Source organism: Schistocerca americana, chromosome 2 (assembly GCF_021461395.2).
Source record: "Schistocerca americana isolate TAMUIC-IGC-003095 chromosome 2, iqSchAmer2.1, whole genome shotgun sequence".
NCBI lineage: Eukaryota > Metazoa > Arthropoda > Insecta > Orthoptera > Acrididae > Schistocerca > Schistocerca americana.
In genome coordinates this window covers 566,128,311-566,272,489 of record NC_060120.1, presented here as the reverse complement: position 1 = coordinate 566,272,489, position 144,179 = coordinate 566,128,311, and the positions used below count along the sequence as shown (strand labels likewise).

The following is a 144,179-nucleotide window of genomic DNA, read 5'->3' as shown; positions in this document are numbered from 1 at the left end:
TTAATGTACTTCTGGTTCAGGCAAGCAATGCTGTCATACTCTGTTATTTGCCATCCGCTATGATGCAGGACACCTCCACTCTTACCGAGTCTATCTACAAGTTCAGCTATGGTTGGGGGAACTACTTGGATCCCAGAACCTGGGGCTGGAGGAAACCAAACTCAGCCGTCTCCCCGATTCACATGAAACGACCACCTGCTCCAGAGAAAATACTGCTACTGATTTCATGCGGCTGCCCTGATGGCTGCGGAACAATGTGCGGATGTGTGAAAGCTGACCTACATAGCACAACAATGTGCAAAAACTGTTGTGGACAAAGTAGCACTAATGTGCCTCGCAGTGATTTGACAGAAGATATGGATGATGGTTGTATGTAAAAAAAGTATTTTACAAGAATTTATTTGTTTGATTGATATTGTGGTATTTTCATTGTCTACATGCTGTAAATATGATTGTAAACATATTATAACAAAAGTAATTAATTGTTAATTTTACAATAATTCTTAATTTTCATTCCCATAATTTAAATTGCAAAAATCTAAAGTAAAATACCATAAATCAAAATGGTTATGTATAAATAGAAGTACGTTTTAAAAGAAATTTGACTTTTTTTGCCTTAAAATTATAGCGCTATTAAATTAATTACCTTGATTAAACATGCATATTGTGGTGTCACCGCCAGACACCACACTTGCTAGGTGGTAGCCTTTAAATCGGCCGCGGTCCGTTAGTATACGTCGGACCCGCGTGTTGCCACTAACAGTGATTGCAGACCGAGCGCCGCCTCACGGCAGGTCTAGAGTGACTTCCTAGAACTCGCCCCAGTTGTACAGCCGACTTTGTTAGCGATGGTTCACTGACAAAATACGCTCTCATTTGCCGAGACGATAGTTAGCATAGCCTTCAGCTACGTCATTTGCTACGACCTAGCAAGGCGCCATTACCAGTTACTATTGATGCTGTAAAACATGTACCGTCAAGAGCGATGTTCACCATTTATGGATTAAAGTTAAGTATTCCACAGCTACGTCCTTTTTTGCTAGTCTAATTTCCTTGACCTGTTCCAGACCTCACGCCAGCCTGCGTGAGCTAAAACGCGTGCCTTTCGGCTTCCTCTAATAACACGGGGTTGGCTCTCTTGCCAATCCACAACACATATGACGTTCTCTGATGGAATTTCACCAGAAATATTTTTGTTGTATAGACAACTTCGTTAAATGAGCCATTTTACGTAAAGTTTGAAAAAAGGAAAATAAATTACATTAAGGGGTGGGGGAGGGGGAAGCTCCCCGACAAGGGAGGAAACTTTTCTGTTTTTTGCTTCTACATCACCTAAGAGCGCTTTTGCAAAGTTTCTCCCATTTTTCCTAATTCGCCTGGGTAGTAATGCTCACTATGTTCTCATATGGGGAGAGATTCGGCGACCTTGCTGTCCAAGGTAGGACCTGGTAAGCACGAAGAAAAGCGTGTGCGGGCAGGCATTATCTTGCTGAAATGTAAGATCAGGATGGCTTGTCATGAAGATTGACTAAACGTGTCGTAGTATATCGTCTGTAAGGATGCCATGGCTGACAACCAAAGGTATGCTGCTACGAAGTGAAGTGGCATCGCAGACCGTTACTCGTAGTTGTCTGACACGTTTTCGGCCTGGAATCTCAGTAACTGGAATTGGCTCACATGACGATAGTTTCTACCACTTTTCTTCGTGCTTGAAAAACGTAGACTGGCCAGCACGTTTGCCAAATCTCTCACCAATTGAGTATGTTTGAAGCATTTTGGACTGGGTAATACAGCCATATCGGGATGTTGACGATCTAACTTTCCTATTGGACAGAATTTTTCACGATGATTTGGATGATTTATTCAAGAGAAAAGGCTTCATAAACTGAACAATTCAATAATGTGTTGGTCCACCTCTGACCCTTATAAGCAGTTATTCGACATTGCACTGATCTATAATTGTTGTATGTCGTTCTGAAGGCAGAACGACATACAACAATTATAGATCAGTGCAATGTCGAATAACTGCTTATAAGGGTCAGAGGTGGACCAACACATTATTGAATTGTTCAGTTTATGAAGCCTTTCCTCTTGAATAAATCATCCAAACATCCCGAAATTGTAATCATTTGTTTGTGTGTACATGTACGTCACATCTACCGATGTTCATCCCATTCGGACAATTTCAGCGTGACGTCTCGTTTTATCGTTTTTGGTTGTAGAGAGTATTTCGCAGTCTTTCTAAAAACCATTCATTCTATGCAAAAAGTTGAGATCTGTATGGCACTGAATTAATCTTTGGAACTATCAAATGGTATAGACAATTACCTCAGTACACTCCACTACTTGACACCATTAAGAGACATCTCTAAAAGCATGTTTGGTGATAACAGGTTCACAGCTTGTCTGTGAATAGCATGTACTAAAGCTAATTTATAACTGTATTAGTTAATTATCAACCGCCTGCATTAAAGACAACCTACATAACCTCTCTAGTCGTGACACAGAAGAGATGAGGCTACTTTCAAGTCAATTCCAGCAACTAGGTTCCACTTACGCAGACAAATATCAATACCTATTTTAAACAGTTAACTAGACGATAAACTCAGCCTTACCCTGTCGTTTATTTATTCCAATCTTCTATTAATCCATCTACTCTCCCCTCCCTAATTCCACCTCCTCTTCCCCCTCTCTCTTTCACCCTCTCTTTCTGTCCATCTCCTCCACCCGCTTTTTCTGTCCATCGCATCCCTTCCCCTCTCTATCCTTTTCCTCTTCTTCGATTACTCCATCTATTTCCTCCTCCGCTCTGTCTACTCATCTACTCCTCCCCACCTCTCTTCCTGTCTCTGTCTCTCTCTGTCTCCTCCTCTTTCGTCACTCTGTCCATTTCGCCCTCCCCTGTCTCTTCATTTCCCTCTCCCCTATCACTGTCTGTCTCCTCCTCCTCGTACCTGTGTCTATCGTCTCCTTCCCTCTCACTATCTATCCATATATTTATCCTCCCCCCTCTCTCCACGTTATCACAATCACCCCAACAGGAGGCTGGTGATTCCTAGCCTTCCAATATTTCTTTGCTGATAGTAAGTAGTATGTGTATCAAATTTGATTAAAATCCGTCCATGGGTTGAGGATGAGCATTTTTACCTGTGGCAATGATCGCATGCGCATATGTCAAATATAAGGGGCTTTCGAAAAGAAATGAACCAGAGTGTGGATTACGCAAACCGGTGACAGCAGGGCAATATCGTGGCGTGCGTGATGAGGTGTGGCTCCGACGAGAGCATGGAAGTTCACAGCCCGTCGTTAGACGGCACGCGTGCACGTCACGTGACTTATACACAGGTAGCAGCAGCGTGCATCAATCGTCCAACGCTGCCACTCACATTGCAAACAGTCACATGGAGGCGTCAAAACAAGCGCAGAGAGGTGTTGTTCGTTTCTTGACAGCCCAAGGAGTAGGAGGAATGGACATTCATCGAGGAATGTCACAAGTATACGGTGAACACTGCATCTCCCTTGAAGGGGTGAAGGCGTGGCACAAGCGCTTCAAGGAAGCTTGAGTGTCGTTAGCCGATGACGCACCGTCTGGAGCATCACACTGCATTATCGATGACATCGTCCAGCTAGTGGATGCACTCATTACCCTGGATCGCCGAGTGGCAGTGAAAGCCATAGCCGCCGTGGTCGGATTGAGCGTCGGAAGTGTTCACACCATCATGCAGGAACGACAGCACATGCTCAAAGTGCGTGCCCAAAGGGTGCCAGCACAGTCTTCAACCACACCAGGAAGCATGTACAGGGTTATTACAAATGACTGAAGCGATTTCACAGCTCTACAATAACATTATTATTTGAGATATTTTCACAATGCTTTGCACACACATACAAAAACTCAAAAAATTTTTTTTAGACATTCACAAATGTTCGATATGTGCCCCTTTAGTGATTCGGCAGACATCAAGCCAGTAATCAAGTTCCTCCCACACTCGGCGCAGCATGTCCCCATCAATGAGTTTGAAAGCATCGTTGATGCCAGCTCGCAGTTCTGGCACGTTTCTTGGTAGAGGAGGTTTAAACACTGAATCTTTCACATAACCCCACAGAAAGAAATCGCATGGGGTTATTCGGGAGAGCGTGGAGGCTATGACATGAATTGCTGATCATGATCTCCACCACGACCGATCCATCGGTTTTCCAATCTCCTGTTTAAGAAATGCCGAACATCATGATGGAAGTGCGGTGGAGCACCATCCTGTTGAAAGATGAAGTCGGCGCTGTCGGTCTCCAGTTGTTGCGTGAGCCAATTTTCCAGCATGTCCAGATACACGTGTCCTGTAACGTTTTTTTCGCAGAAGAAAAAGGGGCCGTAAACTTTAAACCGTGAGATTGCACAAAGCACGTTAACTTTTGGTGAATTGCGAATTTGCTGCACGAATGCGTGAGGATTCTCTACCGCCCAGATTCGCACATTGTGTCTGCTCACTTCACTATTAAGAAAAAATGTTGCTTCATCACTGAAAACAAGTTTCGCACTGAACGCATCCTCTTCCATGAGCTGTTGCAACCACGCCGAAAATTCAAAGCGTTTGACTTTGTCATCTGGTGTCAGGGCTTGTAGCAATTGTAAACGGTAAGGCTTCTGCTTTAGCCTTTTCCGTAAGATTTTCCAAACCGTCGGCTGTGGTACGTTTAGCTCCCTGCTTGCTTTATTCGTCGACTTCCGCGGGCTACGCGTGAAACTTGCCCGCACGCGTTCAACCGTTTCTTCGCTCACTGCAGGCCGACCCGTTGATTTCCCCTTACAGAGGCATCCAGAAGCTTTAAACTGCGCATACCATCGCCGAATGGAGTTAGCAGTTGGTGGATCTTTGTTGAACTTCGTCCGGAAGTGTCGTCGCACTGTTATGACTGACTGATGTGAGTGCATTTCAAGCACGACATACGCTTTCTCGGCTCCTGTCGCCATTTTGTCTCACTGCGCTCTCGAGCGCTCTGGCGGCAGCACCCTGAAGTGCGGCTTCAGCCGAACAAAACTTTAGAGTTTTTATACGCATCCGTAGTGTGTCGTGACCATATGTCAATGAATGGAGCTACAGTGAACTTATGAAATCGCTTCAATCATTTGTAATAGCCCTGTATAATGGCCCACTGCCTTGCTCGTCTGCAACGCTATGCTCAAGTTAGGGAAAGCGTTCCTGGCACGAGTGGTGGCTGGAGACGAATCATGCTATCATCAGTTAGAAACAGAATCAAAACGACAAAGTCTCCCGTGGAAGCATCCAGAGTCACCAACACCACCAAAAAAGAAAAAAAAAAAAAAACCAAGGCCATGCACACGAGTGCAGGAAAGGTTATGCTGACGTTCTTCTTTGACCAAGATGGCCCCCTTCTGATTCACTTCCCACAGCACGGAACAACAGTGAATGCCCAGCGTTACTCGCAAATCTTGACCACCCTTCGCTAAGTGATCAAATTAAAACGACTGAGCAATCTCAGCCGTGGGATAATTCTGCTCCACCACAATGCAAAGCCTCATACGGCAACACAGTCATTGTACTCGTTCAGAAATTCAAACGGGAGGTTCTGAGCCACCCTTCATACAGACCGGACGTCTCTCCCTGTGATTACGCCATTTTTGGTCTCCTTAAAAAGTCTCTGAGAGGCAAACGGTTCACCTCGGACGACGACGTCCAGCTGTACGTGCACAACTGGTTAACATCGCAATCTCGGGAATTTTATGAGACAGCCATTCACAGCTTTGTGCCGCAGTGTGTCAAGTGTCTCAACAGCCAAAGTTAATAATTCTAACATACAGGTACTGGTATCTGTAATTTGCCTCTGGCTCGTTTCTTTTTTAACGCCCCTTATAAATTTCACATATATTTAACGTATTTCGTGCGTATTTGTACACATATTTCATCTATATGCCTATCGAGTTTCGCTCTGCAGTTTCATTTTCACACAACTTAAGTTTTATGACGTGTTGTCTCCTGAACTATGTGCTGTTCAGTGATATAATTTTGCAGGTACATCAAGTAGTACATGTGCCTCCTGTCTACGAAATGTGTTGCGATGTGAGTTAGTAGTAAAGAAATAATAAATTAATGCGTCATGCATTATGCGGGAGTTTTTCACACAAGGGTTTGTGACTTCGTATCTGTTGAAGTGTCGCACAATGATAGAATTTTGTGAGTATATTCAGCACCATACGTGGATACTGTATGTGCAATGTGTTGCGAATAGAGTTAGTAGGGAGTAGTAATAAATTAAAATATCGTTCTTCATTTGGCAATGGAATTATACGAACACTGAAAATGTAGTAAGCGATCGACTTCTTTCGTTTCATCATTTGGGGGAGTTGTCAGTGAAAAAATTTTTGCACGTGACTGAAAGTCCGTGTGAAGTTCGTTGCAAGCCTCCTAGTCCTCTTATTCGCAAATAATGGATAACTAAAGTATATTTATATTCGCGTTGTGGCCTACGCTGCATTTATATCCCACCCATTGGATAGATGGATAATTCTTTCCCTGACAGTGATCTGTTCCAGACAAAAATCATATGTGTATCAAGTCCGGTGGAAATCGGTCCAGTGTTTAAGGAGGAGACATGGAATAAACGTACATACATTTTTATAATTTATATGGATTTGTCGTTATCATGTTACTCTACCACAATATACTGTTCCCAAATTGAAATAATTGCAAATATCTTTGTATTAAGCTTTAAAAAGAAACATCCAAGTATTAGTCCATCGTAATTAGATGAATTACACAGTGATTACATAGTAATATTGCTATGTAATCACCCTTTAGTGCAAATGATGGCGAGTAACAAGCAGACATGATTGATAAGTTTTTTGTACATTTGTACGTAATTATAAGCATATATATGTTTATGATTCATGATCATAGATCTTGTTGTTATAAGTCAAGAACTTCTTAAAGGAAAACTCCTAATTATGAAAACAATGACTTCCAAAGTCTGAAAACAAAATAGCAACAACAATAATGTGATTGGCGATTGTGAAACGGAGAACAGCAACATCAATAATAACAATTACAATAATAATAATAATAATAACAATACACACTGTGTGTAAGATTTTGCTCATCCTACGAGGCTTAATACTGAAAAAATAATGGGAGAGAGTATCAGTTATGGCTTACTGATTTAACAGAAATGCATCTTGTTCCCATGGGAAAGCTACATGAAAGCTACATGACGATTATCACTTCGCACTTCATTGATGAGCAGACTCAGGAATCCAGCACATAGTACCAATGCTACTAGAGAAGCAATACAAGATAACGTTAATGAATAATATTAATAAAAAAATGTGGAGCCTTAAGGACTAGCTCCACGATTAATTCTAAAACATGGCCCTCCACACAAACGCAGTTCTTCAAGCAGAGATATATTTTCTTTTTATGACTGCATCTTGCTTGACCAGGACTCACAGTATGAGCGTATGTCAAGTTCGATTGTTGAACTCTCGTAGAAAACATTAGCGCAGATACAAATATTCGATATGTAAGGTCACTTGTAAGAGGATCATTTTTATCAGTTCATCAAATGGTGTAATTGTAGCGATATATTTCTAGAATTTTCGAAATTCGTTGTTTTCTGAGAGCAACGGTGCAGAGCTGAGAATTTAAATTTTCGCATTATGATGGAGAAGAGGACCAAGAGGCTTCATAATTGACATCTATTTTAGTGACAAGTTTTATAGGTGGAAAATACACATTTGTGTGATACTTTTCTGTGTACAGATTAGTATATTTAGTTTGTTCCCTACAGAAATAAAAGCATGTGATGTGCAGTGGATGACGAATCTGACACTAAGTTGTTATATGTGTGAATTCTGGGCTCGGAGATTTAGAAGTAAACGTTATTAGACAGAAATATATTTCATCTCATGTATATAAATGTTCTGGATGGGAATTTAAAAAACCATCAACAAGTTCTTATATGCGAACGTTTATTATTTCCAACAGCAAAACACATGACAGAAATTATTCGTATATGTAGGCAATACAATCATCCTCGTACTTTAGACAAATCTTCACAGTGACAAGATAACAGCTGCAGCAATAATTTAAGCTTTTATGAACTTTATCTTGCACAGACATTAATTTACGTGTGTCACACGAGAATGAAGTCAAAGATACATCAGTAGTCGCATTTTAAACGAAATTAGATATAGGAAATACTTTAAAGGCTGTTCTTTGACGTATGAATATTTACGTCCAAAACACGTATTTAAAGTTTCCGCTATTTGCGGCTTAAAGTAGTTCACGTGGCGTAAAGTAGTCTTCCAACAGAACATGTTTCTTCTGAAAAATATTTTCAAGTAAATTGCTCATGTCGAAAGTTAGCTATAGTAGAGAAACAAGAAAGATTTTCAGAATGTGTGTTGATCAAACCTTGTCCATCTAGGTTTTTAACTTCGGGGGAATATTGGAAAAAATCATTCAACCACGCTGTTGCTGATTTCCTTCCATATCCGCATTGTGTTCAGCGTGAATTAGATCTTATATCCTAAATGTTTATTCAATGCTAAATCTAATCTTACGCAAGGGTGCTCATCTTTGGGAGTGTATGCACCTATGTGTGTTTTTTTCTAAGTGGAGAGAGCAATAATGGAATTAGTTTACAGAGTAAGTTGCCCAATAACAACAAGATAGGTGGCTGTAGCAGAAACGGCAGACACTATCAGACTTCTATCAATTGGCAGCAGTCCAGACGCGTTGAATCTTATTGGTGGCCCACATTTTATCTGCCGTAAGAAGGCCTCAGCATGAGGAGCCGATCCTGCCATTCCCACTGACCTGCGTAGCAGGGCTGCAGTCTTAGCCTCTTGGTCTTCAAGGATGGAACATGATAATGACATCACTAACAGGTCAACCAAGTGACGTGCCAACCAGTATGAACAAAAACCCAGGGATGAATGGATCGGTAGATTATCAACCCTCTCTCGCACCACCAGCACTACGAGCAGTCCATAGATACTGTAGATGGTCCCCAGGATGCAGAACACCACGTGTAAAGTGACAGTGGGCGACTCGTGTTCCTGCAGCAGCTCTGCAGCGCGCTGCAGCACCAGGTGGGTGTGCTGCAGCCGGCGCAGCCTGCCGCTCAGGTTGTCGCACCGCCGCTTCTTCTGCCAGCCCAGCAGCAGCTGAGACAGCCGGGGCTCTCCCAGACAGGACAGCGAGTCCACCAGCTGAGCGTTCAGTGTCCGGAAACGCGACCACAGCTCCAACACAGGCACTACAAACTGCTGCATCAACGCCACATCACATAGTGACCAGTAAACGTAACAGAGTAGTTTCACTACGCTTGAGATTCGAAACCCATCAGTGGGCGTTATCACTAATGAAACATTAGAAATCGCCGAAATTATTGAATAACTAGTAATGACAAACGCGCCTAATTTATTTGAATGGCAAACTAGGCCTTGAATTAGCATTTCGTCAGCAAGATTGAGTGACTCTAGGAAATTACGTATATGCTTTAGTCTACTGACACAACAACAGAAGAAAAGGCAACACAGTCTGAGATGATACATGATTCGTGTTGAGGCATCTATAAACACCATTATTTTTGATGTGTCATGAGAAACATGTTGATACGCCACATAAATATCGAAGGTACTACAGATGACAGTGACTAGGAACCATAGTGAAGTTATTTTAATGTATTTTCCTAACCAGCTATGCGATTTCTTGCTGGGATATTGGTACAGTGTACAAAAGCTAGGAGCGATTCCTAAGAACTGCCAGAATTTGTAAATCGCAGTCGTGCAAACGTAAAATGCTACCGTTTTCATCATAGTTCCAAATTACGATGCTTTCTTACGTCAAAATCAACTCTTCCACTCACACAGATATCTTGCACAGAAGTGACAAATGAGTAAATTCTGCTGGGATAACTAAGGTCATCTGTAACACTCTCAGCACATATTTTCTCGAATGGTCTCCGGGCTAAGAAAAAGCCACCTGTCATTAACACAAAATGTATCATAGCAACCACCTATAAAAACAAAAAACAACATCTGAGTAATTTAATTACCAAGATAAGAATTCCGCTAGAATAACTAAAACGATCTGCTACCGTCTCAGCACATATTTAGTTTTCTCGCCTGCTCGCGGAGATCAATATACCTCTTACTAAAAAAAATTGTTACATGGCAACCACTTGTGAAAACAAAACTAAAATCTAAGTGGTTTAATGATCAAGACAATACTGCACTTATCTAATGAAGTGTGCCGAAAGCCTTAACTGCAGCCTATTAATTCCTAACTGTTCGTACTTTCCCTGTTCATCTCTGTGTTTCACGAACTGTAACGACCAATTGGAAAAAATTGTGGATACGACCGGAAGTGTTTATATTTGATAATTATCTGTAGTACGTTACTTGTATTACACGGAACTTTATCCTATAGACTATGCAGACACATTCTTCCTCAAATACGATAGGGAGTTACACAACGTTGAGTCTATAAGCAGATGACGAGTAAAAAGAGAATTCGTATTGATTTGAAAAATTCATTTACTTATGAACATGTGCTCTGGATATTTTTTCCATTGCTTTGTCAATCTCTGAGACCCACTCTACAAAATTATTAATGCCTCGTCAAAACAAATCAACGTCCTATACTTCTTCAGTTGCGTCATCACGAAAATGCTCATCTAAATACTGACGTTTAAGAACACTGAACAAATGCAATTCGTTTGAAGCTAATTAGGCGCTGTAGTCGGTGTATCTTGAAGTGTTCCCACCATAATTTGCGTTTCTTTCGTGTTGCTGGCAGTATGACAAAGTGAAATGTGTTGCAAAACTGAGGAGTTATTGCAACCTTGCATTGATGACCCAATCACAAGTAATCCTAAGGATGTTTCAGTACAAGTCGTCTTTTAAGATTTGTCCTTGAAACTCGAATTTTGCGGATGTTGTGCCTTTGTGAAACCACGTATCTCTTCCTCTACACCGAGCGAGGTGGCCCATTGTGAGGAAAGTGCGCTCATACTGAGAAGGTCAGTGGTTCAAATCCGCACCCACCATAGCGAAATCCTTTAACAGAAATATCATGATGGTTGCTCTGAAAGGATACAGCCGATTTCCTTCAATAATCCATCTCTAATGACTCTTCGGCTACGAAATGTCAACGCTAATATTACTTTTGTTTCCTTCAAGGATTACATTACGACAGTCTTTCTTTCTTTTCCCATACGTGACTTCGGGTATTTCACTGCACTCACACGTACTGTGTCGCACGTTGGTAAACGTGAAGGCAAGATTCTAGTGTGAGAGTTTGGGATTAACGAAAAGTCTCCTGAATTCTTGGAACCATTTGCGAGGGCGTCCTGATAAGTCACGCCTCTGAATTTTTACGTGGAGACTGTTAGTATTTTTGAATAAAAGAGCGTTATTAACATTCTGCAATTAGTTGTCTCACAGGCTTCAAATTACATGTTCTTTTCTGTGTTACACTTCGCACACTTTAGGTGCATTTTACCCATAAAAACACTCAAAAATATGGTCCGATATTTGTGAATATTATTGTGTGAGTAACACACTTGTTTATTATTAACGTACAGCTAACGCCGAAAATATCCCTACTGCACTGTACTTTTCTTACTATCTCAAAGTAAGTGGTGATGTAGGAGGTGAATCGAAGCCATATAACTGCAAGACCAAAATCAAACAGAAATCTTTCTTTTTCAGTATTTGCTTCTCCTTTTTCTGCACTAGCAGACAGAAATTAATTGAAAGATCTATAATGCGCTAACATATCATGTGTTATGCAGACCTGTAGCTGTTTTACTGTTGTTATTAACCATTTCCACAGTTGCAAAGCGTAAACTACGCGGCATAATTGCCGCCATTTAAGAGCGCGGCTGATTCCGCTATAGAGTAATTTGTTAAAGTTCGAGACAAATTCACGAATGAAGTAATATTAACAATCACTGAGCATATGTGCCTCACTAATTAGGAGGCAGCTTGCATCCAGAAAGAATGCTCTCGGGTGAAATGAAAACCTCTCTTACCTTTTCATAGCTTTAGTAGCTAACTGGATCATATCAACTTTTGTAATACGTACACACACACTGTAAAGACGTTTGACAATTATATGTATTTTCTATTCTTGTTGTAAGACTCGTTGGAGACACAATATTAAAACTTTTGGCAAACTGTCACTCAGCAATTTTAAGAGTTTAGCTGCTGAGTCGCAATCTGGACTCTGCTTCGTGAACGTTGCTGATTCTTCGAGTGCGCTTTTGAGAACGTGTACCATTTACAGTTGCAGATGCTGGTCGAATGAAGATTTCGAGAGTTATCCACAATTTGGTCTTATTAGTGGTTAGTATACAGTCGAAACTTATATTTATTTGATGGCTTATGGATCGGTTGGGAGATGTAATATTTTTCTGTAGATACGGATGGGTCTCTACTGTTCGTACCAGTTAAGGCTCAGAACATGGATCAGTGAACAGTGTATATGAAATTACTTTAAACATACTTTCAGTTTTATTGCAAAAAATTCGTCCCGGTCACCGTATTTGTAGTTGTTATAACTGCAGTATTTTTTATTGTGCTCTGCATTTCATTTATTAACTTAACTAAGCCCCTAGACAGCGTAGAACGATAGTAACAGTGTAGTGCATTCCTGTCCAGTCGTATTACAGTGAATAGTTTACTAACATTATTGATCCGGGTAGCGAGTTGAGAAAATTGTCTTGGATAGGGCGTCGACTGCATGGCATATCATTGGCTTTGAAGTAGGATTTCCTGAGACGAGTTCGAAAAATTTGTGTGAACAAAGGATATCAAACAAAGGACCAAGAGACACTGCTGTTTTCTGTGGATGATAATGACAGTAATACATGATTTTTACTACATTTTATAACCGTTTATAGTTGTGAATCAGGTTACTATAAGTTATGTGCCATGAAGTATAGCCACAGAACCATACTATCTGTGATTACAGCCTAGACGAAATATTTCTTATACTTTTCTCACCGAAATATCCTATCTTTCAAAAGTACAATACATACGATACTAACACCTGTACACACAACGAATGTACCTGTCATGCAACTTTCATTTCTACAACAGTGGATAACTGCACACGAAATGGACTTTATTTCACACTATGACCATCTTCGAACACCATAATAGTCATTGTCAGTGTAAACTTGGACTTCAGCGTCGTTGTGAGCTGTGGAAGCAATCGACCACACGTTTCGTGTTTCACGAAGGTGATATAGGAAAATTTCAGTTTAAGGACTGAGGAAACTACTCAATACAAATATGAACTGGTTTCTCTTAACTAGGAGATTAGAGTATTAGAGTATTAGCTGACCATGTTTAAATGAGCAGTGCAGAAAAGATGGACTCTCTTGATAGGCAAACATGCAATCAATAATTCTGACAGGCATATATCATCATGTGAAGATCTTTTATCAAGAAGCCTTTCTCTCAGACCAACCAAATATTATCTTATACTGCTTTGTATCCACCGACAAAGGACCGATGACAACATCGTATTACTTACATCTCATATGAAAGAATATGCAAATTGCTAATCTGTCATCAATTATCCAATTCGAAAAGTATATATATATATATATATATATATATATATATATATATATATATATATATATATATATACTATATAGAGGCTATCCTCTCAATCTTTCTCAAAGCTGATGCTGTGCCATGTGTTCAACATCCCATTCAAAACTACTGGACCGGAGCGCTGTTATTCCAAATGGGGCGGCAAATGGCTTACGAAGAGGCTGCTTTTTCTGTAAGAGCTATATTTCAAAATTTTCTCTGCACCACGAATAAGCATGTGCTGATCTGTGAAAAGTTACGAGCAGATTTACTCATTGCTAACGCTATTTAAACAGCAACTATACAGCCTCTAGCTGCGACACAAACATATACAGATAATGCTCACGGGTTTTTCTCTCAGTTCTGCGTAGAGACAGTTTCTTGGTTACGGCTGAAGAACATTTAGTTCCACTAATACAAAACGCTGTTTGTTTGTTTATCACAATAAATTATACAGATCAACTACATAACCTTCAGATATCTAGTACGACGAGATACATGATGACTAACAACAATGCCATAAAAGGTTCGCTAAGTAATATACTCTGCTATAAGACGGTTTTGCGACCGTGTTGGCTGCAGATTTCTTGACTTGCGCCATAGGGTGGTGGGGTTTCGGGTTCCTCTGAATAGGTCAGGAGATCACTACACTCAGCTGGCGGCTACACGGGTAGCGGAGGGTGTTTGGCGTGGACTGGGCGGTTTTTTAGGTTAGAAAGCCTCGGGAAAGTACGGGGTGGGCTGCAATCTCAAAGGGTGTACGGCAAATACAGAACGTGCTTGGATCAAGGAACAGTCGGAATTGTAGTTGTAAATTGTTGTAGTTGTGCTGGGAAAGGCCCTGAGCTTCAAGCGCTAATAGAAAGCACAGAAGCTGAAATCGTTATAGGTACAGAAAGCTGGCTAAAGACTGAAATAAGTTCTGCAGAAATTTTTACAAAGTCTCAAACGGTGTTCAGGAAAGATAGATTAGGCAGAATTGGTGGTGGAGTGTTTGTGTCTGTCAGTAGTGGTTTATCTTGTAGTGAAGTCGAAGTAGATACTCGGTGCGAATTGGTATGGGTGGAGGTTATACTTAACAGCCGAACTAATTTAATAATTGGCTCCTTCTACCGACCCCCAGACTCCGGTTATATAGTTGCTGAATAGTTCAGAGAGAATTTGAGTCTCGTAACAAATAAATACCCCACTCATACGGTTATAGTTGGTGGGGACTTCAACCTTCCCTCGATATGTTGGCAAAAATACTTGTTCAAAACCGGTGGTAGGCAGAAAACATCTTCCGAGATTGTCCTAAATGCTTTCTCCGAAAATTATTTCGAGCAGTTAGTCCACGAACCCACGCGAATTGTAAATGGTTGCGAAAACAGACTTGACCTCTTAGCCACAAACAATCCAGAGCTAATAGAGAGCTTCATGACTGATACAGCGATTAGTGATCACAAGGTCGTTGTAGCTAGGCTCAATACCGTTTCTTCCAAATCCACCAGAAACAAACGCAGAACCATTTTATTTAAAAAAGCGGATAAAGTGTCAATACAAGCCTTCCTAAGAGACAATCTCCATTCCTTCCGAACTGACTATGCAAATGTAGACGAGATGTGGCTCAAATTCAAAGATGTAGTGGCAACAGCAATTGAGAGATTCATACCTCATAAATTGGTAAGAATGGAACTGATCCCCCATGGTACACAAAACAGGTCCGAACGCTGTTGCAGAGGCAACGGAAAAAGAATGCGATGTTCAGAAGAACGCGAAATCCCGAAGATTGGCTAAAATTTACAGAAGCGCGAAGTTTGGCGCGGACTTCAATGTGAGATGCCTTTAATAGGTTCCACAACGAAACATTGTCTCGAAATTTGGTAGAAAATCCGAAGAAATTCTGGTCGTATGTAAAGTACACAAGCGGCAAGACGCAGTCAATACCTTCGCTGCGCAGTGCCGATGGTACTGTTACCGACGACTGCGCCGCTAAAGCGGAGTTATTGAACGCAGTTTTCCGAAATTCCTTCACCAGGTAAGACGAATGGAATATTCCAGAATTTGAAACGCGAACAGCTGCTAGCATGAGTTTCTTAGAAGTAGATACCTTAGGGGTTGCGAAGCAACTCAAATCGCTTGATAGGGGCAAGTCTTCAGGTCCCGATTGTGTACCGATTAGGTTCCTTTCAGATTTCGCTGATACAATAGCTCCCTACTTAGCAGTCATATACAACTGCTCGCTCACCGATAGATCTGTACCTACAGATTGGAAAATTGCGCAGGTCGCACCAGTGTTTAAGAAGGGTAGTAGGAGTAATCCATCAAACTACAGACCTATATCATTGACGTCGGTTTGCAGTAGGGTTTTGGAGCATATATTGTATTCAAACATTATGAATCACCTCGAAGTGAACGATCTATTGATTCGTAATCAGCATGGTTTCAGAAAACATCGTTCTTGTGCAACGCAGCTAGCTCTTTATACGCACGAAGTAATGGCCGCTATCGACAGGGGATCTCAAGTTGATTCCGTATTTCTAGATTTCCGGAAAGCTTTTGACACCGTTCCTCACAAGCGACTTCTAATCAAGCTGCGGCCCTATAGGGTATCGTCTCAGTTGTGCGACTGGATTCGTGATTTCCTGTCAAGAAGGTCGCAGTTCGTAGTAATAGACGGCAAATCATCGAGTAAAACTGAAGTGATATCAGGTGTTGCCCAGGGAAGTGTCCTGGGACCTCTGCTGTTCCTGATCTATATAAATGACCTGGGTGACAATCTGAGCAGTTCTCTTAGGTTGTTGGCGGATGATGCTGTAATTTACCGTCTAGTAAGGTCATCCGAAGACCAGTATCAGTTGCAAAGTGATTTAGAAAAGATTGCTGTATGGTGTGGCAGGTGGCAGTTGACGCTAAATAACGAAAAGTGATCCACATGCGTTCCAAAAGAAATCCGTTGGAATTCTATTACTCGATAAACAGTACAATTCTCAAATCTTTCAATGCAACTAAGTACTTGGGTGTTAAAATTACGAACAACTTCAGTTGGAAAGACCACCTAGATAATATTGTGGGGAAGGCGAGACAAAGGTTGCGTTTCATTGGCAGGACACTTAGAAGATGCAAGTCCACTAAAGAGACAGCTTATACTACACTCGTTCGTCCTCTGTTAGAATATTGCTGCGCGGTGTGGGATCCTTACCAGGTGGGACTGACGGAGGACATCGAAAGGGTGCAAAAAAGGGCAGCTCGTTTTATATTATCACGTAATAGGGGAGAGAGTGTGGCAGATATGATACGCGAGTTGGGATGGAAGTCATTAAAGCAATGACGTTTTTCGTCGCTGCGAGATCTATTTACGAAATTTCAGTCACCAACTTTCTCTTCCGAATGCGAAAATATTTTGTTGAGCCCAACCTACATAGGTAGGAATGATCATCAAAATAAAATAAGAGAGATCAGAGCTCGAACAGAAAGGTTTAGGTGTTCGTTATCCCCCCCGCGCGCGGTTCGGGAGTGGAATGGTAGAGAGATAGTATGATTGTGGTTCGATGAACCCTCTGTCAAGCACTTAAATGTGAATTGCAGAGTAATCATGTAGATGTAGAAAGATCGGGTACTATTGAAACAGCATTTGTTTCTCAAAGTGAGAAATAGAGTTTATACATCAATATGGACGAGAATTCTACCGAGAACACGTCTCAAGCTACCCGGAAACGAAGCTAAGCGAGCGGGGCAAGAAAAAAAATGGCTCTGAGCACTATGGGACTCAACAGCTGTGGTCATCAGTCCCCTAGAACTTAGAACTACTTAAACCTAACTAACCTAAGCACATCACACACATCCATGCCCGAGGCAGGATTCGAACCTGCGTCCGTAGCAGTCGCGCGGTTCCGGACTGCGCGCCTAGAACCGCGAGACCACCGCGGCCGGCAAGCAGGGCAAGAGTTTCAGCTTTTCTTAGCACTCGGAAACGAGGTCAGAACATCAACTCAGATATAATCTAAACCAGCGGAAGAATGCTTCTATCGGAGTACAGAAAAGGCGCATATGTTCCTCTTTAAAAGGCACTAATAGAAGAGTAGGGAACCATATACCACAACTCTCACGCTTCTTTGTTCACCAAAAATGTTGGCATGCAAACGTATTTTCGCTTTTTCAACGTAAAACATTCTAAATTCTCTTCCCAAGTCTCTCTTCGTAGCTAAGCCTTCATATTACGGATCTTCTTCTCACTGCCACTGTCCATATACGCATGTCTCGCCCATTGTCTGCTTCTTCTTCCATTTACTTACACCATATTTTACTGCCACTGTTTCCTGCGTCACACACACCGTCACCTTTTGTCTTTATTTCCCACTGGCACTCTCTTCACCATACATCGCCAGCTCAAAAATCATGGGGGAACCCAATTAATTTTTTTCCCTACATCCCACATGAATAAATTTAGGTTCACAATGTGCCTTCCCTTGTACCTACGTTTTACAGCTTGTCTATTTCGGAGAGTCCAGACCCCCTAACCCTTTGTATAGTCTCTAATCATCTCTTTTTTTCATTTCCACATTCCCACTGTTCCTCCCTTTTGCCTACACTGCTTCAGTCTCCATCCATCTCTCTTTCTCTCTCTCACCACCACACTCTCCTCCATCTTCCTATTCACTATCTTCCACCATCACTGTATCTCTGCTGCACCCTTTCAGCATAAAAAAGAACGAATATGTTGGCATGCCACAATTTTTGGCGATGAAGGCAGAATGAGGACTGAGACAGCTGGTTCCCCACTTTTCTGTTAAAGTCTTTTGACGAGCTACGTATTCGCCTTTTTTGTGCTCTGGCAGGAGCTTCTTTTCGCTGGTTCCCTCCTTTCCCTACTACAGCAGTGTGTGCTGCATATATAAAACGAATTCTGCAGGTCCGTATAGTTGTGACAGCTTATTTAGCTTATTTACACACGTCGACATATTTATATACAGTGGTGACCAAGGATTCCCGTACGATAGTTTCTAGGAGGGGAGCGACAAGTCTTAGGGGGAGGGAGTATCTTTAACATTTTGGAAGACGAATGGCGACATGTAAGCAGCCTTAAGAAAGTTCCAGTTCCGAACAGTTTAAATCCTGTGTAATACCTAAATGTTTAGACAACATGGTTGCGTGGAGATAACAGCGATTGGTTTAGGTGCCCCTTAGGCTAAGGGGCACCTGATACACTTCGTTTTTCTAATATGTTAATTTTATAATGGAGAATACACTGATTTGAAAGTTCTTTACTAATTACTAGGAACAACTTTTATGTATAGCAGCCAGAACACACCACGACAACGCATGCTGTGCAAAGATAAACGCCGCAGCAGAAGACCATATGGATTGACAACAACATGGCGGAAGAATCGTTATGGTACGCCGTTACCATAACAACGAACGCCGCGCAAAGGTGTTACTACAGTAGACTACCTATACGAAGCGGCTACCATGACGACAGCGTCTCAACCACACAGGCTAGGGGGCGCTTGGTATACACTATCGCCCATGGCAACGGCGTCCCTACCAGAAGAGATAGAGGGCTCTACTCTATCCACAAATGATGTGAAAAATGAATGGGACAACAGTTTACTGAATTTTAAATAATTTAAAATTTCTCGAAATTTAATTAGTCACACTTATTATTTATTGTATTTTGTATTACAACTGGAACAAACTTTAAAACTTACCATTTCTTGCTTAAGCATGTAACTACCGTTGGTTACCGTGGAGCGCGTTACCATCTGCCCACGTGTTGTTGACCGTTATTTAAGCTCATGCAGAGAGCCAACCATACATCCATCTCCGGCGGTAATTCAGTTGAATACCGCCCTTCGATTTGTGCTCTTCTTGTACCGATCGAAGCGATAGGTGTTGCAGGTTCCAGCCAGCCAGCCAGCCAGCCAGCCCGTCGGCGTGCAGCAGCCAGCAGCCAGCAGCCAGCAGCCAGCAGCCATCAGCGGTCCCTGCCAGCGGCGGTTCTCGCCAGCAGAGGTCCCCGCCCGCAGCGGTCCTCGCCAGCAGCGGTCCCCGCCAGCAGCCAGCTGCGGTCTACGCCAGCAGCCAGCAGCGTCCCCGCCAGCAGCACGCAGCGGTCCCCGCCAGCAGCACGCAGCGGTCCTCGCCTGCACCGGCCCCAGCCAGCAGCCAGCAGCCAGCCACCAGCCAGCATCCAGCATCCAGTGGCCAGCAGCAGTCCCTGCCACCAGCGGTCGCGGCCAGCGGTGGTCCTAGCTGCCCCCACCATCCGCCGCCGCCAGCAGCAGCAGCAGAGTCATCCCCACCAGCCAGCCAGCCGGGTCGCCCCCCCCCCCCCCCCCAACAGCAGCAGAGTGGGGCTTAGGCCCCAGTCTCCTTCGTCATTCTCCGTCCCTTTCTCCTCTGTGTATCTTGTCACCCTGCCCGTCTCTCGTTTGCTCCTTTGTCTAGTACTGTGCTTTTTTCCCCCTTCTCATAATGTCAACCCCCACCACCTCTTCTACAGCCACCACCACTGCCATTATATACACCTCCCCCTCCGCTGCTGCCACCACTATCACGTGGTGTGCCGCTTCACTCCCCCCTCAGTCCATCCCCCCACTCCTCACTCTCTCATCTCCCTCCCTATTTGTCACCCCGTCCCCAGCTCCTCCCTCCTGCGCCTCCTCTGATCCCTTCCCTCCACTCCCTCCCTCTGCTCCTTCCGTTTCTGCGGCCTCCGCCAGGGTGGTCGCCTGGCAGGCTATGGCCCACACTCCACTCTCCCCTTCACCTTCATCGTCCTCGTATTCACCATCGCCTTCGCCATCGCCCTTACCATCTCCGGCGCCGACTCCAGCCCTGAGACCTGCCACTCCCCGCCACATTCCAGTTGTTCCCATCCCCCACACCCCCTCCACCACCGTCAAGCACCCCAGTGGCACCCCTGCCTCCTCTGCTCCCAAAAAGGCTCTGCCTCGTCCCCCTTCCCCCACCCCTGATGCCATGGATGTCTCCCCACCCGTCCCTGCCCCCTCCTCCTCCTCCTCTACCCCCTCCTCCTACCGCTACCTCCTCTCCAGTCCTGATCCCTCCCTCCTTGAAGCCTGGAAACTCACCCTCTTCCTTCGCCAGAATTGTCCTGGTGCCCCCATCTCCCTCCTCACTCCTCGCCGTGATTCGGTACTCATCTCCTCCCCCAGCCCTACCCTCCACACAGACCTACTTCTTTCCCGCATCCCTGTCACCCGCTTTGGCACTCATGCCTCCCTCACCCCAGCTCCTTCCCCACCTCCCTCCCGCCAACCCCAACCCCCACATCGCCCGCCAACCTTCACCGCCATGATCACTCGGCTCACCCCAGTGATCACAGAGGAGGAGGTGTTGGCGGAGCTTCAGGCCCATCCCCATCTGGAGGTGCGTGCGGTTCGCCGCATCCACAATGCTGCCGGCCCCACCCACCTTATGTGGGTTTTTTCTGAGCACGCCCCCTCCATAGACCGTCTCCTGAAGGAGGGTGCCCTCCTTTTTAATCAGCATTATAAAGTTGACCTCTCCCGTTCCCCTCCTTAATCCCTCCGCTGCCAAAGGTGCTTGCGGTATAATGCGCACCCAACATCTGAGTGCCGCGAGGCCCCCACCTGCCCGCACTGTAGGCAAGCCCACTTTTTACGGCAGTGCCTCTATCTCCAGTCCCCCCCCCCCCTCCTGTAATACCTGTAACCTCCCTCATCCTACCTACTCTCAGAAGTGTAAGGCCCGACCCCCTCCTACCACTCCTGAACTCACCATTCTTGTCCGCCCTCTGGACGCCCCCACCCCTCCTGGCAACTCCCTTCGCCCACCCTCTACCGCTGAGGACATCATCAGATTCCTCACCATTGTCCTTCAGAATGTTCATACTTTTCAGCGCCCGCACACCCTCCAACAGATCTGCCTCGCTGCCCGTTCCGTTTTCCAACTCAAAATGTACGCCACCTACTCCAACAACCAGGCCCATTTCACCTTCTCCCATCTTGACACCCTCGTTTAAATCCCTGTCATGGCGCGGCAGCACCGTATCCCTTTCAACAACATCCGCTCCCTTCCTGCCAACAAGAACCTCTTCCTGCACACCCTTGCCACCCACCGCGTGGATGCCTTCCTCGTCAATGAAACCTTCCTGCAGCCCCACCACACCATCCACACTTCGCCCTACCTCCTCCACTGCTCCGATAATCCCCTCCCAATTGCGCTTGGTGGAGTTGCCATTGGGCACCACCGCCAGATCCCCGTTCGGCTCCAACCTCTCCTTCCCGACCCCACCGAACACCTGATCCTTAGTCTCTTTTTCCCCGGCCTTACCGTACCTGCGCCCCTATTCCCTTCGACTTTCTCTCCCACGTCGACCGTACCTTCTCCTACATGATCGCCGCTGACCTCAACATCCATAGTCGTTCCGCTGCCCAGTTACGGTGGTGGCATCAGTTCCTCTCCTCCCTTCAAGGCGACCTCATTCCCATCCCCCAGCACACCCGTCCCGAATCCAACTCCACTCCCGATGTTATCCTCTCCTCCCCCAACCTCCTTGGCCGCATAACGGTGGATGTCCTGGAGCCTATTGGTAGCGACCATCTCCCTGTCCTCCTCACCATTTCAGACGGTCGTCTCCCCCGCCCCGACCCTCGTCATGACCCTCCCCCTAACTACATCCATGACTATTCCCATGCCAACAGGAATGCCTACCAGGATACCCTCTCCACCCAGGTCGATAGCCACCCTTTCACCTACCACCACCCCGATGATGTCACCCATGCCGCCTCCTTTCTCCAGCAGACCTTGTCTGAGGCTGTGGAGGCTCATGTCCCTACTGTCACCATTCTGGCATTCTGGCATTCTGGTCTCCTCTTCAAGCTCCAAACCTTCGCCCTTCCCATTAACTACGTCCGTCTGATCAGCTCCTTTCTCTCCCGCCGTCCTTCCTATGTCACCATCCATAACACAGATTCCTACACCTTTTTCCCCCTCCGCCGGTGTGCCCCAAGGCTCCGTCCTCTCCCCCCTTCTGTACCTTTTGTACACGGCGGACATGCCGCCGCCGTCACCCCCCGTCCGCCTTCTCCAGTTTGCCGATGACACCGCCTTCCTTGCCCTTGCCCCCACCTTGCAGCGCTCCCAACACCTTCTCCAATCCCATCTTGACCGGTTCACCGCTTGGTGCAACCAGTGGTTGCTCAAGGTCAATCCCTCCAAAACCCAGGCGATCATTATAGGCAAAACCACCCCTTCCTTCCGCCTCCTTGATTTCTATCTCACCATCTATGGCCGTCCTATCACCCTCACTCCCACCCTTAAGTACCTTGGCGTCACCCTCGACCGTCGCCTCTCCTGGACTCCCAACCTCCGGACAATCCAAGCCAAGGCACGCTCCCGACTCAGTCTCCTCAAGCTCCTCTCCGGCCGTACATGGGGTCCGGACCCCTCCACCATCCTCCACACCTATAAATCCCTCATCCGCCCTATCCCTTGTTATGCCCATCCGGTTTGGATCTCCACCCCCCTACCTTTTATAAATCCCTCCAAATCCTTGAACGCCATGCTCTCCGCCTCGCCTATTGCATCCGTCTCCCATCCCCCACACGGATCCTGTAGGATCTCATCCCCTTCCCCCACCTCCTTCTTTTCCTTGAAAGGATACGGATCCTGTACACCTCCCGTAAACTCGATCCTCCTCACCTGCTCGTCTCCCTGATCCTCTCCCACCCCCGCCCGCTGCCGTGCCTGTATTCCCACGTCCCACCCGGTCTCCATCTCTCAACCCTCCTCACCCTCTCCCAAGGTGGCTTCCACCAGCTCCCCCTCCCTGATGATGTCCTCCTCCCCTCCATCTACCCCTCCTATCAACTTTTATCCTGCCCCCCCCACTTCCGGTGTCCTTTCCTTTCGGCACTCTCCCTCCCTTCTCTTCCCTTCCCTTCTCTTTCCATTTCCCCCGTCCCCTCCCTCCACCCCTCTTCCCCCGATCTTCCCCTCCCCCTTCCTCCCTCCCCCTACCTCCCCTGCCCGTGGCATCTCTGCTCTCCCCTCTCGCTCTCCCACTCCCCTTCCTCCTCCTCCTCTCTTGGCAGGTCCGCGGACTCGCACACGCACAGTGAACATTCGCGCGCCGGAGGTCATCGCCATCAGTGTCTCGTGTGTGTGCCTTCGTTTGTGTTTAGTGTTTGTTCGCCGTCACGCCGCCACTGTTCACGTGTACCATCGCCATCATCCATGTTTTGTGCGCCGTGTCAACTAGTGTCAGTGATGTTTTCTCGTCAGGCGTGAACGGCTCCGTGTTTTTTGGTTTTTAGTATCTACATTGTTTTGCCCGCCGTTTTGATTGTATTCTCTGTGCCCTCTCTATTTTTTACTTATTGTAAATCTCAAGGCTGAAGAGCGGCGTACTCAGCTGCTGACAGCCCGCCTTGTGTAAGGTGATAAAAATCACAATAAAGAAAAAAAAAAGCCAACCATACATAGTTACCAACCGTACACAGGCAGGGTGACGACTCTAGCGAGCGATCAATTGAGTATAAAAATCTGTTTATTTATGTAACTTTGACTAGTTGCTTGTTGATTACCTACCTGATTACTTACTAATATTATAATTTTACAGTGTTAATTGCCCTGAAGATGACCCCATCGTGGGTTGAAACTGGTTGGCGACAAAATAAATAATGCAATTGTGACTGTCATTTTGAATAATTGATTACCGTGTAATACCGATTTTTAAGCCATTTTCTTGAAAGAAAAATACCTGAATACTATATTTCTTTTTTCCCTTAAGAGGTATGGGCTTGGGGGCTTCAGCTCCCTCTTCTTTCCGGCTATGAGCAGCCTTGAGGGTGTCACAGAAGTTCGTTAACATATGAAAATTCAATACTTCACGGAGTAATATAGGAAGAGAGGTACAAATTGTTCTGTAGAACTTCGTACACAACGGTAATGTGAGGTGGGGTACAGAGCGTTGTGGGAACTGTCGTCGTAGGAAACCTGATCATGAGCAGAAACGATTAATGAACAAGTAATGCAGTAAACAAAAGATTTATTTAACTTATTTTTCTCTAAATGTACGAAGACTCGCTTCAAATAATATGACAAGAAATAGACCCCAGCCCATACAACAGCAAGTCGGATGAGACTCGGTGTCTGATGCACAAACTATGATGTTGGAGCCGCGATCACACTATGTCTACGTAGCGTCATGTGACGATGTGGCTCCCAGCATGAGTGGGCTGGGTATGCTGCCGCCAGCCATTCTGTGTTGCGACGGCAGAGGGCGCTCTAAGTACATTCACTTATCAACAATGGAATGCCCATGCGGCTGTGTCAATATGTTTTGTAGTGGATGTGAACAAAAGGCGATGGATGCAATATTGCAGTGGCTGCGTTATTCTGATTACAATGCGAAGGAAGGAACTTAGCATTATAATCAGAATAACACAGGCACTCCAATGCCGTATTTATCTGCTGATACCGGGCAAGCGACTTTCAAATACAACGTCTGACCTGTACGGGAATATACGTAACGGATGTGAGCCATGGTAAAAATTGTTGTTTTGAAGAGCGCGCCGCAGCGCGTAGTGTGAAGCAGTCGCCCTCCGTTTCTGGCGGTGGCGCCGCTGAGGCAGGCGCAGCTTTGGTGTCTCCTTCTGGTGGGAAAGGGTGAAAGTTGCCTGTTCACGTGCATTTAAGGGGCGCTATGAGCTCCCCAGTCGGTCAGTCTGGAGTCAGTCGGAGTCAATCTGGGAGTCGGTGCAGTGAGTCGACAGAGTCAGTCAGAAGGCAGAGACTCGCATGTTAGTGAGTCGGCTCTAAGTCTCAGTCGCTGTTGGGTTGTGAACTGAATCGGGTTCGTCGTTATTCCGCTGTTGGACGAGTTGGCAGTCAGGAGCAGGCAGGTCTGCACGGTGTAAGTACGCGCCGGGACCGTGGTCGACGCAGACGGAAGGTCGTTGGTCGATTTGTAGGCTGGTCGTCGGATGGCGACATGTGGTCTGCTGAGCACTGACACCAGGATCAGTCGGGAAGAGTTGGCAGCCAGCAACAGTCGGGTCCGTATGGTGTTAGTATTCGCCGGGACCGCTGTCGGCGAAAGCGGGCTGCCGTTGGTCGTTTGCTCGGCGGGTCGTCTTAGTCGACGACGTGTTGGATCCTCAGGATGAACACCATTTTCCGAGTCGGGATGTGGTTGGACCTTGTTGGTTCGTTGGAACTGAGCAGCGACGTAGTCTCCACAGCGCGAAGCCAGGTCGAGGCTTTTGGTGGTGGGCACGCGCTGTTGCATTTGGAGGCGCTAATTGCGAAAGCGACTTTTCGCTTTACTCCGAAGCAGGATCCTCAAGTTGAGTAATTAGTTGCTTCTTTTTGAAATCTCGACTGTTACGATCTCTTCGTTATTTGTGGAGTGTTGTTTCCTCAGCCGTTTACGCGGGTGGTAACAAGTGGTATTTGTGTTGTCAAGAACCCGCAGCCTTCCTCCGCAGTGATTTGACAGTTGTGACTTGTGTTTTCTGTATTCTTTTAAGCTTGTCTGGAGTGGTGATTGATGCCTTGTACTTGGTGAGGCCGAGTTAGGAGGTGTAGGTATCTTGGTTTACTCGACATCGTCCGATATTCTCTGTTGTTTGTGCAGTTGGATCTGACGGTTGGAAATTGGTCTGATTGTCGGTCGGAGTGCTAGTATGTCTGTCGTTCGGAGCTGCCTCTGTCATGTTTGTCGGATTCGGTGTGTTAACGAATTTATTGCTTGGAGTGTAACGGTCTAATTCCTGAAATATTATCTTGAGAGGCGGTATATGTATACTGTAGAGCATATTAACTCGTTTGGCTAACCCTGTATAATTTTATATAAGATTGCATTTCATGGGCTTTTATTTAAATGGTAATTTTAGTACATAAAGTTGCCACCCTTCCATTGTAAGACTTTTCTTAGAAGTTAAAATCAAGTTGCACCTTCGGCGGCAAGTTAATCTATTAATTTTAGTGTTTTGTACCATTTCCATCCCTCCTACGGGGTGCATAGTTTGTGTGCTTGTGTGAATTGTTGAAACTTTTACTTTAAGGTAATCTGGTGTGTTGCAGATTTGCACGAGTGTAGTCTTTCAGAGGTGGTTGTGAGCGGTCGTGACTACGGCTGTGTCAAAAGGGAGCGGCAACGTTCTCAGCCCGAAAGCTCATACACTCACAAATTTGTTTCTTTCTGCCTCTGAATAAATTGTAACTTGATATTTAGAGGGTGCTTTCTGCTTATAATTTTAAATCTGTTTCGTAAAAAAAAGGCTTTCAGTAATAAAATTCCCATTTGTTAAAAGCAATTTGACTTTGATTTCATCAGTTACTTCCTGGCAACTACTTCCACGCTCACATAGTGTGATTAAATGTGTTAATGTTCTTGATGAATCGCTAGTAAGTAGAATACATTCTTACAATTATTCTTTGAAACATTAAATACACGGCTCAGGATGTACGAGTGCGGGTCGTAGACGCATTTTGTCTAGCCGCGAGTCGTGCACGGATAGCCAAAAGGTAAGGAAACCGCTCGGCATAAGCGGGAAATAAAGGTTAGAGTACAGGTCCGGCACAAATTTTCATTGTCGTCATTCCATTCTACAGCTGATGGTTGTACTTATTCGTAATTGCGAATGCATTTAACGTAGAGGCGATGGAGTTGGAGGGGAGGGCTGGATGCAGGTGGTAACGAGGACACAGCAGGCGAAACAGAGGCTGATGATAAACTCCTATCCGCACTCCAGCATACGCCCAGAGCCCGCCTGGGAACGCCAGCTCAAATACAGAGCAGAGACCACGTAATCAAATCCAGACGCAGAACAATGAACGAAGACAGAGGTATCTCGATGCCGCGACGACCCATCCTCAATCGCGGTGGATGTCGGGATGGTGACGACTGCGAAAGTGTATCGGATTCCATGAGCTACGAATACGTCTAGTTGAATGCTGCCAATCAGTGGAGACGTAGTGCAACAGAATCTGCAAATAAAGTGCGCGGCCCACGGGCTGCTCCGTCCAGGCAGGCACAGAATCTGAACGTAAAAAGCCTGTAGCATGCACACGCAATTCGCAAAGACGAATTTGACTCTTATTGCGTCTCAGCAATCCTCTCAGTCCCTGTAGGAGAAACCTTGCTCCGAGCGCCTCCATCATCGATGCAGTCAATAAAAGATCAAATCATTAGTGTGATAATTTGTCTGCCTGGGCGCAGTGGCCGACCCCCGCCAAGGTGGGTGCAGCTACTAAAGCAAATGCATTGGTGCTGTCCGTGTAACTGCTCCGCCAGTAGTGGACCGTCATATGGCTGGATATGGTAGGAAGACAAGAAGAGCAACGGAGTTTGAACCTACATGTAAGAGGCTTCAGTTTTATCCATATGTTGCTTATCTCTCTGCTCAAAGCGTTCATCTTCACTATTGGATTGCAGGTAGTATGGTGCACCCATGCTGTAGTTGATATCGGAAGTCGTGCAAACCCGTTCACACTCAGCGGAAACAAATTCAAGTTAGCTGCCTGTCAGAATCACTTCAGGCAATCCCTCGTGGCAAAAGATCTACGATAAGACCTGGATTTTGGAACGAGCCTTTGGCGAGTGCATAAGAAACACGAAGAGGGATTTGCTAAATCCGTCGACAACAATGAGCTACTTTGTATTCCAGTAAGGAAATCCAAGTGCAAACTCTGCCAAGGTGGTTGAGGTTTGGACCATTCAAAGACCTGCTGAGGCAGGGCTGACTGCTGTTCAGCAGAGGATTGCCACTGAGAAGACAGTTTGCACACCCAGACCGTGCCAAGTCCAATGACGTCGCGGTAACTGATCGGTGCAAACCACGCTCCAGTGTCCTTCGTGTAGCAAACGAAGCATGTCAGGCTGGAGAGCACGGGACACCACAACACGTGATTGGTCATTATTGGTGAACTGCAAGGGCTGTTGACGGCCAAATATCGGCGAATCTGTCTGGCTGAATATGGCCAATCAGCGTTGATGTAGCCCAATAAAAATTACAAATAAGGTCCCACTGCTACAGCCTGGGAAATTTGACGGTGATAAAGAGGGAAGCTTTGCAAAAAAGCTTTGTCTAGTCCGTCAGTGTAGCAACAGGAAGCAGAGGACTCATCGAATGCGGAATCTGGACAAATACTGAGGCGAGAAAGAACATTTGCATTGACATGCTTAAATGTGTGACGATACACAACCTCATATTGGTAATTAGACGAAAGTACGGCTCACCGTTGTAGTTTCGGCATTCTTAGAGCTGGGACTGACTGAGAAGGTCTGAACAAAGTCCTCCTTGTTAAATCGTCTGGCGAAACTCTTTCATTGTGGGAGGAGATAAACGAACTAGTGCTTGGCGAACGGATATATCATCAATCAACTGATTGTGAAATTGAATTTTATCACTAACCCCCAACCCGTCACTCAGTGCATCCGGAGATTGCTTGAGAAGCTTTAACATTTATTCGGCCTCTGATTCTTTCAAATGGACAACATGAAACTGGCCAAAATTGCCTTGAAAGTTACCAACGCCTTGGTTGCAGCTATGATTACATAACCTGGCCGGCCGCGGTGGCCGAGCGGTTCTAGGCTCTTCTGTCCGGAACCGCGCGACTCCTACGTTCGCAGGTTCGAATCATGCATCGGCCATGGATGTGTGTTATGTCCTTAGGTTAGTTAGGTTTAAGTAGTTCTAAGTTCTAGGGGACTGATGACCTCAGATGTTAAGTCCCATAGTGCTCAGAGCCATTTTTGAACATAACCTGTAATTCTTATCAGGCTGAAATTTAAATTGGAACTTCTTGCCAGAATAATTAAGAAAAATGGTATTCTTCACTAGAAAAGCATGATCTACTAAAAACATTAGTGGATAAACACCATGCAATGACAAAATTGACAGGCCATGACAAGCCCTGCAATCTGGGTCTGCTATAGCCCGATCCATCAGCAGTACCAAGTGCACATTACGTAATATTGCCATGAATTGCAGCCACATTGCAGAAATGTTAACAGCAACACCGTTGCGACTGTACATTACTGTAAAATACGGCACGTGTAAATACGCTTTCACTAACACGTTTACTGCCGCGAGGGCGGCGGTGGACGCAACAGAGGTTCACGCCTGACGCCGTGTATCCGCCGGCAGCCACGCCCCCCCCCCCCCCCCCCCCACCCTGTTTGACACACAATATGTTTCAACGAGGCTCACAATCTGCAGCGTTCTCCCCAGAACAGATTGTGGCCACATAATTATGAGTCGAGTTGAAGGCTTGACACAAAAACTACAAAGGTCCTATGATAAATTAGGTCGTAACATCCTGGACTTACGCCATACCGTTGGAAGCAGCAGGGTGCACCTGAATGGGTCAAGTGTGCATCAGATGCACACAGACAGGTAACGAATGGTTTGTGGGGCGTGCAAAAGAGTTTATTTGTAGATTAAGCGACTCTCCATCAAGTCCAGTTAATCGTATCTTTGGGAGACACAGAGATGCCAGTGCAGGATTCAAAGAAATACCAACCACAGGCGAGAGTATTAAAATCGTAATAATAACTGCCAAAACATTCGCAACAAATTGACAGAGTTTGAAGCGTTCCTAAAATGCAGTTAAGCTCACATAATACCTGGTACAGAAATCTCGTTAGAGACCAAAGCTGGCTGCAATGAAAATTTTGTGAAAAATTTATGCGTATATCGAATGGGTAGGCTAATGGAAATTGTAGGTGGTGTATTTGTTGCAGTAGACAAGAAACTCAAATATACCGAGATAGAAACTGAAGCTACAAGAGAGATTTTTTTGGCAAGGCTCAGTATCAGGGGTGGAAATTAATTACGTCCTGCTATCTACCACCAGTTTCAGCTTCTCATGTGCGGTAACTAAAAGCTTTAGAATAAATCTCAGTTCACTACTGGATTAGTTTCTCACTCATACTGTAACCATCAAATGAGATAAGTACACTTTTCTTAGTGGCTGGTATGACAACACATCGTGTGGAACATTACTGAACGCTTTCTCTGAAAACCTCCTAGAACAGATGGTTCGGAACCCCACTCATGATAGAAATGTATTAGATCTAATTACTAAAAGCCGACCTAACTCCTTTGAGGATGTCCGCATCAAAGCTGGTATTAGTGTCCACCTGGCTGTTGTAGGAACAATAATTTCTGAAGCACAAACAGCAACAAAAACAAGTAGCAATATTTAAACGTCGTTAAACTTGTTAAAGAAGCAATACTGTGATACCAGAATGAGATTTTCACTCTGCAGTGGAGAGTGCGCTGATATGGAACTTCCTGGCAGATTAAAACTGTGTGCCGGATCGGACTAACTCTTGACCTTTTCCTATGGTCTCGAGTTCGAGTCTCGGTCCGGCACACAGTTTTGATCTGCCAGGAAGTTTCAGTACCGTGATACCTCAGTGAGAAACTTGAAACATTTAGCTCAGGACGGGAGAATGTAGAGGAACTACGGCTCACGTATAGCTTAATAAATGCACTGAAGAGATATGTACCCCAGCTGAAAGCGTGTTTGATGGGACCCTCCTTTCTGTAAAGGAACTGTAGAGAAACTCGTGGAGAAACAGACACTGCTGCATTACACACAGAAAAAAACAATTATAAAACTGTAAGAGAGATTTCAAATGAAGTGCATTTGGCTGTAAAGTGAGCAACGCAAGAAGCTTTCCATGAAAAATGTGGCAGGATCCTCACTAGTTCGAAGAAATGATGATCGTATGTAAAAGCTGTTAGAGGCACCAAAGTTAGTGTTTACTCACGCACGAGACAGGAACTGAACCTGATGATAGAAAAGCAAAACCAGAGATGCTTAACTTTGTTTTCAAATGTTCCTTTACAAAATAAAATGCAGGAGTATTGTTCCAACTTAATTCTCTTGCCATTGAAAAGATGAGTGAAAACAGCTGAAATCGTTAAAATTGAACAAAACTCTATGGCACGATGAAATCCCCAGCAGATTCTATAGTCAGTTTGCAGCTGATTTTAGCTTCGAGGAGTTCCCAAAATAATGATAATAAATAAATAGAAAAAACCGGACTCCGGAAGAACATTATATGGGCGGATCTTGCGTAGTACGCATTTCTGCCGCTAGGCGTGTACAGCGCAACTCGTTATCATTTCAGTGCCGGCTGTGTTGTCGACCAGGCTTGTTCTGTTTTCTGCAGTTACTGTTTTTGCTAGCACGGTTCTGCACTTCTTTCTTTTTCAATGATGGTCATTTTCTATTCCGTAAAAATGGTGCTGAAACTTTTTTAATGTTGAAAACAGCTTACCAAGAGGACGCTATGGGAAAAACTTAAGTGTACGAGTGGTTTGCTTTATTTTAAAATGGCGACATGGCGATTGAAGAAAACCTCGTTCTGGACGTCCATCGATTGCGATAATTGACGAAAATATTGAAAAAATTCGAGAGCTTGTGCTGACAGACAATTGATCAACCGTCAGAGATTAGTGTATTGCCTTGGGTCTCGGTTCAGCGAATTTTAACGGAAGATTTGGGAATGAAAATGGTTGCTGCCAAGTTTGTTCCTCGAGCTCTGACTGACAATCAAAAGAAACGTCGAGTTGAAACATGTCGTGCTTTGAAACAACAGCCTCGAAACAGATCGAGATTTTCTCCGAAAGTTCACTGGTGATGAGTCATGGAGCTATGGTTACGACCAGAAACAAAGCCACAGTGAAGACAATGGATGACGTCATCATCCCCCCTTCAAAAAAGAAATGTCGTCAAGTCAAATCAAACATAAAAGCAATGCTGATTTGCTTTTTTGATGCCACTGTGAGTTTTTTTCCGCTAGGTCCACAGTCATTCATGCCTTTCTTTCTTTCTTTCTTTCTTTTTTTTTTAAAAAAAAAGTTTTAAGAAGATTGCGCAGAAGCATTGGTCAAGAAAGTCTCGACTTGTGGCTGATATGAGATGTTTCCTTCCACTGCGACATCACACCTGCACACACATCCATCTCTGTTAGACATGAACATGACATGGTTCCGCTGCCCCACGCACCTTACTCGCCTGACCTGGGTCCGTGCGACTTTCTCTTATTTCCACGCATAAAAACGGGCATGAAAGGACACCGATTAGAAAACACTGAAAAAGTGAAGAAGTAAGTCCGGGTTTTTTTGGGCACCCTTCCTATAATCTACCACACATCCCTTGCACAAAAAAACCGTGCGCAGTAATTGGAAGAAAGCACAGGTCACACGTCTAAAAGAATGATGGCAAAAGTGATCCACAAACCCACCTTCTGTTACAACCCAGGGGTTGTAATACGAGGTGCATTCAAGTTCTAAGGCCTCCGATTTTTTTTCTAATTAACTACTCAACCGAAATCGATGAAACTGGCGTTACTTCTCGACGTAATCGTCCTACAGACGTACACATTCTTCACAACGCTGACGCCATGATTCCACGACAGCGGCGAAGGCTTCTTTAGGAGTCTGTTTTGAACACTGGAAAATCGCTGAGGCAATAGCAGCACGGCTGGTGAATGTGCGGCCACGGAGAGTGTCTTTCACTGTTGGAAAAAGCCAGAAGTCACTAGGAGCCAGGTCAGGTGAGTAGGGAGCATGAGGAATCACTTCAAAGTTGTTATCACGAAGAAACTGTTGCGTAACGTTAGCTCGATGTGCGGGTGCGTTGTCTTGGTGAAACAGCACTCGCGCAGCCCTTCGCGGACGTTTTTGTTGCAGTGCAGGAAGGAATTTGTTCTTCAAAACATTTTCGTAGGATGCACCTGTTACCGTAGTGCCCTTTGGAACGCAATGGGTAAGGATTACGCCCTCACTGTCCCAGAACGTGGACACCATCATTTTTTCAGCACTGGCGGTTACCCGAAATTTTTTTTGGTGGCGGTGAATCTGTGTGCTTCTATTGAGCTGACTGGCGCTTTGTTTCTGGATTGAAAAATGGCATCCACGTCTCATCCATTGTCACAACCGGCGAAAAGAAAGTCCTATTCATGCTATCGTTGCGCGTCAACATTGCTTGGCAACATGCCACACGGGCAGCCATGTGGTCGTCCGTCAGCATTCCTGGCACCCACCTGGATGACACTTTTCGCATTTTCAGGTCGTCATGCAGGATTGTGTGCACAGAACCCACAGAAATGCCAACTCTGGAGGTGATCTGTTCAACAGTCATTCGGCGATCCCCCAAAACAATTCTCTCCACTTTCTCAATCATGTTGTCAGACCGGCTTGTGCGAGCCCGAGGTTGTTTCGGTTTGTTGTCACACGATGTTCTGCCTTCATTAAACTGTCGCACCCACGAACGCACTTTCGACACACCCATAACTCCATCACCACATGTCTCCTCCAACTGTCGATGAATTTCAATTGGTTACACACCACGCAAATTCAGAAAACGAATGATTGCACGCTGTTCAAGTAAGGAAAACGTCGCCATTTTAAGTATTTAAAACAGTTCTCATTCTCGCCGCTGGCGGTGAAATTCCATCTGCCGTAGGGTGCTGCCATCTCTGGGACGTATTGACAATGAACGCGGCCTCATTTTAAAACAATGCGCATGTTTCTATCTCTTTCCAGTCCGGAGAAAAAAAATCGGAGGCTTTAGAACTTGAATGCAACTCGTATGTCAGAACAACCAAAAGATATGATAAGGAAAGGAAGGGTAACTGGCGCCCAAGCGAGAGTCACAGGGAAGTGTCTCATTCACTTTATTACACTAAAGGTACAGAGTGGGCCATCTGCTGAACTCTGCGATGGCATCTCACGCCAAGCGTGCATGGGTCATCGGCAGTGCCACTGCCGGAATGTGCAGCGTTGCTGCCCTGTCGCCCAGCCTTGCTGACGTAGCGCTCCTATTCACACCATGGATAAGTGGCCGCCACGTGTGCTTTGTGCGGCCAAAAGCCTGGAACACAGCTGACTACTTCTTCAAGCGCTACTCATGGACCCTATGTAGAGCGCCTACGGGAATCAGCCGGCCGTCGTCGTTGTAATGAGCCTTTGCAGCTCCGGTCGTCTTTTGAGGACAGTTCAGTGACCGCAGATAGATCTGCACTGGAGAGGCCGCGAGTTCGTGTCCTGGCCCTGCCCCTGTGGACGGCAGCTTACAGTCTGCCGAACAATGTCACACAGAGGGTGGAGGCCAGGAGTCCTCTTGCTCTGCAGGCCGGTGCAGTTCCAAGGTGCAGCGCGGCTCGTCACTGCTACGACGCACCCATGCCGTGGAGGTTGAAGGTAGCCTCAGCGGGCCGGTTGGCCATTGATACCCATCACTGGAGAGTCGTTCGGGGTTGACCTGCAACTCAAACAATCATCATTCTCTCCGGTATGGACGGAATAGCGACACGACTGCCTGATTTGAGCCTCCGGGATCGCTTATAAATAACTGCTCTGACATAGTTCTTCTGCAGGGGACAATAATGATAATAATAATTATTCCTCAACCCGCTTCGGTTCCAATACACAGGTTGTAACTGCAAAGTATGGGCTCTTCACAGCACCTCAGTGCCCTGTGCTGCCCTAATTGCTTAATGCTTGTATATAGTGCCGAGTCTTCTCATCCGTAAGCGGTGTCATAAATCTGTCTCACAGAATCGTTTGCTAAACATCAGTGTCCCACTTGCCCGCATACCGATGTACCTATCGGTCCCTTAACTACTATCTTCCAGCCATATCTGCCTGAAATTTATAAGAATTCCCGAAATCCATGCATTTACTTATTCGTGGCGCAGCATAGCTCCTCGCTTCCAAGAAGGTTTGTCCTGAGTCTTTTAACATCGTACTCTCACTCCCCTACCTTATGTCGAATAATCTACATATTGAGAACAATGTACCGAATTCACCATACGAGACTGATGCTGACGTTTTACTACTACCATGTATCCCTTGCCATACCCTTGCACACTAATTAACACCTGCCGGTCAACCATTCTACTGGTACGTGTGTTGGCACGTCCACAGTCTGTGCTCTCTTGTGTCTTACCCATAAATACAGTGCTCAAAAGCCTGCAAGAAACGTGCCACAACTGTTTGCCGATACACTAATACTTTGTGCTCCTGTTCTTCCTGGAAATGGTGTACCTGTTCCATCGATATTCCCCTTTTCTGGTTCAAATGGTTCAAATGGCTCTGAGCACTATGGGACTTAACATCTATGGTCATCAGTCCCCTAGAACTTAGAACTACTTAAACCTAACTAACCTAAGGACAGCACACAACACCCAGCCATCACAAGGCAGAGAAAATCCCCGACCCCGCCGGGAATCGAACCCGGGAACCCGGGCGTGGGAAGCGAGAACGCTACCGCACGACCACGAGATGCGGGGCCCTTTTCTGGGACTCTATTAATCTATCCAAGGACTGTGAAAACTCTGGACAGAGTGAGTCATTTAAATACGTTACATTTTGAACTGGTAACACCCTCAGAGAACCTTCTGGGCAATACAACGTATTCCGCGAGAGTGTCACAACAGTTGAGCTTACAGAGTTCGTACATTGGTCCCCAATTATGGTCTTAGGCACCCCAAACGTGAATATCCAATTGTTTACTAACATCCGTGCTACAGTATTCACCCGTTGGTCTGGCTCCGTACCATTGCCTAAAATCGAGAAAAATGATAGATGATCATGGAAACGTAACTATTTGCAGCAGATGTTTTATCAAATGGCCAGAGGACGTCCAACCCTACCATAGAAAATAGACTCGACGCCTCTGGTAACGTTTGCAACGGCACTTTCAGATGCGTAATTTCGGCCCTCTGCGCCCATGGCACACAATCCTTAACATACTGCTCCACGTCACGCTCCCTGTCCATCCACCAAAACTGCTCTGCTACACATCTGTCTGTCGCACGTCGCTCAACGTGATCTGACAACGTATGGTCGTGAGCTTGCTGCAAAACTTCCTTCAGAAAACACTCTGGAGCCACCAAATGTGATCCACACCTCGTCGTTCTGCACGAAAAAACCCTGCGTATAATGAAATGTGGCTGTGACTTAAATGCGTTGCACTCCTTATACCTTGCCTGTGCCTGCTGCCACTCTTTCAAGCTCTCCACTAGTGTACTTAACATCGCCATCCCGTGGATTAACGAATCTGCATCAGCGTCTGATCGCCCTGGTTTATGGATTACCTCACACTCCGCTAAGGTTAAGTGCCCACCGAGTTAATCTACTAGATGGATCTTTCAAACCAAGTAGTCTTTTCTGTGAGGCGTGGTCTGTCTTCACCTTGACCTTGCTACCGTACAGGAAAACTTAACATACGTAATACTGTATATGACTCAGATTACCAAAAGTACGATGGTATTGGGTTGGTTCAAATGGCACTGAGCACAATGCGACTTAACTTCTGAGGTCATCAGTCTCCTAGAACTTAGAACTAATTAAACCTAACTAGCCTAAGGACGTCACGCACATCCATGCCCGAGGCAGGATTCGAACCTGCGACCGTAGCGGTCGCTCGGTTCCAGACTGTAGCGCAAAGAACCGCACGGCCACTCCGGCCGGCCGATGGTATTGGGCATCAAGCATAATTTGTCACTGGACTATGGGCTTTTTGGTCGAGAGGACACAGCACGTTAAGCTGGATGGAGAGTCTTCGACAGATACAGAAGTACTTTTGGGCGTGCCTCAGTGGAGTGAGCTGGGTCGCTGGCTGTTCGTGTTGTTCACACGCTGACAATGGTAATAGGAATCTCAGAATTTTCGAAGACGATTCAGATATGTACAATAAGTTAGTTACTGTCTGAAAAAATCTGTGCAAATATTCAGTCGATCTTTATAAGATTTCAAAGTGGAGCAAAGATTTTCAACTTACTTTAAACGTTCGGGAATCTAAAATTGAGCACTTCAGAAAACGGTAAAATGTAGTGTCTCATGACTATAATATCAATGAGTCACAGTTGGAATAGGTCAGCTTATGCAAATACATGTATGTAACACTTTGTTGGGGGGGCCAAGTGGAATGGTCACATTGGCTCAGTCTTAGGTAAAGTAGGCGGTAGACGGCAAATTATTGGTAGAGTACTGGAAAAATGTAATCCATCTACAGAACCAATTGCTTACAAACTACTCGTGCGACCCATCCTACACGCCGCTCAAGTGTGTGGACCCCATCTAAAGAGGGACGCTGAACGGACACAGAGGGAGCACGATTGGTCACTGATGTGCTTGACCCATGGGAGAGCTTTATAGAGATAATGAGAAGCCTGAACTGACAGATACTGGACAATGAATGCTAACCATCATGCGAAAGCCTGCTTAAAAATTTGTAGAACCGTCTTCCTATTGATGACTTTAGGAATACACTACAAACCCCTGCGTACCGCTCTGTTGGGGATCGCGAAAATAAGACCAGCTTGAAACTTCCTGGCAGATTAAAACTGTGTGCCGGACCGAGACTCGAACTCGGGGCCTTTGCCTTTCGCTGGCAAGTGCTCTACCAACTTTTTTTTTTTTTTTTTTTGCACGTAAAAATCTTGGGACGGACGAAGGATCGAACCTAAGACCTTCATATCCGTGTCTTTTTTTGTCTCCTCTTCCACTTCAGGCGTTGGCCCCTATCACCCAGATCACCCCCAAATCCTATATAACATAAAAAAAAAATCTCATGCCACCTCGACTTTCGCCCTAACCTACTCTTTTTTTTAATGTTTTTATAAATAATGTATAAATAAATCGAATAAATCTTCCTTCCATGACAAACATTCCAATACCCGTAAAACAAAAGAACACGAAATCAGTTAAGCACTTCTGATTTGTTTTATGTTACGGCTTCTGGCTAAATTAGTTTTCCTGAGGCACTTTGACTTGCCGTACTATAAAAATAGATAAATAAATAAATAAGTGACAATTATAATGAAGCAAAATTAGTATCGACTCGCTTCATTATGGCAAAGTGTGAAGTAAGAAATTTTGAAACAAAGCTTTGTAGTTCCGACTCGTTTTAAGGTTGTAGTGCTCTTCCATTATATACTGTATGTACTCGTCTATACTCGCATGTGTATTCGTAACTGCAAAATATGCAAACTGGCCGATAATCCAAGTGTAGCTATTGTGCTTTGTTGCAGGAAAGAAATGCCAGTCTGGCTGAAGTACATCTGTAAGTGTTATAGCGGAGCCTGTAGTTCTAGTAATTATTGCGAGTTTTTTTCTAGTACAGTTCCATATATGGTGTTGGTCTCGGCAGATGAGAATGTGTGCCAAGGTATCTACAGTATGGCAATGATCGCAGTATGGACTCTGCCTCATTTTGATATTGTGCAATTTTTCACCTGTGGGGACCTTCTCGTTTACAATGTCATACCATGTGGACACTACTCTGGAGTGGAGGATGGGATTGTTAATGTTTTCCAGACGTTACTCCAGCTGACCGCTGGATATTTCGCTTCCATTGGGTTATGCCTACGGTGTCTCGTAAGGTGGTAATAGGTCCTTCTGGTGTTAAGCAGCTGTGTAGTACCTTTAAAATAGCCCATTTCCAGGTAGTAAGTCCGAACGTGATCGAGTTAAGCGCTGATGCGACTAACATCGACGGGGGCCTTTTTGCTCGTTGGGGCTAATCTGTTGAATAACGTTTTCGTAATTGTCGGATGGGGTGTCTGCAGTATTTTGTGGATTCGGTCCATATATACAGCAGTGCATTGGTTCTTGATGTCTTTGACGCCCAAACCACCAGCGGCGCGGGTTAACACCATGGTTGGCATGGTGACTTTAAAGATGTTTCCGCTCCATATGAACCAATACGCTGCAGCTAAAAGCTTTTGCGTTGTATCCTTGGGTACTGGTAACACCGCTGCGATGTGATATATTTTGCTTAGCGCATAGCTGTTAATCAAGAGAGCTCTCTGTATCCGATTGAGCGTTCTAGTCTTGTGTTCACGGAGAGTAGCCCTGAATGTATTTAGTTTATGGTCCCAGTTGGCTACTGTCATCTCTCTTGGGTTGGCCATGAGAATCATACCTAAGTGATTCGTCTTCTCTGTCCTTTGTAGCCATGTTCTTTGAATGGTCTCCATAGAGGGTCCGACAGGTAAAGTTTTCGATTTGTGTTCATTGAGTTTTGCTCCGGAAGAAGTGGCGTAAGCGTGGATTATTTGTCGAACCAATTTCTGAGTGCGTGTCAACTACTACACTGATGTCATCAGCATAAGCGTGACACACGGTTTTTGTACCTAACACCTGTAGACCTTGTAACCTGTGGTGCAGGTTTAACAGTGACGGTTCTACGGCGATTGCGTGTATAGTGTCATAGAAACGGGGCAGCCTTGTCTCACTGACTGCTTGATCGGGACTGGTGAACTTAGCTGACCATTAATTCTGATTCGAGAGGAAGTTCCGACTATACATTTGCGTACGATCTGAATAAAGTGAGCACTGAGTCCCATCCATTGCATTACAGTTAGTAGAAAGTGGTGGTTGATGCGGTCAAAAGCCTTATCGAAGTCTAAAAACATGAGACCAACATTGCATTTACATAGCCACGCAAATATATTATGTCCCTATATTCACATAATGCATTCGACATTGATCTCCCTGGGAGAGCACTCATTTGATAGGGGCCAAGTACTTTCGGCAGTACTGTTTTCAGTCTACAGTTTATGAAAGGGGTGAAGATTTTATAGTCGGCATTGAGCAGTGTTGGTGGTCGAAAATCCTTCAGCTTAGTGCTACGTGGTTTTTTGGGGATTAGGTCAATCAGTCCTTCGGTAAACTGAGATGGCACCTGCACATCTCCCAATAATTCACTGCAAATTTTGGTGAATTCCGGTCCTATGATGTGCCAAAAACAAGCATAAAATTCTATGGGTAGGCCATCTAAACCAGCAGATTTCTTTGTAGGCGAATCTTTGATTATGGCACAAACTTCTTCCTCAATTATGTTGGCTACAAGGTCGGCGTTGTCAGTCGGATGGACCGTGGATTGAATGCTGGATAAAAGCGGCTCACTTGCCGTCGAATCAGTCGCCGACGTGGAGTAAAAATCTGTGTAATATTGCACCGCGTAGTTTTTTACTGTAACTTGTTGATCGTATTCGTTCCATTGTTCATCACTGAGAGTGTGGAGTAACTTTTGTTTACCTCTCTTGGCTCCCCGTATCACGTGATATACGGACGTTTTCTCCTGGTTCAGTTCAATCGGAGGACGCGATCGAACTTTTTTCCCCTCCAGTGATTGTCGTACCAATGCCGGTATTCTTGCGTTAGTGCGTTTTATTCTAGAGCTGTTTGCTACTAATCCCATGGGGTCATCATATAGTTCGCGGAGGCAAAGAAAGTGATACTCCAAGGTGCGTTTTCGCCAGTACGCTTTCATGCGACCATATCGTGCGATGCATTTTTTTACCTGCGGTTTCGCAGACTGTAGCCACCACATGATGCGTGTTGGATATCCGGATTGCGTTCGAAGACAACGCTGCCATGTATCATGGATCTCCTGTTTCAGTACTGCGTCCTCCAAAAGTGACACGTTTAGCTGCCATACGCCCTTTCCCAGGAATGTTTTTTGTTTAGTGCGCTGCGCGGTTATATGAAATGCGCAGTGATCCGAGAAGTTTAGAGGCCATATTTTGCAGTCCCGTGAACCATGGACCTTGCCGTTGGTGGGGAGGCTTGTGTGCCTCAGCATTACAGATAGCCGTACCGTAGGTGCAACCACAACGGAGGGGTATCTGTTGAGAGGCCAGACAAACGCGTGGTTCCTGAAGAGGGGCAGCAGCCTTTTCAGTAGTTGCAGGGGCAACAGTCTGGATGATTGACTGATCTGGCCTTGTAACACTAACCAAAACGGCCTTGCTGTGCTGGTACTGCGAACAGCTGAAAGCAAGGGGAAACTACAGCCGTAATTTTTCCCGAGGGCATGCGGCTTTACTGTATGGTTAAATGATGATGGCATCCTCTTGGGTAAAACATTCCGGAGGTACAATAGTTCTCCATTCGGATCTCAAAGAAAAATGGCGTTCTACGGATCGGAGCGTGGAATGTCAGATCCCTTAATGGGGCAGGTAGGTTAAAAAATTTAAACATGGAAATGGATAGGTTAAAGTTAGATATAGTGGCATTAGTGAAGTTCGGTGGCAGGAGGAACAAGACTTTTCGTCAGGCGAATACAGGATCATAAATACAAAATCAAATAGTGGTAATGCAGGAGTAGCTTTAATAATGAATAGGAAAATAGGAGTACGGGTAAGCTACTACAAACAGCATAGTGAACGCATTATTGTGGCCAAGATAGACACGAAGCCCACGCCTACTACAGTAGTACAAGGTTATATGCCAATTAGCTCTGCAGATGACGAAGACTTTGGTGAAATGTCTGATGAAGTCAAAGAAATTATTCAGATAGTGAATGGAGACGAAAATTTAATAGTCATGGGTGACTGGAATTCGGTAGTAGGAAAAGGGAGAGAAAGAAACGTAGTAGGTGAATATGGATTGGGGCTAAGAAATGAAAGAGGAAGCCGCTTGGTAGAATTTTGCACTTGGTTCAAGAATCATGAAAGAAGGTTGTATACATGGAAGAACCCTTGAGATACTAAAAGGTATCAGATATATTATTTAATGGTGAGACAGAGATTTAGGAACCAGGTTTTAAATTGTAAGACATTTCCAGGGGCAGATGTGGACTCTGTCCACAATCTATTGGTTATGAACTGTAGATTAAAACTGAAGAAACTGCAAAAAGGAGGGAATTTATGGATATGGGACCTGGATAAACTGAAACAACCAGAGGTTGTACAGAGTTTCAGGGAGAGTACAAGGGCACAATAGACAAGAATGGGCGGAAAGAAATACAGTAGAAGAAGAATGGGTAGCTTTGATAGATGAAATAGTGAAGACAGCAGAGGATCAAGTAGGTAAAAAGACGAGGGCTAATAGAAATCATTGGATAACAGAAGATATATTGAATGTAATTGATGAAAGGAGAAAATATAGAAATGCAGTAAATGATGCAGACAAAAAGGAATACAAACGTCTCAAAAATGAGATCGACAAAAAGTGCAAAATGGCTAAGGAGGAATGGTTACAGGACAAATGTAAGGATGTAGAGGCATTAATCACTAGGGGTAAGATAGATACTGCCTACAGGAAAACTAAAGAGACCTTTGGAAAAAAAGAGAACCACTTGTATGAATATCAGGAGCTCAGATGGAAACCCAGTTCTAAGTAAAGAAGGAAAAGCAGAAAGGTGGAAGGAGTATATAGAGGGTCCATAGAAGGGCGATGTACTTGAGAACAATATTATGGAAATGGAAGAGGATGTAGATGAAGATGAAATGGGAGATACGATACTGCGTGAAGAGTTTGACAGAGCACTGAAAGACCTGAGTCAAAACAAGGCCCCGGGAGTAGACAACATTCCATTGGAACTACTGACGGCGTTGGGAGAGCCATACCTGACGAACTCTACCATCTGGTGAGCAAGATGTATGAGACAGGCGAAATACCCTCAGACTTCAAGAAGAATATAATAATTCCAATCCAAAAGAAAGCAGGTGTTGACAGGTGTGAAAATTACCGAACAATCAGTTTAATAAGTCACAACAGCAAAATACTAACGCGAATTCTTTACAGACGAATGGAAAAGCTAGTAGAAGCAGACCTCGGGGAAGATCAGTTTGGATTCCATAGAAATACTGGAACACGTGAGGCAATATTGACCCTACGACTTATCTTAGAAGCTAGATTAAGGAAAGGCAAACCTACGTTTCTAGGATTTGTAGACTTAGAGAAAGCGTTTGACAATGTTGACTGGAATACATTCTTTCAAATTCTGAAGGTGGCAGGGGTAAAATACAGGGAGCGACAGGCTATTTACATTTTGTATACAAACCAGATGGCAGTTATACGAGTCGAGGGACATGAAAGGGAAGCAGTGGTTGGGAAGGGAGTGAGACAGGGTTGTAGCGTATCCCCGATGTTATTCAATCTTTATATTGAGCAAGCAGTGAGGGAAACAAAAGAAAAATTCGGAGTAGGTATTAAAATCCATGGAGAAGTAATAAAAACTTTCAGGTTTGCCGACGACATTGTAATTCTGTCAGAGACAGCAAAGGACTTGGAAGAGCAGTTGAACGGAATTGAAAGTGTTTTAAAAGGAGGGTATAAGATGAACATCAACAAAAGCAAAACGAGGATAATGGAATGTAGTCCAATTAAGTCGGGTGATGCTGAGGGAATTAGATTGGGAAATGAAACACTTAAAGTAGTAAAGGAGTTTTGCTATTTGGGGAGCAAAATAACTGATGATGGTCGAAGTAGAGAGGATATAAAATGTAGACTGGCAATGGCAAGGAAAGCGTTTCTGCAGAAGAGATATTTGTTAACATCGAATATAGATTTAAGTGTCAGGAAGTCATTTCTGGAAGTATTTGTATGGAGTGTGGTCATGTATGGAAGTGAAACATGGACGATAAATAGTTTGGACAAAAAGAAAATAGAAGCTTTCGAAATGTGGTTCTACAGAAGAATGCTGAAGATTAGATGGGTAGATCACATAACTAATGAGGAGGTATTGAATAGGATTGTGGAGAAGAGGAGTTTGTGGCACAACTTGACTAGAAGAAGGGATCGGTTGGTAGGACATGTTCTGAGGCATCAAGGGATCACCAATTTAGCATTGGAGGGCAGCGTGGAAGCTAAAAATCGTAGAGGGAATCCAAGAGATGAATACACTAAGCAGATTCAGAAGGATGTAGGTTAAAATAGGTACTGGGAGATGAAGAAGCTTGCACAGGATAGAGTAGCATGGGGAGCTGGATCAAACCAGTTTCAGGACTGAAGACCACAACAACAACAACATTTCGCAGTCAGTGACATTATGTATAAACCCTTTCGTTACATACAGCCTGTCTAGTCTGCTTGCCGAAGTACTGGATACGTACGTGTATCCTCGGGCGTGCGGGCGAAGATGGCACCAAGCATCTATCATATCTAGTCCATTAATTAACATCAACTGCTCCTCACAAAAGTTGAAGTTCGGGACTTGATCTTCTGGACGCAATACGCAGTTAAAATCTCCACCGAAAATTATGTGCAGCCGAGGATCCGTTATTAATGGGACAATTTCGTCCCGGAACAGGTTGCCCCTTGCTAGTTTTCCGCTGGATCCAGAGGGAGCATATATATTAACAAGAAGTAGATCATGTATTTGTGCAGTTATGCGTCGTCCAGATTCAAGTATTGCTTTTGCTGTACATGGTATGCCGTGTTTGAACAATATTCCCGTTCCACATTCATTGCCTATGTTTAAGATCGCCTCATATCCGTACACATCCGCTATTTTGGTCGTAACTATCTCTTGCACCATCGCTATCTCAATGTCGGCGGCATATAAGTAGTCCTTCACAGATTGTAACTTTACGTCCGAAACTACTCTGTTTACACTGAGCGTGGCGATTTTATACGCCTGCGTCATTCGGTAGTTCAACTAAGCGCATTCAGTGTCGTTAGACAATGCTGTCCCCGTATCAGGTCCACAGCGGTCAACAGTGTCCATTGGTTCTTCAATTGGAGGGGCGAGGTTCATCTGTACGTCCTAATTTGGGTTGGGGATGTATGGTTTTCCGATGTCCCCCACGCCTTGCTTTCCGCTTCGATCTGTTTTATGAATTTTTTTGGTACGTGAGAGTTTTTTCTCCAGTTCTTGAATCTCATTAGGGCTCTGTTTTCGTGTTTGCCGTTTAGGTTTCACCGGCTGCTGTCTGTTGTTGTCTTCCTCAGCATTCTTCAAATCTTCTAAGCGGGTGGTGTTACGAGCCGAATTGTCGACCGTGCTTTTGGTGGACGATGGTGTCAATAGAGAGATCGGTTCACTATAAGGTTGCTCATTCCTGGATGGTTCTTGCATGTCATTCTCAACAGCGGAGGAATCGGAGAATTGGCTGTGGCTCCCAATATCTTTCGGTGTCTGTTGTGTTGAAACCGTTACAGCTGTCACGCTTTCCTTAGGTTCGGGTGGTCTAGCTTCTGTTGTGTCAGTGGTGGAAATCTGGGCTTCTTCTCGGGTTGGATGATTCTCCGTGTTCACATTAGGGCTTGGGGTCAGGACTTGGCCGCGGCAGCGTAAGTCGCTGGCAGCGCAGTCATAGCCGGCGGTCGCGGCGCCTCGCCAGCCGGCAGCTGCGCCACTCACCGCTGTATACACTCAGCGCAGACGTGGCCGGGAGAGTTGCGCGCCGCGCACGTCCTCGGCTGGCCGTCGTGTATAAAGACGCCTCGGTATCCACATACGCTGATGTATGACGGTACATGCTTGTGCAAATCGACCTTTAATTGTCTAACTCCGATGAGAACGTGGAATTTGCGTGCGTGGGACCACCGTTCGGCAACATTGCTGAGAACTTTACTGTACGGCTCTATCACTGCGTTTATTTGCTCCGCTGGTACTTCGAATGGTAGGTCGAATATCCTGATCGTCCGTATTGCAAACCCTGCATGTGTTACGGTGACTTCGCCTACGTTTCCATCACAATGTTTAAACTTCATAATTCCTCCGCAAGACTCAAATATTTTGTCACATAAGTTAGCGTTCCACAATTTGACAAATACAACGGTGCTCACTATCGAAAGATGCGTTCCAATGACATCCTCTGAATCAACTTTCACTTCGTATTCCAACCAATCTTCGATTTCGTGTAGTTTAGGTCGGGTGTAGTTACGATCAAACGAGAATTCCAAAGTATCTCGTCTGTTCAAGTGGGCTATCACGGAGTCATATTTCAAATTTCAATATGCGTAGAAGTTCTGCAACGATGCAAGAAGCACTGCGACTTACCACGCCGAAGCAGAGCAGATCGCGGCTCACGAAACTCACCACACGTCCGCACAACACGGCTGACGCGGCGAGACTGCCAACTGAGCTACCGAAGCACGACTCACGCCCCGTCCTCACAGCTTTACTTCTGCAGTACCTCGTCTCCTACCCTCCAAACTTTACAGAAGCTCTCTTGCAAACCATGCAGAACTAGCACTCCTGAAAGAAAGGATATTGCGGACACATGGCTTAGCCACAGCCTGGGGGATGTTTCCAGAGTGAAATTTTCGCTCTGCAGCGGAGTGTGTGCTGATATGAAACTTCCTGGCAGATTAAAACTATGTGCCGGACCGAGACTCGAACTCGGGACCTTTGCCTTTCATGGGCAAGTGCTCTAAAAGTAAAGCTGTGAACACGGGGCGTGAGTCGTGCTTGGGTAGCTCAGTTGGTAGAGCACTTGCACGCGAAAGGCAAAGGTCCCGACTTCGAGTCTCGGTCCGGCACAGAGTTTTAATCTGCCAGGAAGTTTCGACAGACATTCAGTTTAACTTACGAAAGGATAAAATATAAAAATTCAGTAAATTAAGAAGGCGAAAGGGAATACAAACGTCTTCGAAATAAGATTGATAGGAAGGGCAAAATTGCTAAGCAGGAATGGTTAGAGTACAAAGGTAAGAATTTTGTAGCATATATCACTAGGGGAAAGATAGATGCCGTCTACAGTTGCATTAAATAGACTTTTGGAGAAAAGAAAGCCACTTGTGAGAATATCAAGAATTCAGCTGGAAAACCAGTCCTATGCAAAGAAGAGAAATCAGAAAGGTGGAAAGAGTATGTAGAAGGTCTGTACAAGGTAGATGTACATGAGGGCAATATTATGGAAACGGAGGAGGACGTAAATGAAGACCAGATGGGAGGTACGATATTGTGTGAAGAATTTGACAGATCACTGAAAGACCCGAGTAGAAACAAGACCCTGGGAGCAGACAAACTCTGTTAGAACTACTCATAGCCTTGGGAGAGCGCACCATGTCTGAAATCTTCCTACTGGAAAGCAGGCGAAATACCCTCGAACTTCATGAAGAACATAATAAGAAAAATTCATAAGAAACTGGGTCAAGACAGATGTGAAAGTGACCGAACTGACAATTTAATAAGTCACGGCTGCAAAATACTAACACGAGTTCTTTACAGAAGAGTGGAAAACTAGTAGAAGCTGATCTCGTCGAAGATCAGCTCGGATTCCGGAGAAATGTAGGAACACGCGAGGCAATACTGGCCCTATGACTTCTCATTGAAGATAGTTTAAGGAAAAGCAATCCTTCGTTTATACCATTTGTATACTCGGAGAAAGTTTTTGAGAATTTTGATTTGAATGCTCTCTTTAAAATCCTAAAGGTGGCAGGGGTGAAATACATAGAGCGAAAAACTATTTAGAATTTTTACAGAAACCAGATGGCAGTTGTGAGAGTTGAGGAGCATGAAAAGGAAGCAGTGCTTGAGATGGGAGTGATACAGAGTTGTAGCCTATCCCCAATAATATTCAATATGTATATTGAGAAATCAGTAAAAGAAATAGAAGCAAATTTGGAGTATGAATTAAAGCTCAGGGAGAAGAAATAAAAACTTTAAGTTTCGGAGATGACATTATAATTCTGTCAGAGGCAGCAAGGGCCTAGAAGAGTAGTAGAACTGAACGGATAGGGTCTCGAAAGAAGTATATAAGATGAACATGAACAAAAGCGAAACGAAATAACGGAGTATAGCCAAACTATATCAGGTGATACAAAGATTATTAGATTAGGAAATGAGGCACTTAAAGTAGTAGATGGTTTTTGCTATTTTGGCAGTAAAATAACTAATGATGGTCGAAATAGAGGGGATATAAAATGCAGACTGTCAATGGCAAGAAAAGCATTTCTGAAGAACAGAAATTTGTTCACGTGGCGTATAGATTTAAATGTGAGAAAATATTTTCTGAAAGTACACTGAAGAGCCATAGAACCTGGTACACCTGCCTAGTGACGTGTAGGGCCAACGCGAGCACGCAGAAGATCCGCAACACGACGTGACATGGACTCGACTAATGTCTGAAGTAGGGCTGGAGCGAACGTACGCTAAGAATCCTGCAGGGCGTAAGAGTACGAGGGGATAGAGCTCTCTTCTGAACAGCACGTTGCAAGGCATCCCAACTATGCTCAATAATGCTCATGTCTGGGGAGTTTGGTGGCCAGTGGAAGTTTGTAAACTTATAAGAGTGTTCCTGGAGCCATTCTGTAGCAATTCTGGACTTATAGGATGTCGCATTGTCTTGCTGGAATTGCCCAAGTCCGTCGGAATGCACAATGGACACGAATGGATGCAAGTGATCAGACAGGATGCTTACGTACGTGTCACCTGTCAGAGCCGTATCTAGACGTATCAGGGACCTCATATCACTCCAACTGCGCACGCCGCACACCATTTCAGAGCCTCCACCATCTGACGTTGAGGGGCCACACATTCATGAGGTTGCCTCCTTACCTGTGCACGTCCGTCCGCTCGATACAATTTGAAACGAGTCTCGTCCGACCAGACAACATGTTTCCAGTCATCAACAGTCCAGTTTCGGTGTTGACAGGCCCAGGTGAGGAGTAAAGTTTTGTGTCGTGCAGTCCTCAAGGGTACAAGAGCCTGCTTTCTGTTCCGAAATCCCATATCGATGTTATTACGTTGAATGGTTCGCACGCTGACACTTGCTGACGGCCCAGCACTGAAATCTGTAGCAGTTTGTGGAAGGGTTGCACTTCTGTCACGTTGAACGACTCTTTTCAGTCGTCGTTGGTCTCGTTCTTGCAGGATCTTTTTCGGGCCGCAGCGGGGCCGTACGGAAAAATCCCCACTTCATCGCTACGGCTGAGATTCTGTGTCCCATCGCTAGTACGCCGACTGTAATGCAACGTTCAAACTCAGTTAAGTCTTGATAAGCTGCCACTGTAGCAGCAGTAACCGATCTAGCAACTGCGGCAGACTCTTGTTTTCTTATATAGGCGTTGCCGACCGCAGCGCCATATTCTGCCTGTTTACATGTCTTTGTATTTGAATACGCACACTTATAGCAGTTTTTTGGTGCTAGAGTGTATTTGTATGGATTATAGCCAAGTATAGAAGTGAAACGAGGACGATAAACAGTTTAGATAAGAAAAGAATAGAACGTTTTGGAACGTGGTGCTATAGAAGAATGCTGAAGATTAGGTGGATAGGTCACGTAACTAATGAGAAAATGCTGAATAGAATTGGGAAGAAAAGAAATTTGGGGCATAGCTTGACTAGAAGAAGGGGCAAATTTTGAGACATAATGGAAACACCAATTTCTTACTGGAGTGAAGCGTGAGGGTAAATATCGTAGAGGGAGACCAAGAGACGAATAGAGTAAGAAGACTCAGAAGGATAGGTTGCTGCAGTAATTCAGAGATGTAGAGGATAGAGTAGCATGGACAGCTGCATTGAACCAGTCTTTGGGCTGAAGACCAGATCAATGATACAGGCAGCATGGATCAGCATCTCTGTAGGGGACTACCAACGGCTTGTTGTGTCCATCCCACGTCGAGTTGCTGCATTACGTCGTGCAAAGGCAGGTTGAACACGAAGTTTTGGGGTATCCTATGACTTTTGTCCACTTAGCATGTACCAAAACCGCCACAATTTTTTTATCAGTGCAATAAATCCTCGGTTTACACACCGAAAATGTAGAATATAAATAACTTAGTAAGATTTTTGCACCTCAAAAAACCTTATTACAATTTCTAGTTCTCTGTCTCGTTGCCAGAACTTCATAACTTCCAAAATGATAAGAGCCAGTTCCCATATTTCTTGGATGCTGCAGTAGTAACAGAATTACTCAAAGAAGTCTATATAGTTTTTTTTAAATCCCTTATGTTTGCCATTAACCTTGATTATTCAGAACGAGAGTATCAAATGGTGACACATCAACTAAAATTGCTTCTCACATTTGAAACCCGCAGGTGAATTCTAAGTCAGTGTATGGGGTAACTGGTCATACGAGAAGACCACCGCTTTAATTTCTTTCAGCCTCATCAGTTCGTGTTGACGTCTTAGGAATTACAAGAGAGACGTATATATATATACTGCACCCGCTTCTCCTGTGACGGGCCTGTTACGGACCCGTTTGCGTGCTACGACCATACTTGTTGCATACAGTTGGCGGTAGATGTTTTGCAATGTGCGGCACGTTGGATGCTCTCTGTCCGGGTACCGTTCTGCATACACCCTGCAGGCTTCAGCTGCATTTCGTCGACATTCACCATAGATGAGTATCATCTATATATATATATATATATATATATTTATATATATATATATATATATATATATATATATATATGACCTCAACGGTAGTGAAGGCGGAGAGAACGAATCTCGGTACGGTGGAACTAGCGGAAGAGGCACATAATACAATAAATCCACCTTGCGTCTGACTTGTAACAAGCGGCACTGTGGTCGGCGTCTGTTCACCAGAGGTGCGGCCGTAATACAAATTCTGGAACTAACCACTCCAGTCTTAACCACTGAGCTTTTCTGAGCTCAACCCTTTGATTCTAAGTACTATTATGGAGCGTTTTAGTAATTACAAAATTACCCCAGGTGGTAACAAATCCTCCGCCATCAGCGGCGCAACTAGTCTATCGGATTCTGGGGAGACTAGGCTGAAACGCTATATCCCAAACCAGAGGAAATCGAAGTCTTTTGACCGACTCATGCCCAAGGTCGAAACATTTTTTGGAACTATCAATATTAACTCTCTCTTGACACCAGGAAAATTCTATAAATTAGGAGACACACTAAAAGAACAAAATATCAAAATTTTAGCCCTGCAAGAAACAAGGTTGCCTGATGAGAATACCATGGATTTTGGAAACTACCGATTGTTTAAAAGTAAAACAGACAAAAGAATTCTTAAAAACACTCCGCATCTGGGTGTTGCATTCGCAATTTCGCAAGACATTCTTGGCTCCGTAATCGAAGTAAATCCAGTAAACAACAGACTAATGACAATTTCCATGAAATGTGCAAATAAAATGTACTGTTTAATTAACGCACACATGCCTATCAACCAGGAGAATAAAACAAATCCAGAAAAAGTAAATAAGTCATGGGAAGTGTTAGACAATACAGTCTCCAAAATTCCTCAAAATTACGTAAAGATTTTAATGGGTGATTTTAATGCACAGTTAGGGAAAGAGAGAAAATTTAGAAAAACGGTCGGTGAATTCCCTGCACATAAATGGACCAATCAAAATGGAAAGAGGCTGGTAGAATTTTGCAGAAATTTCAATCTCAAAATTATGTTAAGTCATTTTAAGAAAAAACCTTCAAAACAAAAGACATGGCGATCACCTAACAAGGACATAGGTGAATTCCAAATTGACCATATTGCAATCTCGTATCCATGTCACAAAGAAATTTTAAATGTTCAAGTTCGTAAAGGCGCCAATATTGACTCAGACCATTACTTAACCCGTGTGAAACTAAAGCTAAAACCCCAAAATTTCAACAAAAGGACACCATTAATCCCCAAATTTGACACCAGTAAAATCCAACCATCATTATTAGCAGACGAATTTGACAAAACAAGTCCACAAAATTGGGAACAACTCAAACACAAGATTATCAAAACAGCTCAAGATCAAATTCCTTTACGAAAACACAAGAAACATGCTTGGTGGAATGAAAACTGTGATCATGCAATCAAAGCCAGACAAGAGACATTTAAAGCATGGAATAGCAACAAGACAGAAGACACATATGATACATTCCTGACAACTAGAAGAGACACTTCAAAACTAATTAGACAAACAAAAAGACAATATGAGAATAGTCAACTCTTAGAAATTGAAGAAGATTTTCAGAAATACAATACCAGAAGTTTTTATAAAACTTTTAAAACCAAAATAAAGGGGTACCAACCCCAGAATCTTTGCTTCAAGAAGGAAAATGGACAGTTGGCTCTTAACAACCAAGAAAATTGCAAAGAACTTTCTAAATATTTTAAGAATCTTCTAAATTGCCCCGAGCCCACAGAAAGATTTCCACCAAAAATTCCCCAACAATGCAATCCAGTTTCACTTGCACCAAATGAAGAGGAAATCATTAAAGAAATTCATAGGTTGAAAAACAACAAAGCATCTGGTGAAGATGGAATTGTTGCAGAACTTTTAAAGGCAGCTGGTCCAAAAACCGTTAAAGAAATTACTTCAATCATGCAAAACATTTGGCAAACTGAAAAAATTCCTGATGAATGGAAAACCGCCTTGATTCACCCACTTCATAAGAAGGGAGACAAAACTGATGTTAATAATTACAGAGGAATTTCTCTTCTTCCAGTCACATACAAAATCCTCTCTCAATGTCTTCTGAACCGAGCACAACAACAACTTGAATGGAAAATTGGCGAATATCAAGCAGGTTTCAGGCTAAATAGATCTTGCCCAGAACAGATTTTAGTCCTCAAACTAATTCTCAGACATCAAAAATTTACAATAAAAAACTAGTTTGTACCTTTGTAGATTTTAGAAAGGCTTATGACTCAGTGGATCGTGAATCTCTTTTCCAAATTGTGAAAGAACAAGGCCTGGATCCTAAAACCACGGCAATTATCAGAGACACGCTAACTGGTACAAAATCAAAAGTAAAGTTCAGAGGAGAAATTTCAGAATCCTTTGAAATAAAAACAGGCGTGAGGCAAGGTGATGGACTCTCTCCGTTGCTATTTAACTGCGTTCTAGAAAAAGTAATACAAGAGTGGCGCGAACGAAAATTGGAGTTCAAAATTGACCAACCAGTGAAATTAGGACGAACAAATATTCGAATAGACTGTTTGGCCTTTGCAGACGACTTGGTTATTCTAACGCAGGACATCCAAATTGCTCAGAAACAAATAGAAATTCTTAAAGAAACAGCAGAAAGAGTAGGTCTCCAAATCTCATTTGAAAAAACACAGTATATGACTAGCAACAAACTGGCACCCAAACTTTTGGAAACTAAGTATGGAAAAATCAAAAGAGTTTCGCAATTCAAATATTTAGGTGAAACAATCTCAGAGACTGGTCTAGAAAAAATTGGAAATGAAATTCGTTGTCAAAAGATGGAGACAGCTTTTAGACTTACAAAAGACATCTACAACAAAAATGTCTCTCGAGGTACTCTAAATTGAGACATTACAACACGGTCATAAAACCAGAGTGCCTTTATGGGGCTGAAACGCTAATTTTAAACAGAAAAAAGGACATTCAAGAAGTCCAAAAAAGAGAAAGAAAAGTAATCAGAAAAATTCTAGGTCCAAAATATACTGAAGAAGGAACATACAGGCTAAGAGCAAATAGTGAAATTCAACAATACACCAGCATATATTCGGATATGAAAAAACGCAGATTAAAATTTTATGGGCATATTAAAAGAATGGATGCTACCAGACTAACTAAACAAGTAGTGGAATTCTTCGAAAATCGAAGTAAAGCTAAATTTGAGACAATAAAATGGATTGCTGCTATAAAAGAGGACATGAAAGAGGCAGATATAAAACAAGATGAAATTCAAGACAGAAAATTATTTAGGCAAAAAATTCATGACTGGGTAGTTGGTCAAGCTGAAAAACCAAAGAAAACTGGAACCACATGGTCTGATGAAAGGAAAAGAGCTCATTCCGAGAGAATGAAAACAATTTGGGCAGAGAGAAAGTCTAAAAGAAAATAACTGAATGCCCCGTGATTGTACTTCGCGTGGTCCAGTAGGGCCCAAACGTGAATAATAATAATATATATATATATATATATATACAGGGTGAGTCACCTAACGTTACCGCTGGATATATTTCGTAAACCAGTAAACCACATCAAATACTGACGAACCGATTCCACAGACCGAACGTGAGGTGAGGGGCTAGTGTAATTGTTTAATACAAACCACACAAAAATGCACGGAAGTATGTTTTTTAACACAAACCTACGTCTTTTTAAATTGAACCACGTTAATTTTGTTAGCACATCTGAACATATAAACAAATACGTAATCAGTGCCGTTTGTTGCATTGTAAAATGTTAATTACATCCGGAGATATTGTAACCTAAAGTTGACGCTTGAAACCTCCGACGTTCAGTTGCGTGTTGTAACAAACACGGGCCACGGTCGGCGAGCAGCATCTGCAGGACCATGTTTACGATGACGACCGTGTTTACGAGTGTGGCTGTAGTGCACTGTTGTGGTTTGATCTAGCTGTCGCAGTGTCCGCACGTAGCGCTTCCTGCTATTGTTATTCTGCATTCGTCTCCGCACGCAGACCAACTGTAGTACACCGTGTTACCAGACGCCTGTGATAGTGTAGTGTTGTAGGAACTGTGACCATGATGTATTCGAACCCTGAAAAGGCGGAGATGATACTCATCTATGGTGAATGTCGACGAAATGCAGCTGAAGCCTGCAGGGTGTATGCAGAACGGTACCCGGACAGAGAGCATCCAACGTGCAGCACATTGCAAAACATCTACGGCCAACTGTATGCAACAAGTATGGTCGTAGCACGCAAACGGGTCCGTAACAGGTCCGTCACAGGAGAAGCGGGTGCAGTTGGTGTGTTAGCTGCTGTTGCCATGAACCCACACATGAATACACGGGACATTGCGAGAGCCGGTGGACTGAGTCAAAGTAGTGTCATGCGCATACTGCATCGTCACCGCTTTCACCCGTTTCATGTGTCGCTACATCAGCAATTACATGGTGATGACTTTAATCATCGAGTGCAATTCTGTCAATGGGCATTAACAGAGAATGCGTCGCAGTTCTACCTGTTTACCGATGAAGCGGGTTTCACAAACCACGCGGCAGTGAATCTACGGAACATGTATTACTGGTCCGTGGACAATCCTCGCTGGTTCAGACAGGTAGAGCGACAGCGACCGTCGACTGTAAATGTATAGTGCGGAATCATTGGCGACCACCTCATTGGTCCTCACTTCATTGCAGGGGCCCAAACAACTGCAACATACATCGCGTTTCTACAGAATGATCTGCCAACGTTGCTCGAAAATGTCCCACTGGAAACGCGTCGACGTCTGTGGTATCAGCATGATGGTGCACCTGCACATTCCGCAATTAACATTAAGCTGACCCTTGACAGGATGTTGGCGTTTCATATGACGTGGAGGACGCATAAATTGGCCAGCCCGTTCTCCTGATCTTACACATCTGGACTTCTTTCTGTGGGGTACGTTAAAGGAAAATGTGTACCGTGATGTGCCTACAACCCCAGAGGATTTGAAACAACGTATTGTAGCAACCTGCGGCGACATTACACCAGATGTACTGCGGCGTGTACGACATTCATTACGCCAGAGATTGCAATTGTGTGCAGCAAATGATGGCCACCACATTGAACATCTATTGGCCTGACATGTCGGGACACACTCTATTCCACTCCGTAATTGAAAACGGAAACCACGTGTGTACGTGTACCTCACCCCTCATGGTAATGTACATGTGCGTCAGTGAAAAAGACCAATAAAAAGGTGTTAGCATGTGGACGTAATGTGCTGTTCCAGTCTCTTCTGTATCTAATGCCGGCCGCTGGTGGCCGAGCGGTTCTGGCGCTACAGTCTGGAACCGCGCGACCGCTACGGTCGCAGGTTCGAATCCTGCCTCGGGCATGGATGTGTTTGTTGTCCTTAGGTTAGTTAGGTTTAAGTAGTTCTAAGTTCTAGGGGACTTATGACCTCAGCAGTTGAGTCCCATAGTGCTCAGAGCCACTTGAACCATTTCTGTACCTAAGGTCCACCACCGTTCCCTTTGGATCCCTACGTAATTCGGTGCTCTCCGATACGCACGAGCGAACAGCGGAGGAGTGGTACTCAAGCGTCAACTTTAGGTTACAATATCTCCGGATGTAATTAACATTTTACAATGCAACAAACGGCACTGATTACGTATTTGTTTATATGTTCAGATGTGCTAACAAAACTAACGGGGTTCCATTTAAGAAAACGCAGGTTTGTGTTAAAAAACATACTTCCGTGCATTTTTGTATGGTTTGTATTAACCAATTACACTAGCCCCTCTGCTCACGTTCGGTCTGTGGAATCGATTCGTCAGTATTTGATGTGGTTTACGAAATATATCCAGCGGTAATGTTAGGTGACTCACCCTGTATATATTTATATACAGGGTGTCCCAGCTATCTTGTCCACCCAAAATATCTCTGGAACAATAACAGCTGTTGGAAAATGACTTTCACCGGTATCAATGTAGGGCTGGGGCCCATGAATGTACATATTTGGGAACATTCAAAAAAGCATATGTGTTTTTTAAAACAAACTTATGTTTTTTTAAATGGAGCTCCTATATTTTTTCTTCAGCAATCCATAGCATGACAAAGCACATACACAATGGCGTTGATTGCATCGCAATATTCCCATTACATCCCGAGATATTACGACGCGAAGTTGACGCTTGAAACACCCGACATGCGCTGCTAGCGCACGTCCTGAGGCTCAGGCGTGAACCCCAGGCTGCCCGTAATCGCGATGTGATTGACATGTGTACTCACACTTCCATACTTATCAAGAGGTCCGAAACGAATAATGCGGTCTGCTGCCATCCTGCATTAACGTCGTACATTCCAGTAGGTATTTATCCCATAGGCTAGGGGTGATGCGGTTCTGTAACATATCTGTGTACCGCAACGTTAGTCACAAAGTTAACTTCGCTTATCGTTAATCCGTTACTAAAAAGGTAATGCCGTTCAACGTTAAAACTTTACTTTACTGTAGATCTAGCGCAAGTGACAGTTAATCATTCACTCGTAATAGTAAAATTCATGTTGATGGTTTTAGTGAAACGAGCTAGTGAACTAAAAGTTTTACCGTTGTTTAGGTAAAAATGTTTTGATTTGGGAAGTTCAGGTAGGGCATAGAAGTTGAATGTAAACATATTTAACCAATTAGTTTTATTATCACATAATTATCAATGTTATGTTTATCTAATGCGTTAAATGACAAATTGTTGCAAACAAATGTTTCTTAACATCACTGGGTAAAGTGGCCCTTTGTAGAAACTTCCACTGTGATACCAGCACTACATACTGAACATAGCGTTCACATCTCATGCTCAAAGTGATGCCCATTGGCTTGCATACATAGGGTCACCCTGCGGATGAAGGGTGCCCTACTTCGTGCTACTGTTTCCTCTTTGATGGCTGTACAAACATCAATAATGCGTTGCTTCATGTCCTCTGGTGTTGTTGGTTCATGTTGGTAAACAGCATCCTTCACTGCTCCCCAAAGAAAATAATCCAGCGGTGTAAGGTCCGGAGATCGGGCAGGCAACCTAACTGGGCCACCTCGTCCAATCCACCTACCAGGGAACTTACGGTTCAGAAGTCGTCGTGCTCGCAAGGCGTTATGTGCAGGGCATCCGCCATGCTGATACCAAATGACCATTCTCCGGTTCAGAGGTACGGTGTCCAAGAGAACAGGAAGATTGTGTCGTATAAATCTGGAGTATTGTCTGCCATTTTGGATGCCATTTATAAAGAAAGGTCGGATAATGGTATCTCCAATAATCCCACACCAAACGTTGATGCTCTACCTGACGGAGCCATTTTGGATTGTCTGCGGACCAATAATGCATATTTCTCATATTGACAATCCTTTGTTGGAGAATGATGCCTCGTCGGTAAAGAGAACAAAAATTTGGGTTAGTCAGAAGTTTTTGCTGAGCCCACCGACAAAATGTTACCCTATTGCGGAAGTCATTTCCATGAAGATCCTGGTGTAAATGAACATGGTAAGGATGAAATTTATGACGTTTAAAAATACGCTGTGCACTTGATTTCGACACACCAACTTCACGTTCAATTTGACGTGTGCTGATTTGAGGATTCACAGCTATGGTAGCGAGCACAGCAACTTCAGCACGTTCATCTGTGCGTGTTCTAGGACGATGTCGAGGTCTTGGATTTAAGCTTCCCGTTTCACGTAGACGAGATGTGAGACGACCAAACATCCGGCGCGAAGGCGATGGCTTGTCAGGGAATCGTCTTCTGTTCAAAAATGGTTCAAATGGCTCTGAGCACTATGGGACTCAACTGCTGTGGTCATCAGTCCCCTAGAACTTAGAACTACTTAAACCTAACTAACCTAAGGACATCACACACACCCATGCCCGAGGCAGGATTCGAACCTGCGACCGTAGCAGCAGCGCGGCTCCGGACTGGAGCGCCTAGAACCGCACGGCCACCGCGGCCGGCTCGTCTTCTGTACAGTCGTTCTGCCTGAACAGCATTTCGTCCACCTACAACAGGATACAGTACAGGTATGTAGAGTAGGGTAGAAAAAGGCATATTAACTTAATAATCATAATGTTCGCTAACAGTACTATCAACAAACAAGCAATCTCATAACGTATTTCCCGTCAACGTACATTCTCCATAGAGCAGCAGCATTTCTACCATATCTTCATGTGTGTACATCATAAGTTCCACAACACAACGTTTGTTCACAATGTGTACTACCTCCGTGCCGTCACTAGATTACTCTGATGCGCGACTACACTGGCAAGCGGTGTACTGCACGCCAAGGCAACAACAAGTGGGATGCTCGGAGGGTGGTGGAGTACAGGAGTTTGCGTGGGTCGCAAATCATAAACAAGGCGAAGTGGTAACTGTGGCATTAGCGGGAACTACGTTGGACACTTGACTAGGTAGAGCCAGGCCCTGCGCGGCAGGCGCAATGGGCCATATAACCCATTAGATAAACCTTATTTTGGGTGTGCAGGATAAATAAGACAACCTGACGTGTGTACACCGATCGGTACTGGTTCATATTGTGTACGTTATACGTTGTGTACGTTGCACGCTTTACGTATCTACATACGTAAAACGTGCAAGAGGGAGACCATTATGTGCTTATGAGAGTTGATGGCAGCAGACCGTATTATTCGTTTCGGACCTTTTGATAAGTATGGAGGTGTGATTACACATGTCAATCACATCGCGATTACGGGCAGCATGGGGTTCACGCCTGAGCCTCAGGACGAGCGCTAGCAGCGCATGTCGGGTGTTTCAATCGTCAACTTCGCGTCTTAATATCTCGGGATGTAATGGGAATATTGCGATGCAATCAACGCCATTGTGTATGTGCTTTGTCATGCTATGGATTACTGAAGAAAAAATATAGGAGGTCCATTTGAAAAAACATAAGTTTGTGTTAAAAAACACACATGCTTTCGTTTTAGAATGTTTCCAAATATGTACATTCATGGACCCCAGCCCTACATTGATACCGGTAAATGTCGTTTTCCAATAGCTGTTATTGTTCCGGAGATATTTTGGGTGGACAAGATAGCTGGGACACCCTATACATACATACACACACACACACACACACACATATATATATATATATATATATATATATATATATACTCCTGGAAATGGAAAAAAGAACACATTGACACCGGTGTGTCAGACCCACCATACTTGCTCCGGACACTGCGAGATGGCTGTACAAGCAATGATCACACGCACGGCACAGCGGACACACCAGGAACCGCGGTGTTGGCCGTCGAATGGCGCTAGCTGCGCAGCATTTGTGCACCGCCGCCGTCAGTGTCAGCCAGTTTGCCGTGGCATACGGAGCTCCATCGCAGTCTATAACACTGGTAGCATGCCGCGACAGCGTGGACGTGAACCGTATGTGCAGTTGACGGGCTTTGAGCGAGGGCGAATAGTGGGCATGCGGGAGGCCGGGTGGACGTACCGCCGAATTGCTCAACACGTGGGGCGTGAGGTCTCCACAGTACATCGATGTTGTCGCCAGTGGTCGGCGGAAGGTGCATGTGCCCGTCGACCTGAGACCGGACCGCAGCGACGCACGGATGCACGCCTAGACCGTAGGATCCTACGCAGTGCCGTAGGGGACCGCACCGCCACTTCCCAGCAAATTAGGGACACTGTTGCTCCTGGGGTATCGGTGAGGACCATTCGCAACCGTCTCCATGAAGCTGGGCTACGGTCCCGCACACCGTTAGGCCGTCTTCCGCTCACGCCCCAACATCGTGCAGCCCGCCTCCAGTGGTGTCGCGACAGGCGTGAATGGAGGGACGAATGGAGACGTGTCGTCTTCAGCGATGAGAGTCGCTTCTGCCTTGGTGCCAATGATGGTCGTATGCGTGTTTGGCGCCGTGCAGGTGAACGCCACAATCAGGACTGCATACGACCGAGGCACACAGGGCCAACATCTGGCATCATGGTGTGGGGAGCGATCTCCTACACTGGCCGTACACCACTGGTGATCGTCGAGGGGACACTGAATAGTGCACGGTACATCCAAACCGTCATCGAACCCATCGTTCTACCATTCCTAGACCGGCAAGGGAACTTGCTGTTCCAACAGGACAATGCACGTCCGCATGTATCCCGTGCCACCCAACGTGCTCTAGAAGGTGTAAGTCAACTACCCTGGCCAGCAAGATCTCCGGATCTGTCCCCCATTGAGCATGTTTGGGACTGGATGAAGCGTCGTCTCACGCGGTCTGCACGTCCAGCACGAACGCTGGTCCAACTGAGGCGCCAGGTGGAAATGGCATAGCAAGCCGTTCCACAGGACTACATCCAGCATCTCTACGATCGTCTCCATGGGAGAATAGCAGCCTGCATTGCTGCGAAAGGTGGATATACACTGTACTAGTGCCGACATTGTGCATGCTCTGTTGCCTGTGTATATGTGCCTGTGGTTCTGTCAGTGTGATCATGTGATGTATCTGACCCCAGGAATGTGTCAATAAAGTTTCCCCTTCCTGGGACAATGAATTCACGGTGTTCTTATTTCAATTTCCAGGAGTATATATATATATATATATATATATATATATATATATATATATATATATATATATATATATATATATATATAGGGTGTTACAAAAAGGTACGGCCAAACTTTCAGGAAACATTCCTCACACACAAAGAAAGAAAATATGTTATGTGGACATGTGTCCGGAAACACTTACTTTCGATGTTAGAGCTCATTTTATTACTTCGCTTCAAATCACATTAATCATGGAATGGAAACACACAGCAACATAACGTACCAGCGTGACTTCAAACACTTTGTTACAGGAAATGTTCAAAAGTCCTCCGTTAGCGAGGATACATGCATCCACACTCCGTCGCATGGAATCCCTGATGCGCTGATGCAGCCCTGGTGAATGGCGTATTGTATCACTGCCGCCCACAATACGAGCACGAAGAGTCTCTACATTTGGTACCGGAGTTGAGTAGACAAGAGCTTTCAAATGCCCCCATAAATGAAAGTCAAGAGGGTTGAGGTCAGGAGAGCATGGAGGCCATGAAATTGGTCCACCTCTACCAATCCGTCTGTCACCGTATCTGTTGTTGAGAAGCGTACGAACACTTCGACTGAAATGTGCAGGAGCTCCACCGTGCATGAACCATATGTTGTGTCGTACTTGTAAAGGCACATGTTCTAGCAGCACAGGTAGAGTATCCCGTATGAAATCATGATAACGTGCTCCATTGAGCGAAGGTGGAAGAACTTGGGGCCCAATCAAGACATCACCAAAACTGCCTGCCCAAACGTTCACAGAAAATCTGTGTTGATGACGTGATTGCACAATTGCGTGCGGATTCTCGTCAGCCCACAAATGTTGATTGTGAAAATTTACAATTTGATCACGTTGGAATGAAGCCTCATCCGTAAAGAGAACATTTGCACTGAAATGAGGACACATTGTCGGATGAACCATTCGCAGAAGTGTACCTGTGGAGGCCAGTCAGGTGCTGATAGTGCCTGCACACGCTGTACATGGTACGGAAACAACTGGTTCTCCCGTAGCACTCTCCATACAGTGACGTCGTCAACGTTACCTTGTACAGCAGCAACTTCTCTGATGCTGACATTAGGGTTATCGTCAACTGCACGAAGAATTGCCTCATCCATTGCAGGTGTCCCCATCGTTCTAGGTATTCCCCAGTCGCGAGTCATAGACTGGAATGTTACGTGCTCCCTAAGACGCCGATCAATTGCTTCGAACGTCTTCCTATCGGGACTCCTTCGTTCTGGAAATCTGTCTTGATACAAACGTACCGTGCCACGGCTATTGCCCCGTGCTCATCCATACATCAAATGGGCTTCTGCCAACTCCGCATTTGTAAACATCGCACTGACTACAAAGCCACGTTCGTGATGAACACTAACCTGTTGATGCTACGTACTGATGTGTTTGATGCTAGTACTGTAGAGCAATAAGTCGCATGTCAACACAAGCACCGAAGTCAACATTACCTTCCTTCAATTGGGCCAACTGGCGGTGAATCGAGGAAGTACAGTACATACGGACGAAACTAAAATGAGCTCTAACATGGAAATTAAGCGTTTCCGGACACATGTCCACATAACATCTTTTCTTTATTTGTGTGTGAGGAATGTTTCCTGAAAGTTTGGCCGTACCTTTTTGTACTTAACACAGATCTATTGCAATGGAAATAAAATTGAATAAATTCACAAATATCACAAATAAATGGTGATCCATTTTTTGTCTGTTATTTCCAATGTAGAAACTTTATGATTACTGAGCGTATTTTCGCGTTCCTTCGTTGTAACTACAAGAGAAGCGTGTTTTTTTCACCAGACGAATTTCGCTTTATTGAAGTAAAGCATCATAAGTTGTCTGTGATTAAAGATATTTACAAATTGATTAATTTTTAAGAACGAAAAACAGCTCGTTAACAATTTGTTCGTTTTGGCTTATGGTAATTTCTTCTTGGTTTCTCCCCTACACCAGGAAATGCCGTCTGCTAGCACGTCTTTGGTTATTCTCTTCATTACGCGTTGATACTTGTAGTATAATTTTTCGCTGCTTTGCAGAACTATTCATTTTTTACATTTTACATAGCACAATTTTTCATTCACCGCTGTTTATCGTTTGTGTTTATGCTTCTAAGTGTGTATTGTGTTTTGATGTGTTGCAAACATTGCTACTGGTTTGTCCTCTACCTGTACATGTGTTTTTCTATTCAGATATGTTGCTGTGTATTTGTATATACCGTGTAAGGGGAATGAAGAAATAGTAATCGATTTTTTTTGTCAATAGGTGGGAGAGGCAAAAACAAACATGATTGGACGTAAGTGCTTAGTTTAGTAGTGTGACGGGGAATGAGTTGCTGGAGAAGGTAAGACGCAAGTAGCGAAATAAAACTGGGGGGGGGGGGGGGTAACGAGAGGGAGGAGTGGGGGGACTGTCTGGGAGAGGGTGAAGGATGGAAAAGGCTCTTATTTTTTAGTGTGATTTTAATTCATTATTTTATATACCATCTATTTTCTGAGATCTATTTGTTCATTTTGCAAATGTTCATTTTCTGTTAATGCTTTGCGTCTGTGGAAATTTTCTTGGAAAGGTGGTAGCTGTCTATCTATCCTGATTTATACGATGTTCATATCTTTTTCAATATTGTTTGGTCTGTGGTATTCCTGTTTCAGATAAGCTGCAAATGTTGAATGGTTTGTACTGTATTTCAATGCTCTCATGCGATCTTTACGTCTTGTATTGAATTTCCTGCCAATCATTCTAGTTGTGCATTACGATGTACAATACAGATGAAAGAAATTACGACAGTACTGTAAATATAGGGTTAAGTAGAGAATTAATGAAAGAAGAAATGCAGAATATAGCAGGACGATTTAAAGAACACAATAAATTAAAAAATAATTGTGATGAAATAAGACTTAAAAATCTAAAGAACAAGCTGCAAGCAGAAACGTTCATTATAACAATATCTGACAAAGTTAATAGTATCTTACTCAAGAAAACAAAAGAATACATAGAAGAAACAGAAGAATTCCTCAGCGAAAACAACATCAAATAGTTAAAATCGAACTCAACTAACAGATACCAAACACATATTAAAAACACACTTAGAAACATAGAGTACACGTTTACAAACAGAGAGAAACAGAGACTTCTACAAAAAAATCCTCCTCAAATCCCAACATGATATGTCAAGCAGAGGTCGATAAAGAAAATTACCATGCCCATCCAATAGTTAACTTTAGAACACCTCTCACATACATTCTAGAAATACAAATTCAGTCATAGCTCACTAACTACTATACACCTGAAAATGGAAGAACAATAAGAAGTACCTCTTAGATAGCAGAATGCAGAGGAGACATTAAAGTCCCTGGCACAGCAATTCTGCTCTCCTGTAGACAGCGTGTACATTTCCATCAATGTTAAAAAAACCATAGACGTAATTACTGAAATTGGAAAAGAAACACCAGCTATCTTATGCCACTATCTTAAACGCAACCTCAAATCACCCCAGAATCAGAAACAGGCTGCAATCAGATACATGTTAAGCAGACTGAACAGGATCCCCTTAAACACTTCTGATTACCAAAAGGAGCTGGCCATTATAAAACAAGTATCACTAAAAATGGACATAAAAACAATGGTTGACAAACTAAACAGAAAAATAAAGACAGAAATAATAAAGACAACTAACCAAACCACACCAACACATACAGCCTGCACTACCATTAAAAATGGCATTCAATGACCTATCATAACAAATTCACACATAAAATAGATAACATATTAAAAACGAGGAGTGAAAACAAACAACTCAATTCATCAACATATCCCAAAACTGAACTCAGTACCAGACAGATACCAACAATCTGGTAGCTTTCAGCTTAGTCCCAGAGACTGTGAAAAAATATACAATGGGATGACTGGCAGGACATAAAAAGATATAAAGAAAACATTGGAGCGTTGGAATACAGTGCAAATCATCCAACATTTGCAGATTGTCTACAACAGTAAAACCACACACCATGTAATATTTAAAAGATATGGACCTCATGAGAATCAGTAAAGATAGCTCCTGCTCCCTTTTGCAATACAGTGCAAATCGTCCAACATTTGTAGATTATCTACAACAGTAAAACCACACACCATGTAATATTTAAAAGATATGGACCTCATGAGAATCAGTAAAGATAACTCCTGCTCCCTTTTCAAGATTTCCACATACACAAAACATTAACACAAAATAAACAACTGCTCAATTACCAAATAAGTATTGGAGATCCGTATACTATATAAAAAACGGAAAAAAGGCAATTTCTTTTTTCACCCTCTGCCAAACCACCGCCCTTTACCTACCCCCTCTCCCGATTTCATTTCATTTCTTGCACCTCAACTTTTCTTAAGACTCACTCTCCATCACACTACTATGCACTTACGTCCACCCATGTTCTAATGAAGAAAGAAACGGAAAGCGCTCTAGCAGACGATACTTACTAACACAGTCGAGAAACCAATCAGAAATTACTGAAAGGAAAAACCAAAAAACTGTTAACCAACAGCTTTTCGATCTTAAAAACAAGTCAAATTGCAATCTTCTTTTATCAAAGGTCAGTGATGGTGGTTTATCTCAATAAAGCGAAACGTGATTGGTGAAAAACGACACATTTCTTGTAGTTGTAACGACGGAACGAAAATACTCACTGGAATCGAAAAGCGGCTATGGACGATATAGCCACAACAATGAAGAAAGTTACATTATTAGCACAGCAAAAATTCTGCGGTAGGCCACTGCAGTTATCAGATGCTAACAACATCAAGTTCCGTCTAGATTAGCGGGAAAGCATTGCAGACCCCCATTACTTGATTACCAGCACAGTGGAGTATGGAATAGCTCTGAATCAATACCCACTTGGTTTTGTGTACCGCAGCAGCGCCTCTAAAAAGTAACAACGCTGACAACACGTAGTTAATTATAGATTCTTGTGGATAACTAGGTTAGTACCCAGTGGACTGAACGCAGCAACCGGCTACAGTATTGCGTCCGTCTGCTTCAGTTACATACAGTATTGCGTAAGGCTTTTCCAGTGATAATACTGTATTATCTGCTTACAGCGAAATATTGCTTTGTAAACAGTGTGGCACAAGTGTGCGAATGCGTGCTGACTCGTAGAAAGAAACATTACTTAGTGGAAATAGAATGGGAGACACAACATGTTCCATTAGTACAACGTGGATTTATAGAATATGGCAGTTTCATGGGATCGCACCAACTAGTTATAACCAGGAATGTTGTCGATGTTTCAACAAGAAACTGCCGCAAAAATTCACCAAGTACCTGACGATATCCTCAATGTGGCTCATCATCGCATTGTTTGTGACCTCTGCGCAGGTTTGTATAGTGAGCGAGCACTTGTATCTTAACGCTTCAAGAGTGACCATTTTCGTCGACGTATTGATGAAACTCATGACTCATATCAAATGTTTCAGCATGTACTTCCACTGTTCAATCAGTAAATTATCACATTTCAGTGGTTTTCTAACTACACTCCATCATGCCGACAAACTGCTGGATGCAAGCTTTGTTTACACGTCGAGGAAAGTTGAAACCCCTATTCTTGTTTTGGATATAACTATAGCAATTATCACTGGAGCTTCATCTCTGTCCACCATAGCAAATAGATTCGGCAGGTTTACCGCCCTACAGATTTGTGTAGTAGTCTATACGATGTTCTGTGATTTTTCAATAACTATGCAGTTCATAGTGTCAGTGCTGGAACTTTGGGCTCGGTTAAAGAGTCTGAACGCCAGTCTGGTGAACACGCTATCCTGTCTAGGAGAACCCACTTTGTCGCAGCTGCTGCTGGGATGGCAACAGAAAGAACCACACGAGGAACTGAATGGTAAGCTCCGCCGTTTGCAGCACGTTCACCTGTTGCTGCAGCGTGCTGCAGAGCTTCTGCAAGCACATGTGTCACCAGCCATTACCTTCCACGTAGTGTATAGCGTCCTCGGCACAATTTACAGTAGCTACGAAGTACTCGTAACATTGGTGGCGCCAGAACAAGTGGAAAGCGTGCTCGTCACCCCGTCCTTGAGCTTCACCGCATGTTGGCTGGTGCGACACGTGTTTGAGCTCGTGGCGCTGACATTCTCATGCTCGGCGTTGCAGGACCAGGAAGCACAGGCAGCGACTCTGTTACGCAGGGCTGCGGGCCTCACAGGGGAAGAGCCGGAGATGAAGGCCTTCCTCAACCAGCTGGAGCGGGGACCTACCTTGCGGTTCACTGCATCCGGCCTACTGCCGATTGACAGACGACTGCTGGTGTCTGCTGTCTCTGCCACAGTTACCTACCTCGTTGTGCTGGGTCAGCTCGGACTTAACTCATCATCCAGGTACTTTTATTTATTTGGTTTTTCACACTTCGTAGCCCGTTCATTTATTTATTTATCCACAGTTCGTGACCCGCTATTCCCATCTCATTCTCCTTCAGTGATGTAGAACAAGTTAGACATTAACACGCGGAAGCAGCAACGACAAATTATGACTCTACTAATCCAGTCATACCGATTAGTCCAGCCATCTTGGCTTTCAGTTTCTCGAGTATTTTAATGAAAAGTATGAACACCTGCGTTAAGAACATTTATATCATTGTATTCTAGTTTTAAAAGTATATTTTTTCATTACAAACACTCATATTTCCCTCAGTATCACTGCTGATAAAAGACTTAATACGAGGGTAACTCCAAAAGAAACGTACACTACTTTTTTTTAAATCCATCTTTTATCCTACATGTTTGAAAGTTTTACAGTGTGTAGATACATCCTTTAGGAACAATATTTTCATTTCTCCACATAATTTCCATCCCTCTCAACTGCCTTACGCCATCGTGGAACCAGTGCCTGTATACCCGCACGGTAAAATTCTGGACCAACCTGTTGGAGCCATCGTTTGGCGGCGTGCACAAGGGAGTCATCATCTTCAAAGCTTGTTCCACGAAGAGAGTCTTTCAGTTTCCTAAAGAGATGATAGTCACTCTTCCAGCAGAAGGTGTGGTTTTGAATTTTTTCTATTTCTTGGGTGAATTTGCATGATGCTACTCCATTGATTGCCTCTCCAATTCTGGTGAAAACTGATGGAGCCATGTTTCATCACCTGTCACAATTCTTCCAAGAAATTCATCTCCAACACTCTCGTACTGTTCCAAAAGTTCGCTGAATACCGTTTTTCTTGTTTCTTTGTGAGCCACTGTCAACATCCTGGGAACCCACCTGGCACAAACCTTTTTTAACGCCAACACTTTCAGTATTCTGCAAACACTTCCTTCCCATATCCCAACGTAGCGTGACAATTAGTTTACTGTGATGTGTCTGTCAGCAGTCACCAATTCGTTAACTCTCTGCACATTGTCTGGAGTGTGTGCTGTACAAGGCCTGCTGCTGCGAGGACAATCCTCAATATTGCCGTGCCCGCTTTCGTCACGTAACCTGCTTGCCCACAGACTAACTGTACTGTGATCGACAGTAGCATCTCCATGCATCTTTTTAACCTCTTGTGGATGTTTCCCCCTGTCTCGTTTTCATAGCACAAGAATTCTATGACAGCACGTTGCTTCTGACGAACGTCAAGTGTAGCAGCCATCTTGAAGACATGCCGTGACGGCGCCACTCACGGGAACAGGTTGAACTAAGTTTGAAAACAAGCGGGAAGGATGTATCTACACACTAAAACTTTCACACAGGCAGAATGAAAACTGTATTTTTACAAAAATACTGTGCACTTCTTTTGGAGTGACCCTCGTAGTAATGTTTACCCAACAGAGTCACATTCCCCTCTGCGGATTATTAATTGCCGAAAATTTCTGTGACATGACTAGTACAGATCGCTTAACGACTCTGTATCAGTTCGGTCACACTTAATTCCAATTTTAAAGTTGACGGTGGAGACTACCGGGAGGTGGTTGAAAAGTTCTCACGCAAGGAAACGAATTCAGGGACTAACGATGGTCACTGCTGTGCTCAAGACTTCGGTGACATCCTGAGGTGGTTCTCGAGGTCTGAAGCTGCGGTTTCCAGGAATTCATTCCTGTCGGGTGCCTTACCCATAAAGTCCCCTCTTGACATGCAGCAAGTGTCTATTCAGCATGGATGCCAACAAGAATTCTGCCTCTCCATTCCCACAACACTTGAGAAACATAGCAGCGTCGCAAGAGTATTTTCGTTTCAGCCAGTCCTTTGAATTGTCTCCCCCTCTAGACAGTTTGGGTGGTTCGTCAACCAATAGTACAAGACTGTTCAAAGTCGCTTCCAATCTCGTAAATAGTTTATGAGAATTTGTACGCCATGTCTGGGAAACTTTTGCAGCATTTCCCTCTATATTCATGCTTCAAGACACATTTACTTTCGTCACATTGGTTATAAGCTTTCTACCCCATCGAAAGTGAGCTCGAGTTGAGAAAAGAGCACTTTGTGTTCTTATCACTCGCTTTCTGAAATTCTGATGATTAGCTTCCTTGTCTTTCTCCCGTGCTGTCGGTGCAGAGAGCAGATGTGTCACCATTTGCTGTATGAGAGGTGTCTATACTCTGTGCAGTTCGTATTTATCTGGTCGTTTATGAATCTGGGAAACGAAGTTCATTGGGATATTTGTCTTGTTTGTTTAAAGACGGTAGTTGCCCAGATGAAGAACTCAGATTTGTTCTCCTTTCAGTCGTTCAATCTTATTGAGGATCAATTAAATAATTTAGCTCACTTTATTGGGGTGTCTGACAAATCTTGAAATTCCATTCCTTTTTTGTATCAGATAAAGGTGGCAATGGAAAATTATAGCACATGTTTTTCATTACCCAGAAACAACTTTACAAGAAATTGATAGTAATATTTTACTATATTAACATTAAGCACCACTACCTCTATTGAAATAATTATTTCTTGGATGCAAAATGAGTTCCTGTGTTCCACCTCAGGGCCAATACAGCACTTTTCGGCAGTCTGTTCTCACTAAAAAGACGCCTATAGTTTCAATATACTGGGAAATATAAAAAACTTCCGGGCAACTAATATCTGAATACAATAGCAATTGTTTGATGACACAAATACACGTTCAAGTAGAACTAGTTTCCAGTGTGTTTTCTTAAAACCAAATACAGACCAAGCAATTGAAAGTATACATGCAAATACAAGAGAGGTACACTGCAGGTAGTAGAAGAATTGCCTTCAATGCATGATTTAATGTATTTTCATACAGTTAGAAGAAATTTTATACATAATATTACAAGGAGCTGGAACCACCGGCCTGGACTCGTTCCCAGCAGCGAAATTAAGTACATTAAATAGACACAAATAAAAGTATAAAAAAAACATCCTAGCTTTTGGAGTGTATTCACACACATGTTGAAGATACTGTAATGAACTGCCTTTTACTTAAATATTGTATATCTCTACATTACCTCTCGATATAATCTCACCGATGTCAACAGACGCCTCAAATTATCTCTTGATAATCTTGCTGTTGACTGTGAATTAAATATAATTACATAGGTAGCAATAGGTAATAGTTTTAAAAGATATGTTGTACTGAGGGTGTACAGAAAGCTTAAAGATAAAAGGAAAAGACACGAAACGCCAGCAGTGACCAAAACTGAATATATCTCTGCGTACAATGGTCCACACTGTGGCCGGCCCGAGTGGCCAAGCGGTTCTAGGCGCTACAGTCTGGAACTGCGCGACCGCTACGGTCGCAGGTTCGAATCCTGCCTCGGGCATGGATGTGTGTGATGTCCTTAAGCTAGTTAGGTTTAAGTAGTTCTAAGTTATAGGGGACTGATGACCTCAGAAGTTAAGTCCTATAGTGCTCAGAGCCATTTTTTTTCCACACTGTGAACGCATAGTCACACTGTGAATGCATTCGGTCGCAGGTTGGAATCCTGCCTCGGGCATGGATGTGTGTGATGTCCTTAGGTTAGTTAGGTTTAAGTTGTTCTAAGTTCTAGGGGACTGATGACCTCAAATGTTAAGTCCTATAGTGCTCAACGCCATTTGAACCAATTTTTGAACGCATTGCGAAATCACTAAGGAAAATTAAGCAGAAAGTTGGATTTCGTACTAACAGAAATTGAGGTAACAGATTATGTAATTTTATAGAAAACAACGAAAACAAATTTTCGAAGTCTGGAATGCATACAATGAGGTAACTTCAGTCGTGGTATACCACCTAATACAAGGTCGGAACCCCTCTTATACCACGTAGGGCAGCAACTCGTCGTGGCATGGACTCAACAGGTCGTTGAAAGTACCTTTCAAAAGGATTGAGCCACGTCGCCTCTATAGCCGTACACATTTACGAAGGTGTTGCCGATGCAGGATTTTATGCACGAACTATCTTCTCGATTACGTTCCATAAATGTTCTGTAGCATTCATGTCGAGAGATCTGGATGGCCATATTATTCTCTCGAATTGTCCTGAATGTTCATCAAAGCATCACGAACACTTATGGCTTGATATCATGGCGCACTGTTATCCCTGAAAATCCCTTTCTTATTTCTGAATATGAAGTCCATGAATGGAAGCAAATGATCTCCAAGTAGCTGTTAATGGTCGGCTCAGTTGGACCAGAGGATTCAGTTCATTCCATGTAAACACAGCCCACACAGTTATGCGGCCACGGCCAGCTTGCACAGTGCCTTGTTGACAACTAGGGCATCGCTCGGTCTGCGACACACACTCGAAAACTATCACCAGCTCTTAGCGACTGAAATCAGGACATCTGACCAGGCCACGGTTTTCCATTCGTCTAGGGTGCAACCGCTATGGTCATGAGCCCAGGAGAGGCGCTGCAGGCGATGTTGTGCTGTTAGCACAGGAATTCTCGTCGGTGGTTTGCTGCCATAGCCCACTAAGGCCAAATTTCGCCGCTCTGTCCTAACGGATACATTCTATATCCACACAGTTTTGTTTGTTTGTTAGCAGTGACAACTCTACGCAAACGTCGCTGCTCTCGGCCTTTAAGTAAAGGCCATCGGCCACTGCGTTTTCCGTGGTCAAAAGCAATGCCTGTAATTTGGAATTCTCGGCAGAGTCTTCACACTCTGGACCTCAGGCTGTTGAATTCCCAGACGATTTCCGAAACGGAGTGTCCTATGCGTCTAGCTCCAATTACTAAGTCTTTTGAACTACTTCCAAAGTCTGATAATTTCTTTTGTCCAGCCATAATCATGTCGGAATCCTTGTCACATGAATCACCTGGGAACAAATGACAGCTCCACCAATGAACTGCCCATTTATAACTTGTGTACACGACACTATTGCCATATGTATATGTGCATATCGCTATCCCACGTTTTGTCACCTCAGTGAAATTTCAAATGCAGGATTGCTATAAATTTTATTCTGGCCAAAGAGGTAAAAATTTTGCAATAAGATACTGGGTTCAACTGGGCTTTGGTTAACCATTTACGTTGCTAGGAACGTAATGTGGACCCTATTACAAGAAATCTTAAAATCCTATATGAAGCACCTCAAGAGCACCTACCTATTAATTTCCAAGAACGTGAGATGCATTCTCATAGAAAGAAGCGGTCACAACGAGTGATAAATGAGGAGACGGATTTTAGTAAACTTGTTTCTTTGACATCTTCCATGATCTGCTAAGATATTTCAGTGCTTGGAAAACCAGCCCCATCACCGCCACCTTATTGCTATTGACTCCACATAGACTTCGCGCTCGCTAACTTGTGGTCAGTTTCCTATGATTTTATCATTGCTTTCTTTTATATACCGTTACTGACTGCTTTCTGCTGTTGTTGGGGTCCACAGTTACGCTCGTTTTTATCTGCAGTCTTGTATTTGGTGCTGCTTTATTGTAATGCAAATTACATTTGTTTTCTTTATTGTGATTTCATTCCCCTGCCTCATATGGGCAGCGGCACAATCTGCCGCTCTTCAGTCGAGTGACATTAAAAATAAAAGGGTGAAACGATACATATAAAAATCAATAAAAAGGGGGGAATAAGAACATAATCATGGGAGACAATGGGGATTAAAGTATGACTTACATGGAGACGTTCATTGGGGGACAGTTAAAAAAGACCACATAAAGATAAAAAACGCAGTTGGTGCTGTGTGTAGCACATAAAGTAGATAGAAGTCACATACACAAGTTAACAGTTCGCCACAGTATTAAAACACACCAGAACAATGACACTTTAAAACCACTCCACAAGATGAAGCACACACAACAAAGAATAATAACTGCTGGTAGGGGCCTGCCAAAGTAGGAGAGACCTGAGAGGAGGTTGAAGAGAGGAGAGGAGGGGCAGCAGGGGAGGGTGGGCTGGAGAGTGTGGGATGAAAGAGAAAGGTGGTTGGGGGCGCACCAAGAGGCAAGAGACAGGTGTGGTGGGAGAGGGAGAGGGAAGACAAGGGAGAGAAGAGACATGGAAGGTGTGCACTGGAAAGGGAGGGGCATAGGAGTGATGACAAAACTGCGCAGGGGAAGAGAAGAGAAGAGGAGAGCAAGCCATTAGGAGGGGGAGGGGGAAGCTGGGGTTAGAGTTGGTAGGAGGAGTAGATATCAGGGCGAAGCTCATCACCTGGCAGATGTAGGTGCTGGATGTTGCGTTGGTAAAGGAGGTGGAAGGTGTGGAGATGGAGAGAGAGCAGGACACAAGGGTAAATGTGTGGCAGTGGGCTGGGAGTAGAGAGGATAGGAGGCAACAGGGGGTGGGGGGCATCGAGTCTGTGGATGATGTACAGAGTTCGGGTGTGTTTGAGGAAAGGGAGAAGCTGTATAAAGACGATGAGGTCATCGAGAATCTGTGTGGGGGACAGGAAGCAGATGCAGAAGGCGAGGCAGAGTGCCTGACATTCAAAGATTTGGAGGGCTTTATAGAATCTGGGCAGGGCAGAAATATAATCAACGCTGGCATAACAAACGATGGCACAGATCAAGGATCTGCAGGTGTGAAGGATGGTGGAAGGATGCAGTCTCCATGTGCAGCCACGCAGGAGTTTCAGGAGGCACAGTGTTGTGGGCTTTGTGTTGGAGTGTAAGGAGATGAGGAGCCCAGGTATTTCAGGATAGGAGTGGCGTGGACAGGATGACCATAAATGGTAAGGTAAAACTAGTGAGCTAGAAGGAATGGATGGTATGACCTATGATGATTGCCTGGGTCTTGGAAGTGGTGATGTGAAGGAACCAGTGGTTGCACCAGGTGGTGAACTGGTCAAGGCGACTTCGAAGGGTACATTGGGACCGTTGAAGGGTAGGATAGCGAGCCAGGAAGGCGGTGTCATCAGAAAATTGGAGGAGGTGAACAGGCAGGGGAGGTTTGGGCATATCTGCAACATACAGGAGATAGAGAAGAGGGGAAAGGTTGGAGCCTTGAGACACACAGTGTGCGATGGGAAAGTTATAATTGATACAAGTCTTATGTTAGGCAATGTTTGTTAATATCACACGAGAGCCATGCAAATCCACATGTGTTTATCTACATGAAATTATCATTTTGATGATTACTTAACATATTAAAAAGAATGGAAAGTATGTTTTAGTCAAATTTTTGTTTTATTCATTTTTGCACTTATCAGTCATCAATAAAATAGAGTGAGCTGTTATTGTGCCTTGAGCGCCATCTCATAGTGACCAAATAATTTTCCTTCTTGCAGGCAACTGTCTCGCTGTCAATATGCACCTCCACTTCGTATTAGTAGACCACAAAATTACTGAATCTGGTTGTGAATGGCTCTTCAATAGGATTATCGTGAGTTTTTTCGTGTTATATCAGGACATGCTGAAGCACTTGAAGCGGTCTTGAAATCATTCATAGTGCGATGTGTTTTCCTTAGTAGCCACTATACTGTTTACTGTAATGTCCACCCTCCGCCTCCTTTCCCAACACAACTTCCAACATCTACCCCTCCTGGATAGTGAGCTTCACCCTGACATCTACCCTTCCTACCAACTGTAACCCCACCTTCCTCCTGCCTCCTCCTCAGGGCTCCCTCTCCTCCTCTTCGCTTCTTCTGAGTAGCTTTTCTCTCCTACTACAACTCCCTCTCCTGTGCTCCCCTTCAGTGTCTCTGCACTCCCTCCTACCTTGTCATCCCTCTTCATCTCCTGCCCCACCGTCTCCTGCCTCTTGGTGCACCCACTGACGCCCCTACTCTTTCATCCCACCCCCTCCCCTACTGCACCTTGCTCTCCCCTCTCTTTACATCCTCTCCAGCCTCTCACTCGGCAGGTCCTACCTGGTAGTTTTATTCTTCATTGTGTGTGCTCCAAGTGGCTTTAAAGTTTAAAGTGTGTTCTTCTGGAGTGTTTTTAATACTGTGGCAAACTTTTTACCTGTGTGCGTGACTTCAATGCCTTTTTTGTGTTCTACGAATCGCCAAACGAGATTTTTTTAACTTTATGTAGACTTTTTTAATTTTTTAATTGTACCCCATGAACGTCCCTAAGTCAGTGTATTTTTACCTCCATTATCTCCCCTCACTCTCTTTTATGTCCCCTTTGTTATTGCCTTATATGTAACATTTTCTTCTAGTATTAGTTGTCATGTCACTCGTATGAAGAGCGGCGGATTGTGCCGCAGATTGCCCTCCCCTGTCCATATGTGGTAGGGGAACGAAATCACAATAAAGATATAAAATTGCTGTAACGTCACAGATTGTTTCTAATAACGTCCATGGAAGGCCAAGTGCAATAATATCATGGTCAAGTAATGCAAAGAAATACTATTCAACGATATACATTGTGTCAATGTTTTAAAGCGTTTAGTGTGTACTAATCATGTATGCTTTTGTATTTGTATCGTACTGATTGTGAGGACTTCTCATTCTGTAACTTACTGAAATTGTGTACATACAAAGGATATTTTGTCTTCTTGGGAAAAATATTTTATAATTTCATAAATTGCGTATCTCATGGTTTCGCCTTTTTGCCTCATGACAGATCTGATGATGTCATCTAGGTAAAATCCCCAATTAGTAATAAGAAATAAAAAAGTGTAGCCAAGACAGAAAAATGCTGTGTGTTTGTAAAAAATTAGTTTCATCTAAATCTTTTTGATACACATAATTTGGTTTTGAAAACGTATTTTATTTGTGGTCACCTACCAAAACTAATTTCTGTGCTTTCCCCTACTATAGCTTTGAAATCTCCCATGGTTATTAGATTTTCATTTTCCATTATATACTGAGTTAGCTGTGCTGTGTCTTTATATTTTCTATTTTTTCAGCCTCTGCTTCTGATGTCAGTATATATAAGTGAACTGTTGCTGTAGGTGTTGGTCTGCTGTAGCTTCTGCTGGAAGTAATGGTACCAATGACCAGAGTATCCCAATCTTTGCACTATCTTCCCATTCCTTGCAAAACATTCCTGCTTTATACTTCTTTCTGAACTATGCTATCCTATATTCATCTCACCAGATATCTCCTTTCCATTTCATTTAATTGACTCCTGCTAGTATAGACTGAGCCTTTGGATTTCCCTTTTCAGGTTTTACATATCCCCTACCACATAAAACTTCTGACATTCCACTCTCCGACTTGCAGTGTGGTACAGCGTTGTTGGATTTTCAACCTACTTCTCATTGCCTCCTCTTCTGTGACAGTCAACTCCCGGATATCCTAGCCTGAGGATTAAGGTTACTTGCCAATGTGGGAATATAGACAGTTTTCCTGCTGCAGGAGATATATTTTCTGCGTTCTTACTATGTGTCTTTAACTGTGATTTCCATTTCCTTCTGCATCCTCATATATCATCGCTGGTTTTTCCGTCTTTACTGAGTTTCCCACCTCCAGAGTAGGTCAGTATCCTGAAATTGTATCCACTCACTTGCTGTGTTTGCTGAGGCCACTGGCATAATGAGGGCGACTTCTTATATCTGAAGTTTTCGGCCACCATAGCTGCAATTGTTTATATTCGTAATTCAGGTATTGGCTAGAATTGAAATCGGCACATTCTAGTTAGCAGTCGGAGAAGCTTCACGTAGACAGTCATTACTTGCTGGTAATTCGGAAAAACAAATGAGAGAGGAATGAGACTCCTTTAATTCTGGAATAAATATCCGCAAGTAATAACAAATACACTGGTCAAGGATCACAAAAGAAGAATGTATACTTCTAAGAGACCCGCTAACTCGGTAAGTCACTAACTTTATTGCGTCAAGGTCAGACAGAGAATCAAAAATCTGGTATTGGAGAGCAGGGTGACCTAAGGGGTGATTTATATTCATAGAACGATTTAGTAACGGTGAAGAGTGAGCTGAAGTTTAAATGAACCAACTGAAAGAAGCAGTGCATAAGGAATTAGGCTACTGAAATAATGAGAAATGATTACATGCATTTGAGGTTCTCTGTGCATGCAGAACCTCACATAGTGGAAGATATAGCAAATCATTGACATCAAAAGGAATGCACGTCTCTAAAAGTAATCAAAGAATCTGGAAACGCGAATAGAGGTAGAAGGAACGTAATACGACTTACAGTTAGAAGGAAAGTAATTACTATTAAATCTGGGACAGCAAAAGAATTATATTAAGTAATCAACGAAAGAAAAGAAAACAATTTCAGTAAGGAAGTAAATACATTGTAGTAGGTCACTTAATTACAAATTCAACAGGAAATGCAGTGAAGCTGAAGCTAAACGCTTGCAGGAAAACGAAAAGAAAGCGGTCATCGGATGAGCAGATTCATCATATAGAAGAGTCAAAATAATTCTCGACGAAATTATAGGGATTAGATATTAAGAGCGCTAGAGCAAAGTCATCTTCGAAGATGTACTTAGAGGTACTAACCAATCTAAAGAACATGCTACTCCTAATAGCATTATTAGACAGCAAATGAAGTAAATACTGATGTAATGTTCTTCTGGTTGGATGGTTTGGAGAGTAAAGGGACCAAACAACAGGGCCATCAGTCTCATGTTGTTCCATACACCTTCCTCAGTCGCCAGGAAAAACATCTGCTTTTAAATTCATTACAACCATACATGAGCCACGGAGAGCCAAAGTGGTCAAAGTCTAAAAATTCTAGTTTTTGAGCTGTACCACTCACTCCCACCGAAGCCATTTGAGAGCTCCAAATGAATTCTTCCTCTCATCCACGAGTGAAGTGCGTTCGCGTGAATAGTGACATAACTCAAGTATTAAAAAAAATCAAAAAATTATTTTCGCATTGTTAGTAAGTACTGGCATTGTACGACGCGTGGTGGCAGCGCGGTCTTGGGCACCTTGCCACGGTTGGAACGGTTCCCTCCGTCGGAGATCCAAGTGCTCCCTCTTGCATGGATGTGTGTGTTATTCTTAGGGTAAGTTATTTTAAATTAGATTAAGTAGTGTGTAAGCCTAGGGACCGATGACCTCAGCAGTTTGGTCCCATAGGAACTTACCAAAAATTTCGTAAATTAGCATTGTTTTCTTTCTTTAGATTTGTAATATCCAGATGTTATTAAAGCAGAAGCTGACTTTGTAAGGGATGTTGGTACTCCATGTTGAAGTGTAGGTTAAGGCCTACACGAAGGAAGGAGTGATGTCTCACATTAAATACGTAAACCACAAAACTCGTCCCTCTCAACAGTGCTGCGCGACCTGTCACAGAGGCGAAAAGGACAGACGCGATGACACTTCTCCCGTACATCCGTCCAGTGCACCACGCTTTCTTCAACCAACTGACAACTGCAAGTTCGGCTCAATAATATGGACCATTTTACAGAGAAAGATGATCTGGAAGTAAAATCGAGTAAACAGACGTGCTCCATTACAAACACTCTTGATATATCAACATGAGAGGAACAACATTTTAAGAAATTTTGACTGTTAGAAGTAACAATTTATTTATAATCAGTAGATGAACGCATTGGCGAATAATTGGACGGACTCAGTAGGTAGTATTCTAGTAACTAACAAAAATAATGGAATTATTTTAGCTCAGTTTGTGAGAGAAAAATGCATAATGTGAGCAATAAGTGCAAACTCACATTTAATGTATCACCTTATGTCTATCTTTTATAAATAAATTGCAGTCATGGAGATTAAAAGGCAGCATATTCCTTCTCATGTGTTGAACTTAACCAAAACGTTTATAGAAAGAGTGGCAAAACTCTTTATTTATGCCACTTTAAGTATCACTATTAGTGAATATCTTAAAGAAAAAGCATTACTACAACTTTTAGGGATTGTAAAAAAAAATTTAAGGTAAAAATAACTAAGATGTCTGTAGTTACTATGATATTTCGTTCGTCAATTTCATCATATGACTCACGAATTACTGTAAAGCACGAATTTACATGAAAAGAAACGAAAAATCTTTCATTTCTCAGAAGTGGGAAAAACTGAGTAATACCACTTTGGCTCTCAGTGGCTCATCTATACAGGCTCATTCTTATTAACGTTTGAAAACCTCAAAAGTAATGTATATGATGCTGAGTCAAGCTCGTAATTGGACATAGACACGTCGGATCACAGATAACCGAAAATGCCCGAAAAGTGGATGACAAACGTTGAACATGTAGCATCATCACATGACGTCCCTTAGCTCAAGTGCTGCGGTTGAACCTGTCAATCCGTTGCATTTGATCATCAAAACCAAAACCAAATGTTCACATCGGTGTGGCTTTGCGCCCTGTGCGACGCTTTACAGCGTGGAGCACAGGGTTCGAATTTTGCGTCTGGCAGGCATTATGTTTTTCATTGCGTTAGGCAGTTACATGTTTGCACTGGGTAATGTTTATTATTTGTTATTTACCGGTCTCGCTGTCCCCGTTGGTTTATTTCACAGTACAGTACAACGAAAACTACCGTATTGCGTCTCAAGTACGTGAGCATCAGTTTCCGAATTACGTCTTTATCAAATAATGTCTGTACAAAAAAGAAAGAAGTAGTGGCAAAAGGAAAGAAATACAAAAAGAATAGCTTTAACTTGGTTCAACGAGGATAATAATTTTGTAACTTCTCGGGGCGGGGACTACTCAATAGGACGTCGTTATCAGGAGAAAGAAAACTGGTGTTCTACGGATCGGAGCGTGGAATGTCAGATTCCTTAATTGAGCAGGTAGGTTCGAATATTTAAAAAGGTAAATGGATAGGTTAAAGTTAGATATAGTGGGAGTTAGTGAAGTTCGGTGGCAGGAGGAACAAGACTTTTGGTCAGGTGAATACAGGGTTATAAATACAAAATCAAATAGGGGTAATGCAGGAGTAGGTTTAATAATGAATAAAAAATAGGAGTGCGGGTAAGCTACTACAAACAGCATAGTGAACGCATTATTGTGGCCAAGATAGACACGAAACCCACGCCTCCTACAGTAGTACAAGTTTATATGCCAACTAGCTCTGCAGATGATGAAGAAATTGATGAAATGTATAATGAGATGAACTAAATTATTCAGGTAGTGAAGGGGGACGAAAATTTAATAGTCATGGGTGACTGGAATTCGACAATAGGAAAAGGGAGAGAAGGAAACATTATAGGTGAATATGGATTCGGGGAAAGAAATGAAAGAGGAAGCCGTCTGGTAGAATTTTGCACAGAGCATAACTTAATCATAGCTAACACTTGGTTCAAGAATCATAAAAGAAGATTGTATGTATGGAAGAATCCCGGAGATACTAAAAGGGATCAGATAGATTATATAATGGTAAGACAGAGATTTAGGAACCAGGTTTTAAATTGTAAGACATTTCCAGGGGCAGATGTGGACTCTGACCACAATCTATTGGTTATGAACTGTAGATTAAAACTGAAGAAACTGCAAAAAGGTGGGAATTTAAGGAGATGGGAACTGGATAAACTGACTAAACCAGAGGTTGTACAGGGTTTCAGGGAGAGCATAAGGGAACAATTGACAGGAATGGGGGAAAGAAATACAGTAGAAGAAGAATGGGTAGCTTTGAGGAATGAAGTAGTGAAGGCAGCAGAGGATCAGGTAGGTAAAAAGACGAGGGCTAGTAGAAATTCTTGGGTAACAAATGAAATATTGAATTTAGTTGATGAAAGGAGAAAATATAAAAACGCAGTAAATGAAGCAGGCTACAAGGGATACAAACGTCTCAAAAATGAGATCGACAGGAAGTGCAAAATGGCTAAGCAGGGATGGCTAGAGGACAAATGTAAGGATGTAGAGGCTTATGGCAATAGGGGTAAGATAGATACTGCGTACAGGAGAATTAAAAAGACCTTTGGAGAAAAGAGAGCCACTTCTATGGATATCAAGAACTCAGATGGAAATCCAGTTCTAAGCAAAGAAGGGAAAGCAGAAATTTGGAAGGAGTATATAGAGGGTCTATACAAGGGCGATGTACTTGAGGACAATATTATGGAAATCGAAGAGGATGTAGATGAAGATGAAATGGGAGATATGATACTGCGTGAAGAGTTTGACAGAGCACTGAAAGACTTGAGCCGAAACAAGGCCTCGGGAGTAGACAACATTCCATTAGAACTACTGACGGCCTTGGGAGAACCAGTCCTGAAAAAACTCTACCATCTGGTGAGCAAGATGTATGAGACAGGCGAAATACCCTCAGACTTCAAGAATAATATAATAATTCCAATTCCAAAGAAAGCAGGTGTTCACAGATGTGAAAATTACCGAACAATCAGTTTAATAAGTCACAGCTGCAAAATACTAACACGAATTCTTTACAGACGAATGGAAACACTGGTAGAAGCCGACCTCGGGGAAGATCAGTTGGATTCCGTAGAAATGTTGGAACACGTGAGGCAATACTGACTTTACGATTTATGTTAGAAGAAAGATTAAGGAAAGGCAAACCTACGTTTCTAACATTTGTACACTGAGAGAAAGCGTTTGACAATGTTGATTGGAATACTCTCTTTCATGTTCTCAAGGTGGCAGGGGTAAAATACAGGGAGCGAAAGGCTATTTACAATTTGTACAGAAACCAGATGGCAGTTATAAGAGTCGAGGGGCATGAAAGGGAAGCAGTGGTTGGGAAGGGAGTGAGACAGGGTTGTAGCCTCTCCCGATGTTATTCAATCTGTATATTGAGCAAGCAGTAAAGAAAAAAAACAAAAATTCGGAGTAGGTATTAAAATCCACGGAGAAGAAATAAAAACTTTGAGGTTCGCCGATGACATTGTAATTCTGTCAGAGACAGCTAAGGACTTGGAAGAGCAGATGAACGGAATGGACAGTGTCTTGAAAGGAGGGTATAAGATGAACATGAACAAAAGCAAAACGAGGATAATGGAATGTAGTCGAATTAAGTAGGTTGATGCTGAGGGAATTAGATTAGGAAATGATACACTTCAAGTAGTAAAGGAGTTTTTTCTATTTGGGGAGCAAAATAACTGATGATGGTCGAAGTAGAGAGGATATAAAATGTAGACTGGCAATGGCAAGGAAAGAGTTTCTGAAGAAAAGAAAATTTGTTAACATCGAATATAGATTTATATGTCAGGAAGTCGTTTCTGAAAGTATTTGTATGGAGTGCAGCCACGTATGAAAGTGATACGTGGACGATAAATATTTTGGACAAGAAGAGAATAGAAGCTTTCGAAATGTGGTGCTACAGAAGAATGCTGAAGATGAGATGGGTAGGTCACATAACTAATGAGGAGCTATTGAATAGAATTTGGGAGAAGAGGATTTTGTGGCACAACTTGATTAGAAGAAGGGACCGGTTGGTAGGACATGTTCTGAGGCATCAAGGGATCACCAATTTAGCATTGGAGGGCAGCGTGGAGGGTAAAAATCGTAGAGGGAGACCAAGAGATGTATAAACTAAGCAGATTCAGAGGGATGTAGGTTGCAGTAGGTACTGGGAGATGAAGAAACTTGCACAGGATAGGGTAGCATGGAGAGCTGCATCAAACCAGTCTCAGGACTGAAGACCACAACAACAACAACATGTTTACAATAGACCACATTTATGAAAGGAGTTTGAAATTGGCACCGTTTGCTCGAATGCAAGTTTTGCATCGCTCAGTCATCCTTTCGCGCCCAAGCCCAATCGCTGCACGTGCGGCGATGAGCGTCATATAGCGATATCACGGGTTAAACCCTTCTCATCCATTTTTTGTGGTATTTCCCGAAATTTACGAACTCATGAGTCTTACATTAAATTACTTATCTCAGCAGAGTTTTTAAAGGATAATAAGTTCCACGTAATACATATGTAAATATGTTCTTAGGAGGAAGGTCAATATCCAGAGAAATATCAGGAACGCTCTCATGAAGCAGAAAACATCATATGGACATGTGCCGTGCCCCGAGAGGTTTCCGAGATAGAAGGCATATAACGCGCGTTTGCTTCCGTGCTAGTGGCTCGTACGTATGTGTCCTGCTCTTATCACTTGATTGGTTGCGATAGTACAATTAACTGGCAATCATAATCGCCAGTCATTACACCTTTACATTTTTGATTATGGGGATGGACGACGTCTGACGTGTACAATCGAATGGGGCATACGTGAGATGAACTACTTGATAACATCATGGAGGCTGCTGTCCTCATTAGCGAACGTGCAGGGCCACTTAGATACGCAACAATTTCTCCCAGGAATGCACAAATGCACAGAAGTTGACGGTGGGATATTTCAATATTTATACTGAACTTTACAACAGATGTAATATGACGTGCATTTTTCAACTGATGCTTTATACGCGGGACGTTTCATAAATAATGCGCTGGTTGGTATTACTGCGGATTTTTGAATGGAACAGCAATTAAAACTACGTCAATTGTAGTTGGGAGTTTGATGAAGAAGCACGCGTTTTCGTTTCTTCGCTGTGTACTCCGACATAACGTTGGCGAGAAGTAGACATGGACCCCGCAGGGGTCTCGGGTACTTTGTCGTACATCAAGCTGTATGTGACAAGAACAGGACAGAAATCCATCGTGCGTTAGTGAAGTTTGTGGTGAGTTTATAGTGGTGTGTAGTGCACTTTCACATTGGATTAATCGTTTCCGTGGTGGTCGTATGAGTATAGACGATAATCCAACACCCGGAAGCTCAAAAACGTCAACAGATGAACGAAGTTGGAACTTGTGGCAGATGCTCTTGAAAATCGCAGTGCGTCTCGTGATGAATTCTCTGAAGCTACGGGAATTCCCCCAACATCAGCATTCCGTATTCTGACAAATAATTTGAAGAAGAGAAAAGTTTCTGCCAGATGGATCCCACACAGTTTGACTTCTGAACTTAAGCAGAGATGCCTGAACATTACAACCTTGCTCAAACAAGAATTCGACCGCAGAGATCAAGGATTCATGTGTCGAAATATCGCTACTGATGAAACGTGGATTACAGACTTTGACCCGGAGTTGAAATCACAGTCCAATGAACGGGAAGCTTCAGATTGCCGTCGTCCAAAAAAATTTCGACGCGCTCGATTCAAGTAAATTATGATTCTTGCTTATGATCACCAAGGAATCATCATGACAGATAGAATCCCATGTGGAACAAGTGCGGCAGCAGTGTTTTATCGTAACTTCAAATAAAGCCTACGAAGAAAAATGCACAAAACCCGACCTTAGTTTCCCGAGGATGGGCCACTCATTCTCTATGGCAACGATGTAGGCCAAAACCTACGTGAATACGTGGGGGAAGTGTTGCCGCATCCTTCCTCTATCCCGCACATGAGTCCACCAGACTTAGACTTGTTCCCGAAGCTGAAAAAGACCTATTCCTGGACTTCGATATCTTCTCAAGAAGAGCTTTCTACCACCGTTACCCGCTCCATTCGGCAGATGAAAGGAAGTGATGTCCTGGATGGAAAAATAGAGCTTTAGAGACTTTGGGATTCTGTCATAGAGAAATGAATGTACATTATTTACGAAATTTATTACAATAAATAAAAATTCTGAACGCAAGTTCCAGTTTGAAATTCAGTAACGAAAAGTTTTGTACAAGACCAAGACCCAGGTCTCCTGTCCAGAAACTTCTCTCTGTTAACCGTCCGCCCAGATAGCTTAGTAGTCTGTGTGACGGATTGCCGTCCTACGGAACCGTGTTCGATTCCCGGCTGGGTCGGGGAGTTTCTCCGCTCAGGGATTGGGTGTTGTGTTGTCTTCATCATCATTTCATCCACATCCGGCGCGCAGGTCGCCCAATGTGGCGTCGAATGTAATAAGACCTGCACCCAGGCGGCCGGGCCTGCTCCGCAGAGGGCCTTCCGCCTAATGACTCCAAACGCTCATTTTCATTTTTTTCTCTGTTAACTAACCACTTAAGATCATAAATATGATTTCAGTCACAAATAACTAAGTGTGCACACGTTGAAAAATGAAATGATGAGCCCTAAAGTTATACTTTGGACTGGGATTCGAACCCAGCGCCTAATCGATTTCTAACGAGGCACAATCAAAAATTACATATGGAATTTTTTTACTATTGTGAGATGAATGAAACTGGAATGACGAGACGAGAAAGTTTTGTCTTACTGGAATGCGAACCCGGCAGTTGTCGTCGATGTTTTCTAGCGTTGAACATATGCTAAACTTCAGTGTGTTACTGCAGGAGAGAGAAATGCGTGTGTTTGAACTGAAATTAACGCGAAGCGACGCGACGAAAAATTCAGTGGTGACTGGGAGTCGAACCCGTACGTATCATCGCTGTTGACTGGCACGAATAGATGTTAACTGCCGAATTTTTTTTCACCAATAGTTAGGAATGGCACGCTAGAACCTGAAATGATATGACAAAAAGTTATACGTCTGAGTGGAGGCCAGGGAGTGGATGATCGGCACCAGTCGTTTATTATTGACAACACAAGAAGACACAACAAAAATCGTAATTACTCTTCGCTCATAGTTTGGCGAGTGCATGCTACGGCTTGAAATCTGTATGAATAAAAATCGATTCCCGCATGTATGAATGATCACCATTTGACTTCATCGATTCTTTTTTTTTATCGTGTTCTTTGTTGCCAGGACAGAGTTTGTATGAAGCAAAGGACAGGAAAAGCCGGAAATCAAAATCTGCTGTGAAAGGTTGAAGGATAATCAGTTGAGATAACGGCTCGACCGATTTGGTTGATTTTGTTTTTTATCTGTTGTTCGCAATTGTGGTTGGTAATGGTATTTTTGGTATGAAAAAGATAAAAGGATTGCCTTTAGTTTCATAATTCTGCCGTCACATGTTTTCATAACAAAATGTCAATTTGTCCACTAAATATGTATATTATACACGCATCAAAAAAGTTTTGCATCACCTTGATTCCGAGAGTTCCGGAACCGGAACAGAAAATTGGAATACACATCAACATAAACATCATTTCCGCCCTTTTTATTGCTCATGAATACCACACATTGCATGTTGTACCATCATACAGCACGATCTTCTGAGGTTGTGGTCCAGATTGCTGTACACACCGGTACCTCTAATGCCCAGTAACACGTTCTCTTGCATTGACGCATGCCTGTTTCCGTCATGGCATACTATCCACAAGTTCATCAAGGCACAGTTGGTCCAGATTTTCCCACTCCTCGACGGCGATTCGGCGTGTATCCGTCAAAGTGGTTGGTGGGTCACGTCATCCATAAACAGCCCTTTTCAACCTATCCCAGTCATGTTCGATATGGTTCATGCCTGGAGAACATGGTGGCCAGTCTAGTCGAGCGATTTCGTTATCCTGGAGGAAGTCATTCACAAGATGTGCACGATCTGCACGGTGTTGTGGTTGCAAAGATGGACCCCGTCATGGACGTCGGGAATAAAAAAAAATGGTTCAAATGGTTCTGAGCACTATGGGACTTAACAGCTATGGTCATCAGTCCCCTAGAACTTAGAACTACTTAGACCTAACTAACCTAAGGACTTCACACAATACCCAGTCATCACGAGGCATCGGGAACAAAGTTTCCCATCATGAACCCTATTGCACACAGTTTGAATCGTAACACGACGTCCTGTCGCCGCACGAAAAGCAATATTCAAAATGGTGGCGTTGCTGTTAGGTTTCGTCCGAGCCATAATCCGTAGGTAGGGGTCATCCACTGCAGCACTAGCCCTTGGGCGGCCTGAGTGAATCGTATCATCGACAGTTCCTGCTGCCTGTATTTCCTCCATGTCCGAACAACATCGCTTTGTTTCACTCCGAGACACCTGGACACTTCCCCTGTTGGGAGCACTTCCTTGCACAAAGTAACAATACGGACGCGATCGAACCGCGGTATTGACCTTCTAGGCATGGTTGAACTACAGACAACACGAGCCGTGTACGTCCTTCCTGGTGGAATGATTGGAGATGATAGGCTGTCGGACCTCCTCCGTTTAATCGGCGCTGGTCGTGCATGGTTGTTTACATCTTTCGGCGGGTTTAGTGACTTTTCTGAACACTCAAAGGGACTGTGTCTGAGATACAATATCCACAGTCAACTTCTATCTTCAGGAGTTCTCGGAACCGGGGTGATGCAAAACATTTTTTAATGTGTGTACAAATACATATGTAATATGTAAAATTGAACCGTGTTACCGAATATCTTGAAACGTTCTTCATCAATTTATCTTATGTATTTACACGACACACTAACGAACGTTCGGACGGACGTAGGCTATGTATTTCTTTTAATGTATGTAAATACACGTATGAATGCAATATACAAAGTGGAAGCGTAGTTACCTAAAATCTTGGGAATTTGTTTACCAATTTACCGCCCATTTTTACACAGTACTCTAATGAACATATGAACGGAAATGGACATAGAAAGGGAGGAGAAGGAGATGGAGGTAGAGACAAGGGAGGAAGAGATGAACAGAGAGACGGGTATGAGAAGATGGAGAGAGAGAGAGAGTGGCATGGGCTTAGGATGTAAACGCAATTCCCATACATATTTAGCGACTGAGAAGCATTACCAGGTTTGCTAGTGACACAGTGAAATCTCGATGAGTTTCAATGCTGGGGAAACAAATAAACAATGGAACTGTATCATCCCGAAGGGGGCAAATACCGTGAGAGGGAAGTTCGAATCTCAGTTCAGCACTAATATTTCCAACATCTCAAGTTCAAACAGAGTAAGAGTAAGCGCCCTGCGACCTTACGTTACGATTGGTTCATTAGTAAAATAAAGTTTCTGGTGTAAGACTGGTTACGGATTATACAGATTCTACTTGTCGCAACTTCTGCCTCTGTCATGGACCATCCTATACCGACTCTCCTCCAGCTGGTATCGAAGGGACATCATATTTAATGTGGATCTGGACCCCAGTGGAAACCTACGTTGTTCATTTGGAGTTATCAGAGGTGAATAGGTTCTTTTCATGGTTGTTAAAAATAGTGACTTGATGTGTAATTGGAATCTAGACCCTAAGCATACAAACCTGCGTTCGTTCCAAACGATCATTGAACTGAGCATCAGACATACACAATTTTCTTTTCTCATACCGAAGAGTCCTCCACAGTGGATCATTCTGGCTCACTAAAGGTGGATTACTCTCTGTTTCAAGATTCATTTTCTTGTTCGTCCGCGCAGTCATCCAGCAGCTGGCTTCTATATAGTCATTGAAATGAAAGTAGGTAACAGCCATCTGCACGAACTGGCAACATGATAGGTACAGTGCGAAATTTGTATATGAACTATTGCTTTCCGTTTGAGCTACTGTACTGCTGAATATATTAGTGGTCTAATGGCTAACGTAGTGCAGTGTATACGCAAAGCAGAAACAATCCTGCTTTTGAAATCCGCATTTCGTCTGATGTAATCGTGTAGGTAACTACGCGTACAGTATGTAATCTACCACTGCAGACAATATCGGCCCGAAAATAGTAGGATGACGCAGAAGATTTTAAAGATATTGTTTGGCGATTTGTCGCTTAGGTTTTTTTTTAAGTTCTAAAATTGTTGGAGCGGTAACTTACTGGACGTGGCTAAGCTGAAAGTTATGAGAAAAGTTATTTAAGCTTTAGAAAACGGATTGTGAAGAGGAAAAGTGTCTAAAATTTACGAGATTTAGTTATCTTTCGTGCCGGCCGCTATGGCCAAGCGGCTCTAGGCGCTTCAGTCCTAAACAGCGCTACTGCTACGGTCGCAGCTTCGAATCCTGCTTCGGGCATGGATGTGTGTGATGTTGTTAGGTTTACGTAGTTCTACGTCTAGGGGACTGAGGACCTCAGATATTAAGTCCCATAGTGCTTAGAGCCATTTTTGTTCTCTTTCGTGTTTAATGGAGCGCTACAGGCAGCAAAGGTAGCTGGAAACATTTATGGTGTGTATGGAGTAGGTGCGTGGAAGAAATCATGTCAGAAAGTGGTTCGCCGGCCGGAGTGGCCAAGCGGTTCTAGACGCTACAGTCTAGAACCGGACGACCGCTACGGTCGCAGGTTCGAATCCTGTCTTGGGCATGGATGTGTGTGATGTCCTTAGGTTGGTTAGGTTTAAGTAGTTCTAAGTTCTAGGGGACTGATGACCTCAGCAGTTAAGTCCCGTAGTGTTCAGAGCCAATTGAGCCAAAAGTGGTTCGCTCGTTGCAAGTAGGATCGTTTCGATGTGAATAATTTTCCACATTCAGCAAGATCAGCAGGTTTTGATGGAGACATTTTCGCCGTTTACCAATGTGGTACACTCCATTATTGGCAAAAATAACGAACTTCGACCATTTAACTTTCGTGACACACTTTCATTCAGTGGGCGATGTTGGGAAAAGAAAGAAAGATGGACGATTAGGCTTCAACATCCCATCAAAGACAAGGCCATTGGAGATGAAGCAGAAGCTACGACTAGGAAGGATAGCGAAGGAAATCGCATGTGCCTATTGAAAGAAAATAACCCCGCAGTACCTTAATCGATTTAACGCGATAATGCAAACATTAAATCAGGATGTCGAGATTGAGATTTGAACTACGGTGTGTTACCTTCATAAAAAGAAAATAATTGTTGATCCTAATAAGAAATATATCTTAAGCAGAAGCCAGTGTGAGCCCACAAAATGTAATTTTACAAAGCGCGTACCAGGGGTGTGTCCATCGCAGTTGGCATCTGTAGGCAATAACTGCGAGGCCTTGCGGTGACCATAAAAGAATAATTTTCGAGTAGAAATAGCGCCACTGAGGGTTCCGTAAAAACCTTAAATATGTATAGAGACATTTCATCCACTCTGGCAACGAAGAGTCTCGGCCAGGGGTTCCAAGATTTTCGAGAATGTTTAAATTCCAAATTTGATGTCTGATAACAAATGACCAAAAACGTATTTTTTCCGAGTTTTATAGTTGAGATTCACAATTTTCGAGTTTTTTCCGGTACTTGTACTGTGAAATCATGTTTTTTTCTCAAATTTTATGATTCTAGGTTAATGGGGAATACCCTACATGTTTTGATGAGTGACTTTGTGTTAACCTATGTGACATAAATGGCCGTAACTTTCGACTCGATTTATTCAGAAGCTTCATTTTTTTACTGCGCCAAGGGACCACAGAGCTTAGTACGCTACTTAAACTTCAGCTTGACACGTCTAACTGTTCCTGAGAAAAAAGGTGTTGAGGGATAAACAGACACTCTACATCAAATGAAAAAAAATTTCCATGTGATGTAATAACAAATATAGTTTTCGAAATTTTTTCTTTACTTGCACTGCGAAACCTTGCTTCTAGCAAAAAGTTAAGACTCTAGGCCAACAGGAAGTGCTCTAGAGATTCTGTTGAGTGAGTTTGCGACTTTCAAAATACGTGACATATATGGGTGAACCTGTTGACTGGGATGTCTTAGAAGCTGTAGTGCTTTACACCGCCAAGGCACTAAGTATGTGACAGACATTTCAACCTGATACTTCAACACGTTCATAATTAAAAAGAGTTTTACTAGACGGACAATCAGATAATAGATGACTTAAAAATATCTAGTTCCGATAACGTCGCAGTTGCTAGGCGTCCCAATACGTTGTTGTTGTTGTTGTTGTTGTGGTCTTCAGTCCTGAGACTGGTTTGATGTAGCTCTCCATGCTACTCTATCCTGTGCAAGCTTCTTCACCTCCCAGTACCTACTGCAACCTACATCCTTCTGAATCTGCTTAGTGTATTGATCTCTTGGTCTCCCTCTACGATTTTTACCCTCCAAGCTGCCCTCCAATGCTAAATTTGTGATCCCTTGATGCCTCAAAACATGTCCTACCAACCGATACCTTCTTCTAGTCAAATTGTGGCACAAACTTCTCTTCTCCCCAATCCTATTCAATACCTCCTCATAAGTTAAGTGATCTACCCACCTTATCTTCAGCATTCTTCTGTAGCACCACATTTCGAAAGCTTCTATTCTCTTCTTGTCCGAACTGGTTATCGTCCATGTTTCACTTCCATACATGGCTACACTCCATACAAATACTTTCAGAAACGACTTCCTGACACTTAAATCTATACTCGATGTTAACAAATTTCTCTTCTTCAGAAATGATTTCTTGCCATTGCCAGTCTACATTTTATATCCTCTCTACTTCGACCATCATCAGTTATTTTACTCCCTAAATAGCAAAACTCCTTTACTACTTTAAGTGTCTCATTTCCTAATCTAATCCCCTCAGCATCACCCGATTTAATTTGACTACATTCCATTATCCTCGTTTTGGTTTTGTTGATGTTCATCTTATATCTTCCTTTCAAGACACTGTCCATTCCGTTCAACTGCTCTTCCAAGTCCTTTGCTGTCTCTGACAGAATTACAATGTCATCGGCGAATCTCAAAGTTTTTACTTCTTCTCCATGAATTTTAATACCTACTCCGAATTTTTCTTTTGTTTCCTTTACTGCTTGCTCAACATACAGATTGAATAACATCGGGAGAGGCTACAACCCTGTCTCACTCCTTTCCCAACCACTGCTTCCCTTTCATGCCCCTCGACTCTTATAACTGCCATCTGGTTTCTGTACAAATTGTAAATAGCCTTTCGCTCCCTGTATTTTACCCCTGCCACCTTCAGAATTTGAAAGAGAGTATTCCAGTTAACGTTGTCAAAAGCTTTCTCTGAGTCTACAAATGCTAGAAACGTAGGTTTGCCTTTTCTTAATCTTTCTTCTAAGATAAGTCGTAAGGTTAGTATTGCCTCACGTGTTCCAACATTTCTACGGAATCCAAACTGATCTTCCCCGAGGTCCGCTTCTACAAGTTTTTCCATTCGTCTGTAAAGAATTCGCGTTAGTACTTTGCAGCTGTGACTTATTAAACTGATAGTTCGGTAACTTTCACATCTGTCAACACCTGCTTTCCTTGGGATTGGAATTATTATATTCTTCTTGAAGTCTGTGGGTATTTCACCTGTCTCATACATCTTGCTCACCAGATGGTAGAGTTTTGTCATGACTGGCTCTCCCAAGGCTGTCAGTAGTTCTAATGGAATGTTGTCTACTCCTGGGCCTTGTTTTGACTCAGGTCTTTCAGTGCTCTGTCAAACTCTTCACGCAGTATCTTATCTCCCATTTCTTCATCATCTACATCCTCTTCCATTTCCATAATATTGTCCTCAAGTACATCGCCCTTGTATAAACCCTCTATATACTCCATCCACCTTTCTACCTTCCCTTCTTTGCTTAGAACTGGTTTGCCATCTGAGCTCTTGATATTCATACAAGTGGTTCTCTTCTCTCCAAAGGTCTCTTTAATTTTCCTGTAGGCAGTATCTATCTTACCCCTAGTGAGATAAGCCTCTACATCCTTACATTTGTCCTCTAGCCATTCCTGCTTAGCCATTTTGCACTTCCTGTGGATATCATTTTTGAGACGTTTGTATTCCTTTTTGCCTGCTTCATTTACTGCGTTTTTATATTTTCTCCTTTCGTCGATTAAATTCAATATTTCTTCTGTTACCCAAGGATTTCTATTAGCCCTCGTCTTTTTGCCTACTTGATCCTCTGCTGCCTTCACTACTTCATCCCTCAAAGCTACCCATTCTTCTTCTACTGTATTTCTTTCCCCCATTCCTGTCAATTGTTCCCTTATGCTCTCCCTGAAACTCTCTACAACCTCTGGTTCTTTCAGTTTATCCAGGTCCCATCTCCTTAAATTCCCGCCTTTTTGCAGTTTCTTCAGTTTCAATCTGCAGTTCATAACCAATAGATTGTGGTCAGAATCCACATCTGCCCCTGGAAATGTCTTACAATTTAAAACCTGGTTCCTAAATCTCTGTCTTACCATTATGTAATCTATCTGATACCTTTTAGTATCTCCAGGATTCTTCCAGGTATACAACCTTCTTTCATGATTCTTGAACCAAGTGTTAGCATGTATTGCTAAAAATGTCAAAAGTTATCCCCCCTCCCCCCGCACACACACCAGCAGCAGCAACGCGTAAAAAATGAACAATTAACCACATCACGGAATTAGTCTTCGATCTCGTAAAGAAGGAGGGACTCGGCCGCAGGATAAGGTCGGTGGTGTAAACTGTGACAGAATTCCTGGTGAGCAAAGTAAGCTGATTCCGCAGCCAGAGACAGTACGCATGGTGACCACTGCAGGGAAATCTATGGAGAAGCGTGTCCAGGGGACCACATCGATAGCATGTAGCCTAGTCGTGTCATTAAGACCATTCTATGTAGACATTAACTAGTAGGTATCAGCTCATTAATGACTTTGCACCAAAGGAAACCCACTTCCTTCGCGGTAATCGGAAAACTGATGTTGGTCCATACAACTTTCCAAAGAGCAGGTGGTGATATCAGGTCAGAGGGATTGTGGCAGACCACCTCGTCTCCGCGAGCAAGTAGGAATCGTGTCGTCATTACTTGCCAGTTCAGCGCAACATAAAATTCTTGAGCGTGGCTCAATTTGGCATCAATGTCACGTTCGTCAGAAGGCGTAGCAAGACTCTGCGTGAATGAGAGTGAAGAGTGGAAGAGTAGGGTCCGACAGTATGCAGTTCACTGGTAACAATCGGTATCATGCTTCAGACTTACTATGCAGATCCCTTGCACGTGATATCTCAGAGAGACAAGCCTCATTCCACGTGCAGCTTCGTCAGAATATCGGAAGATAGTTCAGACATATGGCCTTTCCCTATAAACCGGCGTGACAGTTGTCGCAACTTCTGCGCTACCATTCTGGGAAGAGGATGCTTCTGCGTGATATAATAAGCCTTACACAAAATGTAGGTATCCAATATTCGTCTTCATAATGGTAAGCGAGCGTCGTTCATGTTCCAGTACGACACCCTGAATTTTGTCAGTGACAGATTTCCGATTCAAAGCCGCCATATTCAATGGGAACAATCAGAGCAAACAACCAAAGTGTATGTCGATCGACAAGACGTCCCCATGAAAGGACAGCGTCCTCGAAGCTGCAAAAATTAAGGTTTATTTTCATTTAATCTCGCACCTCAAATACAACAAAAACTGTCATTTCTCATCGTTAACAACAGGACTCTATGTTCACCACCTTGAAGCTCTCCAGCGCAAAAATCTAGTTAAAAATCGAAGTAACAATAGCACCCAAGAGATGCAAAAAACCTAAATAAAATTCTTTCAGAAGGTCGTCTGGACCAGAGGATTGGTGGAATAGTGAAATGGCAATAAAAGAAAACATTTCATCCGTCTGGAAACTCATGTCGGGCTTGATCATCCTCACCATCTCATCTCGGAAGGTGGACCCAGGGTGTCATCCGCTTCGTACAACTGTGCATAGTATTGATGCAAAGCTTGAGTCACCTCATCTTGAATAGTCAACAGGCAGTAATTATGTGCTGTGAGGGAGCTAATAAGAGAGCGACGACGAAGAGTGTGAAGGCGAAGCAACTGGTACAAGAATATCTGTTTCTTGTTAATGACAGAGCGTGGCTTAGATTTCACCCTCAACCCTCCCATATGTTGCATTTTAATCAGTAGCAACTTAGCCTTGATCTGCCGAACGTCAGTACAGCAAATGGTTCAAATGGCTCTGAGCACTATGGGACTTAACTTCTGAGGTCATCCGTTCCCTAGAACTACTTAAATCTAACTAACCTAAGGACATCACACACATCCATGCCCGAGGCAGGATTCGAACCTGCGACCGTAGCGATCCAGACTGCGGTGCCTAGAAACGCTCGGTCACTCCGGCCGGAAGCATGACAGTATTTCATTGGTTATTGGACTACATTGATAATCGCTGCAACAGCACAGTCATCAGTGAAAGACGCTGGAATTACATCGACTGCAAGTATCTGATGACACAATACATAAAGCCTGTCATGTCTGCTACTGGACGCCGTATTAAAAAAAAAAAAAACGTGAATTTCACCAATTTCGGAAGTTTATGTTCCCAAACATGCCCCAAACGCGTCGTACGAACCAGTTCTTGGAATTACAACTAAAACTAAAATCGGTCGCAACACTCACCTGAAGTCACAACCTGGCAGAAGGTTCCGAGGATTCTTACACAAAATAAGGGAGCTCCTCCTCGTAAAGTTTCGAGCGCACCACGATTTGACCAATGTCAGACGGTGCGTAAACCAAATACAGGATAAGGTCAAAAAGACGACAACCAATACCACAGCCAGTCAGAGAATTTCGGTGTGAGGGACGGCATACCCTAACCAAAAAATTGAGCAACACCCGCTGAATCATCAGGCGTTACATTGAAAAAGGTCTGAAACTCGTGGAAAAAGAACAGTGGTAAACAACAAATATTTCGTGCAAGTGCAGGGTGATTCTAATTAAGTTAAACTTTCAAAACGCCGTAGAAATAACACCACAGGTCACAATAACGTCAAATTGCCACGGAGTATTATCGAAGAAGGGGGAAAACGTATGGCAAAAGAGAAAATAAAAGTGTGAAAACTGATCAATAGATGGCGCTGTATTGGATAAGAATACGTAAATTAAAACACCTGTCATGCGCACGACCCATTGAAGTTGTTATAAACACGTCGTTTGCACGGCTTTTCCTCCTCTCGCGTCTACGACGTTCGCAGTGTCTGTCTCAAGGCAGGATCTCGTTCTGCTTGTAAAGCTGTATTACAAGAATGGTAACTTTGCACACGTCGCTCTGCACAAGTTCCGGACACTGAAGGGTTTGAAAAAAGGCGTTGGTCCGATGACCGTCGCGTGTCTGGAGAAAATGATTCGGAAATTCGAAAAGACGGGTTCTTCTGGTGTGAAACCTGGTAGAGGGAGGAAACGAATTGATTCGACGTCAGTGGAAGCAGTGGCCACAACAATACAGGAGGAGACGAGTGGTGGCGTGCAAACGCGCAGTGCACGGAGAATTGCCCGAACATTAGACATACCCGGGAGCACGGTGTATAAAATCCTAAGAAACATTTTTCTTTGCTATTCATTCAAAATTACCCATGTACACGAATGGCTTCCTGTTGACCTGCCAGCAAGAGAGACCTTTGCTTTAGAATTTATTGCTCCCATGGAAGTGGACAACGATTGGCCGAGGAAGATTTTGTGGACACACGAAGCCTGCTTTCATATGTCAATGCACAGAACTGTCGAATTGGGCAATGGAAAATCCACACGCAAATCAACCAGTACCACTTCATCCTGAAAAAGTCACTGTGTGGTGCGGGTTTACGGCATCATTTATCATAGGCCCATATTTTTTCGAAGGAACAGGTGCTTGGGGTCCTGTTACCTCCACCGTCACTTGTAAGCGCTATGAGTATCTCTTGCGCAACCACGTCATTCGAGCTCTCCAACAGCGTGGATGTGTGGATGGGATCATTTTTACGCAAGACGGCGCACCTACGCACATTGCAAATCCATTTAAGCAGCTGCTGAAGCGCCATTTCGGAAATTCTAGAATTATCAGCCGTCATTTCCCTACAGACTGGCCGTCCGGATCACCTGATCTTATGGCTGTGGGGCTACCTGGAAGATGTTGTGTTTAGTGTCCCGTTTGAAAAACCTAGCTGCACTGCGCGAGACTCTCTGAACCTGACACAGGAGACACTTCGATCAGTAGAGGAACATGCTATTTCTCGATTTCAATTTGTTGCACCTGCTCGTCACATGAAAATTAATTGTCCGATTTGATTTTGCTTGATGCTTTTTATGCGGTTTTCGGCCTCAGGAAAATTGAAAACCGACTTTTCCCATCCGATGCGATAGGACTTTGCGGTGTTGGATGGGCTTACATAACTTACATCATCACATTTGTACACGCATATACTGAGTAGTACAGTTTGTCTAACGTCAAACGTACACCTCATGCATTGTTGTATGATTCATCTGTTATTTGTAGTTGACCACTATTAAATTATGATGCTTACAGCCCCATCTATTGCTACATTTTGTAAATATTTATTTTTGTTCTGCCATACGTTTTCCCCCTTCTCCGATAACATTCCGTTGCAATTTAATGTCATTCTGACCAGTAGTGTTATTTCTACAGCGGTTTGAAAATTTAACTTTAATTGTAATCACCCCGTATATAATATCTGTGCTATAATTATAGCTAAACTTACGGAAAGCAGCGAGACATAACTCATACTCAGTATGATTGACTTTCTAAATAACAAGCGCGTAAGCCTGAGTCATCTACCAAGTGGAACACCTTTGTCACATTCCTACCACTGGTGAAAAATTTCCATATCTAACATTTGATTGTGCTAAATTAAAAATCAGTTATGTGCTTGGTTCGAATCCCAGTCCGATACATAACTTTATGACACATAATTTCGGATTTAAATATGTGCAGACTTAGTTTTTTGTGACTGAAACCATATTTAAGATCTCACGTGGTTAGTTAAAATGGAGAGTATTTGCTGGATATGAGTCCCAGGTCATGCTCGAGGACAAATTTTATTTGTTATGGAATCTCAAATTGGAACTTGCTTTCAGAAATTTTGTTCACTGTAATAAATTTGAGTTTAGAAGTGTTAAATACTGTGTTATCTCTAATAACGTGCTTCCTGATATTTTCATTATGGTGGTGTCAATTTCCATCTTGACTGATTGTCACACAGAGCTGAGTCTTTAGTTGCCTCTTATTGTAGCAGTTTTGTGTTGTGAAACGCCTGAACCTAAAAGAGACTAGAGGATCCGCAAGACAGTTACTTGCGTGGGTTGCACACAAATCAGGCGGAACACAATTCAGGTCGTTCGGCTTTACCAATGAAAGATCTAAAAATAGAGTTTGGGGTGTAATCTTTTCTCAAATCTGCCGAATCTAAAACCCTTACCGTCGTCCTAAGAAAACACTATGACGATCGAACCCTGTCGTCAAAATAAAATATATGTATATATATTTTGTGCCGACATTTCGACAATACTGATTCTGGTACGTTGCCAGTGGGTACACACATTAAGAAACTGCCTCTTGATTGTAAAAGTGAACGGATTCTTACAACACTTGTAGACAATTTCCATTAGTTGGTAGAATGATGGTCGCTATACTTTTTGTCGCTTATCCTTTACGCTAATGACAGCAGATTTCCAATATGAGTGTACTTTAGACGTCACGAAAAATGACAGACTACGCTGCGCGCAGTTCCCGATCGTCAGGCAGTGTCACGACAGTTGAACATCCCATGGTCCACAGTACGGAAGGTGCTTCGAACCATTCTCAAATAGTATCTGTACAAGATCCATATCGTACAGCAGTTTGCACCACAGGACGCACAGCGACGTGTTGACTTCGCTCTTCCCTTTCTCGCAAGAATTGAAGTTGAAGTGGGCCGGTGATGGACCATTTCATGGACAGACGAAGCTCATTTACCTCTGACGGGTGAGATGAACACACAGAATGGCCGAGTGTGGGGATCTTCACCTCCAGTCAGTGTGCATGAAGTTCCTCTGTATCGTGAATGTATGGTTTCATGGCTACATTCCTCAATGGCTCATTCTTTTTTGAACAGGTTGGCGCTCTAGGAGCAAAGAAGTGCAGTGTGGCTGCCCAATGTTACTGTGATATGCTTCGCGAGCATGTCATACTCGCCCTACAGGAAAGAGACTCGTTCAACTTAACAGTTTTCACGCAAGATGGGACCTACCGCACATTGCTCATGAAGTTCACCTGATTCTCAGAAACACTTTTTTAAAAGATCAAATTATCAGCCGATTGTTTCCAAATGATTGATCGGCACGATCATCTGATCTCAGACCCTGTGATTTCTGATTGTGCAGCTACCTGAAGGACGGGGTTAACCAGGGGAACATTCACACATTTACAACAGTAATAAACCAAAACCTACGTTTCGGCCGAATTGCAACGGCCTTCCTCAGGGCACGACGGGTTTTGCATGGGGTAGGTGCTTCTATTTATTACAGACTATCGATGTCTGACGTCACTTTTGTAAAACTTTTAATTGGCCCACTAATATGATTGGCTAGTCATGACGTAAGGGAAGATGGAACAACAGTGACGTCAGACATCGATAGTGTGTAATAAATAGAAGCACCTATCCCCATGCAAAACCAGTCGTGCCCTGAGGAGGGCCGTTGCAATTCGGCCGAAGCGTCATTTTAGTTTATTATTGTTGTTAGTTTTTAGCAATGAGGCTGCATAATACCCAGAAGAGATTTGGTCACTATGACTCCGGCCGCGGAAGCCTACGTTCTTATATTCACACATTTGCTGATCTAAAGAGTAGCGTATCAAGAGAGGTAGCCAGAATAGCTACGGACATGCTTCGTTCTGCTGTGCACAATCCAATCCTGCGCTTTCAGACTCTTCTGTATACAATGGGCGCCATATTGAGCCCCTTTGAAGCAGTAATGGTACCGGTACGTAATGGTATGATGTACCGTAGCAGCCCATTAAAAGTGCTACAGTTGAACTGATTATGCATTATTTCTCTTCCCCATGTCCTTGACATGAACGCTACTAAGTCTGGTACTCGTTAGGTAATTAGTCTCCTTGTTGTAACGTTTTAAATAGGGAAAGGTTAATTATAACCACCCGGTACATTAAGAACCGGAGATCTCAACGCACATTGGTACTGGTTGCACAAGAGTGAGGCACTCTATTTTATCTATTGTATTTACAAAACGTAGCTAACATGAGGTCCCCATTCTGAATTTCTTTTTGTTCGAATAAGTGCCTTCTTTGTCTTAGAAATTCATTGCGTTTCTCAGAGGTATTTGTTCGTAATTTCAGATGCTGATCTGTCTGCTAAGGGATCACTGCCTGCCCAGTGTCACCTCGGCCTGCGTCCTGTGCAGGCGCTGCTTGCGACACCAGACGTGACGACAACGAGAGGCGACATGAGGTGCACCCAACACGGTTGCGGCTACAGCAGTGGCAGTTCCTGCACACTATGGAACGTTTGTGACTGACGTGTCAGCGGGTTGTTATCCATACAGACTGGTGACCTCTAGTCACAGTTGTTTACAGCTGACGCACAAGCACCAGAAATACTGCTGTACTTGGAGCTTATGGTAACTCCGACAGGTCCCATTTAAACTTCCGGATCCGCTTTGTTTTGTCTTTGTTTAATGTACGACCGAGAGACTGAAACTGCATGGCCTTGACTGCTGCAGGGGCCTAGAGACGAATCATCCCGTCCAACTGTGACTGATGATAATCATGGGAGAGTGAAGATAGATACATTGCCAGCACAGAATCTCATAGTGAGGTTTCATAGAGACATATATTGTTAATTGAGAACGCAATGAAATGGCATTTTTGTATTAGAACTTACAACCCTGAGGTTGGGAGCCTTAGTAATCATATAGCATTTACGCACGTTTCATTTTAATTTCTACTCACTGCAGATTAAGATAGCTAACAAGCATAACAAATGTTAAAATGTTATTGGAAGGGTTTTTGCATATACAGCGTTCCTACATTACATTTTACCACACTCATGACATTTCGGAAATAATGCAAGAAAATTCAGGAAGAAAAAATTAAAATTATTCATACGATATATTTGCGGTCTGTATAAGTTTAATAATAATTTATTTTTACATAATCTACCATATTACTGATGAGGGGGTTAACAGCGAGATTTCTTATACAGTTCGGATCTAAATGTAAACATAAATTTCACAGTTTTGCTTTGAAGATAGTGGTACAGATTCTCTGGTGCTCGATTTGTGTTTTATAGTGGTGTGTATTTGTTCTAGAGGTTTATTTTCATTAAGTATCATATAGTACAAGCCCCTACAAGGGCTGCAAACGAATGTGGTTTTTATCATTGTCAGAGCTTTTAATGTTTCCAACAAAGAATCAATTACTGAAATCACTTTTACGACAGATGCTTTAGAATCTGGAACAGCTAGTGAAAACACAACCAAGCCTTTAATATGTTTCAGACGCGCTTCCCCATTGTCAAAAATTAAAATTTTTTGCTTTTTCCACTGTAACTAATATTTCATGTCATATTTCAATCCTGCAGTCTACATTCGTAATATTTACTTACAAAACAATACTCCTCAAAGAGTTCTCTCTTATCCACAGTGAAGTTAATGACACAAAATTTTACAGAACAGTATCATTCTTGATCACTAACCCAGCTGACGGTGTCGGCTGAGAAAAAGAAAAGTGGAAGCATGATTCTGGTTCACCCTAGTGTGCGATGCTGTCAAATAATTTTATATGTGGAGTCTGTTCTTTGGGACGTATACGAAAGAACAGACACCACACACGTAGCCAAGGCGAAGACAACCTGTTAATCACTTCAAGGCGGGTACACACCACGCTCGCACACATACGGGATCGGCGAAATGCCGCGAGTAATGAGGGCAATAAACAAGAGGCACTACATCAGTAGTGTGCAAAATGTTGAGAATTTGGGTAGATCGTTCAGTGCTGATGACCACTGTGTCTGCATAGCGCCCACTAAATTGGAGACTCGGATTCGAATTCCGGTCCGAAACAGAGTTTCAACTTTCACCATTGATTTAAATTAGTGCTCACTGGCAACTAACGTCATTAATTCCTTCGTGTCTTAATAAATAATTTGCATCATTGGTGTCAGAGCGCGCATAGACTCCCAAAAGAGTCTACAGTATTTCCCAGGGCAACCATCATTCGAATTTTTGTACGACATTCAGCACATATGGCAACAAAATCTTCAATACTGTTTTAAAGAACTGGATTTTTATAAAATAATGAGACAACACTGAATGATCCTGTTTTTATCTGCATATTTGTATGATGCATTTTTCTGATGGGTTTTGAGGTTACTGCGATACCATCAAAAGGTTCTTCAGGTTTACATTCTACGACTAATTAACGACGAATTAATACCTGCTTATTGAGACTGTAAGGTTCTCACCTGCAGTAACTACACATTAGCTTCTAAAATTTAGAGCAGGTTTCTATCTCTCCCATAAGCAGATGAAAATTAAAAATAGGGGTTTGATGTTAATATGTGGGACTGTAGTGCTGTAAACGTTTCGTACGAACAATATCTTTATACCCTCATCTTGAGTATGTTCCTCCAAGTAGAACATACTCGTCCTTCGAACAGCCCACTTACATTTGTCTGTATAGTTTTCACATGTCTCACATTTCACACAGTCTGTGTGCCTCCTCAGTACGCGTGGAGACATCACGTGATCCGTTTAAGATTCGCCGCTGTCTCTCTCATAGAGCGTAATTATTACAACTGCCACGTCTTGATATTTTACTGCGCACTAGCTACGTAAACACGATATTATTACCAATAAAGAACACTGTCATCACAGAACGGTAGGTGTACGTCTGCAATCACATATGGATCAATAAACAAATGATTCACGTCCAAAACTGATACAGAGAATACTGCGAGCTGATTGCCGAGCGCACCCCGAGGTGCTCGTAATATTCAAGATTAAAGTCTCTCGTAGTTATTATCCATGGAATAAAATCCTATTTCTCTCTTTCTGCTTTATGTCTGGGCATCGCCACTACATACTACTACTGAAGATTAAGGTAATCAGTATTAGTAACAGTAGGAGACAGCTTTAATACATTTAGTTAAGAACACAGTCTGTCGATTATATTAAATTTCAGTCTCCAGTTGCATAAGCAAAGAAACTTACCTAGGTTTCGGCTATAATTATGTAGCCTTATTCCAAAATGTCCCAATGTTGTTGTTGCGGTCTTCAGTCCTGAGACTGGTTTGATGCACCTCTCCATGCTACTCTATCCTGTGCAAGCATCTTCATCTCCACCTACTGCAGCCTACATCCTTCTGAATCTGCTTAGTGTATTCATCTCTTGGTCTCCCTCTACGATTTTTACCCTCCACGCTGCCCTCCAATACTAAATTGGTGATCCCTCGATGTCTCAGAACATGTCCTACCAACCGATCCCTTCTTCTAGTCAAGTTGTGCCACAAGCTCCTCTTCACCCCAATTCTGTTCAATACTTCCTCATTAGTTATTTGATCTACCCATCTAATCTTCAGCATTCTTCTGTAGCACTACAATTCGAAAGCTTCTATTCTCTTCTTGTCCAAACTATTTATCGTCCACGTATCACTTTCATACATGGCTCCACTCCTTTCATACTCCTCGACTCATATAACTGCCATCTGGTTTCTGTGCAAATTGTAAATAGCCCTTCGCTCCCTGTATTTTCGCCCCTGCCACCTTCCTGTCGATATCATTTTTTAGACGTTTGTATTCTTTTTTGACTGCTTCATTTACTGCATTTTGATATTTTCTCCTTTCATCAATTAAATTCAATATTTCTTCCGTTACCCAAGGGTTTCTACTACCCCTCGTCTTTTTGCCTACTTGATCCTCTGCTGCCTTTACTATTTCATTCCTCAAAGCTACCCATTCTTCTTCTACTGTATTTCTTTCCCCCATTCCTGTCAATTGTTCCCTTATGCTCTCCCTGAAACTCTGTACAACCTCTGGTTTAGTCAGTTTATCCTGTTCCCATCTCCTTAAATTCCCACCTTTTTGCAGTTTCTTCAGTTTTAATCTACAGTTCATAACCAATAGATTGTGGTCAGAGTTCACATCTGCCCCTGGAAATGTCTTACAATTTAAAACCTGGTTCCTAAATCTCTGTCTTACCATTATATAATCTATCTGATCGCTTTTAGTATCTCCGGGATTCTTCCATATATACAATCTTCTTTTATGATTCTTGAACCAAGTGTTAGCTATGATTAAGTTATGTTCTGCGCAAAATTCTACCAGGTTGCTTCCTGTTTCATTTCTTAGCCCCAATCCATATTCACCTACTATGTTCCCTTGTCTTCCTTTTCCTATTGTCGAATTCCAGTCACCCATAACTATTAAATGTTCGTCTCCCATCACTACCTGAATAATTTCTTTTATCTCATCATACATTTCATCAATTTATTCATCATCTGCAGAGCTAGTTGGCATATAAACTTGTACGATGTCACAATATAAAATTAAAACATGCCATATATTAGCCTTGTCAAACTTAAAATGTTAGTACTACAGTACACAGTCATAAGACAGCGTCAGTTCTACTCATGTTTTGCTGACAGGCCACACCATCGGGCCAGACAGGTGGGCCGCGGCGCGGCGCTGAGTCGTAATTGGGTACCGCGGGCAGCGACGCAGCGAGCTCAGCTGGTGGTTGCGCGCATGCGCGGGCGGAGTAACGCAAACTTAAAACCAGAAAATGTTAACTCAGGTTATTATGGAAAATAGTTTATTTTCCTTTGTTTGCCACCTGATTTTTTAAATGTTTGTACACAGTGCTGTCTCCTAAACTTTCCTATTGGTGGCATATGTCTTTCAGCTAATCGTGCATCCTTCGACAGGTTTGCATTCCTACTCCAGTTATTCATCCTTTGCCGTTTTTCACTTTCCAGGAGCAAATGTAGACTCTGACTACAATACGTTGGTTATTAACTGCAAGTTAAAACCGAAGATATTGCAGAAAGGTAGGACATAGGAGGTAGGTCGTGAATAGGTTAAAGAACCAGAGGTTGCTGAGAGTTTCAGACAGTGCATTAGACAATGATTGAATTAAACATGACTAAGGAACACAGTAGAAGAAGAATCGGTAACCATGAGTGTTGTGGCTGTGCTCTCTTGTAATGCTTCGCGGTTCTTGGCTGGATGAGGAGTGAGTGGTATGATAGGAGGGTTCGTCGGTTTCATCTCACTACATCACAAAATGCACACGTGGTTAAAATACAGTTTATTACGGGAACCAACTGAGTACTTAACTTCAATGACGTCCAGTCTGGTCTTCTGTGGCTAACAGCAATCAAATAATGTGTACTAATTCTTGAATCTTGTCCGTGTCCATATCTCAGTTATATACAATGACTAACGAGGCGACGACTGTCATTGTGGAAGACTAGACCACAGTGCGACGTATTGAGGTGCAATGCGAACTGAGTCCCTATGCGACGTACTGAGGTACTGAGATTGAGCGACTGAGACAGGGCGGTCGGCGGCAGAGGCCTACATACATGTTGCCCAGGGGGCGTTGTCGGTGCTGAGCTTGGGGGCGTGTTTTGGTCTTACCTTGTCATAGCCGCTCTTAGTTCAGCGCCTGCTATACAATGTTTCCTACCGCCGACCGGTGCGCTGACGAAGGCGTACGCCAGCACACCGAGAAATGAAATAGTGAAGGCAGCCGAGGATGAAATACACAAAAAGACAGGGCCCAATAGTCTTCGATATATTGAACCTAACAGACTAAAAGAGAAACAATAAACGAGCTCTAAACGAAGCAGACAAAAGAGAACACATGGCTAGACGATACATAAATATGAGACGGCAGCAGCATGTTTGTCTATAGGGGAGATAGAAGCAGCATGGGGGAAAATTTAAAAAAAAAATTAAGGAGACCTTTGGAGAAAGGAGAGCCATATGTATAAATGTTGAGAGGTTAAATAGCAGGGCCATAATGGAGCGGATCGGAGGGCTGACTTCGTGGAGAGTGTGTATAAGAGAAACAATCTAGAAAATAATGTTATAGGAAGAGAAGGAGAAGTAAATAAGTATTTTATGCGAGATACGGTACTGCGACACGAATTCTACGGAGCACTCTAAGATTCAAGTTGGAACAGGACAACTGGAGTATACGACAATACCTCAGTATTGAGAGAGCCACTCACGACGAAATTATTTCGGCGGATGTACAAGATATATGAGATAGACGAAATACAGTCAGACTTCAAGAAGACTGTAGTAAGTCCTGTTTCAAAGAACGTATAAGTGCTAACAGGTGTGGACATTATCTGACTATTAGTTTAGTATTGTATTGGATGTTAACCGGGAGCCTAGAAACGATGGAGGAGCTCCGACTCCACCGCAGCCGCAGTGGTCCACAGCCCCACCACAACCACCGCAGTCCCTCCGGCCACCCCACACCGAACCACTCTTTCAGGGTTATTGTGCGGTTCGGCCCCCAGTGGACCCCCCTCCCGCCAGGGAACGTCTGACACCAGACGAGTGTAGCTCCTATGTTTGCGTGATAGAGTGATGGTGGTGTACACATATGTGGAGAACTTGTTTGCACAGCAATCGCCGACATAGTGTAGCTGAGGCGGAATAAGGGGAACCAGCCCACATTCACCGAGGCCGATGGAAAACCGCCTAAAAGCTATCCCCAGACTGGCCGGCTCACCAGACCTCGACAGAAGTCCGCCAGGTGGATTCCTGCCAGGGACTCTCAAACAAATGAAATGCACTACGTGTGTCTGTGGGGATAAGTCCAGATGCGATACAATGTGCTTTATTGTCTCACAAGAATACCTAGTAGCAGGCTTCAATACTGTATGTCAACACACTGAGCACTTCACAAGACTGTTGTAATAATAACCACACAAACCATAATTAAGTGACATCTCTGCTGATAAAGTTGGTCAGACTTCTGTGGAGCCTCTTTTTCTCACTGCTTTTTGGTGGTTCACGGCGCTGTTATCTCGTTACTACTTGATCAAGATCCAGACATGTAATGTCACAGGACAACACTTCGAAGGTTATTTCTGGCACACAGAGAAAGACATATAATTCAATTAAAAATCACGGTAATAACGGTGCAGGTGTAATTGTTAAAAACTGCTCATCAGCTGAGTTCCTTCAGTTCTTAAATAGCCTAGTTCGTCATCAATAATTAAAATCTGTATTTCTGTTTTGGCATCATCTTCGCTTCAGAAACAAAAATTTTGCACTGCCCTAACAGGGAAGTGTTACATTATGAACGCTACCATGTATGTGGGTAATGTTGATTAAAATTTCATCTTTATTCGAGTTGACCTTATGTATTTTCAGCACAGAAAAAAGCCATTCTTACGGAACAAGAATGGTGTGAATACATGTTAGCTATTCGGTTGTCAGGTGGCAGAATAAATGGTCAGATTCACACCTTACATGAGACCTTTACAAATCGCAATTAGAAGATGAAGATGACACCTAACGTAAATCGACAGTTATGAGAACATTTGCATACCGATATGTAACGCAAAAAGGGATGACAGTCAATCGACAGTAATTAACACACCATTCCTATACAATGCATGTCTTTGAATGGAAGGCAGAACAGGGAACACGAGTCGAGTCGCTTTCAGTTTTGAAAAGCCAGCTCTACAAAGGCATAGCGAAGCCGCGCTGTGGGAGTTACACAGCAACCACTTAAAGGGGTGGCAGAAAGGAGGACAGCGATCCTGGGCCAGGTGATTCAAACTGGAGGGCTGCCTGTAGCGAGGGCATCGGTACAAGAGCAGAGAAGAAGCTTTAGAAAACTGCGTTTCGATATTCCAACGGGATACGAACAAATGCAAGTGACGCATTTTCGTCCAGCGAGTGCGACACACAGAAAGGTCAATGTACTAACTTCTAGAACGGGCACAAAACGTCCGATTGGCGGAAACTCACTAGGAAGGAGAAAACTACCGAATTTTCGACGCAGTTTGATGGAAGGTACGTTGTGATTGGTAGAGGGTGTTTCAACAAAATAAGAAGAACGCTCCTATTGGTCGAAAAAAGCCGTGACGTGAAAAAGGAACCCAAGTGGAGAAAGGCAGTTCTGCCATGAGAGGACAAGAGAGAAATTTTGGGGGACTCTTCTCCGAACTGACGTCAGGTGCAGAACGGAGCGCTTAACGCTCCGTACGATGCAGAGAAGAAATCTGTGTGGACACTGCGTTCACAGCGGCTGCACTCCACATAAAATTAGCTGTAGCAACGTTTAGCTCCAACTGTGGAGAAATGAACCAGCCAAATTAGTTAATTGTTCTTGCAAGAACTGACAGGGCACTATAATATGCACACTGCTCAAACCATGGGCGTGTATATCGCCACATAATAAGACTAGGGCTGAGTACATGTTTTCTCGCATAACGAGAAACATAGGGAAAGTTTCGGCTGGAAAGTCCAGCAAAGACCAGATTAGTTTTGTAGGAATTTCAGTTTGAGAGAGCGGCCTTGCAGACAGCAGCACGTCGCAGCTTAAGGCAAGTACCGTTTGTAGAAGCGTAAACTATGTTGGTTCACCAGCTTGCGTCCACTGTAAACTTGAGCGGCCTTGAGTAATCTTGGCCGTGCTGGATTAGCCGAGCGGTCTTAGGCGCTGCAGTCGTGGACTGTGCGGCTGGTCCCAGCGGAGGTTCGAATCTTCCCCCGGGCATGGGTGTGTGTGTTTGTCCTTAGGATAATTTAGGTTAAGTAGTGTGTAAGCTTAGGGACTGATGACCTTAGCAGTTAAGTCCCATAAGATTTCACCCACATTTGAACATTTTGGGTAATCTTGCAGTCAAATTTGTCACTTGACTAACCATCCACCATAGACTTGATTGTTATCCTAAATAGTACCGAACTTTGAACCGGAATCAGACGATTTTCGTAGTACTAACCAACATCATAACGTATGTGTAGGAGCAATATTGCAAAGAAACGTCCAATTAAAGTTTCATATTATTGTACTTAGGATTAATGTAAAGAAACTTCCAACTAAACTTTCATAATATTGTGCTTAAGATTAATGTTCTTTCAGAGTTAATATTTAAAATTTCACTTTTTGATGTTGGGAAGATGCATTATCCATTGCGCTGTTTTTATGTTGGCGAGTTGAAAACTGTGTGAAAAGCTGTAATTTGGTGAGAAATATTGCGACATTAAACTTGTCATTTCACCTCACACAGTTGTTCTCAATTCAAGAATAAGCAACCAAAAACACAAAACCCCACCCTTACACGGTGTGTGACGTAACTGGAACGACTGAAGTAATCGCAGCATGGCATCTACCTCTATATCTACAACTGCATCTCCATATGTACTCCGCAAGCCAGCAATGTAGAGGGTACTTTGTAGCGCTACTAGTCATTTCCCTTCCTGTTCCACTCACAAATAGAGCGGGGAAAGAACGACCATCAGTATGCCTCCGTACGAGCCACGATTTGGTCCTTATGCGAATTGTACGTTGGCGGCAGTAGAATCGTTTTGCAGTCAGCTTCGAATGCCCAGAGATCGTCCTCGAGCAGCTTATCTCCTTCTTTCGGACACCGGGAAAACTAGAATCATTAAGGTGAAGCACTTGGAACTTTACTCGTATATAAACAGATCACACAGTCAATTAGCTATAATACAACGACTATAACAAGGTGTAAAAGCGTGGCAAGAAGAGTAGGTATGGGTCCTTCATGAACAAAACAAGACAATCGAAGGAATGTTCAACTGCCTCTGACAAATACACTACTGGCTATTAAAATTGCTACACACTCGTGCTACAGACTCGAAATTTAACCGACAGGAAGAAAATGCTGTGATATGCAAATGATTAGCTTTTCAGAGCATTCACACAAGGTTGGCGCCGGTGGCGACACCTGCAACGTTCTGACGTGAGGAAAGTTTCCATCCGATTTCTCGTACACAAATAGCAGTTGACCGGCGTTGCCTGGTGAAACGTTGTTGTGATGCCTCGTGTAAGGAGGAGAAATGCGTACCACCACGTTTCCGACTTCGATAAAGGTCGGATTGTTGCCTATCGCGATTGCGATTTATCGTATCGCGACATTGCTGCTCGCGTTGGTCGAGATCCAGTGACTGTCAGCAGAATATGGAATCGGTGGGTTCAGGAGGGTAAAACGGAATCACGTGCTGGTTCCCAACGGCCTCGTATCACTAGCAGCCGAGATGACAGGCATCTTATCCGCATGGCTGTAACGGATCGTGCAGCCACGTCTCGATCGCTGAGTCAACAGCTGGAGACGTTTGCAAGACAAAAACCATCTGCACGAACAGTTCGACGACGTTTGCAGCAGCATGGACTATCAGCTCGGAGACCATGGCTGCGCTCACCCTTGACGCTACATCACAGACAGGAGCGCCTGCGACGGTGTACTCATCGACGAACCTGGGTGCACGAATGGCAAAACGTCATTTTTTCGGATGAATCCAGGTTCTGTTTACAGCATCATGATGGTCGCATCCGTGTTTGGCGACATCTCGGTGAACGCACGTTGGAAGCTTGTATTCGTCATCGCCATACTGGCGTAACACCCGGCGTGATGGTATGGAGTGCCATTGGTTACACGTCTCGGTCACCTCTTGTTCGCATTGACGGCACTTTGAACAGTGGACGTTACATTTCAGATGTGATACGACCCGTGGCTCTACCCTTCATTCGATCCCTGCGAAACCCTACATTTCAGCAGGATAATGCACGACCGCATGTTTCAGATTCTGTACGGGCCTTTCTGGATACAGAAAATGTTCGACTGCTGCCCTGGCCAGCAAATTCTCCAGATCTCTCACCAATTCAAAACGTCTGGTCAATGGTGGCCGAGCAACTGGCTCGTTACAATACGCCAGTTACTACTCTTGATGAACTGTGGTATCGTGTTGAAGCTGCATGGGCAGCTGTACCTGTACAAGCCATCCAAGCTCTGTTTGACTCATTGACCAGGCGTATCAAGGTCGTTATTACGGCCAGAGGTGGTTGTTCTGGGTACTGAATTCTCTGGATCTATGCACCCAAATTGCATGAAAATGTAATCACATATCAGTTCTAGTATAATATATTTGTCCAATGAATACCCGTTTATCATCTGCATTTCTTCTTGGTGTAGCAATTTTAATGACCAGTATTGTAGGTATATGACAAAAGCTCAAGTCCGGGAAGAAGTTACAGGAAGAGCCTCATCAAGAAAAATCGGCTACATTATTGAAGCTAGGTTAAGATTTGGAGTTGCTAAGCGTCGATTACCGTTGACGCCACACCAAATTAAACAGAGACCTATGCAATGAAGAGCAATGATGGGCAACCTTTGCTGGTCTGCGGCTCGTATTCGTATACTTAGCTCAGCTCGCGGGCCTGCTCATCACGTGACGTACAGAAGCGCTCCTAGCGCATAGGACTGTGTTGTTTGTGCAACACTGAATAAATTAAGCCATTATTACTTTGATTATTTTAAAACTTTGAGGTCTAATTCACTTGAACTTAGCGTATATCGGCTGTCATACACAGCAGCCCAGCTAGAATAACGCGAACTGCAGAATGGAGGATATCCGAAAATGCATCACGGCGGCGTACGACAGGAGCGCCTCGCTCTCTCTCCCACAAATTCCTTCGCGGCCCGGATTGCAAGCGATCGCGGACCGGATCCGGACCAAAGGCAACCGGTTGTTCACCTAGAGCTAGGCAAACGATAGTCGCGTTCGAGCTCGTTCTAGATCTCCCGAAACATCGCAGCTTTCGATACAGTGTTGTGGTTGTTCGAACAACCACGAGGCATTTGAGTCGCGCCGTGCGAGTGCAAGGGATACGCAAGAAACTTCCATCTACCTTAAACAATAAGCTTTACCTCTGCTTAAAATTTGATGATTTCGAGAAAGACTGTAGGAAATAGCATTAAATTCTGCACAAACGTCAGCTGTGTTTGAAAATATTTACAATATGAGTTCTCATACAGTTCGAATATGTGTGAATATATAAACGTTTATGCCGAGTTTTAAGTAAAGACACAAAGACGAAAATATTGCCTTCCAAAAATATTTCTCTACCGAACCCAGAGTAATATTTTATTTGTTCCTTTCAATATATTACAGTAACAGATAAAAACGGTAGAAACTTTAATCGGTTAGAAAACTATATAGAAACATTCCGATGAAACAATCAAGAAAATTAATCAGGAATGTACGTGTAGAGTAGGAGTGGCTTGAATTCAAAGAAATAACATCGACAGCAGTTGAGAGTTTCCACCTAATAAACTAACAAACGACGGAGCTGATCCCCCACACGACAGAACACTGTTGTAGAAACAAAGAAAACAGCATGTCAAATTTAAACGAAAGTAAAATCTCCAAGATTGGCTTTCTTTCACATAAATTCGAAATTTAGGATGGACTTCAATGCGAGATGCTTATAATAGTGTCCACAACGAAACTTTGTCTTGAAACCTGGCGGAAAATCTAAACACATTCCGTCTTATTTAAAATACGCTAGCTGCCACACACAATCATTGCCTCCTCCGCGCGATACCAATTGAAATACTATCGATGACAGTGCTGCCAAAGCAGAATTAGTAAACACAGCCTCCCGAAATTCATTCACGAAAGGAGACAAAGAAAATATTCCAGAATTCGAATCCAGAACATCTGTCAACTTCAGTAACTTAAAAGTAGGCATTCTCAGAGTAGCGAAGCAACTTAAATCGGCTAATAAAAAAAAGTCCTCCTATTCAGACAGTATGCCAATTAGGTTTCTTTCAGAGTATGCGGAAGCAAAAGCTACATACGTAATATTATTTACAGCCATTCGCTCAATGAAAGACCCACACCCAAAGACTGGATAGTTGCACATATCTCTCTAATGTTCAAGAAGTGTAATAATAGCAATCAAATAAGTTAGCGGCCCGTATTATTGACGTCGATATGCAGCAGGATATTGAAACATATTTTGTGTTCGAATATGAAGAATTACCTAGAAGGTAACGGTCTACTGACACATAGTCAACACGAATTTAGAAAACATCGTTCTTGTCGAACACTACTAGCTCTTTACAAGGGACTAGGCTTCTAGAATGCTTTTGACATCGCGCGTCACTAGTGGCCTGCAATCATATTGCGTTTTATGTAATATCGTCTCAGTTATGCAACTTGAAAGGGTCCTGTAGCCACCTTTCATTGCCAACTCTCGTAGTGGTCAAGTCGGCAAAGAGATTTCCGCTACTTGTGAGAAATCCACCTGCGTTAGGTTGGTGGCGGAAATGGCATCCTGGGGGTTTTCCGGTCCACGCGGAGCGTGGAAGACGCTGGAGTAGCGGGAGGCAGTCTGCCGCCGGTACGGGAAGCGTACACAGCTGTGCTCCAGTCGAAGAAGGGTGAGTTGGACTGACCGCGTGGCGCGTTGTCACATAGAGAGGGGAGCTTTTAGCTTTTGGTCTCGAATTTCGTCTTATAAAGATTTACTTGCTGGGTTGCAGCAGGGAATGCAAGGCTTTTGTAGACTTTCAGTTTGATTCCTAATGCAGTCTTCACTTTGATCCGTGAGAGGAACGCGGCACAAAGGAGTTGCATATGTTGAAGTGCCCTCGGTTCAGTGTGAATGTTTATGTGCCTACAACTGTGTGTGTATGCTTCCAATCTTTTCCGGATCTTGGTAATTTTTGTGTATTTGTGAATTTTCTTTGTCCCATGTGATTAAAATTTGGCCACGGTCCATAGAAATTGTCTCCGCGGACCGAGTGGGCACGCGAGTCTGTTATGAAACGTGTAGTATTTCACAAGCAATTGTACACAGTTAGCATGCAACAGCAGTCTATAGATGCACTACATCAATGTTTTAAGGAATAAATAATTTTGCCTTCAATCTTATCTTGTGTACCGATGTTACGTCGCCGTTACCTTCGCCATTTACCTTGTAGTTTTCCTTGTTGGCCCACCTATAGCGTTTCCATGTGCACTGGTGTAGTGATTGGTGTCCCTTTTTTTATCTGAAACAAATGCTCTGGAATAGATCGTGTTTTCACGAATCTTGCTGCAAGCTGCACTTACGCATGGTGTTCACGCCCTCTTTACTTTACTCAATATTTGATTCATGGGAAGAATGCCTGGATTATATTAATAACTACATCCCATTCTTTATCAATGACTTTACAATGAATATTCTTTTGTGAGTCTTTCTTATTAATAAATTAAGTAATTTTCCGACTCAGTGCTACCTCTTCTTTGTCGTGTGGCTAGAGTTGGTGGCGACCCTATCTTTTATATTGAATTCAGTGTCAAGTAGCATTTTCTTATTCAAAGTGCTCGTGGCTCTTTTAGCTATCAGGATACATTCGAAGGGCGCTTCATGCTTCTTGCACATAGCGTCCTTTTATTCACGCTACTTACACATGGCTTACCCTGCTCACGGATTTCGGTAAACCAGAGATCTTCTGATGCGCAGTGAGGATTAGTTATTTTCGGTTGGATGTGCTAATTGGTCTATTGTCTTTCTGTGATACAGAATTTACGTGAATTTATGATATAGGTGTGCATTTTCTTACACGTTTTATCTTGTATATGTATTACTGTATAGATATTGTGATTTAGTATTCAATTGTGTTACAAGTGTGGGTTGACTCTTGTCCTGTGGCGTGTATCGGTGTCATATAGTAAATCTTGGGTGCTTTGTGGGGACCGTGAGTCCACTAGGAGACTTTGGCATTATTCTTGTTGTATTTTGGAGCACGGAGTAACTATCCTTATGATGGAGACGCGTAGCTGTTCAGGGAGGCACGATCGGAAAAACCTGCCAGACAATAACCCTGAACAAGGACGAGGTCAAAACGTCGAGTCCGACCAGGAACGAAACGCGGAAAACACAAGTACAAGTGTTGTTCATCCTGAGCCCGCCGTAGTGATTTCGAATCATTCGATAGATGCAAATTCATTACAGGCTATGCTACGACAATTACTAGACAGTAATAGGAGACATATCGAGGAAGTGAATAAAAAACAAGCAGAGGAAAATAGGAGGCATATCGAGGAAACGAATAACAGATTGACTAGTGAAATAGTACAGGGTGTTGGGGAGAAACTGGCGATCATTGACCAACGCATCTCCGCCTTTGAAGAGGGGCACCAAGTCCTTAGCAAGCAGGTGATGGAGCAAGAAGAAAGGTTCGCTGGGAATATACGTATACTAGCAGAACAATGCCAGAGTGAACAAGCGGCTCTTGAGTCCCGAGTAGGACGAAATTCCGCCAGGGATCTCCGCGCGTTAGCAGAACAGTGCCAGAGTGACCACGCGGCTCTTGTGTCCCGAATAGAGGACACTGCGGCTAAGTGCCCGGTCCACCTTAGCGCGCAGGTAGAAACCCTCAGCCAGGCAATAATAGCTCTCGAGCGAGAGCAAGGGCTTACGCAAACAAAACAAGACATGGCCCACCGAGAGATGCGAGAAGAAATAGCCAGGATCTCATACGCAGTGGCGCGTAAGTCTGACAATAATAGGGAAACGATTACCTCGTCATCAGCGGATGCAGACGAAATACGGTCGATAACGAAATGTCCGCGTGGACAGTGTGAAATAAAAATACAACAAAGAGGGATTACCGAGGGAATATGTGAGCGCATGGCCCGTTTAGAACTTCACCTAAAAGGGTTAAAGGCCCATGAAGCTGAAAGAAATGAACGAAAGGGCCATTATTCCGACGATGATTCCGGGAACGATGGCGAATTTGATCATCGTCATGATCACGGATCTCGTACCAGGTGGGAACGGCGCGGATACCCTCAGGAACGTTCGCCAAGGGAAACTCACGAATTTGACTTTAAACATTTTTTGACGGTTAGGAAGTTTGAAGTCTTCCGTAACTCGGCTACGGGGATTCACCCGCGGGCCTGGTTACAGCAGTTCGAGTTCTCCCTTCCTCCTACGTGGCCCAGTGCGCACAAGATAGAGTATATGTGCGGCTACCTCGAAGGTGAGCCAGCGGCGCGGATGAGGTCAATTGCACGCAATTGCTACACTGTTGGGGAGTTTCGACAATAGTTCCTGTCGATCTATTGGTCAGTGACAGCGCAAAGTCGTGTAAAACACGGACTCATTATGCTACCAGAGTTAAACAGGTCAGAATTCTCCAGCCCTGTGCAGATGTTCGAGCACATACTGCAGGCGAATGAACATCTTGACGATCCTTATGGACCTGCGGAAATTATTCGTATTTGCCTGGGAAAGTTTCCAATGCAGTTGCGGCACGTTATCCTTGCAGGGCGATGTAAGGATGACGTAGAGGGGTTTCGCAATTTCCTTTTAGAGCTTGAGTGCGATGCGAATGGCACCACGCAGAATTACGGTCAGAGCGCCTACGAGCAGCGGCCGCGCGAGCGAAGCCGCAGCCGTAGAGACAGGTGGCACTCCAGACGTAACGGGTCGCCTCAGAGTTACAGGGCGCGCGAGCGTTGGCAGCGTCGCGACTCCTCACGGAACGCGGGCAGAACGAACGATGCCAATCGTCATCATTCGCCGAGAGTAAATCAAAGACACCCCCGGGAGTTTAGAAGATATGGTAATGAGCAGAGATATTGGAGTAATTATAGCGGACCTAGGAACGGTAGTCGTGACCGACCACAGAATAATTATCGAACAAGCAACAACAGGGGTGCTGTAAACAGTACGGGTGGTCCGCCAGTGGGTGTTGAAATTCGTCCCGCAAACCCGTGGCACAATCCGACAAATGCCCCTAATCAAAGGGATCAATGACTATTGGATGACTCGGTTGGCGCAACTTAATGAGGACCCGTGCTATTGAAGATATTGATGTGCATTTGATAAAGGAAGACGTTATTATGGAAGATTTGTTGAGGGAGGGCCACAGTATTGGTGTGTCTGCGGTTAACCCAGTCGCTTCTGTTTCGTAAAATTACAGTGCGTATTTTCCAATGTTTTGATTCACTCTGGTGTGATTAAAATTAACGTGTATATTTTCTATGAATTGTAAAGGGTCCCCCAATATGTGTGTAGTTATTTCTTCTTGTCAGCAGAAAGGAGTAGTATTGTGCAGCTTCAAAACATCTGAATGTTAATGATTATGAGGCTCATATGAAGCGTTTCCTATTACAGTAATATGGCTTTCGTTCTTTGATAACTAAAAAGGTATCGGGTGTGTTGGCGTGGCGAGTCAATGGTCGTAAGGTAATTCTTGATGATAAATTACAGTTTTAGTGTTCTTATTCCCCTTAGGTGAGCATGATTCAGTGAGATTTTTCGAATGTACTGCGATGTTAATGAAGCAACTTGGTGACTTGTAGGTGAAGGACTTGTGTACGAAGGGAGATTAATAGTGTTTGATTTTCAGAGTTGCCATCTTATAAGATATTTGGAAAGTGTAACTTGCCGTCACATACTACTAGGTACGGTTGAGGACACCAGGGTGTGAAACCCCAGAAGATGTATATGGAAACAGCTTATAAACTTAAGCAGCTTGATATTTAATAGAGAATCAATGCGACTACCTCCAAGCTAAAATAACATGACGGTAGGTGAGGACCCCTGGGGACATGTGGTGAGTAAGTGTGTAATCATTATGAGTATCTTATGATAGCAGTAAGTTGGGTACTCATGGCCCTGGACAATGGATTTCTTTTGACAGTATTTTTTTTATGTACTTATAGGACGAAGTGTTTATGTGTTTGCTAATAGGATAGGATGATTTTTATTTTCATTTTTATGCCCACTGACCTTTTGCATTAGTCTGATGAATAGATGTTGAAACATTTACCATTCCAGATGTGACTTGAATGAACCTTCTGTGTCTCATTAATCATAACTTTTATTATGCAATGTCCATAGAAAAGAAGTCTCGGAAATTTTTCACAGATCAGCAAACATGTTCTGCAAACCTTGGAGGAGCAGTCAATGAACAACGATATGGATATTGGTGTTGAAAGGAATATTTTGTTTATATGTGGGAATTGTAGTCGGGCTATATGGTGATGGTGACTAGTACGAGCTGTGTAGATTGTGTGTGAGAGCGTAGTTATGAGCAGGTAGAGTTTTGTGTCTGTAGCTAGCAGCAGCGCCAAATCCTATCCAAATCCTGACCACACCTTGTACAAGATCTACCCTGAATGATTGACAGCAGATGTAATGCTGGAACTATATTTTATAAAAAGGATTTTTTGTTTGTTTGAATATTGGTTATTTAATTTTCTTCATTGTTTTTTTATTGGTAATGTTAAGAAGGCCCTTTTTGTCAAGTTAATTTTGGGCACTATTCCATGTATTGATCAGGAGTGAGAAACTCCGATGATTTTGTGGTAATCTGTACGCATGATATTTTGTAACGATCCCTGTGAGCGCAGTTCTTAAGTGGGTGCAAGGCCGCCTAGGGAGCCTCCGCATCAGAAAGCACAGGGCTTGGTCCACCGGCAGGCGTTGCCGAACCCTGGTATCAACGGCGAAGCAGTGATGCGGCGAGCGGTCACAGCTGTTTCCCCGTCAGAGGGGAGGGGATGCTGGTCTTGCCCCAGGCGCAGGCTCACACCGGAGCCCGCAGGCGTGTCACCACGGCAGCGCCAGCTGATGGCCGGCGTTCCACCCCATGCGCTAGTCATCTGACAAGCGAAAGGGAAAGTATGACGCACACCAGGCGAGGCCGCCGATCCCTGAGCGCCGCTAGTCCAGACGGCTGCTGCGGTGAGGTAACGTCCACTGCCCGGAGGGACGCGGGTCCCACCACTGACGCATCAGCTGAGACGGTGCAAAGAGGTGATAAGGGGGTCTCAAGCCCGACACCCGCACGAGTTTACGTCGACCTCGTTGCGACGCAGAAGAGCGCGTGTCTCCCCATTGACACGACAGGAGACGGGGGCGTGTGTCGGTAAAACACATTCCTCCACAACACACGGACGACGACCGCCAAGCCGCCTTCTCGATGATGAGGCAGGGCCCACAAGTGGCGATGTCCTGCAAATCTGCAACGCCGAACCATCCCACAGTATGGACGCAGAGGGTGGAAACGGGCACGAGGCAACGTCGCGGTGTGCTGTCTAGGATGAACAACCTGGGTTACAACGGACGTTACAATCAACGCCGCTGCGAACTCCCCAGTTCAGTGTTATGGTCCCCTAGTAGCTTATCCTCCAAGTCGCCTTTAGAAGAGACGCCCACCCCAGCACCTAAAGAGAATACCCAGTGAAACAACCATGTGGCGAAACTGAAAAATGACAGCGTGTCAACGAGTTGATTTCTGGATGTGTTTTTGTACTCATGTCTTATTTCCATAGGTGATTATTTACCAGCTGTCATACCATTGGGTTCATTAATGATTTTGTATCACTGTATTTGTTGTGAATATTGTATTTTGCACTTTCACTTGCATGTTTTTATATGGGTCAGCACCAGATGATACTGCTTTGGTTCGTGATAATGATTTTGCATCATTGTATTCGTTTATATATTTATATATATTATGTACCTGTTCACCTATGTCTCTATGTTAACTTTTGATAGCTGGTTAAAGCAATTTTAAAATAATATCTCATGGTTGTGGTCGTAGTAGGTCAGATGACATGATGTTAGCGTAGTATATCACGCTTAATTTAATTTGTTCTGTTTGCTTTGCGGACCGCATGAGGTCACAATTATTGACTAAGGTCAGATAAAGCTCACTTGGATATAAGAGATTAATCAACTCCTTTGTGCTGGTGTTTACTGTTACAATTGTTACTCGTTAGGGTATGTTTGTTTCGAAGACTGTTGGCGAATCTCCTAGCATGACGAGAAAATTCGCGGCACAGTCTTCTCCGGGACGTTTGGGGTGATGAAAGGGTCCTGTAGCCACCTTTCATTGCCAACTCTCGTAGTGGTCAAGTCGGCAAAGAGGTTTCCGCTACTTGTGAGAAATCCACCTGCGTTAGGTTGGTGGCGGAAATGGCATCCTGGGGTTTTCCGGTCCACGCGGAGCGTGGAAGAGGCTGGAGTAGCGGGAAGCGTACACAGCTGTGCTCCAGTCGAAGAAGGGTGAGTTGGACTGACCGCGTGGCGCGTTGTCACATAGAGAGGGGAGCTTTTAGCTTTTGGTCTCGAATTTCGTCTTATAAAGATTTACTTGCTGGGTTGCAGCAGGGAATGCAAGGCTTTTGTAGACTTTCAGTTTGATTCCTAATGCAGTCTTCACTTTGATCCGTGAGAGGAACGCGGCACAAAGGAGTTGCATATGTTGAAGTGCCCTCGGTTCAGTGTGAATGTTTATGTGCCTACAACTGTGTGTGTATGCTTCTAATCTTTTCCGGATCTTGGTAATTTTTGTGTATTTGTGAATTTTCTTTGTCTCATGTGATTAAAATTTGGCCACGGTCCATAGAAATTGTCTCCGCGGACCGAGTGGGCACGCGAGTCTGTTATGAAACTTGTTGTATTTCACAAGCAATTGTACACAGTTAGCATGCAACAGCAGTCTATAGATGCACTACATCAATGTTTTAAGGAATAAATAATTTTGCCTTCAATCTTATCTTGTGTACCGATGTTACGTCGCCGTTACCTTCGCCATTTACCTTGTAGTTTTCCTTGTTGGCCCACCTATAGCGTTTCCATGTGCACTGGTGTAGTGATTGGTGTCCCTTTTTTTATCTGAAACAAATGCTCTGGAATAGATCGTGTTTTCGCGAATCTTGCTGCAGGCTGCACTTACGCATGGTGTTCACGCCCTCTTTACTTTACTCAATATTTGATTCATGGGAAGAATGCCTGGATTATATTAATAACTACATCCCATTCTTTATCAATGACTTTACAATGAATGTTCTTTTGTGAGTTTTTCTTATTAATAAATTAAGTAATTTTCCGACTCAGTGCTACCTCTTCTTTGTCGTGTGGCTAGAGTTGGTGGCGACCCAATCTTTTATATTGATTTCAGTGTCAAGTAGCATTTTCTTATTCAAAGTGCGCGTGGCTCTTTCAGCTATCAGGACACATTCAAAGGGCGCTTCATGCTTCTTGCACATAGCGTCCTTTTATTCACGTTACTTACAAACTGAATTAGTGATTTCCTGCGTGAGAGGTCACACTTTGTAGTAACTGACTTAAAATCATCGAGTAAAACATTTATTTATTTCTGACGTTCCCCAAGGTAGTGTTATAGGCCCTCTGCTGTTCTTTGGGATATAAACGCTTTAGGAGACAATCTTAGCAACCGTCTTAGGGATTTTGCAGATTTTGTTGTCGTTTATCGTTTATTAAAGTCATCAGAAGATCAAAACAAATTTGCGAAACTGTTTATAAAATGTATCTGTATGAGGTAAAAATTTGCATTTGATCCTAAATGATGAGAACTGTGAGGTCGTCGACATGAATGCTGAAATTAATTCGTTAATATTTGGTTACACGAAAGATCAATCAAATGTAAAGGCCGTAAATTCAACTAAGTACCTAGGAATTATAATTACGGACAATTTAATTTGATAAGAACACACAGAACGCGTTGCAGGGAATGCGAACCAAAGACTGCGTCTTATTGGCAGAACACTTAGAAGGTGCAGCTGATCTAGTAAAGAGACTGCTTACACTACGCTTGTCCGTCTTCTTTTGGAGTACTGCCTAGCGGTGTGGAATCCTTACCAGACAGAATTAATGGGGTACATCGAGAAATTCAAAGAGGGGCAGCACGTTTTGTACTATCGAGAAATAGGGTAGAGAGTCTCGTGGGGGTGATACATGACTTGCGGTGTACATCATTAAAACAAAGGCGTCTCTCGTTGCGTTATCATCTTCCCACGAAATTTCTGTCATCAACTTACTCCTCCGAATGCGAAAATATTTTGTTGACTTCTACCTACATAGAGAGAAAAATCATCGTAGTAAAATAAGAGAAATCAGAACCCTCACGGAAAGATATAAGTAGTCTTTTTTTCAGCGCGTTGTTAGGGAATGATATAGTAGAGAATTTATTAAAAAACTAGAAACCCACCTCGATTGCGAAAAAAGTACCTAGTGTTAACCTAGGTTTCGGCGTAGATAACTACACCTTCTTCAGAACAATAAAACCCACAAGTGCCTATGAAGACCTTTGTCAATGATTGAAAGAACACCATAGCTATACATTTATAAACGAAAAAAAAGGAAACACAAACAGTACACATGTACAAAGTCTAAACCGTTACTTAACTTAATGGTGTAACCTCCACCTCACACCGGCCTACGTTCGATGGGCCATGAAGGTTCTTAATAGAGAATTACTGTGAAGGTGGTTCGATGAACCCTCTACCAGACATTTAAGTGTGATCTGCTGAGTGCCCATTGTAACACTCCGGTTTATTCTTACTGACTTATCCCACTCGATCGGGATCTGATAGCAGCCCAAATAGATATCAATTAATGTGACCGTGTACCTAATGGGGCTGGCAATCGGATTGGACTGCTACAGAGTTGTTACATTCCATTTTGTCCTTCTCGAATGCTGTAATAATAAAATGTCTGGTGGCAAGAAGAACGACAACACAGATTCATTAATCAACAACCTATATTCATCACAAAAACACAAAGTAAGGAGACAGCCACTGCCTTCGTCGTACAGAATTAATAACGGCTAATCTCAGCACAGTCCTCTTGTTATTCATTATCGTCACACGCAAATTTTAATCACTGTATCCAACACTGCAATCCAACACTGCAATCCAAACAATGCCGGCGCGGTAGACGCGAAAATACAAATATCGGCACTGAAATATCACTGAATCACACTAGTAATTGTACTTGTTCACTTTCCCGTATATTTCTAACACAAAAGGGGTTAAACCGCGGCGATGGCCACCCCCTTTGTCGGCACGGCCTTGCATTACGGCCACCGGCCGCCCCACGGCCCGGCCCGCAGCCTGGGTCCCACTCTACTACTATCTCAACACTCGCTCTCGCTCTCGCAACCCAACACACACTATCGATTGTTTGTCGTGTCGACCTGTGCTGTCGCAAAACTTATAGTAAGGGCCTACGGACCCCTTACATCCCCGCCCTCGAAAACTTCTTTGAAGCCACAGGCGTAAAAGAATCGGCTGGGGAATTAGACATCACTACATATGAACAAAACACGCAGTGCAAATAAGTAATGAAATTACAATCACCAAGAAAAACCTTGACTCCGGTAGTGGGCTGCCTCTACAATAATATTCTACAAAAAGTTATTACATCTCAAAAATATGGCATTGTCCAAATAACACACAACATCAATCCTACTTACTTAACATAGCATGGTAAATACTTTTTTTTATTAACTTATCTTACCAAAAATTTCCAAAAACTCTTCACTTTCAAAGGTTTGTACGAGTCATTAACTACATATCTGTTATAACTTGCTATAGCAAAGACACGGAAAGAAACTAGTTGAATGCCAGCTACCCCTTTGGTATGCCGTCCTTTCAGCGGGGTTCGTGCCGTCCATACTACTACCACACTAACTCATAACTCCCTTCACAACGCATATAAAAGTTAAGGAAGAAAAAATCACAACTTATTTAAATCTTTAACACAAGCAAATTGAAATTGAGACAAAATATGACATTTATACATTGAATGCCAGCTACCCCTTTGGTATGCCGTCCTTTCAGCGGGGTTTGTGCCGTCCATACTACTACCACACTAACTTATAACTCCCTTCCCAACGCATATAAAAGTTAAAGAAGAAAAAATCGCAACTTATTTAAATCTTTAACACAAGCAAATTGAAATTGAGACAAAATATGACATTTATACATTGAATGCCACCTACCCCTTTGGTATGCCGTCCTTTCAGCGGGGTTTGTGCCGTCCATACTACTATCACTCTAATTTATAACTCACTTGGCCAACACACATAAAAGTTAAGGAAGAAATTCACAACTTATTCATTACAGATTCCATAAATTTAAATGATACATTGTACCGCTAAGCATGTCTTACATAATTATTTTGCAACACTACAACTAATGTGGTCACCCAATGAAATATTTTAAACTACTGATCATTTCATTTTGCCAAACCTTACTGCCATATGTGAATTGTTATCAAGAAAGCTTAGATGAGAGGTACAATATTTCCTGTTATATTCACATTAATTCAAATCCACTATATGGATATTTGTCATTCCTTACTCAGTGCCAGAATCCTGCTTCTAAAGCTTGACCTACGTATAACCATAATTGACTCTGATAGCTAATTGGATACATGAATTACTAATTATTCATTAGTTACACTTTGTTTTATCAGCATACTTCAGATAAACATGTATACCTACAAATAACTTGCAAACAGATGTTGCTCATGTGCTAAATGACATACTTCAATGCTTCAAACGTCTCATACCATCTTCAACCTACATCAACTCTCCATATTCGCTGCAATAACCACATAAAAATACTACTTCAGGCTCCTTAGCCTCTCCATTCATCATATTTCACATCATTTATCCGAACAACTATCTCCTTGTGTACTTGTTTCTTTATACGTTCATCTACTTACAAGCTGATACATTACTTCAATTTTCATACAACAGTTTGACCTTTTCATGCCTCATAAAACAACTCTATAAGATTACCCAAATTCTTGTTGAACCAATTAGCTTACCACGACATTATGTAAACATTCGCTTTCTGATATGGTTCTCATTTTGTTCCTTCTGGCATTATTAATTTTGGTTATTTACTCACAGTAAACTGAGCTTTTTTAAGTTATTGATTCTCTGACATCTCACACTCTATATCAACAGCAACTACTACAAATTTACTACATGGTTCCTGACTGAATTACTTGGATGACCACTACCAATCCTAACTACTACACTAATTTTCTTAACCTAAGGATAGAGGAAGATGGTAGAGGAGTGACACTTGAAATTAGAAATAAAGTCTCACCCAGCTGGGAGTGTACCAGTCGCCACTTGGTATACCAGCAAAAGAGTTGCTAGCTCCCTACACCTTAACTACTTCTCCATATATGAGTGAACTATAAATTTGCTACAAGATTCCTAGCTATCATTTGTACAACCACTACCTATTCTAACTACTACACACTAACTTTCTTAACCTAAGGATAGAGAAAGATGGTAGAGGAGTGACACTTGAAATTAGAAATAAAGTCTCACCCAGCTGGGAGTGTACCAGTCGCCACTTGGTATACCAGCAAAAGAGTTGCTAGCTCCCTACACCTTAACTACTTAATCACTTCACATATTAATTTTCACCTACACAGTTTATGTAAAATGTTTCAAATAAGATAAATCATACCATTCATAAAATCTATACATATAAAATCCCCCAAAAACAATAAGGATATCTGTATAATTATCATTTAGACAGCGTAGTATGCATAAATAAGTATGTTATATTTCAGAGAATGTTTCGCAAACTTTTCGGAAATTATTGCAGTTGGGCACTTTTCCTACACGCAATTCAGTTTACAAACGTTTATTTACCGCGAAAACGGCACATTGCAATTTAATGTTATGTCAATCAGTCGTCTCCAGTCAGCAACCGACGTTACCACGAGTCGCGATGTTTTGACGTTTGAAGTGGGTGTGGCGATGTACTGCCGCCGGAACGCGTGAAGGTCGCGCTGCTGACTGTGGTTGGACGTCGTAGTTCTTAGCCGGCCGCTCCGTGGCGCTGCAGGCGGGTGTAGTTTGTAGTTCAGCTGCTAGGTGTCGGGACGGCGCTCGGTGTCTCAAAGTCGCGCGGCTTGCTGTGGCGGGCGTGTGAAATCACCTCGCAGATTGAAACTCTTTGGCGCAACTGCTACACGTGTCTGTGTGATGTCACTCAACAATTGCGTCGCCACACGAATTGTCGTCCATATAACAGTTTATGGGTCCACAAGAAGCTGTCCGATTTTCACTATTCAAAGAGAAATTTCAGTCAAAATATTACCACTAAACACTTCTTTAAAAGCTTTCGTGACGAATTCTTGGCCCGTTTTGCTATTTTAATGTTCACACGTGTCTTTCTTTGGTGTTCACTTTTCACAGTTTTTCGCGCGGATTTACGCATTTGCACATTATAACACAGTTTGTTGATACTATTATTTTCATCTAATATGGCAAGAAAAAAAAGTTTAGTCATAACCGAAAGATGCTATTACTTCGTATTGTTCAAAAAAATGCACTGTTTCTTGTCGCGATTTTAAAGTTTATGTTCTGTCCCGATTCAACATTGAAAAGATATTTTCCTTGCGTTAAGCAAGATAAAATTACCTATTGTTCTTTACGATTCGTCCGAAAATTGCACTTGTCCTTTCACGGTAAGCCAAGGGTGTAACGCTCTGGTTTATTCTTACTGACTTATCCCGCTCGATCGGGATCTGATAACAGCCCAAATAGAATCAATTAATGTGACCATGTACCTAATGGGGCTGGCAATCGGATTGGACTGCTACGGAGTTGTTACATTCCATTTTGTCCTTCTCGAATGCTGTAATAATAAAATGTCTGGTGGCAAGAAGAACGACAACACAGATTCATTAATCAACAACCTATATTCATCACAAAAACACAAAGTAAGGAGACAGCCACTGCCTTCGTCGTACAGAATTAATAACGGCTAATCTCAGCACAGTCCTCTTGTTATTCATTATCGTCACACGCAAATTTTAATCACTGTATCCAACACTGCAATCCAACACTGCAATCCAAATAATGCCGGCGCGGTAGACGCGAAAATACAAATATCGGCACTGAAATATCACTGAATCACACTAGTAATTGTACTTGTTCACTTTCCCGTATATTTCTAACACAAAAGGGGTTAAACCGCGGCGATGGCCACCCCCTTTGTCGGTACGGCCTTGCATTACGGCCACCGGCCGCCCCACGGCCCGGCCCGCAGCCTGGGTCCCACTCTACTACTATCTCAACACTCGCTCTCGCTCTCGCAACCCAACACACACTATCGATTGTTTGTCGTGTCGACCTGTGCTGTCGCAAAACTTATAGTAAGGGCTTACGGACCCCTTACACCATGTAGCTGGAAATGTAAATGAAATGTCACATACCGAACAAACGAAATATATCGTAAAAATTGAATGTAATTTTTACCGCGATAATGGAACACAGTGGTGAGACCCATCTTTGAGTCAGTAGATCGCGGGACGAACGTATTTCGACAGTTTGACTGAACCATGTTGGCAATCTTTTATTTGGTTACTAGATGCAGTTGTTATGCATGACCTGCACCCTAGAATGCATTTCAGTCCTTGTTTCACAGATATTTGTACTATTGATATCCGTAATGGGACAAAAACACTATGACAGGTCGTTGTGATAGTCCGAGCCAAAGTCACTAGATCGCAGACCGATCAGAAGATCGAACTGAACACGAGATTTCCCGAACTGTAACGTGAATTGTTCGATCTGTTCGAGTCATGTTTCAAATGCTTCAAATGCAGCCCTATGCCAACTCGCAATGTAGAGCAAGGGTCGATGTTGACATTGAATAACATTCTGTGGTAAAATAGAAACGAGCGTTTGGCGTCATTGGCTGGTAGGCCCCTTGCGGGGCAGGTCCGGGCGCCTTGGTACAGGTCTTATTACATTCGACGTCACACTGGGCGGCCTGCGCGCTTGATGGGGAAGAAATAATGATGAAGACAACACAACACCCAGTCCCTAAGCGGAGACAAGTTTCCGACACAGCTGGGAATCGAACCCGGGCCCGTAGAACGGCAATCCGTCAAGCTGACCACTTTTTTTTCCTTTTTCTAATTTTTTTTTTCTTGTTGTGTAATTGATCAGAGGCCTTCTGCGCCCCGCTGCGAATATGTTGAGTCACCTCTTCTCAAAATTGATGTGTTCCATTCAATTGTTCACAAATGTTCATTGATTCAAACAGGAAATCTTCTTCTCTCTTCGCTTAACACATTCCAGCAACGAGGCGGGTCGTGGAAAGCACTCCCAAGGAAGTTCGAGAAAAATTGTCTGTATTTTGGGTGACGGGCAACGACATAATGACGGTCATTGAGGTATGTCCAAAATCGAGTACTGAGTCTACAGTTTGGCTGGTTCAAATGGCTCTGAGCACTATGGGACTTAACTTCTAAGGTCATCAGTCCCCTAGAACTTAGAACTACTTAAACCTTACTAACTTAGGGACATCACACACATCCATGCCCGAGGCAGGATTGGAACCTGCGACCGTAGCGGTCACGCGGTTCCAGACTGTAGCGCCTTTAACCGCTTGGCCACGCCGGCCGGCAGTCTACAGTTTGTCCAAAACCACTCAGCTATCGTGGCGGACACATTCTGTGGTGTTCAGTGACGAGTGTCATTTCTGTTTGTGCCTCTCAGATCAATATTAATGTCTCCGCAGAGGATCTGCTGAAAGATTATAGGACGTAGCTGTCCTCGAGACCACCCTTATAGAACTTCTCATGTGTCACCCATTGAGTGGGTTTGAGATGTCATAGTATTCATCCAGGTATGACAATAATTTGATTAAGATAATATTCATAGTCTGTTCGCACGTATGGTACATCGAATACTCACATTTGTGATTGACATCAGCTACAAACAGAATTAAAATTTAATTACTTAATACATTTTATGTGACAATCATCTGCACAAAGTTTGGTAAATATCCCACTGGTGCTTTATGGTATAACTCTTACCATTTCCGTCACTGTACTCAGCTGTGAAAGACATACTAATTCGTTCGACGCCCCTTATAGTTGCAGAGGCCACACTGCAATTACTACGATTGCCGTTCAGTAAGAAATGTAACACTTTTTTTCTCAATGCGAAATATGTTCTGAGACATCGTGGAATATTCATGCTTCAGCGCCTCTAGTTTCATGAAGTTCCAATAGGTGGCGGCGCTATACCAAGTCTTCAAACGGCGGTGCATTCCAAGCACAGAGCTATCATTGGGTTTCTTTTGTCAGAAAACCAGAGCATCGCAAATGTTCATAGGTGCTTTGCAGAATGTCAACGGAAATGTGACGGTGAACAAAAGCATAGTGAGTGGTTGGGCGAGGAATCTGTCGTCACAGCAATAAGTTCGTGCAAATCTGTCCAGCCTCCCGCGTGCCGACCGACCGCACGCGTTTTTACCCGCAGCAATGTTGAAAAGTGCGGACACTCTCATTTGACGCGATCGACAGATCACGCTGAAACACATCACTGTACAAGTATTTTTTGTCCTCCTTCATGGTGAAACAATCATTTCTGAAGTGTATTGTGCTACGCTCAGAAGATTGAAGAAATGACTTAAGCGGGTTCGTCGCCACGAAAATCCGAACGAACTTTTCCGTCTCCACCACAATGCAAGGTGTCACAAATGCTTGAGCACCCGAGAGCAGCTCACAGATCTTCATGGGCCTGTTTTTCCTCATCCACACTAGAGCCCGTGCTCGCACCTTCCGACTTCCATCTATTTGGCCCAAAGAAGGATCACTCCGCAGGAAGCAGTATGTGGAAGTGGTTACTGGTGCAGCAAGACTTTGGCTCCGACGTCGACCATAAGAGTGCTACCATGCTGGCATATAGGCCTTCCCAGGAAAGTCGGGAATAATATGGTGTATTGGAATCCTGAATGAAACCAACATTATGTGAGAAAAAAATATGTTGCTTTACTTATTGAAAGCTCTTCGTCTCTTTGGGAACTGGTGTGACAGTTCACTGTTCTGGAAGAGATGGAGGTTTCAACCTGCCTGGCATCCATCATAATGGATTTCTGTGTTAACCTGTTAGAATATGGCACTCAAGTATGGTGATTGTCAAAGGAAAATGTAGGAGATGAGCGGTAATAAACACTCGAAAAATTGGGGTAAGCCTGCCAGCGAAATAAAATTACTGGAAAGCAAAGGTTGTAAGGACTTCCAACCCAAGAGTACCCATCACATATAGGAACAGAAGACAAAACTTCTACTCTAACGTGAGTAATATTCTAAATAAAATGAAGAGTGGAAAAAGTAAACATATGCGTATGTTAAACTTGTTTGCCGAAGAAAATGGAAGTTTTATGTATTATAACAAAAGTTGCCGTTGTCAAGATTAAGTCACAATATATCTCATCAGCATGAGATAGATCTAGTGATGCTTTTGGCATGGGTTTTTGGAACAGATAAAATATCATTTTGGTGATGAACTACTGGAAGGGAACTAAGTAGGTCTACTGTAAATGGCAAGCAGTCTTTCCATTCTGGGTACCTTTGATTTAAAAATCGGAATTTCTTACAGATTTATTCCATGGACCTCAGATACGTCAAGCACCAGTATTACTATTCGCCTGCACCACATATAGCATATAGAATGTAGCCTTTACCGTCAATGCTCGACATACTGTAATCAGCGGCAGCAGGTCTAAGAGAATTAGTCTTCCATGTTCTGAAAGCATATTTCAAAGCTGGCCTGATGTGACGTACCTAGACAAACCAAACTTGAGAAGTTGGAATATCATGGACATTTTAACCAAATATTAATTTATTTTATGTCCTAATTTAACTTTTCTTGTATTCTTATATGTTTTAATTAATCTGATTTAGTGAAAGAATTTTGCAATATTTATTTACTCTTGACCAAAGCAGTCAAAACAAAAGCAACTGTAAAACTCATTCACTTGTACGTAGATTCCCAGTGCTTACAGTGGCATATGTGACAATATGTCTCATATTTATACTCTATTTCGTGTCTCAAATTCAGTCAATGTGTAACATATCGCTATGAGAGTAAACCACTAAATGCTGAAAACGAAATGTTCCAATGTTCAACAGTTCCTATAGTGACAACAGATTCTTGAAAATGAAATAACATATTTTTTCTTTCTCGCTTGTGACATGACATTTCAGTAATTTGTTTGACTTTTTTAATAACTTACAACAAGTCGCCTTTACTAATTAAGTTCATAACCCTTGTTTTTACATTTAATCCCATCAGCAGTTTGCTTATTACTTTATTACACTCATACTATACATTTACATGTCGTGTAGGCCTAAAGCATTCCAAGAAACCCAGTATTTTTACATTAATTTCTCTTTTGTCCTGTGCAGTGAGGAGTATGCTCCGAAGCAAAGCTGCAGAACTATTTTATGAACTAATTCATATTTCATAATCACCAACAAAAGACCCATGACTTCTTAAACATATTACACATTAGTGTGAGTGTTGGAAGGACAAGTGGTAATAAGTGTGATGTTTGGTGATCCACAATTGACACATGTCTTAGAGCACAGAGATATTACACAAAATGACACCTCTGTAAATATCTTGATATTAAACTCAACCCATTAAAGAGCTTTTTTGAAAGGACTGTAAGGTTGCCCATCTAAGGTTACCCATCTTACTGATACTCCGCCAAATTTTTTCTTAGTTTTAGTATGAAGATGAAAACTCATTCTTTTCGAGCCACACATAAAGCATTCTGACTGGCACAATAGGTTTAGCTTTACACATTAATTCGTTTGGAGATTATTGTTTTATAATCATGACTATTCCATGTCATACCAACAAGTGCTACAACCTGACCCTCTTAGATTTATTTGAAATTAAGCATGAATGTAGTATTAATAAATACTAGCAAAAAACTATTTTCTTCACATTTTTCCCATGAAACATTACTGAGTAATAAGTGCCCAAAAATGTAAAATAAGAAATCCAATTTTTGCCTTGTGGAACAATATTGATTTGTTCACAACTTGTGTTCTAATGAATATATATTCTATATAAAAACATCGTTCTTGAAATTACTGAATTTTGGAAGGGCTATACATTTAAAATTCTCATAAATATGTATGTGAAAGGTACTGTTTTCATCTAAATATTCTGAAAGTCTCAGCTTGGGATGCATATGGCATCACTACTAAAAATAATCTTATGTCTATCTTGAATCTGTTAAATATCACTCAGATCATGGTCTGTCATTTTTATTTTGCTACCCATGACAATTTTATAGAACCTCAGTTGGAATTATTATCTGGGCTACGAAATTGTACTTTTCAGAGAAAAAGCTCCTCCAGTTTTGTGAAATGCTGAATCCATACATTTTTTTTTTAAAAAAAAGAGGGGTTATCCTTTGGCTTCTAAATTGTTAGCGCCAGAAGTGTCCTGATGTTATTTTAATGGTAATACTGGACTTGCAATAGTTTTCTAAATAAGGGCTAACTTCCTTGTTTGAAGTTTATTGTCTAATGAGTGGTTCCCCTATTGTTATGGTAATGCTCTTTCCGTAATTGTAGAGTGGTCAAATTTTATGGGTGCCCAAAGGGCCCTCGAGTTGTATTTTTTTGAATTTTTAACATGTTATTTCAAAGAAGCATTAGTTGCCCTGAAAAACAAAAGAAAACATTTATTTTTCGTTTGGTCTTCCTGGTTTGTCACCCTGAAATCAGTTACTGTTGATTTGTATGTTATTGATGTTTTAAGTATATCTTGTTAAATAAACGATTATTAACTATTGTGAAGCAACAAAGAGCTTTCTGTAAACTCAGCCTGCACCTTCGTCTTACCTGTTAAGTTTTTGTCTTATCCTGGGGACGTCCACTGAGATCTCACTTACAATAGTTGCTCAGCTGTATAATACACAAATTACATTTTTCCGAGTTTATTTAAAGGTTATTTAGGATTTCTTAGTAAGGAACATTAATATTGTTGATTTTAAGACAGGAAATGTAGGGAATATGATTACAAATACCAAAAAGTTTCAGGGAGTGAAGTGAGGAACTCTAATTATTTGATATGTTTACAGTGAATTTTGAATGGGAAGCTGTTGCTATGTCCCCTCCCTTAGACAACAGTCTTTCATTAATAAAGATGAAGCGACCATTGCTAGATTTTTACGAGCCTCATTATGCAGTACATTATATGCTGCCTGATTGTCTTTCCAGTATTGTAGAGGAGATGATGTTCAGTTGACTACAGAATGGTGTAAATAGAGTCAAACTTCAGAAACTAAATCTTCGTTAATTGCTATTACTGTGATAGAACTCCTCTGCTGCTGCTGTGATCAAACTATTGTCTCTAAACGCTACACCAACCGTATACTGTAGTAGTCGGCAACTGTAATTGTGACTCTTCGACTTTGGCTCCTTTCTGTGTTTGTTTCTTCTGAACAATATCATTTAAAATGCCAGTGATAACAGACACTGCTATGCAATCTTGAAAAAGGAGCTGGTATTACTCTTGCAGATTCTTTCAGACATTTACAATCTACTTGGAAATATTTGTGTCCTTTAATTTTCTCGATAGGACATAATTAATGGAAAGGACAATCGATTATGTAAAATTGATTGTCATTAAAGAAATATTGGGATATCCCTAACCAATTACCAGAGTAATTACTATTAATTGATTAATTCCAATTAATGAACCATCTCTAGTAGGGGAGGAGAGGATGTGGAACATGATAGAAATGGAGGTAATGAAGAGAGGGTGAATGTGTTCATCTATGAAGCACACTACCTGAGGAGTAGAGTTTCTTGCACCATCTGCTGAAATCCCTGTGATGTGTGTACCACTGTCTCATAAATTGCGTACAAAGGGCGTTCAAAAAGTTTATGCACAGTCGTCTCTAATTGTTTCATTTTTCACAGGGGGAGAATGAAATTTTTGTGAACATTCTTGGAACATTTAGCTATACGTTGGTGTATAAAATTAGTTTCTTTTATTTACAGGTGAGCCATAGTGGACCGTGAAGTAGACGTCAGGTTTGTGACAACGGTCGTGATGGAGTTCCTCTTCAACGCCGGCGATGACTCTGCCACATCGACTGACAGGAAGTTGCTCCCTGTTTATGAGGAGGACACAGTGGATCGCAGCAGTATCTAGCGGTGGTTGCAGAGGTTTATAGAAGGTGATTTCTCTCTACTGGACAATCCACGATGCAGTAGACCACTGACAGCAGTGAATGATGTGAATAAGGGGACCATTGATCAAATTAACCAAAATGACATGTGTGACGATACGACAGCTTTCTGAAATGCCTCGTTTGTCATTGGGTAGTGTGGTATCACTGGTACAGTCACTAGGGTACAGAAAAATCTGTGCATGTTGGGTGACAAGATTACTGACAAGAGAAATGAAAAGTATGAGGAAGAGTGTGTGCAAGGGTCACATGAAGACCTTTACCGAATAGTGGAAACAGTGTTTTGGCGTCATTACCCAGGATGTAACGTGGTTGATTTCGTCCGAAACTAAGAGCAAAACCCAGTCCACGGAGTGGTGTCATCTGGGCTCCCCTCAGAAGAATAAACCAAGACTTTCACAAACAGCAGGCCGAAAGGTGATGGCCTCCTCCTTCTGGGATCAGTGTGGTGTCATTTTCCTTGACTTTTAGGAACCTGGCTCCACAATTAACCAGGACCATTACTGTTTGTCATTAGACGTGCTGCAACATGCCATCAAGACCCACAGACCAAAGCTTCAGGGTCAGCTCAACAGACTACATCATGACAACGCCAAAGCACATACAGCCCTTAAGACGCAGGAGAATATCAGGAAAATGGGTTGGGAAATCGTTCCTCATCCTCCCTACAGTCGGGATTTGGCTCCGTCTCATTTTTACCTCTTTGGTTGTCTGAAGGCCCACCTGCACGGTGAAACATTTGATTGTGGGAAGACCTTATTTCCTGTGTCAAGCGATGGTGTAAAAGTCATTTGCAGAATTTTATCAAAGCTCATTTACATCATGGAAAGAACGTTGGGCCACCTGCACGGTGAAACATTTGATTGTGAGAAAGATCTCATTTCCTGTGTCAAGCGATGGTGTAAAAGTCATTTCCAGAATTTTATCAAAGCTCATTTACATCATGGAAAGAACGTTGGGCCAGATGTGTCACAGCTGAAGGAGGCTATATTGAGTAGGCTCAATGTATAGCTAAATGTTCTAAGTATGTTCACAAAAACTTTTATTGTGCTCCTACAAAAAATATAAAAATTAGAGACGACTGTTCAAAACTTTTTGAAAGCCCTTTGTATTAAGAACTTCAAATGTCATCTGTGTGAAGCTGTTATATATTGGTACTGGATTGGGAAAGAATATTATGCTGTTAATGCAAATCATCAATTAAATAGTAGCCATTTCTTAAGTTTCTTCTGTATTTTATTATATTCAGATGCACATACAGTTAGTGAGAAGATAACTTCAGATTTTTGTTTTAAATCATTGGGATATGTAGTACAAGACATAGTGGAGGAGAAGTACTACTGTCGAGAAAATTAACAATAATATTGGCCACACTGCATAATGTACTAACTGATTATTAACCTGCTTCATGATAAGTTTTTTCCGTTAGCTTCCTGTTGTAACAGTTGTGTTACTAAATGTGACACTTCTGTCACTCAATGTAACAGGGTTTTCTCTTTTGATGCTGTCAATTGTCAGGATGAGCATTCTAAAGCATTCTGTCAGGGTGAAAATATTAAATAAATTATCTTTTCTCTCTTAACAACATGTGGGCAGGGTGGGTTCTTCCTTGGCTCGGGTATGAGGTCGAATGAAACATCATTTTTACATAAGATAACTTTTATTGAAGATTTGTACAACTGTATCTTACGGGATGTTCTGGTTCGGAGAGCGGCAGCTGTGTCGTTTGTGAAGTCTTCTGCTGCGGCAGCGGCGGCGGCGGCGGCGGCGGCGGAGGCGTCTGATTACGCGTAGCGGTGTGTATCTCGTGTCGCCGTCTCGCCCAATTGACTGGAGACGCGCAGCGCGAGGTGGCCCGTTTAATTATTGCGAGAGAAGTCGTGCATTGGATGGTGATACCTTGGATGTGGCGTCCCAGTGTTTCTCTTCTCTAAGCGGCCGCGTGTGTTGTGCGTCGACCAGCGGAGCGGCGCGGTGGGGCAAGGCCAGTGTCCCGAACTCGAACCACGGACTCCCGCTTGCCAGTCTTCGGCTGTCAGGTCTTCATCCCAGCTCACAGGTGACTGCTGAGGTGAGGCCGTCTCCTTCCCGTCCTCACGAGTCACCCGGGTACGTAAAAATTAGACTTCAAATACCTTTTAACTTCTGTCTTCTGGCGCCGCGGCTGCTGCTTGCTATTCCATTACAGCGGCGGACTTGGTGCGTCTGTGCATGATGCAGTCTCTTCTTGCATGACGGTCTTCAGCACCGAAACTGACTGAAAACTACTGTTACTCTTCTTTTCTTCCTTCGTCTCTCGTCTTCGTCTTCGTCCCTGTCTCCGTCTTCGTCTTCGTCCCCGTCTTCATCTGTCGGGCCCACCGCGTCTTGTGTATTTATTCACTTCAGTTCACTGGATGTGAACGACTTCACGGCCATTGCCTCTTCTGTCACGTTGAAAAGCTTCTCGAAGAATCTTCTTGACCTCGGTCATTGGCTCTTGGAATGTAGGCGGGGGCCTCTGATCGCATGTGACGACTGAGAAACACGTGAGCCGGTCATTGCCTCTTCCGTCACGTTGAAAAGCTTCTCGAAGAATCTTCTTAACGTCGGTCATTGGCTCTTGGAATGTAGGCGAGGGCTTTTGCTCACATGCGACAACTGAGAAACACGTGAGCCAGTCGGGCGATGCCCTGACGGCTGAATCGACAGTGCCCGCTTATGTGGAACTTGCTGACTTCATGATCATTGTCTCTTCTGCTCTGCTGTTGTGCCCGCTGTGTGCCAGTATGTAACTCTCCAAACTAAACCAAGTTTTCCATTTATATTCTAATTTCTAGTTCACTTTGATTTCACTAATTTATTTACTTAAGTACCACTCAACATTCCTCCACCCTTCGGAGAAATTCGCCCTCGAATTTACCACCCAACATTCCTCCACTCTTCACATGGAAAAAGCACAAGCACTAAAAACTCTCGACTTAGAAGATTACACACGCTTCACATTAAGTATGTGGAAAATACTTTATCACTTTACAAAAGCACTGTACGTTCAGGAATCACATAGTTATTACATAAATGGTTGTAATAAGTGTAACAAATCTTGATGACAATGAATAAACAAAAAATAGATTTTGCACTTAGAAAATTACAGAGCAATAGCTGTTTAATCTACCCTATACCAATGCAAGAATATCTATTCTACAGTATTGTTTATGTTAACAAGAGACTGTTTAGTAAAGAATGAAGTACAATAAACAAAATTAATACACTAATGCTCAAAAGTAACTGCTGAAGTACACCAGTTAAGAGTGTGGTATCCAGTTAACAGGGATTTGATGAAGTGGTATATTATTATTTGGCTTATTTTTTCGTCTTAAATAAAAGAAAACTGTACAAAGCGGAAACACCAACACAAAGGTTCCAGATATACCCGTTCCTAGCATTATAATTTTAGTTTTGCGTTCACCTTTTAATTTGAAGACATGTTGCATCATAACATTGGCATCAATTTTGCCTTGCTGTGAGTTTATGACTTCAGAAGGGAACTGTCAAGGGAGTCATTGAGGTAGGATAGGTTTTGTGTAGGAAATGCTTACATGGCGTTTTCTGAAAAAAGCAAACATGGTTATAGACCTACGAAGCTAGTAAAAACAAAAATAAAGAAAAGAGGAAATACATTGTTAACTACAAGATCTACCTGTTGCTACGTTCAACTTTTTTTTCTTAAAAAATAAACCATTATCATTTATTAATTATTTACATATGTACTAAGATTCAACTAGGACATTCGCACTCTTGGTCGAAGATTGTATGGTGCCACGTCTGTATTAGTGCCGGCGTGGCCACTTTTCTTCCTCTTCGGGAACTTCCTCCACCCTTCGGAAAAGCAGACACTATTGTTGAAGGAATTACATCTGGAGCGCCCTTAAAAGGTTTTAAACGACTTGCATGGACAATGGTAGTTCAGGTGGGCAGTTGCAATTTAACGTTGACTGGTGACGTGATCTCAATAATTTGATAAGGACCTCTGTAATTTGTTACAAATTTCTTCGTTTTCCCTTTCGCTATGTAAGGAGTTGAAAGCATAACCCACTGACCGATTTTGTAATTTGGATATTTAGCTTGAGTATTACCTAATCTTTCCTGTCGTTCCAAAGCCTTCGTATTAGATTTTTGAACCTTTTTCCATACATCCTTCATCATTCGACTGAAATCTCTTACTGTTTCTCCGACTTTTCCGTTTTTCTGCCTGATTACATCAAAAGGGGACGGCATTTTTTTCCCATAGACCACTTCATAAGGTGACATGCCAGTTGCTTCATGCATTTTTGCGTTGTATACCGACACGATTATTGGTAAATACGTATCCCAATTAGAATGTTGTTCGTTAATATAATAACTAAGCATCTTGCCAATTGTCCGATGAACTGTTTCTGTGCGCCTGTTGCACTGAGGGTGTAACGGAGTTGTGCGTAATTTGCGTATTTTTAATAAGTGGCATGGCTGTTTCATTAATTCACACATAAAATTAGATCCCTGATCTGTGATAATAGCTTCAGGTACTCCAAATTTAAGTATCCAGTTGTTAACTAAGGCTTGGGCAACTGTATTTGCTTGCTGATCTGGGAGACTCACCATAGCTAGATAGCGTCAAATGTGATCGATAATTGTAAGAACATACTTATTACCAGCAGGTGTTTTATGAAATGGCCCGTAGAGATCCACTCCGCAGATTTGAAATGGACATGAAGCCTCGGGGAGCCTCTGTAAGGGTATTTTTGAACAAGAAAGTTCAGCTCGTTGTGCGCACGCAATGCAATTACGAACGTACTGCGCAACATCCTGCTTTCTGGTTTGCCACCAAAATCGCTCTGCTACTCGTCTTTCGGTTGTCCGCTGTCCACCGTGTCCTGCAAGGATATGATCGTGGGCCTCTGCCATTATTTCTTGTCTAAGGTGTTGGGGAACAACAATTCGCGGTCCAAGTTTTGTTTTACGGCATAATACACCATCTTCAAAGCAAAATTGTTTTTAAGTTGCGTATTTTTTACATTCTGTATCCTCATCTTGTGCCTCTCTCCAGTCCTCAGTATCTCGGCCTGTTGCTTCCAAAAGTGCTATTTTCCGACTTAGGCAATCTGCATTCGTGTGTTTTTTGCCTGGTTTATGGATAACTTCGAAATCCATTTCGGAAAGACGTAGGGCCCAACGGGTAAGACTACTAGATGGATCCTTTAATCCAAGCAACCATTTTAAAGCTGCGTGGTCTGTAATAACCTTGAATTTTCTACCATACAAGTAGCATTTAAAGTATTTGATACCATAAATAACACTTAACAATTCTTTCTCCGTTGTGGAATAATTTCTTTCTGCCGTTGTTAGTCGTCTCGAAGCGTAGGCTATGGGATGTTCCGCGCCATTAATATTCTGACTCAAAACAACTCCTACTGAATGACCACTTGCGTCACAGGATAAAATAAATTCTTTGTTATAATCTGGGTAGGCTAATACTGGACTGTGTGTTAACTTATCTTTAAGGGTTTGAAATGCTGATTCACAATCTTCAGACCAATGAAATTTTGCACCCTTTTTCAATAATTGGGTTAAGGGTCGGGCAATTTCAGCAAAATTTTGAACATATTTTCGGTAATACGATGCGAGACCAATGAAACTTTGTACTTCCTTAACGCGTTGTGGTGTTGGGAAGTCCTTAACTGCCGAAATTAATCGAGGATCTGTTTTAATTCCTTTTTCACTAATGACATGCCCTAGGTATGTAACCTCTGTCAATGCAAAACTACATTTTTCCATATTTAATGTTAATTTAGCTTTTCTAAGTCTCTGAAAAACATTACACAGACGCACAGCATGTTCATTAATGTCTCTGGAGAATACAATAATATCGTCTAGATATACACAACATTGCTGAGTTTTGAGTCCTCGCAATACTCCATCGAGTAGTCTTTGAAAAGTTGCTGGTGCACCGAAAGGCATTCTTTTAAATTGCCAGTGGCCTCCAGGGGTAGAAAATGCTGTTTTATGCCTATCTTCAGGAGCAACTTCCAATTGATGATATCCACTACGTAGATCGATTGTTGAAAAGTATTTACTGTTACCCAAACTGTCAATGATATCTGTAATGTTTGGAAGAGGATAAACATCTGAGATAGTTTGTTTGTTAAGGTGTCTGTAGTCACAACAAAATCTATATCGTTTCGTACCGTCGGGAGACTTCTTTGGAATATTTAAAATATTTGAATTATAAGGCGAATCAGAATATTCTATAATTCCATCTTTTAGATGCTGTTCAAAAAATTCATCCAGTACTGGCTGTAAGTCATGCGGAACTCTATAAGGCTTCCTATAAACTGGGGGGCTATTTCCTGTTGGGATCCTATTCTGTGTGATGTCTGTTGCTGGCAATGGACCTACTGCATTAAATAAATCTTAGAACTCAACTAAAACTGCTTCTATCGTGTCTCTATCCTTTCCTTTCAAATGCTCAATCTTCTGGCGCAATGCGGTTTTATAGGCGTCTGGTTTCTGACCATCAGTAATATCTGACCAAATGAAATCTTCTTCTTCAAAAGTACTGACTGTAGCCACTAATATTCCCTTATGCAACTCTTTGTCCTCCAGTCCGAAATTGTCAATATGTACCGGTACTTTTCTTTCTCCCTCAACGTCTTGAACCCGTACAACACTCCCACGTACAAAACAATGTGATACATCTAATTCCTCATTTTCCTCTAAAGGCTCTATTAGACACACTGTATCTGTAGGTACTTCGTGGTCAACGGTCATCCAGAGAAGTTTTCCTGAGCCAGATGGTATCTGATCCCGCGAATCAACCTTCAAGGACGTTGCACGCAATATAGTTGATTTCGCCTTCCGGTTAGGGAAATCTTGCGGCAGAGGGCCCTTTGCAGCGGTGTCACCTAGCTGAAACACTATTCCGCTAAGTTCTACAGTTTGCTGTCTGAGGTCGATTTTAGCGTGATGTTTATTCAGGAAATCCAACTCTAGGATCGCGTCGTACCCGTCAGTTACCTTTGTTACCACTTCTACATCTTCCTGAAATTGTACACCGTGAATATAGAAAATCAATGATGTACATCCTAATGACTTAACTGTACCTCCTCCTACTCCACTCAATCTATACCTTGGAGAGTCATATTTCTTTTCTCCAATACATTTATTACTTACTATTGATACGTTTGCGCCTGTATCCACCAGTATCCTTGCCTCTTTATCCTGTATGGCAGCAGATAACCAGCATTCCGCCTTCACATTCGCCTTAATGGCATGAAATTTTATTGGGAACGCCTGGCGGCGGCTCCGACATTCCCGTTTGAGTTTAACTGATTTCTATTTCCAAAAACTTTCTTAGACCTGCATTCCTTGAATGTGTGACCTATTCTTTGACAATTAGTGCATTGAGGTTGTCTGCAGTTTTTTGCTATATGTCCCTGTCGATCGCACCTAAAACACGGTACTCCTGCTGAAAATATATTTCGCTTCTCCTTGTATCTGGTGGCAATGTCAATTTCTTCAAAAGCTGTCGCCACAGATACAGCTTCTGCTAAATTTTTAGGAAACTCTGCCCTGACACGACGGGACGTTTCAGGAGGTAACCCACGTAGAAATGTATCCAGAGCTCTATCTTCTGCCTCTTGTAAAATAACGTTATTTTCTTCATCACTAGTTGTCAACTGATAGGTGTTAATATTAACTTTTCTAATCCTATCTACAAAGCTTTCTAACGACTCGTTTTGCCTCTGAGTGATAGTGTTTAACTGTTCCCTATAAAATCTACAGCTGTTCTGTTTTTGAAAACGTTTAAGCAATCCTTTCTTCAATTCCTCAAATGTTGGAGCATTCCGTATTTCTTCATGGTATAAGACGTGTGCTTTAGCCTCTCCTGTCAATCTTAACTTTGTCATTTGTAAGAGGTGTTCATCTGACCATGATCCTAACTTTGCAGCTGCTACTAAATCATCAAGGCTGTTGTGTCCTCGCCAGTTTTACCTGAAAAAGGAGTTACTAAGGCTGCTGCTGAGGAATCTAGGGTGGGACGGATTGAACTGGTTTGCCTAACCTCACACAACTGCTTAAATAATGCATTATTATCATTTTTAAGATGTGCTATTTGATTAACTAGGCTCTGAATAGCTTCATCAGTAGAAACAGCTTGTGGTGCTGACTCTGACTTTGTACGATTTCGTGTCATCATTTTACAAACTGTTAGTTACACAATCTTACCACACTGAATGAAAAGGATGTTTAAATATTTTCGACAAACTCTTAAAATTATGAGAGAGAACAAAATCGGAAATAAAGAAAATATTACGACTGATATGCAAACCCCTATTCTTTCACACATTAAACAATACTAACTGTGGACCTTTAGTGACTGTCATTCACACCTCATATTGAGCCAAGGGTTTTTTCTCTGACACCAAATGTAACAAAATGGTTCAAATGGCTCTGAGCACTATGGGACTCAACTGCTGAGGTCATTAGTCCCCTAGAACTTAGAACTAGTTAAACCTAACTAACCTAAGGACATCACAAACATCCATGCCCGAGGCAGGATTCGAACCTGCGACCGTAGCGGTCTTGCGGTTCCAGACTGCAGCGCCTTTAACCGCACGGCCACTTCGGCCGGCCCCAAATGTAACAGTTGTGTTACTAAATGTGACACTTCTGTCACTCAATGTAACTGGGTTTTCTCTTTTGATGCTGTCAATTGTCAGGATGAGCATTCTAAAGCATTCTGTCAGGGTGAAAATATTAAATAAATTATCTTTTCTCTCTTAACAACATGTGGGCAGGGTGGGTTCTTCCTTGGCTCGGGTATGAGGTCGAATGAAACATCATTTTTACATAAGATAACTTTTATTGAAGATTTGTACAACTGTATCTTACGGGATGTTCTGGTTCGGAGAGCGGCAGCTGTGTCGTTTGTGAAGTCTTCTGCTGCGGCAGCGGCGGCGGCGGCGGCGGCGGCGGCGGTGGAGGCGTCTGATTACGCGTAGCGGTGTGTATCTCGTGTCGCCGTCTCGCCCAATTGACTGGAGACGCGCAGCGCGAGGTGGCCCGTTTAATTATTGCGAGCGAAGTCGTGCATCGGATGGTGATACCTTGGATGTGGCGTCCCAGTGTTTCTCTTCTCTAAGCGGCCGCGTGTGTTGTGCGTCGACCAGCGGAGCGGCGCGGTGGGGCAAGGCCAGTGTCCCGAACTCGAACCACGGACTCCCGCTTGCCAGTCTTCGGCTGTCAGGTCTTCATCCCAGCTCACAGGTGACTGCTGAGGTGAGGCCGTCTCCTTCCCGTCCTCACGAGTCACCCGGGTACGTAAAAATCAGACTTCAAATACCTTTTAACTTCTGTCTTCTGGCGCCGCGGCTGCTGCTTGCTATTCCATTACAGCGGCGGACTTGGTGCGTCTGTGCATGATGCAGTCTCTTCTTGCATGACGGTCTTCAGCACCGAAACTGACTGAAAACTACTGTTACTCTTCTTTTCTTCCTTCGTCTCTCGTCTCCGTCTACGTCCCCATCTCCGTCTTCATCTTCGTCCCCGTCTTCATCCGTCGGGCCCACCGCGTCTCGCGTATTTATTCACTTCAGTTCACTGGAGGTGAACGACTTCACGGCCATTGCCTCTTCTGTCATGTTGGAAAGCTTCCCAAAGAATCTTCTTGACCTCGGTCATTGGCTCTTGGAATGTAGGCAGGGGCCTCTGATCGCATGTGACGACTGAGAAACACGTGAGCCGGTCATTGCCTCTTCCGTCACGTTGAAAAGCTTCTCGAAGAATCTTCTTAACGTCGGTCATTGGCTCTTGGAATGTAGGCGAGGGCCTTTGCTCACATGCGACAACTGAGTAACACGTGAGCCGGTCGGGCGATGCCCTGACGGCTGAATCGACAGTGCCCGCTTATGTGGAACTTGCTGAATTCACGGTCATTGTCTCTTCTGCTCTGCTGTTGTGCCCGCTGTGTGCCAGCATGTAACTCTCCAAACTAAACCAAGTTTTCCATTTATATTCTAATTTCTAGTTCACTTTGATTTCACTAATTTATTTACTTAAGTACCACTCAACACTGTGATAACAAACAATATTGTTGGCACTTCATAAACCACATACATCGAAAACAACCCCAAAAACGTAATAAAAATGCCGGTAATCCTTTTGCTTCATATGACATAAACTCCTTGTTGTATGTAATAGTCTTTAATCCAAGAGTTTAATATTTATGAAACAGAGTCGTGTAAAACACAAAATATGTCTAGAGAACAATACTGAAAGATACCGACAAATCTTTACAATGTCTCATCAAACGTGTTACAAAGTTCACTATTACGTGTAAATTAAGTAACGTTTTCCACATAGTTTGTGTTTCGTACATATCTCGTATTCAGTCCAGTGTAGATACCAGAAATCATGTACATATTTAAGAAAAAAGTAATCTGATTGAATTTGC

At 43.0% G+C, this 144,179-nt stretch overlaps 1 protein-coding gene across 1 annotated transcript; it reads left to right on the top strand.

The window, feature by feature from the left end:
• The first annotated feature begins 66,971 nt into the window (after window positions 1-66,971).
• On the top strand, window positions 66,972-142,718 carry LOC124594171 (putative gustatory receptor 28b). Its single transcript, XM_047132527.1, has 2 exons — window positions 66,972-67,615; window positions 142,679-142,718. Exons 1-2 carry the CDS (start codon window positions 66,972-66,974, stop codon window positions 142,716-142,718), a joined length of 684 nt encoding a protein of 227 aa, XP_046988483.1.
• The last annotated feature ends 1,461 nt before the right edge of the window (window positions 142,719-144,179 follow it).

What these genes read in the sequence shown, in the direction of transcription:
- LOC124594171 (XM_047132527.1), top strand. Translation starts at nt 66,972, where the DNA reads ATGCAGTTCATAGTGTCAGTGCTGGAACTTTGGGCTCGGTTAAAGAGT. An exon ending in GGACTTAACTCATCATCCAG is followed by an intron (nt 67,616 to 142,678) that starts GTACTTTTATTT and finishes CTGCTGCGGCAG; the next exon opens with CGGCGGCGGCGGCGGCGGCG.